General features: G+C 44.0%; 6 protein-coding genes and 1 long non-coding RNA gene across 10 annotated transcripts; 5 read left to right on the top strand and 2 right to left on the bottom strand.

Moving 5' to 3' along the window:
• The first annotated feature begins 19,095 nt into the window (after positions 1-19,095).
• LOC120668706 lies at positions 19,096-34,120 on the top strand. The gene is made up of 2 exons (XR_005672536.1): positions 19,096-19,166; positions 33,603-34,120. It is a non-coding gene; the product is annotated as an uncharacterized LOC120668706 (long non-coding RNA).
• A 6,624-nt stretch (positions 34,121-40,744) lies between these two features.
• LOC120671098 (zinc finger protein WIP2-like) lies at positions 40,745-44,060 on the top strand. The gene is made up of 2 exons (XM_039951338.1): positions 40,745-41,452; positions 43,025-44,060. The coding sequence occupies exons 1-2, from the start codon at positions 40,859-40,861 to the stop codon at positions 43,622-43,624; spliced, it is 1,194 nt and encodes a 397-aa protein (XP_039807272.1). The 5' UTR covers positions 40,745-40,858; the 3' UTR covers positions 43,625-44,060.
• Positions 44,061-67,265: 23,205 nt separating this feature from the next.
• On the top strand, positions 67,266-78,122 carry LOC120671100 (AT-rich interactive domain-containing protein 1A-like). Of its 2 annotated transcripts, XR_005673508.1 has the most exons (10): positions 67,268-67,538; positions 70,674-70,919; positions 70,989-71,204; positions 71,293-73,792; positions 73,931-74,059; positions 74,165-74,247; positions 74,370-74,533; positions 74,619-74,723; positions 74,808-74,905; positions 76,044-78,122. XR_005673508.1 is itself a non-coding variant. In XM_039951339.1 (9 exons), the coding sequence occupies exons 2-8, from the start codon at positions 70,713-70,715 to the stop codon at positions 74,692-74,694; spliced, it is 3,375 nt and encodes a 1,124-aa protein (XP_039807273.1). In that variant the 5' UTR covers positions 67,266-67,538; positions 70,674-70,712; the 3' UTR covers positions 74,695-74,723; positions 74,808-78,107. The 2 variants fall into 2 exon arrangements, 1 of the variants encoding a protein (XP_039807273.1); XM_039951339.1 differs by having other exon boundaries at positions 67,266-67,538; positions 74,808-78,107.
• A 2,935-nt stretch (positions 78,123-81,057) lies between these two features.
• LOC120671101 (pentatricopeptide repeat-containing protein At5g25630-like) lies at positions 81,058-91,736 on the bottom strand. 2 transcript variants are annotated; one of them, XM_039951341.1, is made up of 4 exons: positions 91,016-91,736; positions 90,818-90,951; positions 89,549-90,442; positions 81,058-82,192 (listed from the first exon to the last, which is right to left on the bottom strand). In XM_039951341.1, exons 2-4 carry the CDS (start codon positions 90,917-90,919, stop codon positions 81,290-81,292), a joined length of 1,899 nt encoding a protein of 632 aa, XP_039807275.1. In that variant the 5' UTR covers positions 90,920-90,951; positions 91,016-91,736; the 3' UTR covers positions 81,058-81,289. The 2 variants fall into 2 exon arrangements, with proteins under 2 accessions (XP_039807275.1, XP_039807274.1); XM_039951340.1 differs by having other exon boundaries at positions 91,557-91,735.
• On the top strand, positions 82,387-85,703 carry LOC120671102. Of its 2 annotated transcripts, XR_005673510.1 has the most exons (3): positions 82,387-82,587; positions 84,571-85,419; positions 85,533-85,700. XR_005673510.1 is itself a non-coding variant. In XM_039951342.1 (2 exons), the coding sequence occupies exons 1-2, from the start codon at positions 82,563-82,565 to the stop codon at positions 85,161-85,163; spliced, it is 618 nt and encodes a 205-aa protein (XP_039807276.1). In that variant the 5' UTR covers positions 82,387-82,562; the 3' UTR covers positions 85,164-85,703. The 2 variants fall into 2 exon arrangements, 1 of the variants encoding a protein (XP_039807276.1); XM_039951342.1 differs by having other exon boundaries at positions 84,571-85,703.
• Positions 91,737-97,031: 5,295 nt separating the features above from the next.
• LOC120668462 (protein ANTAGONIST OF LIKE HETEROCHROMATIN PROTEIN 1-like) lies at positions 97,032-99,495 on the top strand. Its single transcript, XM_039948179.1, has 2 exons — positions 97,032-97,183; positions 98,098-99,495. The coding sequence occupies exon 2, from the start codon at positions 98,141-98,143 to the stop codon at positions 99,194-99,196; it is 1,056 nt and encodes a 351-aa protein (XP_039804113.1). The 5' UTR covers positions 97,032-97,183; positions 98,098-98,140; the 3' UTR covers positions 99,197-99,495.
• A 5,216-nt stretch (positions 99,496-104,711) lies between these two features.
• LOC120669406 lies at positions 104,712-112,890 on the bottom strand. The gene is made up of 2 exons (XM_039949166.1): positions 112,320-112,890; positions 104,712-104,767 (listed from the first exon to the last, which is right to left on the bottom strand). Exons 1-2 carry the CDS (start codon positions 112,888-112,890, stop codon positions 104,712-104,714), a joined length of 627 nt encoding a protein of 208 aa, XP_039805100.1.
• Between the last annotated feature and the right edge of the window lie 10,296 nt (positions 112,891-123,186).

A 123,186-nucleotide genomic window follows, 5' to 3' on the forward strand; every position in this document is an offset into this window, starting at 1 on the left:
TCAGACAGAGGCACTGGAAGAAGAGAGAAAGGAGGCTCCCAGGAGAGGAGTCAGGTCAGAGGTTTGGCGTGTCAAGCAAAGGGCCGATGATAAGCAGCAATCAGGATCATCGGCTGCACCTATTAATATGGTTTTCATGTTGCCTAGCGAATTCATGGTGCCAAATGATAATGAAGAGAAGCAAGATTTGGAAGAAGCCGTGGCCCAACAAAATTTGGAACCTATACCGGCTACTTTTGAGAAGCCAGAAGATGAAAAGCATAAACACCTCAAAGCTTTATTTTTGAAGGGATTTGTTGATGGCAAGCATGTCACGAAGATGTTAGTAGATGGAGGAGCAGCGGTAAACATAATGCCGTATACCATATTGCGCAAACTTGGAAAAGGCAGTGAATATCTGACTAAGATAGATATGATGCTCAAAGACTTTGAAGGAGTTGTATCTCCGGCAGTTGAAGAATTATGTTTGATCTGACCATCAGCAGTAAGACTCTTCCCACTACTTTCTTTGTTATTAATGGGAAGGGTTCGTACAATTTGCTGTTGGGAGAGATTGGATTCATGCCAATTGTTGCATACCATCTACCATGCATCAATGTCTTATACAATGGATCGGCAATGTTGTTGAAGTCGTTGCTGACGATTCGTCATACAGTATTGCATCAGCAGAAGCCTGTGAAGAAAGCTATGAGAAGATAAGCTATTTTTCTGGTCAAGCATGGGAGACAAAGTTTTTGAAGATTGCCGATTATGAGATGTCATCAAGTCAAACAATTGGACCTACGGATGAGTCTTGAGTAGCGTTGTAAAAGCTGATGGTTTGAGTATCGGCTGAGTTTGGTATAGCGGACATGATAGATGTCGCCTTTAGGGCAAAAAATGTAAAAGAAAGCCGGTGATGTTTTGATAACATCGGCTTGTGGATGGCCGATATAATTTTGTATCGACCTCAGGGCAATAAAATCCAAACATCCAAAGAGAAGAAATGTATTTGCTGAAGACAAAAGTTGTGAAATTAATGGTTAGCATCGACAATCTCTTAATTCCACAACTTTTGTCTTAATGGTTTGCAATACCATAAACACTGCATGCATGCTAACATCGGTGATCTTTATGGTTTGCAATACATCGGTTGAAGTCTTAATTCCACTACAACAAAGACAAGTAGCATTTTACAGTGATCTGAGAGCATTTTGGATCATGGAGATCGCACGTAGGCAAATATCATCAGCATCTTGGATCTCCTTGTTGTCAGCTTTGGCAGAACCTGGTATTGGCTTGAGACTTTTGTGGAGTTGGTAAGTCTGACGAGCTTGTTCTTGTTTCTCCACCTCAAGTTGCTGGAGTGCCGATGGAAGTTAAGATAGTTTATTATCTACATCGGCAATTTCTTGGTTTACTTGCTCCAGTTCCTTGGTGAGATGCTCTCGTTTGGCTTCCAAATCTCTTTTGGATTGTTCCATATCTGTCTTAGACTGGGTTAAGGAGATAATCTTTCCACAAGTCACTTCCACAAGACTTTTCAGATCATCTCTCTGTTTGATCGTTTGCTCTTGATGAAGCCGATTAGAGAGACGTTTCTGAGCTCTGAGGACTGGAATCTGGCGACTCTCAATGTAAGCAGCAGGGTGCAATGCTTCTTCGAGAAATTCAGGAAGATCACCTTTCAGGGACTTCAGGATGATACGGATCGGCTCGGCATCCTGAACCAGTTAACCAATGTCTTGGTTTAGAAGTTGTAAAATTTCCAGGAGCTTGGTCTTGGTCTCTTCTGATAGTGGAGCCGATTCTGCCGATGATGTAGCCTCATCTTCTGCACTGATTGTTCCAAGTTGGAAGGAGAACAGACTATTGTCTGGACTGTCCAGCGCCTGATAAAGAATATGGGAATGTCAACTGGTTGTTGCTTTTCGGTTTATAATGGGTGAGAAGGATATCTTACTTGTTTCAGAAGAGCTTCATCAGTAGTTGGCGCAGAGGAAGACGCAAGTAGTGATGCTGGAGTATCTGAGTCAGGGAGAGCGTCTTGTGGGATGACTGGTGGTTCTTGCGTGACGATTGATGTTTGCTAAATAATAAAGTTGAGTCAGATATGAGATTGAATCAAGGAGAGGAAATAATTGTATTACCTAAACCAATGAAGGAGCTATCCTAGCTCTTTTGGAGGGAAGGCATTGGATCTGAATAAAAGGTGTAAATGTCAGGATAGTGTCAAAAGAATGGTAAATAGACAAGTAAGTTACCTGAACCATTGGGGATGTTTGGGAAGTGATCTCTTGAGTGTCCTCTTCGTTTATATCTTCGGCAGCTATGTTTTAAATGCCGGATGGTATAATTAGTAAGATGGAAATTATAATCAGAAAGAAGAATGAAAGTTGTCTATTACCTTCCGATGAAGAAGAGATGGCATCTGTTGGAACATCGGCATCTGGTGCCGATGCAATAGTTAAAGCATGACTGGAGGGGCCTTGAGTCTTCTGGGATGTTCTTTTGGTGCTGGTCATCTTGCGTTTCCTACCAGTTGCGACATCAACAAGAGATGGAGCATCATAGCTGATAAGAGGATAGTTGGTTGGCGGAGAATATTTGATCGGCTGTCCGCTTCTTCTGATTATCAGAGGAGAGGTACCATCAGCCTGTTAAGAGTATTTGTTAGAATGCATAGAAGTGATATAAGGTGAGAAATATAACAAAGAAATTTATGTGCGTACCTCATCGTCAGTGCCTTGATAATTTTCATTCAAGGCGATGCAGTAGATCCTTAATGGTCCGCAGAAGAGATGTTCTTGCCACTCTGACCACCATTGTGCAAATGGTATGGTGGTAACAGATGCTACTTGCCAATCGGCTAGCTGTGTCATGTCAATGATGGGTTCCAATTTTTTTAGCCAATTGTATGCAAGGGCATTGCCGATTGGGTTCCTGGCCTGTACCTTATCGACAAAGTAGGGAAAAGGTGGTACTTGGACAAATCCTACTTGTCTGGCTACTACTGATGGGTAGCAGAACTCGTAGCCAATAGCACATTTTCCAAAAGTAAAGTTAGCAGGCAGGATTCTTGGAGATATGGTTTCTCTCATGATATTTGTGGCTTCTTCATCATTTCTCCAGGAATCAAGGTTGAACTTGAATGGATTTTCATATTCCTTATTGTCATCATGGTATGCAAACCAGATAGTGGAATCTTCAGTAAATCCGTTATAGAAGCATTTGAAGAAGTCGGTTTTGCCAAAGACATTGGGGTCATTGGCAATCATGATGGCTGCTTCGCCAAAGGAGGTACATCGGCGAGTGATTGGATCTTCTTCTTCGTTGAATTCTTCTGATGGGAAAGACATTTCTGATAGCTTGATTCTCATAGTCTTGTGCATATACATGTTCAGCCATAACTGGATAAACCACCAGGGACCTCCAAGATTGGAGATTGACTGATCGGCCATGAGTCTGATCGATACTTGGTGAAGTAGATGATAAACTGATCTGAGCAGGTGCTTGCCAAGGGGGACTGGGTTTCCACTGGCCAGAGTTTCGGCCATCTTCAGGGTGTTGTTCGTTGGGCCTGCTGTTTTGCCACAAAAGATGAATTTCTCTAGCCACATGTTGAGGAAGGCAGTATGTTCCCTGAGCGATACAGAACCAGTTCTTATGTTCTTGGTGACATATCCTTTTCCACCCATCGATGGTCCTGGTCTCTATTTTAAAGGAAGCTTTGTCCAGGAAATCAAAGGATCGATGAGGGGCAGTGATATTCAGGCCAGTTAGCATCATGACATCTAGCAGAGTCGGGGTCATTGGGACATGCTCGAACAGAAAAGCGTTAATAGCATCAGACCAGAAGAAGGAAGCTGATATAAGCATCGGCTCATTCTTGACCATTTCAGACAGAGACAGATCGAGGCATCGGCTAATGTCATATTGCTCCCAAGTGGCTCGGTAACTGCCTGCTACACTGCGGAACCAATTTCTCCACCCTGGAGTGACGCTCGGCCAAGATCTAAAGGCAAGGGACCAATCTGAGGTCATGTTCGAAGCCTTGAGGGGGATTCTACCAGTTTATAGATTGATTATGCTAGATGGGTCAGAATCGCAAATAGGGCCCAAGCAAATCATGCTGGGTTGTTCAGAAAGAGGGATGATGATTGAACTCCTAAGGGCCTAGAAATCATGGCGGAAAAGAAATAAAGAACAATTGAAAAAACACAGATTGGAATTGTGGCGCAAGGGAGGAGGGGAAAATTACTTTACCTAGGGGATCTCGGAGATGCAAGCCATTGGCGTAGCAGTGGGGAAGCTTTCGATGCTTGAGGAAGATACAGTTGGGGATCCGGAAGTGGTGGAGCAGATGAGTTCCTGAACAGAGAAAGAAATGGCCTGGATGCAGAAGCTGTAAAGAAGAAAGGGGGAAGAGTATGCTGACGTATTTATAAGATGACCCCCCCTCAGGATGAGGATTTCAAACCAATGAGCCACTTGCGCTGGATATGAGGAACGGTATGAAGCGTTTTTTGGGCAACCGTTTGAAGGAAATAATTATGATTAAGAGATAATTTCGGAGCAAAAGGATATTTCACTCCGAAACTGGGGGCATGTGTTGACGCCATTTTTTGGCATACGTCAAAAGGATAATGAAGGAAAGAAATGTCAAGTTGAGAAATGGCGATGATGTGCAAGAGAAAGGGACCGGTCACGATTTGGTGCCGATTGGGCGTCTCAGCGTTGATGGACAAATTTGATTCGAGACAGTCTCAGTTTGAAAGGTGGAGTTTTCGTTTATTGAAATAGGTTTCTTAGAGATTGTACTTTGTCGTAATCGGCTAGGATTGTGTTAGCGTGAGGTATAAATATGAGCTCCACGACTATTGTAAAGATTGATACACATCCAAACACACAAACTTTACTACTTGCAACTTACTTTCTCGTCGGTGACTTCGCCATCTTTTTCTTTTTCAGCGAGTTCTTTCAAGCTGATCAAGGACGCCTCACATTCGAGCGACTTGATTTGCTGGTAAGTCTTCGTTTACCGAGTAAATCTAAGCTTTAGCTTCCGGGCGCATCGCTGTGGCTTCGTTCAGATCTATTCAAAATCTACCGAATTTATCTAACCTTTGATCTCGGGCGCATCGTTATTTTCTCGTTTAGATCTATTCACAAACTACCCAGTTTAGTGATCTATTTAATCGGCTGCAAGCTCCTTGTTTATCACGATAAACCTTGTAAAGCTGATTAAATTGGTTACAAGCTTAGCTTTGTTCAGATCCATACATTCATGGGTTTGTACATTATTATTTGGCACGTGTCGACTTTAGATCTAGCCGTCTTGTTGCATATCGGCATCGACAGAGCTTTGCCAATACGCTGTGTAAGAGTGATTCGGAAATCCAGCTGATACACTCTTGAATTTGACTGTTTGCTATTTCCTTGTCAATTTACAGGTCAAATTGACTGGCACGCCTTGGTTTGAATCAAGTGCTGTCGGAGCTTGGCGTACGGAGCTCTCGGGCTTTGGTGTGTGATCGTTTCGCGTCAACACACCGCTAGGTCGAGTGTTCCTAGGCAGCAATGCCCGTAATTGTCAGGTGTGGTATCTCGTAGTTTACGAAATAAATCCAAAAATGCACGGAATATCGTTGTAGCATTTTAGCCGAGAGTATTCCACGGTGTCATTTATTTTTTTGCAGGGAAGGTGGCAGTGTAAAGAAATTATTAAATTAGGGAGAATTGCTACGAATTAATCTCCAAGTCTGAGCATGGGTAAATAATGATATAAAAGAGTGGTAGTGTGACACAAGAACCATCTCAAATACAAATATTCATGGTAGTAGAGAGATGAGAGAGCACACAAGGGTAACTAGAGACATTCTTCATATTAGCAAGCATGATTTATATTAGTGTTGTCTACACATACACATCATAAATTGAGTTCTTGATTCATGACATTGGAGACCGCTCATGATAAATAGATAGAACTACCTAAATCATCACGATACTTTATGGACCTCCTACTTCTTAGCCCGAACATGGCGATGGCGCAAAACAGTGCTGTCACTACCTGCAGGTTACCTCTACAAACTGTGGAGAAAAGCAGCATTCAAACGTAACCTTTAACCTAGACACAACATCTATATTAACGATTACCGCTCTAGCCTTGCGCAAGGTTATCCTTCTCTATCAGAAATCTTAGTTCTAGAGCAACCGGTTCAGGGGGATGAAACTAATGTCATGCCATGAACTTATTACTCAATTAAGCATGCAAGACAAACAACTCTATTATTAACCATGAAAGGATCACATACATTGGACAAGCACATGAACCAACATACTAAGATAAATAAATAAACTCTAGTACAAACATAAGACATTACATAAAGAGACGATACAAGACCATACTAAAACTTCATGAAGACCCTAAGACCTTGAAAGACTACTCCACACCTGAACTCTATACCCATAAGACCTTTACAAGTGAAGGTAGGCTACATCTTTGTGTTTTTGGATGTCCCCATAAGACCTTTACAAGTGAAAGTAGGCTACATCTTTGTGTTTTAGGATGTCTTGGTGTGTCCAAAATGGAGCCCCTCCCCTCGTATTTATAGAGGGGAGTGTTGACACCGTTTTTTAGCACGTGTCAATCTGATGGATGAGCTATCGATGGATAATGGGCCGACGCCGAAAGGTTTAGGAAACATAAGCAATTTGACCCTTTGGATTTGAATGGGAGTTGTAGCCGGAGTAGCTGAAGGAAGGAGCCAAGGCAAGTTATTTTTTAGATTTTGTGTCTTTAAATTAGAAAAGTTTGTTTTCTTGATAGTCAAGTTGTAATCTCGCCGTATCGCCAACGGGGTCAAGGTTTAGGCTACAAATAGCATAACTCCGTCATTTGTAATCTTTGATCAATCACATCCAACAAAAAACCTTTACATTCATTGCATCTATCTTTCACGTAGGCGGCTTCGCCATAGTTGCAGTAGCTTTTTCTCTTTACGTGTTCTTCTCAGAAAGCACGTTCATAGAGTCGAGTTGCGTAGATTGGCCCAGATTGATGGCATCACTTCTTCCTCTATCTATAGCGCTCAAGTTATCGAGCAAGTTAGGTCCGTCCGGCGTGGTTTGGCTTGTTCACCAATTTATCGATAAAAGTTATCAAATCTATTAGATTAATTGATCTGTTAATCTAACTTATTATTGCTTTTATCACCAGTTATCGGTACTTACTTAGATCTAACTAAGTTAATCCTTTGATCTGGTTTACTTTAAGTTTTTACCACAAGTTATCGACATATGCTTAGATTGTGCTAGGTTAATCCGTTTAATCTAGTTTGTTTTAAGTTTTTGTCACAATTTATCCAGCTTAGATCTATCTTGATCAGCTACTTCTCATGATCTGATCACACAGGCCGATTTGCATCTAGATCTAAGTATTGTTTGCGAGCTATGTTGCTTTAAGTTTAGCTCGCCTATCCTCGGTCGGTTGAACGATAGCCGATAGCTGGTGCCATCAATATCGGCTAGCTAGACGATAGCCCTGGAATTTAACGTTTATCCTCCTTGTCAATTGCAGGTCAAATTGATTGACACGCCTAGTGCACCAAACGCGCGCCTGTTGGTTCGGTAATCCGGAATGAAGCAGATCTCCTCGACCCTAGTGTAGGATCAAGAACACCGACTAGAGGTGATTGAATAGGCAGTTTAAAACTAAAATCACAAACACTAGAAAAGTTTAATTAGTAACACAAGAGAACCCTACGTCATGCTACTACTAATTCTAACTTGGGTTTGCAACCTAGGATGGTAAGATACAAATCAAGTTCTAGTAAAGTAAATTGCTCAAGGTAAATACAAGAATTGAAGAGAGCAAAGGAATTAACCGAGCTTGACACAAGAAATTTTTCCCGTGGTGTCGATGACTTGCCGGTCACCCCTAATCCACATTGAGGTGGATTCCAAGAATCAACCGCTCCTCTATCAAGAAACCTCTTGATCTTGAACCAGCTTGAATCAAAGAACCGCTTCACACCTCGATTCCACTAGAGTTGATCTTCACCACTCCAGTGAGGTGAGAACAAACCTCTCACAACCAATTTCGGGGCTCCTCAACAATCTCCTTGGAGGTGTTCCACTAAATCCACTCCTCCAAGCCATCTAGGGAGCGGCAACTCCCAAGAGTAACAAGTCGATGACGCTTGCTTAAAGTTTCCCTAGTGCCTCAAAGCTCAAACTCTTGATGCAATGCACTAGGATGCTCTCACACTCTAAAAAAATGCAATCTCTAAGCAAGAATGTGTGAGAGAGGGATGGCTCAGCTCTAAAGAGTCAAGTATGCAGTCCAAATGGCCAAGAGAGCCTCCCCAAGGCCGGCCAATGAGTATATGTAGAGGTCCCCTCAAAATCTAGCCGTTACACTCTTTTCTACGTAATCGCGGACCGTTCGCGGTTCAAAAACCGGACTGTCCACCCTTATAAACCAGTGAGTCAAAGTGCAATGATTGTGTGTCAGAACTACCCATTACAGCCCTGGCGGACCGTCCGCGCCCTAGGGGTGGACCGTCCGCGCCCTAGGGGCGGACCGTCCGCGGTTATATGTTCCAAACCACCAGAGACAAAAAAACGTCTTTGGTCACTTTTCAAAAAGACTGTCGGACCGTCCGCGCCACAGGGGCGGACCGTCCGCCGTTCAACCATCAAGCCCAAACATAGATGCAACGTCTCTGGACAAAATCTTTAAATGACCAGCAGACCGTCTGCTCCCCAGGGATGGATCGTCCGCCGTTCAACTCTCTTTTCCACCAGAGACAAAACATGTCTCTGGACAATTTTGAGTTAGAGGGGCGGACCATCTGCCCGCCTGGGCCGGACCGTCCGCCCTACAACTATCAAGCCCACCAGAGACAAAACAAGTCTCTGGATGTTTTTCAATTGTGTGGCGGACCGTCCGCCCACCTGGGCCGGACTATCCGCACTTGGGCAGTCAGCACACATTTGAACACATATTCAAACTTTTCAACATGTCGTTAGCCCTCATGCATGCATCTAGACATTTTGAGCAAAATAGCACTAGAGACCCATCAAGCACGAGTACACGACCCCTCTTGATAGTACGGCTATCTATCCAACAAATCCGGTCATATTTCATCCATTAAACGCCTTATGACCGGCAAAATGAAAAGCCCTATATTATACCTTTGCCTTGAGCCCATTTTTGGCACAACGTCTCCAAAACGTCTCATGATCACAATAAAATCCCATCCATCTGTGGACCAACCTATGCTCATCATCTCAAATAAAATTGTTAGTCCACAAACCGTTGTCATTAATTACCAAAACTCGAATTAGGGGCCTAGATGCTTTCACCTAGCGTACGTGGAGCGCGGGAATCCATCCGGCGGGATTTTGGTGTCAACAGGGAGCCACTAGCTTCTCGGCCGAGTACAACATCTTTGTCACCCGAAACCGACTTTGTGAACCAATGAAGAGCTGCCACGTCGAGACTCAAGGTCGGCGGAGCACCTGGGCCGTCGGCCAACCTGACCCATTGGCCGACCAAGGCCTGGCTCCAACTGCCTTCCCCTTTGGCCGAGACACTTACACATGGTCCCTTGTGCCTCTTGTTGATGACTCGCCTTGAAATAGGCCAGTTTGTGTCACTGGTAGGCCCTCCACATGTGAATGGATGAAATTTTGCTCCTTGGATCAAAGGATATGATTGCCCTTCATTTTTAGCAAAAAATCTGCACTAAAAAATTTCCACAATGACATGTGTAATTTGGTGATTAATTAATATCATGAGTGTAAGAAATGCAAGTTTATCCATTTATTTTGATAATATTGCTCAAAAACAATTGTTATCGAGTGTCAACACATCGCTCGTGGTGAGCGGCGGCGGCGGGGGCCAGATCAGAGCAGTGTGCGGTGAGAGGGAGGTCCAGAGCTAGAGGGCAAGGAGCGCGGCCGGCTGGAGTGGTGGGCTAGGCCAAGTGCTCGAGCGGTGGTAGCTCCACGGCGAGCAAGGACAGCAGCGCCTGCGGCGAGCGGCGGCCGCTTGGGCCTTGGCTGGTGTGGTGTTTTTTTTCATTAAATGATTTGATTTTCTTGTTCTTTTCTCAGTTGTGGGAGGAATTGCAGTGGAGATTGGATGTTTGCGGTATTGTTGTAGATAGTTTGAGTTTAAGATTCTATGAGAACCGAGAAGCATTTGTATTATCTTGATGATGAAAATGTCAAAAATTATATGATTTCTTGTTTCTTCGGTTGAGTTTTGTGCTAAATGTTTGTCCTCGGGTGGTACCATCTGCAGAATGCATGACTTGCCAGTGAGACGGCAGCAAGCATTGTGAGGGTGAAACATCTATTTTCTTAATCAGCGTTCGGTCCTGGTATGTTGGTAGTACCAACCGGGATCAAAAGTTTCTTTTTGTCCCGGTTGTACCCATCGGGACAAAAGATAGGGACATTTAGTGAGTAGTGGAGCTGGCCTAGAATTTTTGCTGAGGCAGAGCATACTCGGTTTGGCGGAGCCTGATGCTCACTCTCCTTCAGCTTCTCCCCGATGACGCCCACGATCGTGGCTAGCTCCTATCATCGGCGTTGCTATGACCAACTTCCCCCACCAATTCCTCCTCCTCCATCAGAGCAACTGGCCGTCAATGTCCCGCTATTGCACTTGGGTCCGGACGCCCAGTGGTGCCGAGAAGCCCAGGACCGAGCGCCGGTCGAGCCGAGGAAGCTGCAGCTGCAGTTGCAACAAGAGGCATGGCACGACGTTGACCGTTGGGGGTTGGGACTCCAGCGAGAGTGCCACCGGTATCCAGCTGAGGCAGTGATCAGCGCTGCGGCGGAGGCGCGGATGCGAGCAACCAAGCGAGAGGAGGTGAGGATCGAGTATTGGAAATTAGAGGTTCGGGGATACTGGACCGACTCAGTTGGGCTTATTATTAGGTCTATTTTCTTCTCTCCCTATTTGTCGTGTCGTCATGATCTCATGGAGAAGATGGACGTTGCACCGCTGCTCCATTGCTCGCCGGAAGGGAGGAATACATGAGGGTCCTAGTGGTGCTACTCCGGGGGTAGGTGGGACAGTTGCCCCACCCTATCGCATAGGGAGCTCCGCATATAATTTAATCCCGGAATGGTGATCCCGGTCGAGAAACCGGGATTATTGCATGTTACCAACGGGGATAAATGTCCATTTGTGTAGTAGTGAATTTTTGTTGACTCCCATTCCGTACGTCCATCTATTGCTTGGCACGTGCATGTAGTGATCATTCATGAAAACCCATATGTATCAAGAACAAAACAACAAAATTGCCACTGCACCTTACAGTACTTAAACCTGATGGCGACATTACGTAGGCAAAGGACGATGTTATAGAGCAATTGCTATGATGGTTTAAGTACCAATCCCCAACGCTATTTGTATGTATTCAAAAGGAAAAGACGAACAAGCATATCATTACATAAGGTAGGACAAACACAGAGTTAAGTCAGGAATCGTTCTTTGCTTGTCATGTTCGTTTAAAAAGAACCAGAAAAATATTTGGAAAAGGTAATTATACATGTTTTTTAGTTTTAGAGAAACTAAAAGTGTGAGAGAGAAAATATATACTCATACCCTATGGAATTGTGCACGTATACGTAGGGGTGGTAAATGATCTTGAAATTTGGCTAAGACAATCTAATCAAGGGCCGAGCTTTAATATAAGTAATTATTCAATTTTGAGCTAAATTGTATAAGGGTCAAATTGGATTGTGAAAAAACCACTAGGACCATGCTCCGTTACTAACCTTACGTATATGTTACTACGTAATTATGGAGTGTGTTGCTACGGATAAAATTGATATAAGTATCGAATACGGATACTTGCCTGTGTGTTAATTGTAGAGATTTACCTGATCGAGTTGTGGATGGAGGGCTGGTCTGAGTCGCAGATGGGATGAGTTCCACCTATCAATGACACAAGGTGGAGCAAACTAAAAATTTAGATGGAAACATTATGTGCTTTAGAAGTAGGTATAGATATAGATACATGTATACCTGGAGTGTTGTAAAATACATTTTTTAGAGTGAAATTGACTGATGATGAATGAATAGGATTAAAGGAGCCATTATTGCTCGTCTTCTTCCATGCATGTCCAACAATCATTAGTACAAAAACGATTTGTAGTACGCTCCAATTTTTTCTAGGAGCGGATCAAAATTTACCCATTGCTACAAATAGAGTGGTAGCATCCGATCCACTCCAAAAAATGTATTTTTAGGGGCGGGTCAACCTCTCACCCGCCCCTTAAAATGAGCGTTATTTTCATAGGCGGGTGATGACATGGCCGCCCCTATATATGGTTCCACGCAAAAAAAAATCATAACCTTTTCGTATGATCTCGGATGAAGTCAAACTTTATATTAAAATTGTAGAGAATGATGAGATCTAAAACTTTGTAGTTGATAACTATTTCATTTAAGATCATTTAGATGTTCAAAAAGTTATTATAAGTTCTCAAATAACTATGACTATATAGTATCTTATATAACTAAGTCGTTCTTTGAGATTTCCATAATTTTTACCTTTATATACACTGAAACATACTTGACATATATTTTTTTTGTTTCTATAGTTCACAATAACCATATTGTAGAAGTTTTACTTTGTCGGTACCCAGGACTGGGATACCCCCTCTTACTGTGTCTAGGCAAGAGTCTCGTAGTTATCCTTAACTACGCACTGACGGCCGAGCAGCTGGACCCCTATGGTCCGGAGCCCTACTCTCCCGGCAAACGGCCCGGACCCGCTCCCCGCTTGGGGAAGGTCCGGAGGCGCCGCGTGTCCCGGAGAAAGGTAGCCCTCAGCCAAAACAGCTGGGGGCCCTGGACCTCCTAGGGAGTACCGGACCCCCGCCGGGTCCCGGATCCCCATATACTATCCGACACCCCGCCTGGGCTGGTCCGGAGCCGCCACATGTCCACAGGTGCGGGCACGCGCGCGGAGCCGCGTGGCTTCCACCGGAAGCCACGCCTACCTACCGCATTCAAAGCGGTAGGCGGAAGTGCACACTGCCACAGCAGAGCCCGAGGCGGCTTTTGCCAGGTTGCACTATTGGTCGCGTGTTACCAAGGCGCACAATGCAGTTGCTGGCGTCGCCCACGCCGCGTATGTCAGTCTACTATGCCAGTTGGGCATGACGGCTCGGCTTCGCCTATTATGACGCCTACATGATAGCCTCGACAGACTACGCCGCATGCTACATTGCCCCAACGGGCGCCTAGCTGATGGGACAAATAAAGACTCCCTTCGGTCAAGATAGTCGACAGGGCGATGAAGCGTATCCAAGAAGAGATTCTCAACCGCTGTAGCTCCATTAAAGTTTTCTGCGCAATATACTATACATCCACGTCAGACCCACCTGTCTGAATGACTGTGTACGCGTCCCCTTGGTCTATAAAAGGGAGATGCTCGCTAGAGAAAGGGAATTCAAGGCCCCCCGGGGCAGAGGATAGACTCGTTCACACCAAGAGCAATACACCTCACAGTGGACGTAGGGTATTACGCTCCGGCGGCCCGAACCACTCAAAAACCTGAGTGTTCTTGTGTTCTTGCCCCCAAGCTAGATTGGCCTAATCGCTCAGCACTTTCCCTCTGGGATTAGGCGGGTGCGTTCCGCCACCCGGCTGTGAGTACCCCAAAAAGCCCACGACATACTTTTTTATTTATTTTGCTATATGTAAACAATTAAACGAATTTTTGAATAAAATAGAAAATATTTTTAGGGGCGGGTGAGAGGGTGACTCACCCCTACAAATGATTTTCAAATTTATTTCAAAAATTTATTTAATTAAAAAATAGCAAAAGACAACAAAAAGTGAAATTTATACAATAAACCTATTGGTATTTGTAGAACTAGAAAAATATGAAAAACAAGTTTAATAGTATAAATTGATTATGAGTGTGGAAACCACAATGTAGGCCTTGAGTTGTATGTAGGGGTGCCAATGGGTGATCTTTAGGGGCACCTCCAACCATCTTTAGTTCAAATTTTTGTACTACTTCTTCAAAATGATATTCTATTTTAGAAAACTAGTATAATATTTTAAACTAAAGAAGGTTGGAGGTACTCGTAAAGGTCACTCATTAGCACCTCTAATTGTATGAGAGAGGAGTGTGTGAGTTTCACTGTTATATACATTGAAATATGGTTTTGATATTCTTTTTAAATTTTACATATCATGATAGGCTTATGCTAAAAATTTTATTTTTTATATGTTTTACCTTATATTTTCATTTAAACAAATTTTAAAATAAAAAACTTGTAAGTGCGGGTGCGAGTGTCACCCACCCCTACAAATGATTTTTTAGGGCGGGTGATACCCGCACCTGCCCCTGAAAATGTGGGCGAGATGGGAGTAGTGTGGTGGCGATCCGTGTGCTTTGTAAGTCTGCAAGATCATTGGCTGAAACAAGATCGTCTGGCCCACCCCCACCGCGTCCCCGGATGTCTTCTCCCGCAATCTTGGCTCTGTTTGGTTCGTTCTTGTGCTAGGAATAGTAACATTTTGACTGCTAATTACAGTGTCAAACAAAGCCAGTTTATAAAATCAACTTCAAAACTCCTGTGCTAGGAATCTTGAAGAATTTAATGAGCCCTTTGACCGCGTGATTAGATGATGATTACTGTAGTATCACTGTAGCCAATCATCGATTAATTACTATCACTAGATTCATCGCGAAAAGTTACACCTATCCCTAAAGATATTTCGCAAATAGATTTCATTTAGTACTCCATGTATGCGAGATTCTTCTCTCGGAAAACATACACGCTAGGTTCCTAGCAGAAACCAAACACGTCCATTATCCTCTCTCGTGCTTCTCTCACCCTCCCATAATCTTATCCTCTCCACGCTTCTCTCCCTTGCCTCTCCCTTGCTCGCGTGTGCTCCGTTGCTGCATCGTGAGCTCTCCTCTCTCTCCTGTGCTCTCTCCCTCTCCTCACAACAGCCGTGAGGGGCAGCGACACGAGGGGCAACAAGAGCGCACGAGCGTCCGGCGCGGGACCTACGGGAACGCCACGAGCGTGCGCAGCCACAGGGCGAGTGCGCGGTGGCGTCGCGAGCACTTGGGCCGCAGGGACGAGAACGGCTGTGCAAGCTCGGTGGCATGAGCTATGATACCGCAGATTAGGGCTTAATAGAATTAATAGTATATTTATATTAATAAGTTGTAATTTTTTTTCCAAAAGTCTGTTTCTAAAAAATTTCGAGGTTAAGCGTGCTTGGTCTGGAGCAATTTCGGGATGGGTGACCAACCAGAAAGTTCTTCCCGGTGCGTACGAATGAGGATGGGTGACCAACCAGAAAGTTCTTCCCGGTGCGTACGAATGAGGACAAAGTATGCAGAAAAGATTTGTGTTGGTCTATGATGACAATCTATATCCTAGAAAGCTGCCAGATGTAAGCGGACCCGACCTCGAGAAGGCGAGACGTTATAAAATGGTATCAGAGCCGACTCTCGCGGTTTCATGGGCGCGTGGCAGGTCAGTGCATGGGCATCTGGAATGCGCCGTTAACACTGGACGCACGGATGTGGCACATGTGCCGACACACGGACGTGGCCAAGAGAGGTTCTTCCTGGCTTGGAGTTGACCGAGAAGGACGTCGGTCTCTTAAGGGAGTGAGGATGTGATACCCAGCTTAGGGCTTAATAGGATTAATAGCATATTTATACCAACAAGTTACAACTTCTTTTTCAAAAGCCAGTCTCCAAAAAACTCTGAGGATAAGCGTGAACAAAATGTGCATAAAAGACTTGTTTTGGTCTGTGAGGGCAGTCTATGCCCTAAAAAGCTGTCAGATATAAGCGCACCCGGCCTCAAGGAGGCGGGGCATTACACGAGCGTGGCGGCGCAACGGCATGGGCGCGGCACGACCCGGGCGAGCGTGCGGGCACGGCGGCACGACGGCATGGCGCGAGCTCGGCGTGGCAGCAGCGGCATGAGCGTCGTGGCGGCGGCGAGGTGTCAGCGGTGGCGTGACATTCGAAATGAGGCTGTGGTGCACGGCGGCGGCTCGAGCGCAGCGGCTGTAGAGAGCTGCTTCAATGTTTTTTTTTATTTGATTAGCAGGGACGGGTCACCCTTCACCTTTCCCCAAAAATCCATTTCCAGAGGCGGTTGAGGGGATGACCTGTCTCTGGAAATGCATTTTTCAGAAGTGGATAACGTACAAGTTTCTATAAATAATTATTTTTAGCTGCGAAAAGTAGGAGCGGATGCAGCATCCACCTTAAAAATGATTTTTTTTTACCAGTCTCTACAAATGTGTTTTTTTAGTAGCGCTACAATCGGCTTCCGTCCCTCACTGTTGCTGTTGCAAGAACAGAGATCGACAGGAGATCAATTTGTAGTGGTGCCCTAATTGCATTCAGGGCGTGTCACGCATCCCCTTCTGAGAACATTGTCCACCGTCCACGTGATCTTGTATATACATAGCATACTTTTTATTTTTTTTCAAAAAATATACGTAGCATACATTACAAGACTAAAATAATATGAACTTTCCGGACAGTTTACCTTTTCAAATCACTAACGGTTTGCAGTTCTCTTATATGATATATAGTTATCTACTGCCAAAACTATATCCTGCCCTGTGCCCACCCACTCGGGAAAAAATGCTTATCAAGACTACTAAGACTACAGTGTGACATCTCGGCCCAACAAGAATGAATATGAACCCGCTAGTGGCCCAAGTGTGAGTGACATGGCATGTGTATATGGAGTTGACCCACTTTGCTAGTTGAGAGTGAGTTTTACCAATATGTAAACCCAAGTGTCAAGTGCATTTCAACTCCAGGTTAACTCTTTTACGTGAAGCGATGATGAAAATGTACGCGGGTGTTGGTGCGAGTGCGTATTTTACTTAACTTACAGACTAGAACTTAGCCATATTTAGGACTGTGGGACTGTACTCATAAAATAACTGTAAGGAATCTAAAAAAAAAGCTACTGCAAAGACTGATAGAGGTAACATTTATATATAAATATCGAGAAAGAACATTAGACGCGAATCCACAATCGACTTACATGAAATATATGGATTATTTGCAAAAAGAAAAGAAAAATTGCAGAAACGCGTATGTCAATAGCTAGCGAAGATCAGCAGTATCCAATGTAGCAATACATTTGTTTATGAATTTGAGAAGCACCCGCCACCACATGCGTAGGACAAACTATCCCTTTGTCCGGTCCCAAAATTAAAGAAAAAATATATATATCCCTTTTGTCGCACGCACTGATGAATGATGATATACATCCCTTTTCTCTGATGAGAGGGAGAGATTGCCAGATCGATCGGCTGGGCTCCACCTCCACGGCAGCACACATGCAGCAGGTAGCTAGCGCGCAGCATGGCACGGATCGGATGAACAGCGGAAGAGGGCGAGCCGTCCCAGTCAAGCCCATCAATGCGGATGCGTGCTCCACCGATCGGCCGGCGGGAGCTGATGGATCGAGCGTAATCTATCTATGGCTCTGTTTGTTTTCGTTTAGCTTATAATCTAAGCGTGGCCAAGAGAAGTGAAGATTTTCTCATTTCTCGATTCTCGTTTCTCGTAGTTCAAATCTCTAAAGCGATTACCAGAGAAGCGAAAATAATCAAGACGTTTGGTGGGATTATCGCTTATTTCCACCGATAAACTGATTATAATCTATCTAGCGAACAACAACGCCGGCCTCTTTTTCCTCCTGCACCCGCGCTGTTCGCCATTGACGCTCGCCACTGTTCATCTAGTCTGCCTCCCATTATACCTTGAACCTTGCTTGTCGGTTCCAAGTTACTGTGCGCCATTACGCTGCGCTTCATGTACACAGGGCGTGCTAGCTGTACCCTCTCTCTCTCTCCCTCCGCATAGCCCTGCCATGCATACACTGCGAGATCAGTGATTCCTTAGCGGCAGTAGACTACTGCTGCTGGTACTACACAATGCATATATGTATATGTATATGCACATATTTTTTTTATATATGTATATTTACATATGTGCATTTATTTTCTCTCTCTATATATATACGGTAACATTATATTCTACATAGCATTTATTCTACACCCAGCAGTCAAATTACTGACCAAAATGATCAGAAATTACTGAACCAAGTTGCCGAAATACTGAATCACATTCAGATTCAGTAAAATAATGTTCAATAATCGCACACAGTAGTTATTACTGAAAATTTGTTCAGGAATCAGTTAGGTATAGCTACATCTAGAGATATATATATAGAGAGACGATCGATATATGTATATTTACATATATGCATGTATGCTTTCTATCTATGATATATAGGACCGCTAATCACCCATTGCTAATAACATGGCAAGCAAACAAACCTTGTGGTATGTATAGTTGTATATACACATCCATGAACAGCCGGCCACCAGCCCAGCATGGGCCAAGGACAAGGAGAAACAAACAGCGCAGCTGCAGCCTGCCTGCAGGAGGGCACACTGTTTGGCATTCAAGGGGGGCCGGTAAAACCTAAAAACCTACTGTGGAGGCCTAGCTAGGGTTTACCCTGCATCTGCATTGCCTCCCCATGAATGGAACCATGGGCCCACCAGGCTGAACCACTCATGGGCCTGCACGGGGGCCCAATGTGTAGTCGCCTGTCGTTTGGGCTCGGTTAGGTCTAGCATGCATGCGTGCCTTTTGCTTCTCCTCTGGTTCCAAGTTGGTCAGCAGCTTCGTTGTCGCCTACTGTTCATCTGAGTCAGAGAAATCAACACACGCCAGCTCTTTTGCTAGAACAGCTTTTTTTTTCTGGCCAATCCTAATACATATTAGCTGATAAACTAATTAAGCATGACAAGTCCGATGCATGTTGTCATATTATCAACAAATTAAATTTCGACTGTTTAAGGACCTTTTTATAGAGCCTGAACCAACTTTATTTAAAGGAAAAGCTATCCGTCACTTGAGTGATTCTCTCGGCTCTGTCACCCGATTTGTTGGCCGTCCGATTTTGTCCCCGCCGTCATCTCTTCCCTTCATTTTGTGTTTGCTTCTGCCATGTAGGACCTAGTTGTCAGCCTGTTATCAATCGTTCTCATCTCGTATTTTGTTATTCAGTTCTTCCCCGCTTTCCCCTTTTGCTCTGCTCTCGCAGCCGAGCGGCGACTCGCTAGGGTTCCGGTGAGCTCCCTTGGTGTTTTCCATTCCTTCTCTCTAGATCTCGTCCTTTATGATGTTTCTATTTCCTATTGTGTTGTCATTTCTTCGGATTGCTTTGTATTTACTCTGTGATTTTGTTCCCCAGTGATCCTAGTTGTTGGCGTTCCTGTTAGTTTGGTTCGTTCCGCGTGATTCTCCTTCTCCACATCTCGATTCAGTTGCCCGTTCTCATCAAATATTTGCAATTTTTCTTGATGAATTCGACTGTGATCCCATTGTGGTTGCTGTAGTGCCTCCGCTAGCGTCTACACCTGCGCCGCCTCCGCCGTCCCCATCTGAGCAGCTTCCGCATCCTTGCTGCGGCGCCTGCATTTTCAGCTACCTCTCTCTCTCTGTGTGTGCTTGATTGCCTTGTTGGCTGCCTCTCCGAGCACTCTCTCTCTCTCTGCGTGTGTGTGTATGTGTCTCTTTCCCCTCCTGTCACAGACTGAGCTTGCTGTTCTCAGTCATCGCACAAACTGCTGGCGGGTTAGCTCCTGTTATGCTGGATCTATGCTTGTTCTAGCTTTGCTGAGAGGCTGCATTTATGTGCTGCCATTTTCTTATCATTTCTTTTCACCAAGATTTGTACTTCGTACTCTATTCACTCAGGAGGATATCCCAAATATTAGGATCAAGATTTATGTGCTGTCATTTTCTTATCATTTCTATTCCTAGTTACATGATTATTGAAATGTATTTTATTTTGTAGTGTAGTTTTTCTGACTTAACAAAATTTCTTTGTAATGCCTTTGCAGGATGGTTGACATCAGGGTTCTTGTTGTTGCAAAATTAATATCATGCAATTAACTGCATATATAGTAGTAACTACTCCTTCCGTCCCAAAAAACAAGTCATTCTAGGATTCAAAATTTGTCCCAAAAAATAAGTCATTTTACCCTATTTAGAAAGTGCATGTGCATGTAAGAATCAATTACTACCAAATATGGGTAACAAATAGGGGTAAACACGGTCATTTTACCTTCTAGTAAATCTGTCCTAAAATTTCTAGAATGACTTGTATTTTGGGACGGAGGGAGTAGTATAGTTCTTGATGCCTTTGTGCAATTTGTTGTTGCACAAATTTTGTAATCCATTTGCTTTTGGCATTTGAGGGGTTATCCACTGTCCCCCTAAATATTTTGGAATTTTGTAATCCATAGAAATATTTTGTATATTTTTTAATTTGCTTTTGGCATTTGGGGGGTTACTCACTGCCCCCCTAAACATTTTGAAATTTTGTAATCCATAGAAATATTTTGTATTTGTAGTTTTTCTTGCTTTTGGATCTTATTCCGGTCTTCCACTCAGATTTTGGGCATACTTGTAATCCATAGATATATTATGTTAATATTTGCTTGTTTGCTCTCACTATTTGTATTTTTGTCTTTGTGCCTTTTACTTTCTCTTTATTTTGAAGAAGTTTGTTACATTCACTTTTAGTATTTTGTCAGCATTGCAGTCTCTTTTTCTTATATTGACAGTGAATTTCATTAAAATATACAGTGTTCATAGTACTATCAGTTGTGTACATTTGTGGTGTAATTAGCTATAATACTTTGCTTAGTAAGAGTGTTCAGATAAAATTCAGAATGTTTATAATCCATACAAACTTTCTGTCATTTTTGCAATTTATGATGATTTTGATATTCTATTTATTATTCCAGGACATTAAGTCAATGTTATTACAGTCTGTTTATCTTATATTGACAGTGAATTTCGTTGAGAGTTTCAGTGTTCATACTATTGTCAGTTGTGTTCATTTGGAGTGTAATTTACTTTGATTAGTAAGAATGCTTAAATAAATTTCAGAACATTTGTGAAGTAAGAATGCTTAAATAAATTTCAGAACATTTGTGATACAAAGAAATATTCTGTTAATTTTTTGCATAACATTTCGTTGATTTCTGATATGATGGTTATATATTTTAGGTGAGCAAGTCCTTTGTTTCACTCGATTTTTTGTTTGACTTTTTTTGGGTGAAATAAAGGACTAAATCACCTGAGTGTAGGACTCTCCCAAATCACTCGAGTAAGACATAGACAGATCTTATTTAATCATGAAGTATTATTAGGAAATTTATGAAAAAAGAATCCTCTGAAACAAAACGTACGACGCTTATCAGATCAGACTTTGGAGCGAGGTCTAAACATATGATCCGCATAATAATCAGCCGAGTCAGGAGGTGCACTGGCCTTAAATTCAAACCTACTTGACGAAATGACAACGTACACTGAAGGTTAACTGGGCACGGTAAGCCCAACTAATAACAGGATCAGCTAAGACCATGTCAGTACATACCTTTGACCCACTCGTACGGCGCCAGGCTACTTCAACACAGAGACCTTGTCACACATGTGGATGCTTTCAAGGAAATAAATAAATTTAAAATTGATGGCCCAAATAATATTGGCATGCCAATAACCTGTTGAAATTTAGAGTTCAAAACCCTATTATCTTTGTTATATTACATTACTTGAGAGTGATGATTCCATTGTTTACTATCTGGTGATTATTGATGAGTTTTATGGCACATGCCTCTGTTTGGTATATATTTGTACATACTTAGCTATATAATATAAGATTTGATCAACTCCCTCCCATGCATGGGAACCAAGATATATCATATAGATGTATATATGCTGTATGTGGACTGGGTGTGTCACATCTAGAAGAACAGTTGTTCTTACCTACTAATATCAATATAATTACAGTGTCACATGTGAAGTAACAACCAACAATTAACACATAGTCAATGAAGATTCGGGAGTGATGAATTCAAGTTCGTTGTCAATTCAACATGCGATAGCATGACCGCAGCTGGCCGGCCGGCTAGGGATATCTGCTACACATCAGGTTGATTTTGTGAAATCCCAAAGATGAAGCTATATGCATCTTACTACATCAGGGCAGCATGATCTATATATCTGACTAAGAATGTTTAATTATCTGTAAGCTAGTCCTGATGACTACTAGGATTATTTCAGATCAAGTGCCTGATCGAGATAGAGGCATTACACTACTAGAAAACGGGCCATCGGTCCTGGCCAGTACCGGCTGCAACAGCAGCTGGTACCTTTGGCCATCGACCGATCTAGTGGAGGGCAATTGGCACCGGGTGGTGGTTCCAACCGGTTCCAATGCATGACCATAGGAACCGGTCTGAACCACCACCCGGTACCAAATGAAGGCGGCGATAAAGGCACCGGTTTATAGGAATAACCGGTTCCTATGGAAATGAAACGTGGCAGCTGCCAGGAGCTCGGGCCTAAGGCACCGATTGGTGCCTTGACCCGGTGCTATTGAATTAATTTTAGCACCGGGTCATTGAAATCAACCGGTGCCTTTCGCCCGAGCCTATAAATACCCCAGCCCCTCCCCCTCTCAAGCTGCCGTGAACTCACTGTTCATGGCAGCTGAGTGGGGTGAGGGGAGGCGAATTTTTGCTTTTTTTGAAAAAAAAAGTTAGTTATTTTTCTTTATAACTTAGCAATTAATTTTTAGAAACAGTTATTACTTGATTTAGTTTATATATATGATAATTATTTTTATTTGTAGCATCTTATTGTAGTTATATACGTTATCAATTTATTTGATATTTGAATACTGTCAAATTATTGTATTTATATGTTTTTTCAATTTATTTGATAAGTGAATAGCATCTATTTATTATAGTTATATGCATTATCAATTATATAAATATATTGTTATAAATTGGTAGTATGAATGATCTATTTGTACAGTACAATGATGTATATAAATGTATTGTGGACCCAGATGAGTCGGCAATGGATGTACATGGCCGACCGGCGTTCAAAGGAGTTCATGGATGGCGTGCATGAATTCATAGAAGCGGCCGAGAAACACAAGTATGGCGGTTTCGTTCGTTGTCCATGCAAATTCTGTAAGAATGAGAAGGATTACTCATCATCAAGAACCATCCATAGTCACTTGTTCAATAGTGGTTTCATGCCGAACTACTATATTTGGACCAAGCATGGCGAAAGAGGAATTGTGCTGGATAATAATGTAGAAGAAGAGGACAGGATTCCTGACTTTGCAGCCAATTATAATTCCTTTTTCAACGACACTGCAATGGGTGAGCCTGAAGAAGATACTGAAGGATACGTTGTAGAAGATGATCTTGGTCAGATGCTGCGTGAAGCTGAGGAAGGTTGCAAAACAGAAAAGGAATCGAGAGATCTGAAGCGTATGTTGGAGGACTACAGAACATTGTTGTACCCTGATTGCAAACAAGACCAAAAGAAGTTGGGTACCACATTGGAATTATTGCAATGGAAGGCATCAAATGGTTTGTCTGACAAGGGATTCGAGGAGTTGCTGAAACTTATAAAAAACTTACTCCCTGAGGGTAACACCTTGCCGGAGACAACATACGAGGCAAAAAAAGTTGTTTGTCCTTTAGGATTAGAGGCACAGAAGATACATGCTTGTCCTAATGACTGCATCCTATATTGAGGTGAGTATGAAAATTTGGATTCATGCCCTGTATGCAACGCATGCCAGTATAAGATCCCTCGAGATGATCCAGGCGACGTTGAGGGGATGCATGTCAAGAAAAGGGTGCCTGCCAAGGTGATGTGGTATTTTTCTCTAATACCACATCTGAAACGTTTGTTCATGAACAAAACGAATGCTAAATTGATGCGATGGCACAAAGAAGAATGTAAGCAAGACAATATGTTGAGACACCCCGCTGATGGGTCGCAGTGGAGAAAAGTGGACAGAACATTCCCAACATTTGCAAATGAAGCGAGGAATATAAGGTTCGGCTTAAGTACGGATGGCATGAATCCTTTCGGTGAGCAGAGCAGTGGCCATAGTACCTGGCCTGTGACACTCTGTATATACAACATTCCTCCCTGGTTGTGTATGAAGCGGAAATTCATTATGATGCCGGTACTTATCCCCGGCCCGAAGCAACCCGGTAATGATATAGAAGTGTATCTGCAACCACTGATTGAGGATCTTCTATTGTTGTGGAAAGATGAGGGTGTTCGTATGTGGGATGCGCATGCAGAGGATCATTTTAACCTACGTGCATTGCTTTTCGTAACCACCAACGATTGGCTAGCACTAAGTAATCTCTCCGGACAATCCAATAAGGGTTATAGGGCATGCACCCATTGTTTAGAAGAAATCCAAAGCATGTACCTCAAGCACTGTAGGAAGATCGTGTATAAGGGTCATCGTCGATTTCTTCCGATCAATCACAAATTAAGGAGAAGGCATGCTCACTACGATGGAAAGGCATATCATCGTACCAAGCCTAGGCACCGTTGTGGGAAAATGGTATTTGAAATGGTCAAAGATATAAAAGTAGTATTCGGAAAAGGACCCAACAGCAGATCAGTGCAGAGTGATGACGGACATGCACCTATGTGGAAGAAGAAGAGTATTTTTTGGGAGTTACCTTATTGGGAAGACTTAGACGTCCGCCACGCAATTGATGTGATGCACCTAACAAAAAATCTTTGTGTGAACCTTCTAGGCTTCCTTGGTGTCTACGGTAAGCCAAAGGATACATTGGAAGCGCGGCAAAATCTTCAACGTATGAAACAATGGGTCGCCCTACATCCAGAAAAAAGGGATAAAGGACGTCATTATCTAGGTCCTGCGTGCTACACTCTTAGTAAGGAAGAGAAGCAAAGTATGTTTGACTGTTTGAACAGTATCAAGGTCCCATCAAGCTACTCTTCGAATATAAAGAGGCTACTAAACTTGAAAGAGAAGAAATTCGCACACATAAAGTCCCATGACTGTCACGTGTTGATGACGCAATTGATTCCAGTTGCACTTAGAGGTATTCTACCAGCTAATGTTCGAGCAACAATCATAAAGCTATGCGCATTTCTCAACACAATTTCTCAGAAGGCAATCGATCCATTGAGTTTAAGCAGGCTACAAGAGGATGTTGTCCAAAGTTTAGTTAATCTTGAAATGATATTTCCTCCATCATTCTTCAATATTATGACACATCTTCTAGTTCACCTGGTCAAAGAGATTGGTATTCTCGGTCCTGTTTTCCTTCATAATATGTTCCCTTTTGAACGATACTTTGCAGTACTAAAGAAATACGTTCGTAATCGGGCTCGTCCAGAAGGAAGCATTGCGAAGGGTTACGTCACAGAGGAGGTCATTGAATTTTGTGTTGACTATGTGGAAGAACTCTGCCCAATTGGGATTCTAGTATCACGTCATGAGGGGCGGCTGATTGGAAAGGGCACACTTGGAAAAAAATAAGTAAATGCCACAGATCTTGCCACGTTGAGCAAAGCACATCTCACAGTTCTGCAACAATCAGCCTTGGTGGCTCCATACATGGAGGAGCACATGCAAATTCTGCGAAGTATATACCCTTTGAAGTCTGAGACATGGATTACAAAACATCATAACGATACATTCGCCACCTGGTTGCAGAAGGAAGTCATGGCCAACGATCAAATTCATGAGCAGCTAGCTTGGCTGGCCAGGGGTCCGGCAAATTCAATCCTGATGTACCAAGGATATGAAATTAATGGTTACACATTTTATACAAGGGCCCAAGATAACAAGTGCACCAATCAAAATAGTGGTGTCCGTATAGATGCCACCGACTCTAGTGGCCAAACGAACTCATATTTTGGTTACATTGAAGAGATCTGGGAACTCGACTATGGGCCGTTGAAGATACCTCTATTTCGTTGTCAATGGGTTAAACTCACAGGAAAAGGTGTCGATATCGACGAGTACGGAATGACAACGGTAGACCTCAAAGAGCTTGGCTATCGAGACGAACCATTCGTCCTAGCTAAAGATGTCACTCAAGTTTTCAATGTGCAGGACATGTCTAGCAAAACGAGAAAGGACAAGTCCAGGAATAAATCAAGTTTTGTAGGTGCCGGAGATGAGGCAAAGCGCCATATTGTTCTGGCAGGAAAAAGGAAAATTGTGGGAGTCGACGATGTCACAGATGAAGAAGAATACAATAAGGTTGAAGATATGACTCCGTTCGCAGTGGAGGTTGACACAAGTATTCTTTTAGCCGAAGAGGAGGCTCTGTACGCACGTCAAGATCATAATGAAGGGACGATTGTAAAGCGAACCATCGTTAATATTCCCTTAGTTGAATGATAGTATCTTGTAATATTTTCTGTGAACATTATTAGATTTCTTATACAATGAATTGATTTATTGGACAATTATTTGATTTATTATGCAATTAAAATGATTAGTTATGCACCTAAATGATTTATCATGTAGTATTTAGAATTATTTTGCATTTAAATAATTTATTATGCAATTATATGATTTATTATGTAATTAAAATAATTAGTTATGCACCTAAATGATTTATTGTGTAGTAATTAAAATTATTGAGCAAATAACACATTTAAACGATTTATTATTGTGCACCTAAAACCATAGTTAATATTTTCTTAGTTGAATGATTTACTAGGCAGTTAATAAATTTATTGAGCAAATAACAAATTTATTAGACAATTATTTTAACTATTAGACAATTATTTAAATTATTAGATAATTATCAGATTTTCTAGGCAATTATCAGATTTATTATGAATTATGAGGCAATTAATAGATTTACAAGAGAAAAAGAAAAGGGAAAAGAAAAGAGAACATTTGGTACCGGTTGGAAAATCCAACCAGTACATTAGGGTCCTATTTGGGTAAAAAAAAGTGGGGCGTCGCGCGGGAGTCGAACCATGGCCGCGGAGCCCAAATAACCGAGCGTTACCATTGAGATACTGAAGAATTCCGTTCAAACTGGGTCAAAGATTTGTGAAAAGTGAACTTTAAATGGCCTAAGGTACCGGTTTTGGATATCCACCCGGTACCATAGGGTCTTTTCATTTCCCGCCCGTTGGGCCCTTAGGCACTGGTTGTGCGGAGACCCGGTACCTAAGGCCTCGCCTAAGGCACCGGTTGTATATGCAACCGGTACCTAAGGCCTGCCTAAGGCACCAGTTAGATTTTTTAGCCGGTACCCTTGGCCACGAGTATAAAGCCGTTGTCTTCTTCCTCCCAGATCTCTACTGCTCATCACCTTCCTCCGGTCGACCGCCGCCGCCCACCATCTCCGCGTGCGCACCGTCGCATAGTCGTGCCGCCGCTGCTACAGCGTCGCGCCGCCGCCTCTTCCTCTCTGCTGCTCTCTACTCCGACCTCTACAGCGGCCCGTCCCCGAGCGCCGCCCGCAACTCGTCGCCGATCCTCGCCGTCGACCCCTCTGCATCGACGCTCCTCCCGTTTCCAGGGCCCGGTGAGCACCCACGCATTCCCCTGTTCCTCCACGACCCCCTGCACCCCGGTTCCCACACTGGAACCCCTCGAAGACCTTGCGCCGGCGATGCGCCGCCACGCCGAGCCGCCCTCACCGCCGAACACCCCGCTCCGAGCCATCTCGTGCCCAAATGTCGCCTCAGGTGGACCACGCGTGTCATTCTCGTGCTTCTGAGACAAACCTCAGGCCGAACCAAGCTCTGGATCGCTAGATTGGCCAACGCCGGCGAGCTTCCAGCCCCGCGTCGCCGCGGAGACTCAGCTCCGATGACCCTACGCCGCCGCCCGCGCGCCGAGTCCCTCCCAGGCCACACGATCCAGATCGGACGGCCCGAGTCAACCCGAGCCCGAGTCAAACATACCAGATACCGGTCAGCGCCACCCTTTTTTCTAAAGAGCCCCTCCATTTCTTTAGAATCAACCCGCAGTCCATGCGCCTTCAAAAATATTTCCAGTTAAGCCCTGTTTTTAGCACTTAGGCCCCCTGCGTTTTTCCCTTTTAGAACCCGCCGTCCACCCCTGACCTTTTCACGCGTTAGCCCCTGGATCTTTTCGGTTTTTATATTTTAGTCCCTAGTTTTTGCAGAAAACCCCCAGAAACTCTATTTTTCTTACAGTTAAGCCCCTGGACCTTGTTTTAGGCCTAGTTTTCGCGTTCTAGCTCCGTTTTAGGCGTTCTTTATGTCCACGCGATCGTTGTAACGCGTAGAATAGTTCTAGTTTAGTTTATTTGCTGTTTTTATGTATTGTTGTACTGTTTCTTAGTATATTCCATTGTTTGCATGTATGTTTATGTTGTGTATTGTTTTGGCCATGTGTTCGTGAGTAGACGTTGATCCATCTGAGGAGCCCCAGTACCAATACCCAGAGCAGCCATCTTCTGAGCAGTTTGAGCAGCAGGAGCAGTTTGAGGAAGGCAAGTATAACATGAACAATACCTATCACTTTAAATATATTTTCATACTGCATTTTAATACTGTACGCCTATAAGGACTTTCCTAGCCACTTTATATGCTTTATATATAGTGTATAATTTAGTTATAGAATTTAGTTATTAGAGAGACTTTATTTAATCATGTATTTAAATAGAGAGTGGATAATGCTTGTATTTATGTATTTATCATGTATTTCTGTAACTCATGTATTTATCATGTAACTCGTGTAACGACGACAACTAACGACGAGTAACGACAATGAGTAACGACGAGTAATTTTGTATTCGCTCTCTAACTCACGCATTCGCCATCCCTCGACCCTCAACTCTAGACCTCGACCCTCAACCCCGTTCCTCGACCCGGTTCCTCGACCCCGTTCCACGACACACACACACACACACACACTCACTCACTCACACTAACACACACACACACACACACACACACTCACTAACTCTCTCTCTCTCTTTCTCTCTCCCTCTAACATACACACACTCTCTCTCTCAAACATGCATATTCGTTCAAAGAATTGAATTCTCCTGCTTCATTTAAGGCTGGACACATACTCTAACACATTTTTACGGTTTCAGTTAAGGATGGACCCCTTCGGTGATGAGCAGGACGCCGGGCAATACATGTTGGACGCAATAAACGAAGATACGAGGGCCAACACCACCCAGCCAATCGCTGAATAAGATGCTCGGATAGCTGATTCGTTCCTGAATATGTCTGGAGATGCCGATGAAGAAGAAGATGACTTTGCGCCGCCGCCCAATCAACAGCAGCATGTTCGAGTACGGATCTTAAAACTATATGCATGGTGACTTCGGTAGATTAGTTTTGCGATTAACATATCTTTTCTGTAATTTAGTCGACCTCCGCATCGACTTCGTTGAGCCAGTCAAAAGGGAGACGCCGGCCAACCAAGAAAATGAAGGGAAGAAAGGTCGTCACAGAAGTGGACGCAGAGGGCTGTCCAAGTGCTCTAGAGGATGCTAGCACAAAATTTGTCAACCAATGTGGGGTTATTGTTCGGGCAAGAATTCCGATCACCACAAGACTATGGAAAACTGACCAAACCCGAAGAATAGCAACACGCCGTGCCTGCACATCAGAAGGAAATGCTATGGGCAGAACTCAAGGATATGTTCACTCTTTCTGAAGGAGTTGACCAAGAACTTGTGAAGAAATGTGCCTTGAGAAAGATGGCCCTTGCCTTTGCAACTTTCAAGAAGAAGTTGTACACCAATTACATCAAGAAGGATAAGGAGCCGAACTGGGACGATCTTCCTCAGGTTAAACCATACTGGGAGGAGTTCAAACAATACAAACTATCAGAGGAAGCCAAAAAAAATCCGAACAAGCCAAGGTGAATGCAGCAAATAAGAAGTACAGCCACCACCTTGGGGCTGCCGGGTACAAGAAGTCAGTTAAAAAATGGCAGAAGATGGAGCAGGACCTTATGGATAGAGGCATCAGGCCGATGACTTGGGATTGGCCGGATAGATCCAAGTGGTGGTTATTTGCTAATGGCGTGACACTAAACCAGTTGGATGGAAATTTGGTCGTGCCCGAGCATATGCAAGAAGTGTCCCGCGATCTAGTCACTGCAATAGAAGAGACTCAACAAGAAACATTCCATCCTCAAAGGGAGAATGATGAGCTGACAAGGGCATTAAAGAATCCGGAACACACCCTGGACGAGCCTGCGGCATCGGCGTGGTCCCATGGAAAGTTGCTTGGGCCGGAGATCCCTCTTACAAGACTCACCGAAAGAGCATAGCCGAACAGGAAGAGAAACTTCGTGCCATAGAAGAAAAGATGAACAAGAAGGTTGCGTCCTTGGAATCTCAGATGGACGCCAGGGTCAATGAGGCGGTGCAGCTAGCTCTGAGCCAAAGGGGCACTGCTGGGTCGCACCCGGATGTTGTGATAAGCCCGGCCTCTCAGCGACGCAGCAACTGTGCATCCACAGCGGCGCCCGACGTACAAGCGGAAAAGCAACCCCAGATTGAGCCACCGGCGGTAGATGACTAGAGGTATCCAGTGGATGATGTCACCATACCGATACCGTGCGAGCTTCATGTGCGAGCAAGAAATATATCCATTCATGTCGCATACGGGTCAGCCCTGCCCCTGAATCCTTCTACTACAACTCATGGAAGGCCGATACCCCCCTGGCTACACCTCCGTCACAGTCGAGCAGATAGTTGGAAACAATGAGGATCTTGAGCTCGACTTCGTTGGAGGGGATGGAGAGAAGACATTGGGAGACGCACTGCACGGGGTCGTTCTATGGCGCAAGGCCGACATCAAACTTACTGCAAGCACAGCGGCTCCCGTGCAGACTGATCGCCCGTCTCTGCGGCCTACCTCACCGCCATCCCCACTGCCACCTCCTTCACCACCGTCTCCGCCAACGCAAAGGGCCACGAGTACTCCAACTCCTCCTGCACCAGAAAAGGGAAAGAAAAAGACAGCATCCCTCCCAGCGGCTGGACCCTCAAAGAAGAAGCAGAAAACGGTCGAAAAACAATTAACCTACGAGAAAACCGTTGAGGAGTTGGAAGAGGAGACTGCTCGATATATAAAAGAACAATTGAAGCCTAAAGTCCCCCGCCGAGGGAAAAGGTACCTCTAGAACTAGGGAAAAAGCTTCTCGCAAACCTAGACAACCCACCAAAACCGAAAAGCTTACCCTCGGACTATGATCATACTCTGACAAAGGCACACAAGGTGAGAAATCTGAAGAAAAAATGTGGCAAGACCATTCCTCAGCTTGGCACACAACAAAAAGAACTCGAGCCCCTCCGGGTGCCAGGGTTGCCACTCCTACACCCGATGGACGTACAACTCCAGGCGGACCTATATGCCGCAATATTTCTTTCTGAAACTGGATTAACGCTAGAGGAGGCAACGGGGCATGTGGATGCAAAAATCCCTGTCGCTCGCACTATTACTCCATTCCAGCATGGAAAACCTTTTGTCACTGAGGAAGAGGAGAAAAGTCTAGGCACGTAGATATTCAATTTGCATAGATGGTACCTGCGAATGGCGAAAGACGAAGGGAAAAATGTTTGGAGTCAAGTATCGTGACCATGATTTCTTCCGCGGGGAGGACGATTTCTGGGTGTACTTCCAAAATTTATATCACATTTACCATCGACAAGCCCTCGACAGCCTCTATCATCACCATTTGGGTTTTGTAAGTATCACTTACCTCTACATTAATAATTTTTGTTAACAAGAACATAATTATATGTGTGCATTATAAAATTTCTATTGCATCGTTTAGATAGGAGACCCAAAGAAGCCGAAAACATGGATGGCACCATCAGATCGGCTTCATGTCTCCTTTGCTAGTCAACCAAAAAATGATCAACGAAAGTTACAAAGAAACGTGCCAAAACATGTACGATTCGTTGACTAGGAAAAGTTACAAATCCTATATATTCATACCATACAACTTTGGGTAAGCCTTGATCGACTCAAACCTCTGTTATATTACTAAATAAATACTAAGTTGTCTAATACATTTATGTATATATCTTATCTATATCTGCAGTTATCATTGGATTTTACTCCTACTTTCCGTAGAGACCGGCAATCTTATAGTCTTTGACTCAATGAGAAATCCAAAGTCCGCAATCCAACATATCATAGACCCCTTGAACAGGTAAGTTCAGTTTGCACAATCAAATCCTTTTTCTGTTAATAACAATTCCTGAATATCAAACTTAACTTTGAGTGCAGGGTTTGGAAAAAAATTGTGAAAAATAACAAAGGACGTGGTCAATGGAGGCCCGAACTGAACGTTAACATGGATTATCCAGTATGTTCATTCATAAAGATTTGTCTAGTTAAGTATATAATCCCAAATTGTTCTAAATTGGGTAATTTATTTGTTTCTCCTTAAGTGTGCGAGACAACAACAAGGAACTGATTGGTGCGGGTACTACATATGCGACTACTTGCACATCATGACTCCATGCGGGAAGGCTACTGATGAAGAAACGAGAGTACGTCCAAACCTTTCACTAGTATATTTTCATAATTGTACTAACGCACATAATGTTAATACTTTTTTCCTAAATGATAGATGTCTCAAATGGGGGATGAATGTTACTCTACTGATCGGATCAACGCCGTGTGCGCGCAGCTCACCGGATTCATTTTGAACGAGATCTTGGATCCTAGAGGCGAGTTCTACCACGACGGTCACATCTATAGAGGACTTCCATCGACATCCTGAGGGGACTAGTAGTTCAACGGCTAACATGACTTGTACATTTGTAAATATTTTTAAACAATATGCCTTGATGTTTGTAAATTTGTAAATATATTAGTTCGTCTAATTAGCTTAATTATATGCTCGCATTTCACTTTTAGTTAGTTTCAAATATTCTCTGAAAACGAACACGAACGACCAATGAACGTAGAGTACTGTAGAGCTTGAGTGCGTTTAGCAATTATAAAAGAATAAACAGTAATAAATATAACAAACAAAACTGGATTTGGGAAAAAAGGGAAAAGATCATTGGTACCGGTTGGAAATACCAACCGGTACCAAAGGGGCTGCCACCTTACGTCAGCGTGGCAGCCTCTTTGGTACCGGCTGGTATTTCCAACTGGTACAAATGGAAGCCTAAGGCAACGGTTGAAAAACCCGGTGTCTTAAGTCGAGGTCAATGGTCGCGGTTGCGGGGCACCGGTTGGGAAACCGGTGCCTTTGGCCCTTCTCAACCGATGCCTGCATTTTCAGCTGCCTCTCTCTCGGTGTTCTTGATTGCCTTGTCGGCTGCCTCTCCGAGCACTCTCTCTCTCTCTCTGCGTGTGTGTGTGTATGTGTCTCTTTCCCCTCCTGTCACAGACTGAGCTTGCTGCTCTCAGTCATCGCACAAACTGCTGGCGGGTTAGCTCTTGTTATGCTGGATCTATGCTTGTTCTAGCTTTGCTGAGAGGCTGCATTTATGTGCTGCCATTTTCTTATCATTTCTTTTCACCAAGATTTGTACTCCGTACTCTATTCACTCAGGAGGATATCCCAAATATTAGGATCAAGATTTATGTGCTGTCATTTTCTTATCATTTCTATTCCTAGTTACATGATTATTGAAATGTATTTTATTTTGTAGTGTAGTTTTTCTGACTTAACAAAATTTCTTTGTAATGCCTTTGCAGGATGGTTGACATCAGGGTTCTTGTTGTTGCAAAATTAATATCATGCAATTAACTGCATAGTAGTAACTACTCCCTCCGTCCCAAAAAAACAAGTCATTCTGGGATTCAAAATTTGTCCCAAAAAATAAGTCACTTTACCCTATTTAGAAAGTGCATGTGCATGTAAGAATCAATTACTACCAAATATGGGTAACAAATAGGGGTAAACATGGTCATTTTACCTTCTAGTAAATCTGTCGTAAAATTTTTAGAATGACTTGTATTTTGGGACGGAGGGAGTAGTATAGTTCTTGATGCCTTTGTGCAATTTGTTGTTGCACAAATTTTGTAATCTATTTGCTTTTGGCATTTGAGGGGTTATCCACTGTCCCCCTAAATATTTTGGAATTTTGTAATCCATAGAAATATTTTGTATATTTTTAAATTTTCTTTTGGCATTTGGGGGGGGGGGGGTTACTCACTGTCCCCCTAAACATTTTGAAATTTTGTAATCCATAGAAATATTTTGTATTTGTGGTTTTTCTTGTTTTTGGATCTTATTCTGGTCTTCCACTCGGATTTTGGGCATACTTGTAATCCATAGATATATTATGTTAATATTTGCTTGTTTGCTCTCACTATTTGTATTTTTGTCTTTGTGCCTTTTACTTTCTCTTTATTTTGAAGAAGTTTGTTACATTCACTTTTAGTATTTTGTCAGCATTGCAGCCTCTTTTTCTTATATTGACAGTGAATTTCATTAAAATATACAGTGTTCATAGTACTATCAGTTGTGTACATTTGGGGTGTAATTAGCTATAATACTTTGCTTAGTAAGAGTGTTCAGATAAAATTCAGAATGTTTATAATCCATACAAACTTTCTGTCATTTTTGCAATTTATGATGATTTTGATATTCTATTTATTATTCCAGGACATTAAGTCAATGTTATTACAGTCTGTTTATCTTATATTGATAGTGAATTTTGTTGAGAGTTTCAGTGTTCATACTACTGTCAGTTGTGTTCATTTGGAGTGTAATTTACTTTGATTAGTAAGAATGCTTAAATAAATTTCAGAACATTTGTGAAGTAAGAATGCTTAAATAAATTTCAGAACATTTGTGATACAAAGAAATATTCTGTTAACTTTTTGCATAACATTTCGTTGATTTCTGATATGATGGTTATATATTTCAGGTGAGCAAGTCCTTTGTTTCACTCGATTTTTTGTTTGACTTTTTTTGGGTGAAATAAAGGACTAAATCACCTGAGTGTAGGACTCTCTCAAATCACTCGAGTAAGGCATAGACAGATCTTATTTAATCATGAATTATTATTAGGAAATTTATGAAAAAAAAATCCTCTGAAACAAAACGTACGACGCTTATCAGATCAGACTTTGGAGCGAGGTCTAAACATATGATCCGCATAATAATCAGCCGAGTCAGGAGGTGCACTGGCCTTAAATTCAAACCTACTTGACGAAATGACAACGTACACTGAAGGTTAACTGGGCACGGTAAGCCCAACTAATAACAGGATCAGCTAAGACCATGTCAGTACATACCTTTGACCCACTCGTACGGCGCCAGGCTACTTCAACACAGAGACCTTGTCACACATGTGGATGCTTTCAAGGAAATAAATAAATTTAAAATTGATGGCCCAAATAATATTGGCATGCCAATAACCTGTTGAAATTTAGAGTTCAAAACCCTATTATCTTTGTTATATTACATTACTTGAGAGTGATGATTCCATTGTTTACTATCTGGTGATTATTGATGAGTTTTATGGCACATGCCTCTGTTTGGTATATATTTGTACATACTTAGCTATATAATATAAGATTTGATCAACTCCCTCCCATGCATGGGAACCAAGATATATATCATATAGATGTATATATGCTGTATGTGGACTGGGTGTGTCACATCTAGAAGAACAGTTGTTCTTACCTACTAATATCAATATAATTACAGTGTCACATGTGAAGTAACAACCAACAATTAACACATAGTCAATGAAGATTCGGGAGTGATGAATTCAAGTTCGTTGTCAATTCAACATGCGATAGCATGACCGCAGCTGGCCGGCCGGCTAGGGATATCTGCTACACATCAGGTTGATTTTGTGAAATCCCAAAGATGAAGCTATATGCATCTTACTACATCAGGGCAGCATGATCTATATATCTGACTAAGAATGTTTAATTATCTGTAAGCTAGTCCTGATGACTACTAGGATTATTTCAGATCAAGTGCCTGATCGAGATAGAGGCATTAGCACGCACACACGGGCCCACATGTTGGTGCACCGACAATGCATACTCATGGCAGGGGAGACTTTTCTGCCCTTTTTTTATGACTAGTTCGCCACCATGTCCAACATTTTGTTGCCTAGCTAGCTCACGTTGGTGTGGCTAAATTTCGAATCAAGTTTAGGCTTCAATTTTATAAAGATCCACTTTGATCCACGACGTGTTCATCTCTGTCATGTACACTTGAAGGAGGATGTTTGCGATATCTGGTCCGATATATATACTACTAATTTTAAAGATCCACTGTATATATGTTGAATTTGAAGTCTCCTATACATGAAAGCTGGAGGGACTACGGGAAACGGCGTATTTGCAACATCATGCAAAAGCTAGATTTCTTTTGGTCTAAAGGAACTAGATTTATTTACTTCGGGAGTCCGATCCCCTTGCACTTCCACTCTTTCTTGCTTTGAGCCGTTCACCGTACTTTTGTGTGGAGAATTTTAATTCCATCATTTTCTATATATGTTTCTTGTTCTCAGCATATTCTAGTGGGCATCCCACTGGTGTGTTTTCTTTTTGTTTTTTGTTTTCAGTTTCCCGTTTCTTTATATATGCGTCAATAGGCCGTCAAATTTTTTTTACCTTACTTCATGCTCACTCTTGTTTTTTCAAACATCACCACATTGTAGTACTATTTTTTTACGTAATGACAAATTAATTGAGGCATGTGTTACTGGTGCTGGCTGACCTAGTAGCAGGTTCGGAAAATTGAAGAGATGGCAGTCCATTGTCAAATCTTCTAGTACCTCGTCCACTACCAGCAGTCTATGCTAACATGTACATCATGTCACTACCCAACCAACATCTCACAGTCACTAGCTAATTGTATCCCATTAATAAATAATAATGTCACCTTGACCTGTTTCATCAATACACTTTTTATGATGGTTCACCATAAACCTTAGTGCCTGAAGTAAAAAAAAACTTTATTTGAAGTCTTTGGGAGTGTAGATATTGTTTGTTGCAGGATTTACAGTAGAAATATGTAGAGGTTAATTTGAATGCGGCAAAGAGTGGCACGTCCAAAGTGAAGGTCGCAGGTGTGGAGCAAGGTATGTACCCCCACTAAGGAAACATGTGCATCTTTGTGCTGTCAAAACCCAAACTAATACATACACGGAAGAAATAGTAGCAACTAACTCAACCAAAAAGGGGCTAGATAGCTAGCAAATAACGAGACATTGATCACATATTTATATATAAATAAAGTGAAATGCGTGGCTGAAAATATAGATTTAACATGTGCAGGATCGTACAGTCACCAAAGAATTATTCGTGGCTGAAAATATAGATTTATAGTATAAGGCAGGGTTCGATAAAAATGAATAACTAAAATGTCTTAGCAATCAAAGGTATCTGTGAAACATAGCACGATCAAAGTCCCTTTCGCCACTGTCCACACCACTTGTCTGCTATCCCTGGCACTACTCGACCATCCTCCTTGCAACATCAATCTCTTTGTACATTGCAAGTGCCCACATGCCTTTACCCCCATTATCTTTTCCAATTTAACATTGATATCAAGGCGGATTAAAAAAATAATACTCTCTAGGCTTTTGGTATTTATATTTAGGGTCATCATACGGAAATGTCACTATTAAATTATTATAAAAGTGACTTTTTGAGAATTAAATCATTGATGAATTTTAAGAACAAAATAAGTGCTTAAACTAAACACATTTCAGATTAATATCCACCCCCAACCCGTGCTTAAACACTTTAGATCGATATCATGCGTGGCTCACCCCTGATTTAGTTAACGTTCATTCATTTATAAATTGAACTGAACATTATGTTTCAACACAAATAAATCAATACCACACGGATTTGTGATTGCTAACAGTTATTTTGTACATGCAAGAAACTAAATATTATTGCTGTTAAAATTCTTGCATTGCAAACATTTGGCCAAATGTACACTGAGCCAAAGGCACCGGTCAAAGCGGTCCCACGCGTCAGTCAAAGCAAGATTTTACAATGCGCAAAGTGGCGATCCAAGTACAACTTCCAACCACACGTTGCACTAGAAAAAATATTGCACGGGGCTCCGGCTGCTACCTGAAGCCAAAGGCCTGTCTCAGGCTGTGGCAACAGGCAGCCCGCCTGTCAAGGTGAACTAGTGTTTATTTATTAACCAAAATAAAGAAAATAGGACTCCGTGATTATTTAAGTATATATACAAACAAGCAAAGCAACAACCACAGTGATTATATATATTTAACCACCAAGGCAATCTATGACTTAACTTGCAAAAGCTGCCGGCCCAAAAAGGTCAGGTTTAGTATCCCACTACACAAAGCAAAAGTGGCCTATCTAGACAACATACATGCATACATATGTAGTATCGTCACAACTTGTTTCCCCTTCACTCCTTTTTTTTATTTCTTTACTATCTTTTTATTTGTTTATTTATTTTCAGCACGCAACAATTCACATGATTTTTAGTTCCTATCATACTTCGTATATAGGTTTTATACTTTCGTGAATAATGGTCAAAGTGTTTACCGTGTCATCAATGTCCGAAATATCGCTCTTTTGAAAGTGGGCCTAGCTGTGTTACTTGTTAGTATTTTCTCCGTTCCAAATTATAAGTCATTCCAAAAAATTTGGAGAGTCAAACTATCTCAAAATTTGACCAAAATTATAGAGAGAAACACAAAAAATTATGACATCAAATAGACATACTATGAAAATATAACTAACAAAGAATCTAATGATACTTAATTGGTATCATAAATATTATTACTTTTTATATAAATTTGGTTAAACTTGAAAAACTTTGACTCTCCAAAGTTCTTGAAATGACTTATAATTTGAAACGGAGGGAGTAGTACAGTACGCCTCCTAGCTGACTCCATCTTCTCGCGTCTAAAACACACACTCTCTCTCTAGGTGGGACACAGCAACATGCATGTAACGGTAGCATGATGCATGCGAGCTTGTCATGGTGTCATCTAGCCTATCTTCTTCTCTGTGATTATCTTTGTTTGAGCTTGTTTAGGACTTGATGCTGTCGTGGCTCTAGAAGGAGGGCCACAGCCGGGTGGCGTAGTGCACCCGTCTAATCCCAGAGGGTGGTTACTCGGGGAAGCGCAAGCGATTCGTCAGATCTACTCATGAAGTAAGAACACAAGAACACTCGGGGATTTAGAGTGGTTCGGACTACCGGAGCGTAATACCCTACGTCCACTAAGAGTTGTATTGCTCTCGCTTCTGTGGATGAGTTTATCCTCTGCCTTTAAGTCCTTTTCAGACTTGAGTCCTTCTCTAACGGGCGTCTCCCTTTTATAGCGCAAGGAAGGCGCGTACACAGGCGTTGGACCCCGACAGGTGGACCCAACGAGGATGTATAGTATACCACGAAAAAGACATTAATGGTGCTACAGTGGTTGAGAATTTCTCCCCGGATACGCTTCATCGCACTACAGACTCTGACCGAGGGGGTCTTCACTTGTCCCATCGGCGAGGCGCCTGTTGAGGCAGTGTAGGTTGCGACGTAGACTGTTGGGTCTACCGCGCAGGCATCATGATGGGCAAAGCCGAGCTGTCATGTCTAACTGGCGTAGCAGACTGACGCGCGTGGCGTGGGCGGCGCCAGCGGCTGCACTGTGCGCCTTGGTAACGCGCGATCAACAGTACAACCTGGCAAAAGTCGCCTCGGGCTCTGCTGTGGCAGAGCGCACTTACGTCTCCCGCATTGAATGTGGTAGGTGGGCGAGTCTTCCAGTGAAGCCTCACGACCGTACGCGTGTCCGTACCTGTGGACACGTGGCGGCTCCGGACCAGCCTCAGCCGGGGAGTTGGTTCCCTCCCCGCTGAGGGGTCCGGATAGTATATGAGGGTCCGGGCCCCCGAGGGGGGTCCGGAACGCCGTAGGAGGATCCGGGGCTCCGTGGAAGGTCCGGGGCTCCATGGGAGGTCCGGGGGCCCCGACTCTTTGGACTGAGCGCTCCCTTCTCCGGAGCACGTGGCGTCACCGGACCCTTCCCAAGCAAGGAATGGGTCCGGGGCCGTTGGCCGTGTGAGAAGGGCTCCGGACCACGGGGGTCTGTCTGCTTAGGTCGCCAGCGCGTAGTCAAGGATAACTACGAGGCTCTTGCCTAGACACAGCAAAAAAGGGTACCCTAGTCCAGGGATACCGACAGATGCATGCATGTGCACGTTATAGTACTCGTCTAACTTATTGCTTTGTCGCGGAGCAAATTTTTAGTGATAGGGTATGATTGCACGCTTGAATATTTTTTCCCATCTTATTGCTATTTTCACTACGGATCATGCATATGGATCGGATGACTTGGTTTTTTTTTCATTTGGTATACTATATAGCTACTCCCTCTGTTTCCTCAAGAGTCAAATTATTTTTATATTTAATAAAATTATAGAAAAATTACAAAAAATTTATAGCACCAAATAATTAACGAAGAGTCTAATGATATTTATTTGGTATCATAAAGGTTAGTATGTTATTGGATAAACTTGGTCAACCTTAAAATGAATTGCAGGGAGAATATTTGGTTCCCATGCTGATGCTTCCATGGGAATTGAAGAATTCATGCTTCCAAGTCCCAAGATTTTTCACCATGCATTTACTGAGTACAGCATACTGATGCAGTATGAGCTCCTCACTTTCAAACCTTTGCTCTTGTTCCTATACTCTCCATCAACCATCATCTTTTTCTCTCTCTTCTGCCAGCCAGGGCCCAGGTGTGATCCTCACCCCCACTCTCACTACTCACACACACTCTTTCTCTCTCTAGTGAACTTCCCTTTCAGCCACTAAAACCTCATTTACACCTTTAGGGCTGCAAGCACACGCCTCTCTCTCTCTCTCTCGTGTACAGCAGCTGCAGCCCCTTCTCTCTCTATAATAGTTCCTCCTCTCCCTCCCATCCACACCTCTTCTTCTCTATCTTCAGCTCCACTCCAGCCCGGCCAGCCCAGCTGCCTCCACCATGGGCGACCCCTACACCAATTTCCTCAGAGGCTACTACTCCCACTTCCCTCCCTCCTTCCCCACCAGCAGCTACGCCTCCTCCTACCTCCACCCGCCTCCCCCCTCCCCTCCCATAAGGGAAGCCCTCCCGCTCCTCAGCAGCCTCACGCCGTCGTCGTCGGCCGCCAACCACCACCAACACCACGACGAGGTCGCCCGAGATCACAAGGCCTGCAGCCGCGCCACCTCCTGCAGAGGCCAGGACGCGGCCGATCAGGCCGCCGGGGAGGTCACCGTGGCCTTGCACATCGGCCTGCCCAGCCCCAGCCCCTCCGAGTCCGCGGCAGGCGGCGGCGACACCCGAGAACCGGCGGCGGAAGGGAGCAGCAGCCTGCAGCAGCCAGGGGACGGCCATGAAGGAGGAGGAGACGGCGAGGAGGACGCGGACGACGGGGAGGACGCCGCCATGGCGGTCGGCTGCGCGTCCATCGGCATCGGCAGGCTGACGAAAGGGCAGTACTGGATCCCCACACCGTCGCAGATCCTCATTGGGCCCACCCAGTTCTCCTGCCCCGTCTGCTACAAGACCTTCAACCGATACAACAACATGCAGGTCTGCTCATCGGCTCGTCCTCCCACATCGATCGATCTATCTGCTGTTCTTGCTCTCTGCGGCCTGATTCTGATCGATCCGCTCTATTGATCTGCTGGGTTTCGTTCTTGCTTTGTTCATGATTGCCATCACCTGCACCATGATCATCCTTTCTTTATCTGAATTTCTTGGTGTTTTGATTGATCCATCTGAATTTCTTGGTGTTTTGATTGATCCATCTGAATTTCTTCTCTGATTTTTTTTTGTGCGTTTTCGTGCTTCATGGATTAGACTATCAGAGAATTGCCTGCATCGATCAGAAGCTTTCGACTTTCGTGTGTGCCGTGGAGTGGTGGATCTAGGAGGGAGTGCCGCTGCTGTAGGAGTACTACACCTGCAGGCTTCAACCAATCTCTCTCTCTCACTCTCTCTCTCATCCCCTCCGTCTGATCCGGTGTACGATGTGAGCCATATCTTTGATTTGATTGAACCGAGCAGGAGCAGCAGCGGCAGAGGGTCATACAGTAATGGCTGCCGTGCCGAACGGCCATAGACATGGGGGGGGGGGGGGGGGGGGGGGAACTCTGTGCGGCTGTGCCTGAGCATACCTAGTATATAGTGTTCTTGGAGTCTGCGCTCATGGAGCCTTTTCAATTCGCGTCGCAGCGTGTGAGGACGCAGAGAGAAAGAGGTGAGAGAGAGAGAGAGAGATCTGGGAAGATCTGGCAAAAAGGCATCTTTTCTTTCGCTGATCAGTTCCTTCAGGTTTACACAGATGTGCATCTCGAGCAACAAACGCCTCTGTCTGCCTCTAAAATCCCCCCCCCCCCCCTCTCTCTCTCAAACTCTCCCTCCTCTCTCTGCTGTAAAGTTCTCTCCCTCGGCGCAGCGCAACAAACCCCACCACGAGCAGTGCCCTCCTCCAGTGTTGCACAGTCACTTTGCTCAGACCCCTTCCGTAAGACCGTCCACAGCGAAGGGAGCAAATAAAGAGCAAATATATTGTTTGGCACTGTAGATATATTGTTTGGCACTGTAGACAGAGAAGGCGTGGGAAACGATGAGGGAGCAAATTTGCTCTTGCTCCCTCCGCTGTGGTCAGCCTAACATCCTTTTTGCTTGCTCGATTCATCAATCGTCTCTCTCTCTCGTAGATTGACGCATCTATGAGTGTGAACGTGCTCCAAGGTAGCCTCCTGCTACTTGACTAGACCTGCATCATCCAAGAACGAGGCCGGGGAAGGAAGATCATACACTGCACCAGAGCGCTAGCTGAGATGATCGAGCTGGTCCCCTTGCTCGCTCCGCCACGTGAAGAGCTCCACTCCACTTACACGGTCACCCTTCCAGCTCTCGATCGAGCTCGTCCCCCTCCTCTCAGTCTCAGCCAGTGTTCAATGTCCAATCGTCCATGCTTGCAGCTAACGAGCTCCCTAGCTAGCCTAGCTAACAAACTCCTATCATGTTATCATGTTGATCGATCAGTCTCTTTAATTTCTAGCTTTGATGTGCATCAGCAAACCATTGCACGACGATACATGATTTCTGCCGCCATGGATTACTGCTGAATGCTGACGATCAGAAGCACTGCAGATGCACATGTGGGGCCACGGGTCGCAGTACCGCAAGGGGCCCGAGTCGCTGCGCGGCACGCAGCCGACGGCGATGCTCCGGCTGCCGTGCTACTGCTGCGCGGCGGGGTGCCGGAACAACATCGACCACCCGCGGGCGCGGCCGCTCAAGGACTTCCGGACGCTGCAGACGCACTACCGGCGGAAGCACGGGATCAAGCCCTTCATGTGCCGCAAGTGCGGCAAGGCCTTCGCCGTGCGCGGCGACTGGCGCACCCACGAGAAGAACTGCGGCAAGCTCTGGTACTGCGCCTGCGGCTCCGACTTCAAGCACAAGCGCTCGCTCAAGGACCACATCCGGGCCTTCGGCAGGGGCCACGCCGCCTGCGGCATCGACTGCTTCGACGACCTCGACGACGACGACCGCGACCCCTCGTCGGAGGTCGACCACGCCGCCGGCGCCGGCGGTGGTGGTGGTGCTGCTGCTACCAACCATACCAGCAGCAACACTGCTGCTAGCGCCGCCGCCGCTACTGCCGGCGGCGCTAGTTCTCGCCGTCACCACCACTGGAAGCCGCCGCCGCCGCCGTCGAGAGGCTCCGGCGGCGACCGGCTGCTATAGGGTGAGTACGCACGTACGGTACTGCTACTAGCTAGTACAATCGTGGGTCGATCTGATCTGTAGCCAGATGCAAACGTATACTTGTGCGTGTGTAACCGTCTGATGTGCGTGTGTTGCCGGGAAGCGAGGCAGCAGCTGATTTAGTAAGCAAGGGTTTCCATTAATCAATCGATGAACTGAACATACACACATGATTAAGCATGCAGGAAGGTTTGATGTGTGCATGGTTATATATATATATATATATATATATATATATATATATATATATATATATATATATAGACACACACACTTAATTAAGGTTCTAATCCTCAGCTGGGGGTAGCCCGTAGCCTAGCTAGCTGCTAGCTTCATTGTATGTGTAGACTCACTCGATCCATCTCTGGTGTATATGGTGAACACGGTGAAATATACATGTTGCCAATGTTAATAACTTGAGGTAACAATATATATATATATATATATATATATATATATATATATATATATATATATATATATATATTCATGCAGTGAATAAAGATGTACAGTGAATAGCTATCATATACTCTTTGTTTTGGGAGGTTTTGAGATTTTCTTCTTTTATTTGTTTTATTTAACATGTTATCAATTTGTGGGTGTCATGCATGGTATAGCGAAGTTATTGGGAAGAATAATGGGTCCTTTTTTATCATACTATTCTCTTTATAGATGAAGTGTTATGGTTTCATTGGGCATATATATATTGGGGTGTGTGGTGGATTGGTTATTTCAAATTATAGCAAATTAATTTCCTGGTATTTTACTTGTTTTTCAATGTTGAAACAATTGAACGCATAAAGGTCTCATGCAAGTTGTTAATTTGAGGTTTTGTTGTTTGTAAAATTCGTGCAGATAGAAGATAGTTTTAACCTGTGCATGAGCATGACTACAAGTGAACCAGTTGATCCCTGGAACTCTAAAGTTTATACCATGGTCATTTTGAAGTAATTACATATAAATTTGCTGAAATTCTTGTTACGTTGAGAGGAATTATACAGGAAAATAAAACTTTATGTGTGCATGCTCCCGTGCATCATTAACTGTTGTTTTGAATTTCTGTGCTCAATTTTTTTCTTAAGAAAATTAATTGGTTTTCAATGCCTTTGAGAATATGTTTTTATTGAGCACATATCCATAAATATTCTGAACATGCTATTATCTTTGGGACATCAAAATGGAAATTGATTTTTGAAGTTTTCTTCTGGGTCATATGAGTATCCAGAACTACATACTAATTTGTACCTGTTAGGAGAATTTCATAATCAAAAACAGACTTAGGGGTGCACAAATATAAGGGGATTTTTAATATTATATTTCTAAAAAGTATAACAAACCATGCCTTTACCAATACCTGCAAAGTGTAAGTTTTTTTTTTGGCTCTCCGTGGTAGGTCTTTCTTGCGGCAAGTCAGGGGTGAACTAATTTCTACATATATATCTGCTTAGGTTTATTAAAAATTATTAATATGCCCTTAGTTAAAATTGTAGTGAGATTTGATTTTAAAAAATGGTCTGCTGAAGTTACATTAGGAGAAAGAAATTTTCATTTTTTTTCAAAATTTGAGTTTATTAGAATTTGCATTTCATAAATATCAACAATATAGGAAAATTAAGTAACTAGCCATGTATATGAATGAAGGATGAAATAAATTTTCATGGGTATATATGTGATTAACAAATAAAGTGTTCAATGAAAACCAATTCACATACAACCATTTTTTTACAGTTCAAGTACAACGAACCATGCATTGTCATGTGATGCATCGATGAATTTTCATCTAGGTAAAACCGTTCGATGATCTTGAGCTCTATTTCTATGTCAACTTGGTAGTTCAGTGCGTCCATGCGGAAACAGGTTGTCTGAACATGCAGCACACCTGGTGGATCCCAATGCATGGGAATCTCATAGCTAGTTTTGCTTTAATCCTCTCATCTTTTGCACAAAGATATGTGCTTTGCTAAAGTTTATCCCTTTGAGCAACCTCCCCCTATGCCTGGGATAACCCTAGCTTTCAAGACTGTGAAGCCCATGCATGCTTTGCCACCAATGGCAAATGCATTGTGCTTTTCATCAGCATGTTAAGAATCACGAGAGAGAAGGGTCTATTTATCCGTGACTAATAATATGTCCATGGATTGCTACAAAGGGACGAGGAAAACGTAATGATTAAACGAAATCTAATGGACGATATGTTAACTATGCTTGTCGATCCTACAGCTAGTGGTTTCTTTCTTCTTCTTCTTTTTTCGAAAGAAGCTAGTAGTTTCTTTCATCTGCAGTTTGCCTACCCCTGATTACGTACACCATGCAATGATCAAAGTAACAAAAGAAGGCTTAAAGTTTTCCCTTTTTTGCTATTGCCTGAAACATTAACCTTTGGTTTCTTTACGTCGCCTTTAGCTTTGCTAGGTACCTTTCTCATGTTTATTAGCTGAAATTAGTTTCTGGGAGATATATAGAAATGTTACTGTTGAGCTTTCTTGGATCCCTAGTAACTTTATCATAAGTTAAAAAACTTACTACTGCATATTAACTAGTGTATATATGGAGCAGGGGGGCGCCTACTATAGATTCATGGGTATTAATACCCAAATTTTTTGATAAAAATTTATATAGATAATACACTATATATATATATAGAAAATAAGAGTACCTCTAAAAAAATCTTAAATCCTAGTATATAACTCTCTATATTCTTATGTAGAAGGTCATCCTAAATATTACTTCTCCTTGTATTATCGTGTCTCCATGACAGGTTTCTTATACCGAATATCTTGTATTATCGTATCCCCACGGTAGCTAGTTTTCTTATATCAGATATCCTATATTGTTTGAACCCTGACATATTAGGAAACCTGACCCACAAATTCAAAGGATGAATGTCTATAAGATCCGGTTTTAAAATGGCAAGTATTTGGGATAGGGTGTGGATTTTTGTTTCACAGAATTGAGAAGGGAGAGAGATGATTTAGGATATTGTTACCATGAGGGATTGGTTTTAGAGAACTTTTGGAAGGAGGTTTTCCATTAAAAATTCTAAATTCGTAATTAGAATAGCCTTCAGGATGCATCTTAGAGATGATCTACTATTGTCAATCTCATATTGCCAAATGGCCTACTCCCCTCCTCTAGACACCCTGCCGCGACTAATTCAAATATTTGAGCATGGATAAGTAATTTTTCCTATCAATGTTTAGGGCCCATTTCAATTTTGCTCAGGACCCCCAAATACTGCGGTACAGCCCTGGGTTTGGAAACGCAGCGCATAGCGGAGGCCAAAAAAAATTCATCTTATCCTTTGAAAATATTGAATAACCGGCCAAATCCAAAATTCTGGGGCCGCCCCTGGTATGGAGTCTACTCCCTCCATTCTGGTCAGCTTTGTTTTGAATCAAACAACCTTAAGTTTGACCAAGTATATACAAAAAGTGCTAATACATTTAGCATGTACCAAACGATTAGTATCATTAGATTTATCGTAAAATATGTTTCCGTAGTTTATCTACTCGATGTCATAAATGTTGTAAAAATTGGTCAAACTTAAGATAGTTTGAATTAGGATGAGGTTATTAAAATAGCACTCTTTCAGGATAGAAAGAGTATACATGTAAATACATTAATTAGCATGGTATATATTGCTACAATCATGGTTTTAGAAAATAATATTCAATAATAAAATTCAATAGTACTTCTTGACAAAGTGGTTTTCCAAAGAAATGTACTAGACTAACTGTATGTGCCCAGTGGAAACCTGTTTACTTGTCGGCCAGATGACGAATGAAATGGCAATGTATGGTGGTAGGGGCTGGTCCTATAAAATTTCTCATGATAGCATTTGGTTGCTAGCTTTTAGTTCGTTGCTCTTTTATGACTCAATGACTGCATGGCTGCATACATATATCTCTACGAGCAGATAACTAGTGTAGCACCTTTTTTTACGCACTGCTTCGTTGTAGCACCTTTTTTTACGAGCAGATAAAGCCTTCTAGTGGGAGTAGGCATTATGTCTCTAGGCACATGCATGCTTCTTTCAATTGTGAGGCCATAGGTGATGCCAAAGCTAAATTCAAGCCAAATCTGGCTGAAATCATTCTCTTGATCTCGAATTTTGTTTTACTTTTTTTTAAATGTTATCACATATATAAGATGACTTTTTAAAAATGCTATCACACTAATAACTGCTGCTTCAAATTAGTAGTGTGATATAACTATATCTTGCCAAGTACTTTTGGCACTAGAGCAAACATAGAAGTCCTATTAACGTTTTGTCGCAGGTGCATGATCGACATAGTATACTATATGGCATCTAAATAGCTCATTGTTCAAATACTCGGAAACAAACAAAACTACATATATAATACAGTGTTTTCAGTTGCTGCATTTGGTTTACTTGAATCTTTTCTATTATAAACTGGAAATACAAAGTGCAAATAAAATATTAGTTAACAAGCCAAATGCCCCGTTTATTTCCCGCTCCATCATATAGCCGAGTTCACAAATTAAATCAATGCAAGGCAGTCTGAAAAGAAATTGTTGCCATCGATATATACTGAAAAGATCATGTGTGCTCATTTCCTGTCCAATTGCTCTCTTGAGGCCGTGTTTAGATGGTGTAAACGCAAAACGCAAAATTTTTGTAAATCGCTTGCATGGTGTACTAAATGTAGTCGAAAAATAAATCGCATTATACAAATGGACTGTAAATCACGAGACAAATCTAATGAGCCTAATTAGGACGTGATTAGACACTAAATTGCTACAGTAATGCTACAGTAACATGCTCTAATGATGAATTACTTAGGCTCATTTCGTAAATTTACAGACGAGATATGTAATTAGTTTATATTTAATACTTCAAATATTAAAGATTTTCTTCTAAAAACACAAAAACACAAAATACAAAGTGATCTAAACACACCCTGAGTACTGCTGAACGAGAGACCTTTCGCCCGGTTCTATCCACCACTCTACTTGACCCTTTTGCTAGCTTCTTCCATGATCAGTCACTAGATTCTTTCAGACAAGGCCAAGTACATGTCATAATTACCTGAGCACACAGAGGGAGAAACTTTTTCTTACAACCAACGCCGTGTTTAGTTCCAAAAATCAAAATTCCAAAAAAAAATTCCGGCACCTGCATGGAGACTTAAATCTAGACGAAATAAAAAACGCATTGCGACTGCTGCCTGTAAATCGCGAGACGAATCTAATGAACCTAATTAGGCCGTAATCAGACGCTAAATTGCTACAGTAAACAATCTCTAATGACGAATTAATTAGGCTCATTACATTCGTCTCACGATTTACAGACGAGTTCTGTAATTTATTTTGTGATTAATCTATGTTTAGTACTTCAAACATAGAAAGATGTCCTTTCAAAATTTTTACGGAGCACAACTAAACACGGCGCAATATACAGAAAAGCTACCCTCCATACTCATTTCTCTGCCCCATTTCTGTTCTTGAGCACAACAAGTTAGCACTTTCACCTGCTCAATTACACTCCCTTCTGTTCCTATGCTTGTTTCTTCCATATGTCAGCCAGCGCCACACCCTACAGTACAATGGTGTCGGGAGAGAGAGAGGGGGTATATGTATGTATAGCCCCGCAGCAGGAGATGCAGGTGAATGTGGCTTTTCAACCCTTCTGCCTCGCGAAGCATTGATGCCAGGCAATGGGCAATGGCAGCTTTTTTTTATTATTCTTGCTGCTTCTGGGATGGGATTCAGTTCTGGCAGGATGCAAAGCTCTCTAGCTGTGTCCTTTGCTTGTGATGGTGAATCCTTTTTTTTTTACTAGAGTTCTTTGTTTTCAGTGTGTGTGCTTGCAGAGTAGATCAGCAATTCAGTAGTCATGCAATATTAAAAATTGAATGATTAGCTTGGCTGAAGGATAAACTAGTCATTTCTGCAGACATAACAAAAGTGGCACAACTATATGTCTACATGCATGGTATACAAAGTATATACCAGCAGCATGCATGACATCTTTTACTGTTCACTAGTAAATTTGTCCGGTTGGCGGGTGTAAATGCTGGCTCAAACATTCATCCGTTTCACTGTTCACTGGCTAAAATATTTACTTTGTTCCACTGTAGTTTTTTAGCAGTTCTTGTCTCCAACAGCTTTGCACGGACGAGGAGGCTGGAATTACCTGGCCCTGTGGTAAATTTCATCCTCATGGATGATCTTTGTCTGATGTGTCGTGAGCACTGGTAGTGATTAGGACAGAGCTAGGCTGAGGTCATTTGAGGCCAGGGATATGCATCGGTCAATCAGTGTGCTGCTGCTGCTCCCCGCCCCATGCCATTTGTCTACCAAAAACCAATATATTTTATTTTGCTAAAAGGAATATTCCGTTAGTTATAATAGAGCTTCTTTGAAGTCAAGTAGCCTAGGCCCCACAGGACAATAAAGCCATACTCATGGTCACGGAGAGAAATAATGTGAGTGTGTGATGAGAATGCTATATGTGATTGGGCTGTTTCAAGTGTGGTTTTGTGAAAAATATGTTTTAAAGCGCATGAAGTTTTTGCGAAATGGAGACGAAAGAAATGCAGGTCTGTTTAGTTTCCAAAAATTTTCTAGTGCTATAATAACTTCAAACATTTGATCACTAATTAGGAGTATTAAATATGGATAACTCACAAAATCCATTCCATAACCCCCTGGTGAAATCGCGAGAAGAATCTAATGAATCTAATTATGCAATGATTAGATAATGTCATTCTACAGTAAACAACCTCTAATGATGAATTAATTAAATTTAATAGATTTGTCTCGTGATTTCCCGTCCATCAGTGTAATTAATTTTATAATTAATCTATATTTAATACTCCTAATTAGTGTTGTAAAAGTTCCCAAAATTTTTGGGAACTAAACACGCCCTACTCTCCTTTTGAAAAAGGAAGTTTAATATTAGCTTGCTGATATAAATTAGAGAAAAAAAGGTAGACTTAAGTATATAACAATTAAATGTGAGTGCCAGTGTGCCACTTCATCAGTACTTTTGTATGTGATTTGTACGCTTTACATACTATTTACCGTCCTACAATAGGAGTAGTTGGAGAGTGCAAAGAAATGTCTGTTGGTGATAATGTTCCAAAGCCTTTTCAGTTTTCCAAGGTTAGTACATATAGTCTGCAAATATAAATCTTATGTCGTCAAACTAATAGAAACGTTTAGAAATTGATAGTCAAAGATAAAAATGTTGACTTATGACTAAGCTACAACAACGTACAAAACCTGTGGAACGAAGTGAGACTAAACAGGGTAAATAAACTAAGAAATGTGCAATCTTATCTAAATAATTGTTTTCGTGCATGTGGTCAAAGTGTGTGTATATATTGTCTCATCGGAATATAAATCCATTTAAGAGTATTTCTGGTGAACATTTTTTTCTTCAAACAAGGAAACACGTACATTTGGTTTTAGAATGTAGCTTGATGATGAAACCGGCTTTCATTCCATATATATGTTTTTTAAAACAAATAAATAGAATATGTTCATAGATATTGAGTATTAATTAATACATCGAAAACCATATGCTAATGTCCGGGGAAATTCAGGATATAGCACTGCTTTTCTATGGTGTTCAAGAAACAGCACTAGAAATACATGAATTTACAGAATAGCACTGGTTTCATCAGCCGAATCTCAAAAGCACACTATATCTACTTTCCTACTCTTTTATTTAATTCTGGTCACTTTTTATAATTACAAATAGACAAACTTGCCCCTGATACATCGTAAGTGTGCTGGCATCCCTTTGTATCCTTTCCATCAAGTTTGAACAAAGAAATTGCAAATTTCTCCGCATAGCTCATTGCATATTTATATATAATATCCACTTTCCTACTCCTTCGGTTCTAAATTATAAGTTATTTGACTTTTTAATACTAACTTTGATCACTCGTCTTATTCAAAAAAATTATGCAAACATAGTTAAATTTAAGTCATTCTTCAAGTACTCATATTGATAAAGCAAGCCACAGCAAAGAAGTGGTATTTTGCACAATTTTTTTAATAAAACAAGTTGTCAAACTTGAGGTCAAAAAAAGTCAAATGACTTATAATTTGGAACGGAGGGGGTAGATAACTAAATAACTACTGTAAATTGCATGGGTCACAAAATATCACACAATCCCATGCATCAATATAACCAAGTTTGGTACTCGGACATCTCAAAGAGCTACTAAGCTCCATAGATCACAAAATATCATAGAATTCCTAGACCATCATTTTTGTCCCAGTTGATGATGCAACTCCTCCATCCCGGGATAGCACAAGGAGGTGATTGACTGGGTTGGTGACCATCAGAGCCGGCTCAAGGGGGAGGGCAGCCGGGGCGACGGCCCGGGGCCCACGGAGGAGGGGAGCCCAACATCTAGTATGTCGTAGATAGTATTATTTAGGCCAACTCGGAGTATACGAGCAAGCAGCCAGGCACGCAACTAGGCACGCAGGTCTTCCAGCAAATATTAGTAGTCACATATGTAACTGGCAGTCAAACTATCACACATAACAGAACAATTTGTTATGCTGAAAACAATTTGTTGTTCCATCAATATAAAAATTGTTCCATGTTAAATAGATATTCCAATTTTCCTGTATTTACCATGAATTGATACATTAGACCAACCTAATTTCTTACTTTCGGCCCATCTTGCTTAACATCCACTCGGGGTCCAAGTAGCGCCCGGTCTTCCGGACTTCTGCCCTTCCGCATCACGATCGCAACTCGAAGTTCTCCGTTTCGTTTCATCTGCTTTGCCCGGGGCCGGCACCGAGTGTTCTCCTTCTCCACCAGACACCGACACCGAAGACCGGAGCCCGACGCACTCATGCACACGCAAGCTGGCTTATGCTACGGCACCGCGGCCCGCGCGAGCATTTGCTGCCTTGGCGCTAGCACTAGCGCTCTAGCAGGTTGTAGGTAATCCTAGTTTTATATTCTACCATTTTAGTTTGTAATATTGATATTGTTATTTATTAATTTCTATCTTATTTTAATTACCATCACAAATAAAAAATAGTTGGACTAAAGGACACATATTATCGGGCTCGCCCTGGGGCCCTTGAAAACTATGAGCCAGCCCTGGTGACCATAGATGGTCCTTGCGCATACTATTGGCCTCCCTGTAACAAAGATATCCTTCTCCAAGTAATACTTCCAGGGGAAATATTAACAGCAGGCATTATTTTTGGCTTCACTACTGCCCTATTATTCTTTGGTTTGGAAGCCGCCTTCCTGTTTACACAAAATGCTAGCGTCGCAGTTCCCTCGTGATCTTGTTTTAGTTGTTGGATTGGTCTGCCACCGCCCCGGCCATGTTGTCTAGAGTTTGGCCCTGGCAGAGCGGAAGTGTACTACAATGCGTTTTGGGAAGAAGTCCAGTGTCCAGAAAAAGCTCCGAGTGAGAGAGGGAGAGGGCAAGCCGGTCTTTTGGTTATTGGTTGTCCCGTGGAAAAGAACGAAAATAATGGAAACAAAGGGATAAAAAAAAGGAGTAGTGTTATTTCCTAAATCCCTGCGGTGCCTGCGATGCTGTTCTCTGAAGACACGGAAAACAAGTGCTGTTCCGTGAACACCGTGACATACCAGTGCTGTTTACTGAATTCGCCCGCTAATGTCCTAGTCGTCTTATACATGGATGTTCAGAGGAAATAGGAAATACTTACTCGTACTAAGCCTGCACTTTACCTTTTGGGTTTAACCATGCTGCATTCTGAAGCAAGGACAAAAGCCCTTTTGGCCTTTTCTTTCCCCTACGTGACAATGACAACCCTCCTCAGCTATAAGCCTATAGAGTGCAGCACTACAATAATCTGGGTTGTTCTCCACGACAACCTCAGAGGCTCAGACACTACATCATCCTGACGACGACACCATACCGTCAAGAGAACCAAGCTGGTGCACCCAACTCTTCCAATCGGTAAGCTAGTTTAGTCCAATCTTAGTTGGAGTTTCATGAGTACGGTTATCTAAACTGGAAACTAGATAACTGTGCTAGATGAATTTCATAGTTTCATGGTGAAGAAAAATCTCCTCACATCCCATGCAAGTCCGGTCGTGAGATTTTAGGGGCCCGGGGCGAGATTTAAAATAGGGGTCCTTTGATGATAATAATAATAATAATAATAATAATAATAATAATAATAATAATAATAATAATAATAATAATATAAGAATCTAAAGTACATAAAAGTTCCTCCACAAGTACTATAGTCAAGCCAACTCATCGGTTGTAGTGCTCGTACGAGTCCTAAAAAATTTATCAAGGGCTCCTCTTTGTGATTCAATAAACTTATCTGTTTGTTTCCCTCTTCTTCCTTTTCTCATTGCCAGATGGATATTCACCAGATGATAGTATAGTGTTTCGTGCTGAAATTAAATATAAAACAAGTTAGTCATGAATATCAATAGTTAGGGCAAAATGGAAACATATACACTAATGTCTCCTTGAATACTATACTTGGTAGCTCGGTAGCTCACTAGCTCCGAAGTTCTGATTTGCTAATTTCCGCACAAGAGTTTTGATTAAATGGGTTGTTGGTTTTTTTTTTTGAGAAACACAGTACAGACACAGACGCTCACAAACACGCACGCACACTCATCCCTATGAATACACGTACGCAACCCTACCCCTATGAGCACCTCCGAGAGACTAAGCCGGCAAATTCTCGAGATTGACGAAGTCACCACATGCGCTCCGTTGTCGACGGAAATATCGCATACCACTGAAAGCACAAACGCCGTTAAATCCTAGAAAATTCGCTCCCACGGGGAGTCGAACCCAGGACCTCAGGTGCTACTGAGGCTTTTGTAACCACTAGGCTACATGCCCTTTCACAAATAGGTTGTTGGTTGAACCCTGTCGTCCTAGTCTACTTGCTAATTGCTGCGTCATGTGGTAATTTTTTTTTTAAAAAAAGAGATAAGATCGATCAGTAACTACAAGTTTTGATCGGTGATGCATGCATGCCATCATGATACATGGGAGACGGAGACGGTGATGGAATTAAAAAACTAACCTGAACTTGCGTTCGCGCATATACTATATATTCTATCCGCCGTGGGAAGAGAAGCCTGGGAGCGCTCCGTTGCTCCCAGGGTGACACGTGTCCCCAGAGAGAGTAGCACGACGCGAGCCGTCCGATCCGTCGCATGTGGTCGATCCACACCGTTCCTTGATCATTTTGCAAATAGACCCTCCAAGTTCTTTTATTCAAATCCGTCGTCCATGTATTTTTCCAAAAAAACCAGCCGCACCACCCCCGGCTCAAGCCTCCCACCCCAGCGCCCCCTCCCCCGACCTCCCGCGCCCCCTCTCTTAACCCTAACCCTAGCGTTCCCCGCCGCCACCCCGCCGCCCTCCGCCCCCGCCGCGCGTTCCGGCGGCCGGTGCGAGATCCGCGCGCCGTGGGGCTCTGCGCCGCCGGATGGTCTGCCCGCTGGCCAGATCCGGCGTGGCACGGCGGAGCTGCCCCCGCGTGGCGCCCCCGGCTCCCTCCTCCTCTACGGCGAGCTCGAGCTCGGCTTCTTCGGCGGGGAGGCAGCTATGGCGCGGCGGAGGACCCCGGCGCGCGCCCCTCCTCTCTCCGGCGGGGAGGCGGCCATGACGGGGCCGAGCACGCGGCGGCGCGGCCGCCCTCTCCCTTCCCTCATCGGGAGCTCTAGCTCCGCGGCGGCTCGACAACGACGACGAGCTTCCCCTGCTTCCCTCCTCCCTCTTCCGTCCTCCTCACAACACCTGGGTCCCGCCGGGCTCCCCTCGCCCAGTCTCCACGGGAGGCCGCCCGTTCCCACCCCGCCCGGCCACCCGCGCAGGAGGCCTCCACCGGAGCGGCGGCCTGGCCATGGCGGGCCAGAGTGGTGACGGCACGAGCTCCTCCCTCCTCCGGCGCGGCTCCTCCTCCAGCGTGGCAGGCGGAGCTCGGACGTGGCTCCCGTGGGCAGAGCTCGGCCACGCCTAGCTTCGCCCCCGCGCGCCTCTCCTCCTTGTGGCTCAAGGCGTCATCCCCCCGCGAGAAGGCCGTCGACCACGGCAGCGCCCAGAAGCGGCGGCGGCAGTGGGCCCGATCCGGCGGAGCCACCTCCCGCCAAGGCCGCGTGGAGCTGGCCGCGGCGAACGCACGGCGGGCCGCGCGGGGTGGAGGTGCGGCGGACGCGGGGCAGGCCTGCGGGGCGGAGGCGCCCCTGCTCTCCTCGGCCTCGCGGGGCGGAGCTCTTCATCCTCAATCCTGGCCGGCGCGGCGTAGCGCGCGGTCCGCCTAGTAAGTGCATGCGTCCTGGCCTCCGCGACAGCAGCTGTCTTGCGTGTGGTACCGGCGAGCCGATGCCGACGTGTCGTGGCTGCCGTCGCCCGTCGCGGAAGCTCACTGGCGTCTGGCCAGCGGCGGCGCGCGCCTCGGGTTCTTCGCGCTCCAGCGGCGCTTGAGCGGGCAAGAAGAAAAAGGGAAAAAAACGATTGGAGTTGATGGGTTATGCGGTCCGTTAATCCGGCGAAACGTACGCCAAAACTTTCGTATACGTGATGCCTGTTTGCTATACCTATACTCCACGTAAACCTGGGGTGGGGCCCTAGAATCTTGGGGCCCTGGGCGGCCGCCCCTCTTGCCCCCCTCCAGGGCCGGACCTGATCCATGAAACTCTATTCTTTTCACTCCTTGTCATGTCAGTAAAATTGATGATATTTTTTTTAAAAAAAATTAATGATATTTAATATTATGAAACCCTTTATAAAATTCTCATTGAGACTTAAGGTTAATAATCTAATGTCACCGGCCACACACGATCGGCATTGGAGACTGAGATCTCATCTGTCTCTCGAACGAGTGACCACACGCGCGCGGATCGGAGGAGAGGAGAATACCCGCACGCCGCACGCGCACGGCGGAGGCGACGAGACCACGCGTGCGCGCGCGCGGCCTCGAGAGCAAGCAGGGCCTGCGGCGCCGGCGCGTGCGGGGGCAGGAGCGCGAGATCCGCGGCGCGGCGCGGGCACAGGGAGCCTTTGCTCCCCCGCTGCCGTGTTGGTAACAGGGTTCAAAATTTCGGTGAAATTTCGGCGAAATTTCGGTATTTTTTTCGTTTTCGGTAGTTACCGGGAAGTGGAATTTCGGTAAATTTCGGTAAATTTCGTTTCAAAATTCAAAAATTCAAAAAAATTTGTAAAAAAATATGTAAAAAATATGATAAAAAACTAGGTGTTTTTCTAAGCAAATAGGACTAGAACACACTCAAATCTAAAATCATTTGCTAGGCTAAAATTAACATTTGAAACCGTAATTTGAATGACTCGTCATTTCATGTGCAAAAATTTGTTTTCTCCCATCGACTTCAACTAGACTTTGGTTTATCATGATATTGGTGAGGTACCTATTCAATTTCATATGCATACCTACAACTAGGATGATGATCCATCGGCCGGCCCGGGTGGACTATACTCTCATCAGTAGACTAGTAGATCTGGTTTCCTCGTGCTGTCCAATTAGGCTCGTCGTCAATCTTGCTTCGCTTTTGCCTTTTGCATCTGCTTTTATATTATCATCTAGCAGCTCTTTTCTTTTGTATGTAGCGGTGAGATCGAATGAGATGGCAGCTAAAGCCCTCTATCTGCTGTAGTCTATTATTCTTAACCAGGCCCTCGATCTGGCTCTTCTTCTAGCTTTGTAGCCGGTAACTGTGGAGACTTGGGAGTTTTTTTTTGAAGTTGTGGCCATTGCTGATACGTGTTAAATTCCATTGGCAATTCTTCTCCATTGGCAACTGCAGATTAAGTCAGTTGTGGCCTTTGATCTGCCCCCACTTCGTGGAAGAAAGCTTTGCATTGCAATAGTAGGTCGGTGACTGTAACCTTGATTCCAGTGAATTTCCTCCAACGCCATTCCAGTCCCGAGGATAAGAAGAGAAGGTCAAATTCTTGCATCCACAGCATGCATGTGACCAAAATCTTAGGCCACAAGAGAATTGTCACCATCTATAGAGCAGGGAAAAACTTTCCGTTGGAAAACTGCCGGAAAACACACCTTTCAGAATGCTTTAACAATTCTCTATACAAATTGAATCAAACAAAAAATTCAAACACTGTCACATGAATTGATAACCAATTCAAATCATGTTTGTCCTGGATTTAAAACAACTTTCAATTGGATCAACTAATGTCCCTAAAAATTTATAGGAATATCCGCCATAACAAGAATAATAAAAGTCCAGTTGAGGCCTAAGAGAGAAAATGAAAGTTGTCACATGAAATGACAAGACTTTTAATTGGTAGTTTTTGAAATAATTAAATAACTTTCAAACCATTGCTCAAATGAAAAAGTTCCTGAAACAAAAGTTGTAGATCTCGAAAAACTGAACAAAGTTGGTATTCAAAAGTTTTTCATTTGATCTCGGGAACAGTACGAAAATCACAACGGACATCATTTTCCGGTCGAAATCACCGAAATTTCGGTCGAAATCACCGAAATTTCGGTCGGAATTCACCGAAATTTCGTTTTTTGAATTTGAATTCTCTTTCCGTTCGGAATTAGCGAAATTCGGCGAAATTTCGGCCGAAATTTCGTTTCCGGCAAACGGCGGGATTCGCAAAAAAAACGAAAAGGTAAACCCTGGTTGGTAACCGCCGGCCGTGTCGCGCCACCGGCCGGCACCCACCCGGAACAGCAGGTACATGCATGCGCGCCGGTGGGCATGCATGCAGGGTGCTCACATCGATGGTTTTTTTTTTCTTTTTTTGCTTGCCACATTCTCGTGCGGGTGGCCCGTCCGCCGATGGCCGATACACCCCCAAGACTAGACCCCAACTTGTTACTTGTCTAAAACAGACAGGTCCTCACAGGTGTACTCCTGACAGCTTGGTAATAATCCTGTATTTTTTTTTTGTTTCCAAAAGACGGTTCAAACGCAAACAATCTCATACACGTGCTACTCACGCTCATTCCCTTGAGCAGAGGCTAGCGTTCTGAACTATATATTCGGCCATGCATAGTCCGCCGAAACCGGCAAATGGACATACCGGTAATCCAATATTTTTCAGATGACATTCTTTTTTTAGATTTTCATATTTCTGTCAAAATTTATCTAAAGTTCGAAAACTGTGGCTAAAGTTCTGGCTGGTTATCCGTGCTGGCCAAATGGCAAGGCCGCATCGGATGCCTATATCATTCGTTCAAAACGCATGGCCCTTCTGCAGTAGTTGAGGTAATAACTATTTTGTAGAAATTTCAATATATATAATTGTAGAGAATTTCACGTGACATTTGTATAAAAAGTGGACAATATTTTTCTAAAAAAATAGCGGAGAGCGCCCACATTCCTATAAACTTGAGCGCCAAATTTTGAAAGAATTTAGTATTCTTATAAAATAATGAGCGTCATTGCTCATTCTTTTTCTCTCCATGATACGTTCGATGGTTTTAAGTTTTAACCAGAGGCTTGAGGGAGAAGAAAGAGAGGCGGAGGAGATGGGGCCGGGATAGACCAAAGACAAAAGCAAAAGATAATCGAGAAAGGAAAGAGATGTGGCGAGCATTCCTTGCCCTCCCCCTTGCTTTCCACTTTATATCAGGCACCATATGAATTGAAGGGAAAGAAAGATGGCCAAGGTTCGTGGCGCACACGGCCGGGATCCCTTCTCGCAACATATCAAGTCACGGGGATCCGCTGGCTAGATAGAGTACGTAGGATAACATGTAGTACCAGTAGCTGATGCTGCCTACTTGGAGAGACATGCATGGAGGAGGAGGCCACCAAAAGGAAAAACAACCATCCAGGCTTATATATGCCTGGGGTCGTATCCACCAAAGCCACCCCCGGGTCCGGCCCCAACGTTAAAAGCAAAAGCTATACCGGCATCTTTGAAAAGACCTTAGCTAGCGCTAGTGGGATATATGGCTTTCAGGAGTGATACGTATGTCGGTGTATATATGCGTTTTTCGGTGAATCAACTAGTAATATAGTTGTGCATATACCAACAGTTAAAACTAGAGTTTGGATTGGAACATAATTGGTCTCATTTTATTTATCCTATTCTATTTGAAATAAATTGTTTTATAGATATTCTTATCTGAAGTGTCATTTTTAATTTATTGACAACTCATTTATGTGAAAAGAAGTAAATGTGAACAATTAAAATTATAGTTCTTTGAGTGGGTACAACTTAGGGCACACATGACACAGGCTACACCACACTCACACCATACGCACACGTCCTATATATGCACACACTACATGAGAGATTGGTGGGTCTACAACCCCCAGTGTAAGGGAAATGCACAGTACCATCATTGAACGCGCATGCGAGTGTATGCGTACCCTAATCTAGAGGGGAGCACTGGGAAAAAATCCAGATGAGGCCCCCGCGTTAGCCTCAGCGCTCAAACGCGAGTAGGCAGCATGAGCCCCAGCTCGGCTGACCAACCGAGCAATGCTCGGTTCTCAATTAAAATTATAGTTACCGTTACAAAATCTTATGTCCACCTTTCCATTTATGGATCTGGGCGGAGCTTAAGGGGGTTTTACAGTGTTTGTGTGTTCATATTTTATCTTCATCCATTGATGGCACCAGTTAGCAATATCTCAAAATAATGAAACTCATATAGTTTCAGAACAACAGAAAACTAAAACTCATCTAAATTTAACATCAACAAAAGAATACAGACGGTTGATGTTTTTTTCTTGAATTAAGTAACTTGGAAGGAGGGGTGATCGGTGAAATATATATATATTTTTTTGAAAGATCCTAAACCTTACGGTTCAGTATATATTAATAAGAAGAAGAGAATTGATCCAGTTTATAGGTAAACCGGATCCGAAAACCAAACATCATAGCTACAACACCTACTGCTACACCTACAACTAAAGCCGATCAGATTGGGACATCGACGGCACCGCACACTGGTCGGTTGGATTGGGGCATCAACACAACCACTCTGCTACCCAGGCCGGATTGGGACATCGACCTAGGCCTCAACTCATTTAGCCCTGTCGGATTGGGTCGTCGACAAGAGCCGCTACACTGCTACACACCATGCTCGGCCGGATTGGGTCCTCGACACGAGCCACTGCAACACAAACAACAATTTTTTTTTCTTTTTTTTATGGAAAAGGAAAAAGAGAAAGAAAGAAAGAAAAAGATGCTGCTTCCATAGCCGAGTGCCTACTACCAGGTTTGGTCCGCGCTAAAGATACTCGTCGTCGCCTTCAAGAAGGAAATGACGCCAGTGGCGCCATCGACGCCGTCCCAAGGAGGGATGAGTTTTCACTCGTATCGTCCACGGCGCAAGAGACGGCCGGCGCCACCAGCCCCACCACCACGATGCTGCTGGTGAGCCACTGCACGGTCACATCCAGCGGCACCACCACGGTGACGTGGGAAAATGCACGAGCAAATCGCTGTCGGCACACACCACCACGGCATCGTCGACACACCGCTGCGCAGAACACAAGCACCGCTGGAAGCCGAGGCCAAGCCGCGTCCCCACGCGGCCGTTGCGAAGGGCCAGCAGCGGACACCGACACCGCCGCCGGACCGGCGTCACCACCGGGCCGCACTAGCATGGCGCCCCTGCGAAGCTAGGCCAAGCCAGCCGCGGAACCGCCGTCGATGCCGAGCCATGTCGCAGTCGCCGCCGAGCCATGTCAGCAACCGCCGTGGTCGCAGGGCCGTGTCACGACGGACACCAGGCACCGCCGTAAAGGTGGACGCGTTAGCCGCGGCCGCAACAGCCGCCGCCGGCCACGCCGAGGAGCCTGCCCGCCGCGAAGCCCCGACACGCCCACCGGCATGCCGAACAGAGCAGCCTCGCGCCCACGCTGTACAAGCCCGGAAAGCACAGATCCGTCATCCACACATGCGGATCCGGCCTTCCCCCACGCAGATCTGCCCAACTCCGGCGGGAAGCATGCCGCCGGCCATGTCCACGGCGCAGTAGGAAGGAAGAGGTTGGGAGAGGATGGAAAGGAGAGGGGCGAGTTGATGACCTCACCGCCGCCCTCCTCGTTGCTCGCCGGACTTCCGGCGGCAACTCCGGCGACGGCGAGGGCAGGGTGAGGAGGAGGCTGAGGCGGGGGACGGGGAGCCACTCATGTCGCCCAGCAGGACGACGCAGGGGCAGTCACATCCGGTGAAATATATGAAATATATACCACTGACGATGGTATATCCTGTATACAGGAGAGTTAATTATTTCAAACTTTCATTGGGTGATGAAAAGGGAGACTGTATAGAACTATCTCAAGGCAAGGGAATTTTTTTTTGGTGCGTAGTACCCGTGTTATCATCTCTGTTAGTATGTATTTCGAGTTAATAGGGTGAATAGATTTAGACATAAGCCAGCGGTGCATTGGCCGTAGAAGATCCCGGGCATTCACCTGCGTCAAGGAAGAAATTTTACGAATTTTGACCTCTGCCGAAAGGCATCCCATGATCTCTTGTTGTCAAAATCATCGCCCCTGTACAAAATGCACCGTGTGGCCCAACGGTTTAGTGGAAGTTACCAGAAAAATTCAAAGTTACTGCAAAGTAGAAACAAAAAAAGAGGACTGACGACGACCTGTAGTGGTGATCAGAGTTGCGCCAGCACACAGTAGTTGTCTTCAAAGCTAGCTGTTTGTCCCTTGAGCAGCGCATATAATCCGTACTTCCGGATCCACACGAATACTCCTATGTGCCTTAGAAATATGACGTCAGCTAATTTGGTACTTAACATTTGGTTTTTACTTTTTACTAGGTAGTATTTACTTAACCAAAACATAAGTGACAGCCGTTTTGTTACTATATCTTAGGTGAATTCTCATCAGAGAATATATAGAAATGGCACCCAAGGAGACGTAATAATATATAATTTTGGACCAGCTATCACTTGTTTGAGTAACAAAACTTTAGTACATGAGATACCGAAAATTCACTAAACTCCAATTTCTAAAGTCAGTACGTACCTCTAGGTACCATCTCAACAACCACAAAAACTTCTTAGTAAACAGTTAAGTTTAAGATTGTAGCTACAGTTTTTTTTAAAACTGATAGATGGTGGAAAGCAGGGTGGAACATGGAAGCACGTACGTTAAAATACATTCCTAGCATATGCATGGGCACCTCTTTTTGTCCATTTGACAGCTTGATATACTCCTGGTTGCTGTTTGTGCGTTCATTTTCTTTTGAATAATAGACATTGTGCATAGATTGTGTGTGGAGCAAAGTAGACCAGTAAACTTGTAGCACAGTGCCACCCTAGACTAGATCGATTAGGCCGAACCACCTATTGCAATTTTGCAAACAAAGTACTTTGGTCTTGAAAACCTAATGCAAAGGTACTAGTGTAACATTTTTTTTTTTGACAAATACAGTTTCCTGCTGGTACCCTTTTTTTTAGAAAAAAGTACAACATTCACATTAACATGGCATGTTTGATGTTTCATTCCATTATCCGGATTTCAGAAAGACCACTGCTGGGACCATCATGTAGATTCCTCCGGAGTTTTCCCCTGGCGCGTTCCACATGAAACGCCTTGCCCTGCTGCTCGCATTGATGCGAGCCGTTGCCCTGTCGCCTGAAAAAGGCATGCCGGCCGGGCGCCCGGTGTGGGCGACATGGCGCCGTCGTCGGCGACCCGGCCGCCTGCATGCTCTCACCGACGACGCCGTCGCCATGCCGTGCATGCACGGAGGAGACGGAGGCGCGCTTGGCTCTAGCTCCGCAGAATGGCATGGGCACTTCCTTGAATGCCATGCGTCCATGCACCGGCCGGCGCCGGCGCCGGGGACGGAGACGAGTGCCCATCCGGCGTGTGCAGTTGTCTCTTTCGCCTGCCATGGCCATGGCCTCCGACCTGCATCGTTGCCACCGCCATGCTCTTAGCTGCAGCTTCATTCAGAGAGAGAGACGGATTGAGAGTTGACAGAGACGTAAGGGGGCCAGTGAGGAATTTTTTTTTCAGAGAGAGAGAGAAGAGGAAGTTATCCCTCTGGAAAAAAAAATCAATTCAGCAGTGAGACGCTTACGTTTTCCGGGCTGTATTAGCATCGGGCTGAAACAGTCAAGAAAGCCCATGAAATGTGGTCCCAGATTGCTGGGCTGATTTCGGCCCAGAGTGGAAAAGGCCGTCCAGTTTATTTTCATTTTTCCCCTTGTTTGGATCCGCCCGTTTGTTTACTCAAGAATCAGCATTCAGAAGTTCAGAGATAACAAAAGAACTCAAGAACACTTTAGAGAGGGAGGGAGGGAGAGAGAGAGGATTGACACAAATTTCGAGGCAACAAATCATAAATATTTATGAAACAACCAAGCAATTCATATATTTCATCATATGGTTAAACAACAAGAAACTGAATACAAATACATAGACATAATAATAATAATATAGTCTACTCAACCGGATCAACAATTCAGCATACATAATACGCGCAAAATATATATTGAAATAAGATTAAGCAAAGAGCAGCACTGCAATGGCATGCAGTGCCGCCCATCGATCTCTTCCTCCCAAATGTGCAGCGCAATAATCCATAGGTAGCAGAACGACGAGAGAGAGCCCGATCGGCCGGTCGCCGGCCGGCCGGCCGGACGGTCGGTCGACGCACTTAGTGGAGGTAGTAGGCGAGGAGGGAGACGAGGATGGCGGCGGGCGCGGCGGCTAGCGCGGGCGCACCGCTGCTGGCGGTGGGCCCGGCAGTGCCGGCGGCGCCGCCCGCCGCGGCGCCGGCAGGGGCGCCGGCGGCCTCGGACGACGCCTCGGCGGCCTCCGGGGCGCCGGCGGCGGCCGCGCCGCCGGCCGCGGCCTCGGAGGCCAGCACGGCGGTGGCCAGGGCGGCGACGACGAGCGCGGTGAGGAGGATCCTCTTCATCTCCATCTCACTTGCTCTCCGGGGGCGGGCGCGGGACGTACAGCGGCGGGAGGGGTGGTCCGGTGGTGGCCGGCGGCTGGCTTGATGACTTGCTGCTGCGGTGTCGTTGATCGGGCGCGGCGGCCTGCCTCTCTCGGTCGGTCGGGCGGCGAGGGGTTTATTAGTTTCTTGGCTTTTATTGAAGGCTGTGGAGCTCTCGGTTGCTTCTGCGGCGTTGAGAGGAGGGGGAAGATGAGGGCTTTATAGGGTGCGGGGTTGCTGGGCGCGCATGGTTTGGCGCGAGAGTAGGGGCAGGGGAGGGTTAATTTTGGGGTAGTATTCTGCTAGGTGATCGGAGGCTTCTCCACGTGGATGGTGGAGCCCCATTTGCGTCTGCTCGTTTCTGTGTGCAGCTGCAGAGATGCCGATTTCTGCTAGATGGTTACCGTCCAACCAATCGCAAATTAAGGGCATATGCACCGTGTAAAAGTTTTTTTTTCACGTTGGCAACTTTTTTTTCATTAGCCATTCGCACTCTAGAATAGCCATCCAAAGTTTTTGGTACAAAGAAAAAGAAATCTCGAATACTCCTAAAAGATGGTTTCACATGTGTAGATCATAGTTTTGAACCCAATAAACCATTGTCCATTGTATCTAAATTTTGCCTGGCACTGACACTGATAACACTGACCTTTATCATATTATTACCAATGCCGACTTCCTAACTCACGGTGCACGGGTGTACGTATATCTTCTAAAACCAGCATCAAATTATGTTTGCATTGTGTTTCTCTGCTAGTTTCTAACACCTTTTTTTTAGCGCAATGCTGGTTTCTAACACCTTTAGAAAGCTAGGAATAGACTATGCCATAATGTATACAAAATGTTTGATGTTGAAAAAGAAGTACAATTGACCTTCAAAGTAGGAGAATGAACACAAAAGCCCATGCAACCGAGTTTTAAAATTGAGAGCAAACAACATGAATAGCCCTCCCTTTTTCTCCCAAGTCAATCGCTACGGAACGATGCACCGACTATTCATGTAAACCATGTGATCCTACTTCTAAGGACAGTCCCAACCCAAAAACCATCAATCGGTTTCCATAGGTGCCACGTCATAAAGAAACGATATTAAGAAACTGCACAACCCAATGTAGTGTTTCTTGGTGTGGACCCAACCAAATAAACTATATCCCATTCTTTCATCTCTTTCCTCTCCTTGAGACTGACTGCCGCAGGCGGCGACGCTTCTCCGGAGCTCGCAGGGATGCAGCAGGGCCACTGCAGCACAGCGGCAGGCCACCTTCGAGCGGCCGCCCGTCCCCGGGCGCCGATACCCCTCCATTGCTGCATGCTGCTTCTTCTCTTTGCATGCTTTGATTCAACTTGCTCTACAGGAATCCACCGCTCTTTGGTTTGATTTCCCCACCTGAGTTTTGATTCGATACTACATGATTTGTGAGGCTATACTTCCATGTATTCGATTTGTACTGCGATGCTGCTGCAGCCACGACGACGTACGACTTGCACGGCGAGCTTTCCAGAAGCGCAGCGAGGGCAGATCCACGGTGCACGACGACGTCTCGCCTGAGAGGAAGGTCCTGGGCCTCCTGGCCATGGCGGCTGTGCGGCATGGCTTTGTGCAGCCCGTTGGTGGGTCCCGCATAAAAACGGGAAGAAACGAGGAATCGCCCCCAACGCGGAATCGTCAGTGTCTTCGCGCATTGGTAGACGAGTCGACCCAGTTTCGTGCATGAGAAACTGTCTCGTGTTTTTACTTTCTTTCCTCATTAACTCTAGTGCCACATCAGATTATTGCTGACATGGCACCTTATTAAAATCTATAGAAACTAGGTGAGGTGGAATTGGTCTACTCGCTAATGGAATTTCACGTGCCAAAGAGATGTATCTATGACTTTTCTTGTCCATGGAAAGGGTAATACTCACTCCGTCTTAAAAACAAAACCATTTTAAAAACAAACCATTATATGATTCAAAGTTTGCCAAAAAAAATATTTTACCTATATTTGTAGGTACATATGCATGCAACAATAAATTAGTACTAAATATAGCTAATAAATAGTACCAAATAAAGTTATTTTGTTAATCTATCACAAACGTCCTAGAATAATCTGAGTTTTGTTTGGATGGAGGGCGTACGTGCTATGCGCGCATGCTAACATGCTATAATGATTTGGACCGTTCGAGTTGGCACAATTCGGTTTGCCGACAGAGTTGAAGTTTTACAATTTTTTCTCTAAAACTAGATATTAGTTATGCACTTATGCTATGGTATCCTAAAATACTACTAAAATATTACTCTTACGCACGTGCCCTTGCATTGTGTATGCGACCAATTGGAACATTTATTTACAGGCAGAACGAATTTCATGACTATTACACTAAGTAAGTATTTGTTCTTGACAATTTTTTAAATAGCGGGCTATAAAATTTAGCGCTACCTTCTAAAAATACCAGTATTATCTGTTATAGCCCGCTAAATTCCGCTATAGTGCCCTATAGTCTGCTAAATTCCGAAGGGGTGTTTCTCTAAAACTGCTATAGTGTTCTATAGCTGGCTATTTAAAACACCTGATTTTTGAATAGAAAAACTAAGTACTATTTGTCCTATCAGAGGTATAAAAAATTATTTCGCACGCCTGGATAGAAGAAATGTTTTGCCTAGGACTTAGATGGCCCATGGACCAACGGCCCAGTCCACGTGAAATGGGCGCCCTCACATCTGAGTCGCACGCATATATTGGTCGTCCTCGGACCTCGGTGTCGCCCAGAGTCGCATCGCACAGACCAGGGAGGGAGGAGAGGTGGCAGCGAGCCAGCGAGAGGGACAAAACCCTTCCCCGTCGCCGTCCGCCTCGCGCCGCCGGCGATCCAGCCCGCCGGGATCGGCTCCGAGGTCGTTCTACACCGACCCGTCCTCCCCGCCCCGGCGGAGATCCGGGCCGCTGGAGACGCCCCCGGTCTAGGGTCGAGGTTCGCTGCCCCCACCGCCGCCTCCGGCCCAGGGTTTTGGAGCTGCCGGGTCTCGAATCGCGGAGGTATGCATCCCGGGTTCCACGCCCCCATACCTACATGCTTAGTCGTCACGACGTGGTTTGATCGGGAATTTAGGGTTTCGTCGTAAGTTGGTTCATAAGGCAGACTTTAGCAAAAAAAAAAAAAAAAAGACTTGCGATTTCGCACCGTGATTTGTGTGTTGAGGGAGGGAGGTGTTGCCCGCTTAGATCTCTTATGGCGGATTGCGGCTGATTAGTTCGACCTGCTTCATTTTTACGGCCTTCTCGTGCTTAAAGCAGCCTTTTTCCTATGTGCGGGAATAGATGTGTCATTTAGTGGCACGTTTGGGAGTTCTAGGCCTTTTAGCAGTGTAGTGAACTAGTGATTTGCCATTCTGGCGATATATGCTCCATTTCGCTTGTTGATGATGCCTAAATCATGACGTGCAGTGCAGTGGCTTGCTGGATTGTTTTTTTTTCTGTTGCTCTGTTTTATGTATGATGATTTTATAAGCCACCACAGTATTTTTCAACCATTCTTGATTTCCCAGACCAGTGTTGATATCTACTCGCACCCGATTCGCTCCCATGTTTATCTCTTGTCCCGCGCCTGCGCCACGGCTTTTAGGTATTTCTTTGTCGCTTAGCTATGCGGAGGCGGGCTTATTGCTGCATGGTATTATTTATTGCACGAGAAAGTTTCCTTTGGTGGTCCTTAGTGTGTCCGTTTCAGCTTCGGAGATGTAATTATCATTTCATTCACTCCTCTTCTATTTGGTTTCTGTGTAGCTTAGTAATGTTGTTGGGTAGCTTTCCCTACATGGATTACCTTCCAGAGTTTCAATTAATATAATAATTAGCTAGAAAATTTCAGCTTTAGTATGTAAGTTGCTAATATTGATTTACTCTACGTGTTGTTTCCTTCAGTTAGGTAATGTAGTTGGCTAGCTTTGTCTTGATGACCTGCCATAACCTATTTCATTGGAAATAGAAAGAAAGTCAATCTTTAGTTCTATTAAAGAAATTGGTTATTGGTTACTATTGTTTAGCTGCTTTCTGTGGTATATTACTTCTGTTTAGCTCAGTGATGCGGTTGTCTTGTTTGCGAACTTAATTCCCATATTTGTTAACCTTGAAAGTGTTGATATCTATTCTCACTTGATTCTCTTGCTTGTTTATCTCGTGTCTCATGTCTGCTCCTCTGCTTTTCAGTATTTCTTTGTTAAGTAGCTATATGGTTGTGGTGTTATTACTGCATCATATTATTTATTGCACGGAAAAGTTTACATTGGCAGTGATTATTGTGTCCATTTCAGCCAGTATTGTTTCTTTTCCTCCTCCCGTATTTGGTTTCTGTGCAGCTTAGTAATGTTGTTAGGTAGCTTCACTACATGGATTGCTTTCCTTAACTTTAATTTATAATAAGTAGCTAGACAATTTCAGCTTTAGTATGTCGTTGCTAATAGTGGTTCTCTTTGTGTAAGTTTTCACTCAGTTAATTAACTAGTTGGCTAGGCTCAAACTTAACGACCTGCCATATATTTTACCACTTTAAATAGAAAGCACGGTTGTATGGTTATGTTAATGAAATCTGCTAATATTGTTATGCTGTTTTCTGTGGTACATTGTTTCTGCTTAGCTCTGTGATGCAGTTATCTAGTTTTGATAACCATTGTTCTTAAGGCCGTCGCCTAGGTGACAAGGTGCTCCAGGAGGGCTGGATGTCCTGGATTACCTTGCCAAAAGCAGTGAGGATTGACGCTTATGCTGTCCATTTCGGATTGCGGATGAATAGGAAGGGGGCGCGGAGGTTGATCTGATGAGATAGTGCAGTGAGTGGAGGAGGGGTGGGAGGGATGAGGCGTAGTGGTTGGCGACATCACACAGGAGAGGGAAAGATGGGGCACCAAGCAAGGTAGAGTTGTAGTGCTGCTGGGGAGACAGGGAGGATTGGCGCTGCTTGAGCGATAGGAAAGATTGGTGGTGCTGTTTCGGGCGAGCCTGGAGCGGCACTTGATCAAACCTTATCAATTGGAAGAGTAGGGATGTATGAGCTGTTAGGTGTGCTGGGCCATCAACATTCCCTTTAGGTTCACTCTTTTCTCCCTTTCCTTTTCCTTTCTTCTTCTCCACTACCCTTTTCAGTTTCTGAGATTAGTACAGTGTCGCCTCGCCTTGCCTCATAAGTACCTAGCTTTTGACAGGGGTGGGCCAGCATGCCTCGCCTTTGCGCCTTAAGAAACTGATGTTAACGTAATACTCCATCCTATGTATTATTTGTTATAGTTGACTAGGCCATGCTATCTTTAGGTTTTATTAATGTATATACCTGGAACATACTAGTAATTATTTGGTTCACGAATATACTGTTTTATATGCTGCCTAAGAGCAGCTAATTGGGTTAGACGACAGATAGGTAAAAGGCAGGAAGTTGCCTGGGCAGGCTAGGTACTGGCCTTTCAGATTATTACTTTTGTCTTTTGTACTGATGTGGTTCACTACATTTTGCTGCATTTGTTAGCTACCATTATGTTTTTCTGTTGTGTATGTCAAATGTTCATCTCTCTGATTTCTTTAAACCCCAAATAGTAGATGAACATGTTCTGTATCTATATATCAGTCTCCTATTGTGCTGAAACACTGAAGGTTTTTTGGTTGCATGATTTGTGAGCAGACCACTATGGTGTAGTAAAGCACTTGCGTATGCGACAAACGTTTTTTTTCTTGCACAAATTTGTATGACACATTTCTGTGGTTGTGAATGAAGCAGTTCCATGTAGGGATGCATTTAACAATACATTATTTAGATTCTTTTTGCTGATTCTCTGATTCTTTATAACTGGAAGCAGTACTTCTCTATTTGGTTAGAACTTGGGAAATATTTTTGCAGATTTTTTTATTTGGAACTATATTATGCAAGTTGTTTGAATAGTTTATAAGACGTAGTGCAATGTTAGCTCAATATTTTGCTTTTAATGTGCAATGCGTTCATGTTGTGAGTGTAGAGTGACTGCCATGCATTGGTAACTTGCTGTCATATCATCAAGTTTTTTTATAGCAAAGTGTACTTAATCGTTTCCTGAATACTCGTAGTTACATGCAAATTCTTATTGTTCGATTTCTGTTTTCAGCACTTGGGCATATTTAGCATGTAAGCTTATGCATTTATTTGTGCAGGCTTGACATTTGACTGGCAGAATTTAGCAAGTTTTAGCAATGGGTTTTGATAATGAGTGTATCTCGAATATTCAATCCCTTCCTGGTGAATATTTCTGCCCTGTTTGCCGGACACTCATATATCCCAATGAGGCTGTACAAACTCAGTGCACACATCTCTATTGCAAACCGTGCTTGTCTTATGTTGTGGCAACCACCAAAGCTTGCCCTTATGATGGCTACTTGGTGACAGAAGCTGATTCCAAGGTATGCTTATTCAATGTTCACATATATGAAGTAGTGGTGCTCCTCTTACGCCTATTTTGCAATATGCAGCCTCTGATGGAATCAAATAAAACCCTTGCTGAGACAATTGGCAAAGTCACAGTCCATTGCCTGTATCATAAGAGTGGCTGCCAATGGTATGGAACGCTATCTGCATGTGTCACACATGGTACTACCTGTGCATATGGGAACTCCCCTGTTATTTGTAATCGATGTGGGACACAAATCGTGCATCGCCAAGTGCAAGAGCATGCTCAACTCTGCCACGTATGTCCATGTCTTCAATAACTTCGTAGCATGTCTAGAACTGTGTTGTTTGTAATAGTTCCTTTTTTAACTTATTTGTTATTTGCAGGGCTTACAATCTCAAACTCAACAAGCTGATGGTACTCAGGCACAGCCAGTAGCAGCAACTCAGGCAGTTACCCAAGATCCATCACCTGCTGCAGCTACAGCCACAACCCTGCCATTTTCAAGTACAGCCACAGCTGCAACAGATTCTGCATCAGCAACAGGAGGGGCAGCTGCACCAGGTTCTGCTTCACAAACTCCAACAGCTCAGCAGTCTTACCAGCAACAGCAGCTCCAATACTCACAGTACTACCAGCAGCAGCACCCTGGAAGCAACCCTTACATGCAGCAATATCAACAGTATGGCCAATACCAGCAGGTGTATCAGCAATATCCGCAACCTCCTTTGCAAGCACTGTCCCAGAACATGATGCATGGATCTGCACAACTTGCTTCATATGTTCAGCCTCAAGTGCAGTCCACCCAGTCACAGTACGTGATGCCATCCCAACCCCAAAGTCAGGCCCAGCTCCAACCATCGACAGGTCATCCACAGCTACAGCAGCATCCAGTTCAATCCCAACCCCAAAGTCAGGCCCATCTTCCCCATCTTCAAGTACCTGCAGGTCAGTCGCAGCCTCATCAACCAATTCAGCCAGCCCTTCAAGTTCCACAACTGCAACCACAAAGTCAGGTAGCTCTCCAAGTGTCTGCTCCCCAAGTACAACCTGCAGCACATACACCAGCTCCTACTCCAGTTGGTAATCAGCAATTTGCTAATACCTCTACGCAGGCAATGACTCCTCATGTGCAACCACATGTACAAGCCCAACCTCCACAACAGCAACAACATGCACACCTGCATGCTTTACCTCCACAGCAAAATCTTCAACCTCAGATGCAGCTAAACTCTCAAGCCCAGCTCGAAACTCCACAAGTGTCGCAGCAATCTTACCCACAACCTCAGGCCTATGCTCAGCAAACACATCATATGCATCCACAGAATGCTTCATACCCACAGCAGCAAATGCCACATGGTACTCTATTGCAACAAACTGTTCATGCGTCCCACCAACAAGCACCTATTTCTCAGCATCCTGCACTGATGCGCCCTCCATTGCCAGGCCAACAGCCAGGTATGCTGCCTCCTCAGGGAGTCCAACATGCAACACAAAATCAACAGCATGTTGGGTACTATGCGCAGTGGCCACCTATGTATTCTAATATCCCTTCCCAGGCACCTCAGCAAGGATTGTCTCCACACTCATCTGTTTCCTCACAATCAGTTCAACCATACCAGCAAGGAATGCCCTTATCACAACAGCAGGTGCATTCTCAACCTGGTCAGCCTTATACACAACAGCATGTTCCTGGCAATACTGGACATCATGTTCAAACTTCAGCTGGCAGACCTGCGAGTCATCTTGCACCGCCACAGCAATTTCAACATCAACAGCCAACAACACATAGAACTGAGTCACCTGCTGCTGGAAAACCTATTGGGCAGGGTTCTTTAGATCTCGAAACACATGCTTCAAAATCAGGGAAGTCAGAAAACACGAGTAATGCTGTTGATAATACTGCTGTTAGTGAAAATAAAAATAATGGTGCTGAATCAGCTGTCATGAGACCTACAATGACACAGTCATTTGGTGATGAAAACATGAACAAACATAATAGTTTTGGTGGTGTTAGAAAAGATGTAGGGCAAACTGGTATTGCATCGCACGGTGTAGATGGTTCAATTGGTAGGGATGGAATTTCAGACCGGGCATGCAATTTTCATGGTCCAGTTACACAGGGAGGTAAAGATCATAAGACTGAAGATGCATCTACTAATCATGGGAAAGGAGGATCATTTAAGCAGATTTCACAGAAAAATGCAGGGCCACTGGGCTCCTATGTGTCCCCAGGCATGGGACCACAACATCCATCTGGACCGGATAGAATGCTCCCTCAGCACATGATGCCTCCTGGTCATAAGCATGGTTTCTCTGAAAATATTCGGCCTCCATTGCAGCAACCGTATGGTTTGTTCCATTCTGGAATGACACCAAGGCCATCTGGAGAGAACCAGATTCAGATGCCAATGTCACAGTCTGGGGGTATTGATGGTATGATTCGGCCGCACATGGTTGGCTCGTTAGCTGGTCATCATGACGCAATGCTGCCTCCTTTTGTTGAAAATTTGGGCCATCCACCTGTAAGTGGAAGACATGAAGAGTTGTTCAACACTTCAGGGGAACATCTCAGGTCACGTGCAGCATATCCTGGTAGACATGACAATATGGAAGATGGTCTAAAGCAATTTCCAGGGCCAGCCCATCTGGATGGTCAGGGCCTGCAAAGTGGTTCTAGAGCTTTTGAGAGAGGTTTAGATAGACCTGATGGTTTCCTTGATTCATTACCAGGAAGGCCTCCATTTCCAAACCAGAGAAGTCCATTTCCTGTAGGCTTGCATGAGGATTTTTCAAGGAAACCAAATGCTACTGTCGGTCACCCTGCACCTGGTGCAGAATTTGATCATCACAGGACTGATGGAATGCCTATTTTCAGAAACCCAGGTATGGATTTGAAATGAAATGCATAATTTGTGCTTGACTTATTAACTAAACGTGTGGGAGACTTCAAAGGCAGCAGGTATTTTGGTTCCATGAATGATATGCCAATGATGGTCTTTATTGAATGTGAATGGTTTTCAGGTGCATTACAAGGGATGAGTGGTGGTCCTCATGGTCCCCGAAAAGACCAGTTTGGATCTGGTACCCTTCCTGGGAATTTACAACATTCTTTTGGGGGTCCAGAGTTCCCTCCTACTCGTTTCAACCATGGTGATTCTTTTCCTTCCACAAACCTACATATTGCTGGTTGGGTGTGGGGAACCCTGTGCACATGGTCATTTCATTTAACTGAACCTTCTAGCCACCATTTTGCAGGTCACATGCATCCAGGTGATCCTAATCTTGTTGCTGACTATGGGCATCATGGTTTTCCAACAGAATCAGCGCACTTTGGTTTGGTGGGTCATTAGAGCTAGTACACGATTTTTTTTGTTAAAATTCACTGTACTTACCATTTGCTATTATTAGCACTGATTATGTATTATTTAACCGCTAAGCTGTTGTTTTTTGTTCTTTCTAGGCTGGACCCTTTATAAACAGGAATGTTGGTTGGTGCAGAATATGCATGTTTAACTGTGGGAGTGCAGAGAACTTGGATCTGCATGTACAGACAATGGAACATCAACAATGTGCGATGGACATTGTCCTGAAAATGAAGCAAGATGTTGCAAAGAGGCAAAAGCTGTGAGAATTTTTAACTAATTTGATCTTGAGTATCGTAAGTTAAGCATCTCCCTGTTTATAAACGCCGAATTCACCTCATACTCAGGAATTATGGAGGTGCCAAGTCATTCCACAACAAAAAGGTAGCTGGGAAGGGGCACTTTCGTGGAAATAGGCGTTAGCTGGTTCAGCGCTTGATGTGATTTTGAAGGTGAGTTGTGGTTCTGTTGTGATCCACAAGGACAGCCATTTTGTCCCTTGGTTCAGTTGGTTACTTGCAAATCTTTTTTGCCAGGTTGCTGCTGATGCTTATGGACGTTTTAAAGGCAAATGAGGATTGAGATCTCTTCAGACTTGTTGTTCATGCAGTTCAGCACATTTGAAGTGGAACTTGTAATGGTCCCAAACTTTTGTTGCCATGTTGGTCTGTAGAGTTCACATGCCTTTATGGTTTCTGTGGTTACCATTTTGGATGTTCTTGGAATGGTTAAATTGCTAGTATCTTTTACTCTGCTATATGTGTGATAATACATAACTACTGCATCTTTCAACTAGACTCTGTTTTCATATGATGGCAACTTCATACTAGTACACCACACTGAAAATTTTGCAAAAAGATTGGTAATTGAACTAATATTCAGACAGCCATAAAATGGAAAAATTTTGTTGGAAATTTTTGATAAGGCGCTTATGGAAAATTGTTTCTAGTGCTTCCAGTGTCTGAAATTTTGACTAGTTTTGCATAGATTAGATCTCAAAACCTGAATCATATAATTTTAAGGATTGAATGCTGTATACTTTCTTAATGAATTACTTATCACAGAATCAGCTGTTGCCAAAAAAAGGAGGACAATCTGCTGCAATCCTGGTTAAAACGTGGACTAGAGCTATTGACATGTCTATGTCATTGCACAACAACAATATACCTGCTCCAAACCTCCAAGCAATAGTCTCATTGAAATTGTTACTTATTCTTTTTGCCCGTGAGGGCATCCCTTAGTGTTAAAGGACGCTTGGAATGGTAGAAGGAAACACAAATATGAATAGGTTTGAGCTGGGACTTGGGGTGGGGGCACTGTAAGAGAGAATTGATGATGTCTGATTGAAATCAAATTCGGAACCTGCACATGCGGGTTATGCTATAATGTTCATGAAAGAGAGGATAGAAGAAAAATATATGCTTGGTTTTCATAAGAATACTGGTGAGTGAATCATGTATGCAGAGCTTACCCATACCAATGCTGGAGTTTTTGTGTCCCTTCTAGTTGGTTAGTTCCTGGAGGTAGTGATGGGTTTGAGTATTAGGTTTTGGGTTCAGAATGGGATCTCACTAGAATCCTATGGACACTAAATGCTATGAATGAAATACTTAAGTTTGTAATTAATTCCAGCAGGACACATGACTTGTTCAGTTATGTTGATGTGATTGTTCACATGTGATATATTTTGCTGCTGGTGGCCTCTTTTTCTAGATCGTTTCTTCCGTGGCGATCATTAAATCATTTGTCTTTGCTGTTTGTTTGCTAAGCAGAAACTGGAAAGTGTAGGATAATTTCCAGCCGAGGGCTCTTCTGTCATACTTGCATGCTTTCCTAATGATGGTTACGATGGCATGGTTTCCTAACGATGGTAAGGATGACATGCTTTGATAATGATGGTAAGGAAAGATATGTATTGAGCTTTTGTTACCATGCACTTTGAACTTTTGGCAAGAGTTTTCTGTTGTAGATTATGGCTGAAGTACTTAAGCCAGTGTATTGCCTGTCAATTTCTTGGACACTAATGGCTGCACTTTATGTACTTGTGTGAGGCCATCCTAAACTGCTATGCTTGTATGATTTATATTAAACAAAATGATATATGTTTATCTGTAGATGTATTTCTGTATACACTAACTAGTTTATATATGCTCATTCCATGGTAAGGAGTGACAGAAGGACTTGCTTAAACTTTTAATGAGTGCCGATTTGTTCTAGTGTGTCCCAGTGTATCATTTGATCACTTTGCAGCCTTTAGTTAGCTTGACCCCCCCCCCCCCCCCCCCCCCCAACATCAACATCATCAACAAAGCCTTTTAATCCCAAGCAAGTTGGGGTAGGCTAGAGTTGAAACCCAACAAAGACCATTATTCATGGTTCTGGCACATGAATCGCGGCTTTCCAAGGACAAATCTCTAGGTATACTCCAGTCTTTCAAGTCTCTTCTAATTGTTTCTTCCCATGTCTCTAGGTATAAACAAGTTAGCTTTACCCCCTCCCCCCCCCCCCCCAAAAAAAAAAAAAAAAGGTTGGAATCAATTTTCCCAAACTCGTGCTTATGGGTTTATCCAAACTACCCAGTAGGTAGCCCGCACGTGCAGCTTCTTTGACATGATTTACTGTGATTTCATAGAAGTGTAGTCAGACTTTAAGGTTATTTAGCAAGTTGATTGTATTGCTCAGAACAACTGAAATCTTAAGGTTATTTAGCATGTTGATTGTATTGCTCAGAACAACTTAAAGCTTTCTGATTGTAGCTGCTATAGTTTGGATATCATCAAGCTATTGAAAAGGCCCCATCCTTTCCCTTTTGCTGCATGCATGATTTGGTGATCAGCTGCCTGCAAATGAATTGTGCAGAGATTTACTCCCTTTGCTTGCAAATATGTTTTGCTTGAATCCATTAAGATGACCACCTACAGGCAGATATGAAAAAGTCTGATTAGATATGTGGTTGATTATCATGATAACTTAGCAATCGGCACGCTGAACTATGGGTTCACCAATGTTTTGGTGTACAGAATGGTGTGAAATTTTGAAAACCTTGCTGGCTGAATTTCCATTCAATTTCTGTCCAGTTTTGAACTAAAAGACTGGTCTGTTATAATCTTTTAGTTTGAAGCTGATGCACATTTGATCTTTTAGGTGCAGACTGGAACTAAAAGAAAACTAGTGGTAAGCACTGGTATAGACTTAGAGCTAAATACAAGCATTTGGTGTAGTAGATATTCTAAGGAGGTTTAGAAGGCATTATGTTGGGAGCGTTGCCATTGGTTTTCTTGAACCTGGGCTCCCTCCTGTTTAGATTCGAACTGTAGGATGGCTGGGTGCTGGTGCCATTTGTCACTAGTGCCAACAGTATTAAGGAATAATTTATGTTGCAACGTTAGTGTATCAATTTTGATACAATATTAACCTGTAGGACAATTATCCTCCAGTGAATTCTATGTACTAACAATTGGCAACTTAGTGATCTTGTTTGTTGTTCCATATCAATACAGATCTATGTTTCTTTGGCATCTATTTTGTTTTGTGTTACTTCTTTGGGATTCTTGTAGCAACTCAACTGATGCGGATGGAAGTGCCTGCCTACCCACTGCGTTGATCCAACTGACTGCCTTTGCTCATTTTCTGCCTGCATCCGATGTTTTTGACTCCACTGCACGTCATATTCCGGATGCTGAGTTCTTTGATGTAAAATGCCGTGTTTATAACACCCAACAATGTAAACAAATTTTTAATGGATTAAAACTTCATTTTTGATGATGTGTGCCTGCTAATTAATGTTACCTGCCGATGTAAAAATATATTCTTGTAATGTATTTTAAACATTTCTATGTCTGTTGTGTAAATGCCTTCTGATTAATGCATCCACCGGTGTACATAAATGCTTGCAGTATTCTGAAAAATTCTTGTAAGTTTTGTTATGTAACATAAGTTCCTTCAGGGATATATTCCTAGTGGACTGCTGATTGTAAGCAAATTCTTGTAATATATTGGACAAAACTAATCAAGTTCCATTCTTGAAGGTCTCTTTGACACTTTTTTGGCTAGTGCTGTACCCATGCGGCTCAAGCCGTCAGGTGATCATCCTCAACAAGTCTCCAGCTGGGCTTGCATGGTGGTGGCAGTTGTGCGGCGCTGCTGAGATGGGAGCAGATGGTCTGAGCGGTGAGTTTTGCTACAGAAGCGGAGCTGCTGAGACAGGATGATGTGAGTGACTGCCGTGGAAGGGAGGTAGAAGACGGCCGTGGGATCGCAGTCCGCTGGTTCAAAAATTCTAAGTGACGCGATGGAAACGTCTGAGCGTGATCTAGACAGCCTGTATTTATTGCTAAGGGCATAGATGAAATTTCCTATATTCTTACCATTTCTATTAATTTTTTTAGTTTTGCAGTGTTTAGCCATATACCTGTTCGATTTTGATGCGATGCGGTTCCCCTGTGTCTGAAACAGAGCGGGTGTAGTGCATGATGATATACTGGTGTGCTGTGCTTTTGCGAAGCCAAATGCTATTACTGAGAAGTCAGACTTACACTGTGCCTACAAATGACTGAAGCCAGATTCCTCGCTATCAGACACATACAACAAAATAGGAGGGCTGCAACTAGCAAATGGAGTGAATACATTCAGTATACCAAGGAAGAACACTGAAATTGACCTTTGACAACCCCGCATACCACTTGTACTACACAAAAGAGAGCACTAGAGCTCTATACACAGAATCTACTTGGCACTTTGAAGTCCTCGAATTTTGATTCGATGCTTTGAAGTCAGATGAGGCAAGGAACAGATTCAACTGTGCTTCATTCTGACAAACTTATTTCACAATTTAACATTATGATTAAACAATTGATCCCTCCTTTCAGAAATCTGGTTTTGAGCCTCAAGTTCTTTGGCAAATGCAATCTGGACTACATTCATAACATCTATATTTGCTGCATCAGCATCCACAAGAGCTTTGAGTAATTTTGCTACATTAACTCCAAAGCAAAAACATAATCCTCGGAGACCATCCTTTTGCGACCAGCTGCAGATCTGCTTCCCGTTGATAGGTGGTTACCATGCCATCACTGTTGAAAATGAGAATGGACAGAACTTTCAGTTTGGTGGGTTGCCTCAATCACATTGGCAAAGAATGTTTCGTCATGCACTTTAAATTGATCCCCAGGGCTTTTTAGCCTTGGCTCCTTTAGCTAAATCACTAGCATAGATCTCACAGATCTTATCATAGTTCAACTTTGTTGCTTAGGGGAAAATGACACTTAAATTTGCAGGAAGCTGAAAATGATAAATGTCTATATTTGTCTAAGATTTCATACCTTTCATTGCCTCAGTTCTCAAGGTAATAGGGAATTGGAAGGTCAAGGTATCATCGGCCTAGAGCTTGAAACAGGCATCACGATTCGTTTTTTTTTGGGGGGGGGGGTCAAGGAGCACGAATCACCATTATAGTCTCATCATGTTAAGCAGCATCGAATTTGAATATAAAAAAGAATCAAAATAGTATAATACCATTAATGGAGTTGCCAGTGGATATCAGGTTGGGACATTGAGCTTTTCACAGATTAGAGTTGCAGTCGTGTCATCTACAGATGTCCATGATGCATCCTCACGCTCAGCTTTGCTAGCTGGGAATATCCCTGTGCGTTTTGCAATAAAAAGGGAATAAATGATATCATCCTAACCCTTGCATCAAGAAAGTATGCATATCATGTCAGGCTGACAGTTGACAGTGATATGTATTAGCATGCAAACATGATAGGCCATCCTTCTAGAATATAAAGATCAGTATCACTTCCACCAAAAAAAAGAAAGATCAGTATCACTTGACTAGTACTATGGGAAAATTAAGAGAAAAAAATCCAGAAAGGAACAAATAAACCTTAAAGTACTGGCATGAAGACCTGGGCGGCGGCGAACGGGCGGCGCGGCGAGCTGGGGCTGCGGCCGGCGGCGAGCTTCGCGGAGGGGCCTGCACAGCAAGGGAGGAGGCCGGATGAGCGCCGGAACGGGTCCAGGAAGGCGGGGGCAGGCAGGGGCTGCGAGGAATCGAAGGAAAACTCACCGGAGGAGGGGGATTTTGCGGCGGCCGGAGTTGGGGAAGAACACGCTGTAGCTCGCGCCTTCCTCGAGGAAGAAGAAAGGAGGAAACGGAGAGAGAGGAGAATGACACGTGGGACCCACTAACGGAGTGAATCTCACATCCATTTCATAACCCAATTCCTCCAACCAAACAAAAACTAAGGGTTGGAGCCAACTCATTCCAACAAAGCCAACCAAACATGAGGAGGGTTGAAGTCATCCCTAAAATCTGGGTTGGAGTGGCTCCAACCCACCCAACCCACAACCAAACACACGGAGTGGTCCAACCAGAAGCATGGTTGATTGCAAAGATGAGCCATGGTTCAATGCTTCTGATCTTTCTGCAGGAATATTAGCAGCCCTGAGGACACAATACAACAATTATGCAGATATGTGGGCATAATCCAAGTAAAAAAAACTCAGTACTGCTCCATTTCAGGGTCACTAAGATTACCAGTATACTGTACAGCTGATACATGACATTATTGAATCTACCGGTCACCTCATTCACTGTCTCCCAGTGCCTCTGAATAGTGTGATTCCATACCAGGTTCTTCACATGGTTGCTGAAGTAGTTGGTCTCCACACCACATCAAGACCTTTCTTATTGTCAATGTATACTGATCAAGAAGGCCCTGCATAATCTGTCAGAACACCAAAGCGTCAGAAATTTAAAGGACAAGTACTTTTTGGGAACTTTCGTGTGACAAGTCATGCATGCACTCTACAGATTATCAATTCCTAATTGCTATTGTACAGTACATATTGAGACGGCTTGCGATTTTTTTTTTGAACTTTTGAAGTGCTAGGCACTGCAGGAATTGATACAGAATCATACAAAATGACCCACATCGTAGTCATCAGACTTGGAACACCAAGATTTGCTTACAGCTTCAGGCCAATGTGTACATCTATTAAAAAAATTCAGCCTCTACTAGAGGAACACCATTTTGAATGAGCTGACACTCTGACTGTAGAATCCACCATTCTTCTGAAGCTGCTTTCTACAAAACCCAGAATACCGCAATTGAAACAGGTACGAACTTTGTAGCAAGGATGTTTTATTAACGGCTTTCAATCTTTTGGATGGAAATTCTCCAGCCTTCAGTATCTTGGAAGAAACTAAACCACTGCTACCAAGTGCGCTTGTCATCTGAAGAAAACTGGAGCGTGACCTACCATTCATTCCATGTCCATTACTTTTTTCAAAACTTCGCAGTTTGTTATCGTCTTCTGATATTTGCAGGTTACTACTGTCATGTGAATGATCTGAATTGTCGATCGCATGGCGACCATTTAAGGAACTGTTTGCCTGGTTGGCATTCTCTATCAAACCAACTGCTTTCCATGCATCAGCAACGAGACCGTAGGTGCTTTGCTTTGGCTTGACACCAGTCTCCTGCATCATCTGAAGGACTTCCTCAGCTTTCCATGGTTGCTTCTGTTCGCTGTAACCCCATATCAGAGTCTCAAATGTCCTGAGATTAGGATGGACGCCTGATTCACGCATCTTCTCATAGACTCTCATGGCACTCTCCATGTCGGCCACGCTGCACCACCCGCTGATGACAGTTGTGAAGGTGACGACATTTGGACAGACACCAAGCTGGCTCATTTGCAGCAGGAGCTCTTCTGCTTTCTCGGGCTGCTGAGCACGGACGTATCCTTTTGCAAGAATGCTGTACACCTGAGGATCTGGCTCGATTCCTGCCTCAATCATCTTGTCGAACACCTTCATGCATTCGGCCATGTGGCCTACTGAGCTGAATGTGTTCAGCTGGTGGCTATATGTGACAATGTCAGCCTTGATGCCAAACTGCTCCATCAGCCCAAGGATCTGCTGTTGGAAATATTTCAGTTAAGATATATTATGATCTTCACTATTAAGGAAGCGTTTAAACCATCTAAACGCGATTAAGGAAACCTAATGATAAAACCCTAATGGGCTGTGATCAGCAGGCCCATTAGGCCCGTTTCCAGAGGCTGGCCCCCAGCCCCACAGTGCCTATAAATATAAGGTCGTGGTTAGCACCTTAATAATCCATTCACGTCATTCTAAAACCCTAGCCACCGCTAGTCTGATCGCTAAAGGCACTGGAGGGGTTTGGAAGGCCAAGCACTCTCGTTTGGCGCCCGAAGGACGCCGATTCGCTGCTGCATCTCCTACACCGACAAGAACGCCTACTTCCTCTACGGATCAGGCGTAAATGGCTGCTGCTACTGCTAACGCTGGTATAATGTTTACCAATTTATTCCGCATTAGATTGATTTGTCATGAACTAGGTTATGTTAAGATCTTGGGTTATTAGCCTCTAATGTTTAAGCCTGGCTAATTTCTAACAATTGGTATCAAAGCCATCTTAACCTAGTCATGCACGGTCAATTTTTGAGCCATGTTTATATGTTTATGCCTCTGTTTTGTCGGTTTTAGATGCAAAACGTGCTGTGCAGATTAGATCCTATTGCACAGTTAGGTTTGATTCACGGTTTAGATGCAATTAGATCCTGCAGAATGTGTTAATCATGCGTGATTAGATCTAAATCATGGTTAATTAAGTTTCTGATCACGAGATTAGATCTAATCTAATTCGGTTTAGGTCAAGTTTTAGATTAATCTTGATCTGTTATGAGTTAAGTATCGGATTAGATGCAATCATGCCTGAGTAATGAATCAGTTTAAGTTAATGTCATGATTAAATCGAGTAATCAAGGTTAGGGTTTACTTGCTGACTGTTTTTCCCAATTTATGCCTCTGTTAAGTTTTATTCCGCAAATTAGTTCTTAGATCCATGAAATTAGATGCATCAGTCAGCATTTGAGAAGAAGGGGATTGCAAATTTCAGATCGCATAAGAAATCCCCAAAATTCCTCATGAACCCTAACCCTAACCCTAAGAGTCTTACCTCGGAGGCGGCCATGAGTTGGTTTGCAGAGCAAGCACCACCGAAGGACCCCCCCGACGGAACCGCGCGCGACTCAATCGCACGCGGCGCCGGCGGGAGGACCCTCAGTGGCGCATCCGGAGAGCTCGGGCCATGAGGAGGCACCAGCCGGCGCTTGCTTCGTGTGTGACCACGCATCAGGCGGTCGCCTGCGAGCCGCACCAGGCGGCGGCCAGGCCTGCGCGGAGCACGCGGCCGATGGCCCGCACACGCGCTCCCAGCGGTGCGCAGAGCGGCGAACCGAGCAGCGGCCGCGAGCCCGGCCTCGTGGCACGTGGCCTGCCTGCGGAGTCCGCCCGCATGAGGAGGCGGTTGGCCCTGACAGGCGCATCAGCGGCGGCCGGGGCTCCCCAGCGGTGGCCGGGCCCGCCGGCCCCACCGCGTGGCGCGTTGGACGCGCGCCCCGAGCGTGAGGAGCAGCGGCACGGCGTGGCCTGCATGCGCAGCAGCCGTAGCCCGCCACCGCTTGGGTGCTGGCGCGCCAGCTGCCGGTCCCTGGGAGCCAGGCGGTGGCCTGCGCGGCCCGCGTGCCGAGGCCCCAGTGGGCGCTCCGCAGCAGGCTGCAGGGCCGCGCCCCAAGCTGAGCGGCGGCTTGCTGCTGCGATCTGAGGAAGAGCGAAGGGAAAACAGTGAGGCAGTAGGGTTTTCCGACCAGCCTCCTCCCTTTATATATGATGCTAGATCAGTTATCAGCCATCCGATCGTAACGAACGGCTGAGATTATTCCGCATTAGGGTTTCGCGGGATGGGCCAAATGGGCCGACTGCGCAGTTTGGGTCGCGCGCAAAGGGATGTTTTTGGGCTGTTTTCATGAGTTTTAGCCCATTTAATGTTAAAGCCTTATTCTTTTAATGTTTCTTATGATTTAAGCTTAATTTTAATTGCTGTTATGTTTAAAGGCTTTAATTATTTCTGTTGCACTTATTATTACCAGCATTATGTTAATTAATTTCCATGAGTTATGTAAATGCTTTTAATTATGTTTTAATTGCATTTATTCACTGAAAAATTATGTTCATCCACCATAAGCAATTAAGATGCACTCTATTTAAATGGAACCATCGGGAAGTTTATTTAGAGCACTTGTAATTAATTCTGACCATCGTTGATTTAATTACGAGTTTTAATGATAAATTTCGTTTGTTTTCCCCATCGGTGATGCAAATTGAAATTTATGTATGATTTTAATCAGACCATCGTATGGTTAATTTCATACTTCTTATGCGCATCTTAATTGTGAGTTTAATGAAGTTATTGTTCTCATGATTTTCAGTGAACACTGTGACGGGCTACCTGAAATCCATTGAGCCCCTGAATGGCACCAACTATCCAAGCTGGTATAAAGATGTTCAGGTGGCCATTGCTGTGTGCGAGTATGATCTTGCCTTACGTCAAGACAAGCCAGCAGAGCCCACTGATCCCAATGGTGATCGTACTGCCATTGAGAAGTGGGAGAGATCAGACAGGATGGCCAACATGATCATTAAGAACACGATCACTCCGGCCATCTGTGGTGCTATTCCTGATAAGGACAAGGATGGTAATGATCTGAGCGCCAAGGCATACCTTGCCAAGGTGGAGGAGAACTTTAAGAGTTCTTCCAAGACTTATGCTAGCACCCTGATCATGAAGATGCTGACTTCACAGTATGATGGGAAAAGTGGAATCAGGGAGCACATTATGAGCATGTGTGACATGGCAAGTAAGCTGAAGACACTAGATATGGCTATCTCTGATGGTTTTCTGGTGCACTTCATCATGACTTCTCTGCCAGTACAGTACAGTCCTTTCAAAATAAGCTACAACACTCAGAAGGCGACTTGGAGCATGGCTGAGCTCATTAGCTACTGTGTTGAGGAAGAATAAAGGCAGAAAGCTGAGAGGATGAAGGATGCTGTCAACATGGTCAGCGAGCGCTTTGGGCGTGTTAGCATGAGCAACACTCCTAAGCATCAGGCTGAGTCTGGCAGCAGCAGGCAGCATAAGAGAAAGTTTAAGGGCCATAAGAGTAAGGCCGTGTCACATAAGAAGACCTCTAATGAGAGGTTGTGCAAGTTCTGCAAGTCACCTAAACATGAGCCGAAGGATTGCCATGGATTTAAGGAGTGGCTTAAGAACAAAGGTACAATTACTGATTATGTATCTTTTATTGATGAATCATTCTTAGTGAATTTTTCTCCCAATACTTGGTGGATTGACTCAGGTGCCACTGTGCACATTTCCAATTCACTGCAGGTATTCAGTTCGATCCGAACTATAAGAGAGGGGGAGCGAAGTCTAAGAGTGGCTGATGGCAATGAAGTGAAGGTTGAAGGCATTGGGAGCTTCAATCTGGAGTTACCAGGCGGCTTCAACCTTAGTTTGCATGATGTTCTTTATGTTCCAAGTTTGAAGAGAAACCTTATTTCTGTTTCGCGTTTAGATAAGTCGGGACATATTTGTGAGTTTGGCAACTCTGTGTGCAACATTAAATTTCATAATTTAAGTGTGGGCCTTGGTCATTTGCAAGGCGATCTTTATTTGCTCTCTCTTGATAAAGTTTATTCTGCAATGAATGTGGATGATGTATCGCATAAGCGTAAGCGTGATGATGAGACTTCTTCAAAATTGTGGCATTGTCGTTTGGGCCACATTTCGAGGGGGAGAATTGAGCGTCTCATAAGTGAAGAGATACTCCATTCATTAGATCTCTCAGACTTAGATCAACAATGTGTTGATTGTATTAAGGGGAAATTCGCTAAGACAATTAAGAAAGGAGCTACTCGGAGTTCGGGCCTATTAGAAATAATTCATACTGATATTTGTGGCTCGTTCCCAGTAAAGTCTATTGATGGTTTTGACTCGTTCATTACTTTCACAGATGACTTCTCTCGTTATGGTTATATTTACCCCATTCGTGATCGATCCGAGTCATTAGATAAATTCAAAATATTCAAGGCTGAAGTGGAAAATCAGCATAATGTCACTATTAAATTAGTGAGATCGGATCGAGGTGGTGAATATTATGGGAGACATGCTCCATTCGGCCAAGTACCTGGACCATTCGCCAAGTATCTTGAAGAGAATGGTATAAAGGCCCAGTACAATATTCCGGGCGAACCACAGCAAAACGGAGTTGCTGAGCGTCGTAATCGTACACTGATGGACATGGTACGTAGCATGCTTAGTTATTCTACTTTGTCTGTGGAGCTGTGGATGGAAGCATTAAAAACAGCTGCACACATACTTAATCGTGTTCCTTCCAAATCCGTGCCAAAAACACCTTATGAGTTGTGGTTTGGGAAGAAACCATCGCTTAATTATTTACGTGTGTGGGGCTGTCCAGCCGAAGCTAAGTTATTTAATCCACAGCAAAAGAAATTAGATGATAAAACGGTGAGCTGCTATTTCATCGGATACCCTGATAAGTCTAAGGGATATCGATTCTACTGTCCTGATCATTTCACTAAGTTCGTTGAGACCAGGCAGGCTGTATTCCTAGAGGATGCAGGAATCAGTGGGAGCTTTCCGAGGAGGGAAATAAATCTTGAAGAAATACGGGCTGAGCTTCCCATCCCGGTGATTCAAGAAACAGTAACACCTCAGTTAATGCCGCTGTTCGTTCCTTCCGTTCAGAGTACACCATCTGTTCAGATTACGCCTCCTGTTCAGAGTACTAGCGCTGCTCCGCATGTTGAAGTAGCTCCTGAGCCTGCGAGCGAACAACAAGTTGAGCAAATGGCGCCTAATGCTGAAGTTGAGAACCCTGTCGAGGTGCCTCAGACTACACCTCAACCAGCACCTCAGCCTGTTGAACCATTAAGAAGATCACAGCAGGCTAGGAAACAGACAGTTTTCCCTGATTGTGAAACATACTTAAGTGAAGATATGTATGATATTGGGAAAGCTGATGATTCTAACTCATTTAGAGAGGCAGTATCATGTGAGAACTCTGCCAAATGGGTTGAGGCCATGGAAGAAGAGCTTAAGTCCATGAGTTCCAATGATGTTTGGGATCTGGTAGATATTCCTAATGGAGTCAAACCTGTAGGCTGTAAATGGGTCTACAAGACTAAACGTGATTCTAAAGGGAATGTCGAACGATTCAAAGCAAGGCTTGTAGCCAAAGGTTTTACACAAAAGGAAGGGGTTGATTATAATGAAACTTTCTCCCCTGTGTCTAAGAAAGATTCATTCAGAATCGTTATGGCGCTAGTAGCTCATTATGACTTAGAGCTGCATCAGATGAATGTCAAAACTGCGTTCCTTAATGGTGACTTGGATGAGACCATCTTCATGGCACAACCGGAAGGTTTTGTTGTGAAGGGCAAGGAACATTTAGGATGCAGACTTAAGAAATCTATTTACGGGCTTAAGCAAGCGTCAAGACAGTGGAACCTTAAATTCGATCAAGTGATTAAGAAATTCGGATTTAAGGAGAATGATGTGGATAATTGTATCTACACTAAGATAAAGGGTGGTAAATTTATAATTCTAGTGCTTTATGTGGATGATATCCTATTAGCGAGCAGCGATAAGCGTATGCTGCATGAGACAAAGGGATTTCTTTCATCCAATTTTGATATGAAAGATCTTGGTGAAGCCTCTTATGTTCTGGGCATTGAGATACACCGAGATAGGACCAAAGGAGTACTAGGATTGTCTCAAAAGGCGTACATTGAGAAAATGCTTAAGAGATTTAATATGGATAAGAGTAAGGCCACACCTGTTCCATTAGCGAAAGGCGATAAGTTTAGTGAAGCCCAATGTCCTAAGAATCAATTGGAATCAGATGAGATGAAGGACATACCTTATGCTTCAGCTGTCGGAAGCCTGATGTATGCACAAGTCTGTACGCGTCCTGACTTGGCATTTGCTACCGGAATGTTTGGAAGATATCAGAAAAATCCCGGAAAGGTCCACTGGGTTGGTGTCAAGAAGGCATTACGTTACTGCCAAGGCACTAAAGACTTCATGCTCACATACAGAAGATCAGATAACCTTGAAGTTGTGGGTTATACTGATGCTGACTTTGCTGGGTGTGTGGATAGTAGGAAATCTACATCAGGATATATCTACACGTTAGCTGGTGGAGCTATATCATGGAAAAGCTCTAAGCAAAGTTTAGTTGCAGCGTCGACGATGTCAGCTGAATTTGTGGCATGTTATGAAGCAACTGGACAGGCTGTTTGGCTTAAGAATTTTATTCCGGGCCTCAAGGTAATTGACAGCATTACGGAACCTATAATGTTATACTGCGATAATCAGTCTGCAGTATTCTTTTCGAGTAACAACAAGTCAAGTGGTGCTTCCAAACACATTGACCTTAAATATCGTGTTGTGAAAGAAAGATGCCAGGATCGAACCATTAAGATTGAGCACATAAGAACTAATTCTATGTTAGCGGATCCGCTCACTAAAGGCTTACCACTGAACGTGTTTAAGCAGCACGTTACTAATATGGGTTTGGTGGATAGTCTTTAGGTCCTGGTTTAGGGCCATTATGACTCCTAACTAACGAATAAGCGTTCTACCGAGGTGTTTCAGTGAGACTGTGGGTAATGGGGTCCCAGTAGTGCATCAAGCTACTGACGACGCATTGGTCCGGTACTTTCTGTTACTACTAAGGGTGAACATTAGTATGATACGAACATTAGCCTTAACCGTTCGATCAAGTGGGAGAATGTTGGAAATATTTCAGTTAAGATATATTATGATCTTCACTATTAAGGAAGCGTTTAAACCATCTAAACGCGATTAAGGAAACCTAATGATAAAACCCTAATGGGCTGTGATCAGCAGGCCCATTAGGCCCGTTTCCAGAGGCTGGCCCCCAGCCCCACAGTGCCTATAAATATAAGGTCGTGGTTAGCACCTTAATAATCCATTCACGTCATTCCAAAACCCTAGCCACCGCTAGTCTGATCGCTAAAGGCACTGGAGGGGTTTGGAAGGCCAAGCACTCTCGTTTGGCGCCCGAAGGACGCCGATTCGCTGCTGCATCTCCTACACCGACAAGAACGCCTACTTCCTCTACGGATCAGGCGTAAATGGCTGCTGCTACTGCTAACGCTGGTATAATGTTTACCAATTTATTCCGCATTAGATTGATTTGTCATGAACTAGGTTATGTTAAGATCTTGAGTTATTAGCCTCTAATGTTTAAGCCTGGCTAATTTCTAACATCTGCATCACATTAACACAAGATTAAACAATGGATTCTCCTGGCATGTACATGAACAGAAGTGGAATATTTTTTGTCCTGAACTCACATTATTGACGGCAGCCATGTCATTTGCATCGAGGAAGCCCTTGAGAAATGTGTTGAAGATAACAACGTTAGGAATGACTCCTGCATCCTTCATTTGCCGGACACACCTGAATGCCTCCTCCAACCTGCCCTCCCGGCAATAACCACCAATGATTATGCCCCATGTTCTCTCGCTGGTGCGCACTCTAGTCTGAATCTCCACAATGAGCTCTTCTGCTCTCCATGTCTCGTCATTATTGGCATATGTGCTGGCTATGGTATTGTAAGTGACGATATCGGGCTCAACACCGCCTGCTCGCATATTTCCCACAATTCTCCAGGCCTCCTCAAGATTTCTCTGGTCACACCACGCCTTCACAAGAATGTTGTATGTTGTGAGGTTTGGCCTGACTGAATCTTCAACGCCCATCATGTCGAAGACGCGCTGCGATTCTTCAGGTTTGCCTACAATGCCATACCCTTTTATCAGTGTATTGAAGGTGCTTGTTGTTGGATGGCAGCCGGAATGCTTCATTTTCCAGAACGTGTTTATTGCTTCACCCATCCGCTTCGCCTCGACAAATGCATTGATCAAGGCATTGAAGAAGATGGAGTCCGGCCTCAATCCAGCTAGCTCAACTTGAGCAAGCAGTGATGGAATCGACTCAAACATCCTCTGGTTTGTCAGGGCAGTCAGTAGAGTTGTGTATGTGACCAATGAAGGCTTGTGCCCCTCATCTACCAGGTGCTTAAATACAGAGTGCGCTTGGTAAGGCTTCTTTGAGTCGATTAGAGCTCGCATTTGTCTTGTCCGGTTAATGACCGATTGACAAGTATGGCCTTTTGCGCATGTTGTGCACAGCTGCTGCTTCTGGCCTTTTGATGGTTGTTGAGTGCCATTATGTTCCTGCTTCTCCTGGAACACAAGGAACATTTTCTTCTTGTTAGAAATAAGTAGGGAGAGAAGAGAACAGTGAGAAAGAAGAAAAAGACCATCCTCGAGTGAAACAGATTTGATAAGCTGATGGTGTTCCCACCCACATTTATTTAAGCCCCACGAAGTCAGGAATTGAATTTCTGATACACAACAAAATTGTTTTCTACATATATATTATGTACAGAAAAGCTGTGATGTATCGACACAGTCAGAAGCCTTATTGCTACACGCCACCACATGCTGAAAATGTGCATTTCCTTTCATATGATAGGGAGAAGAACAATGCGATGTGCAGAAATGAACAGCTAGCGATGACAGCTAAACTGTGCTGACACAATGCTTTTCTATGCTTACTTTTTCGTGTGACCCATTACTCAGCCCCTCTCCATTGATTTTTGCCTTGCCTGTGCTCTTCAAAGTGGAGGTCAGTGTCAGCTGTACTCCGTTCTCTACCATGATACCATGCTTGTAGAAGACCAGTCCTCAACCTGGCTCATGATGTCAGATTTCACATTCAGTAACTTAAAAAGAAGGCAACCAGGAGAACGTTACCTCGAAATCTGTGTGTCCAACATGTGCCATTATATAACACACGGAGTAGGACATATTCAGACCTTGACTTGGTAATTGGTATTGCGCTCATATTGAGAGATGAAAAGTATCTGACATAACTGAAGAGAACAAGCACCGCCAATGCCAAGTTGCCAACAAGCACATCATGCCATTGTGTAACACATTACACATTTTTTAGATAATGGAAAAAGATCCGGCTTCAAACCCCTCTAGAGAGAGGCGTCAGTCCAAAATTATTACAACCGCACTCAGAGTTTAGAACGCACTATATTTAAAATTAAAGACCAATACGCAAAATGAACTAGACATTACAAGAGTTTAGAGAGGCATCATGCCATTGTGTAACACATTACACATGGACTCGGACATTACAAGAGTGACTGAGTGAGCACGTCAAGAAAAGAGCACGGATTCACTAGAACATCAAGGACAGCAATGGCATCGGCATGAACCGTACAGGAAAACAAGAGGAAGGCGTAAGGGGGTTGATCCGAGCAAGCCAAGCTAGCTCAATTCTTACCCAGGGAGGGGCGGAACGGAACGAAGAAGGAAACAGCGCAAAGCCGGACGGACCCCCACGGCAGTCCAGCGGCGGCCGGCGGGGAGGATGACTGGCCGAGGATGGAAGGAGGGGAAGGGGAGTGCTGCGTGGCGCGGGCGGGCGGAGAGGGAGAGCCACAAGAAATTGTAAAGATTGGGGCTTGGGGATGGATGGACCCTGTGCGTGGGTCCGTGGAGGCGTGGACCCCGTCTGCACGGCAGAGTGTGGACGACACGTGATCATGCTAGCGTGTGTGCGTTTCGGGCTTTCGGCGATGCTTTTGAGGGTGCCAAGAGGAGAAAGTGATAGAAGAGGTACATCCATTTTGCATTTAGTTAGCTAATGTGTTTGGTGTGAAAACCGATGATCACGAACGAAGTATGCACTAGAGCTAGAGCACACAATACAATATGGGCACCATAAAAAAAAACAATACAATATGGGCGAAATGGCGACCATCGCTCCTCCCCTGACGATCGGTGATCACGGCGCCCTCCACCTCTAATCTCTATCTTCTTCATCTGGTGTTCCTCCATCCTTCACCATGACCTCATCTCTTCTTGATCCCAGTCCTGGGGTACGATCTCTCCTTGGCTCCTTCCGTTGTTTCACCATTTCCTGATGATTCTCGGAGTTTTTGACTTATTGCCTTTGTTGCACACTTCTTGGGATTAAAAAAACGAGGGACATACGGTGCCCGAGATTATAAGAACTGCACCAATTGCACACTTGGGACTCCCAGTTGACGGGGCATACTTGAGATACCAGCACCACACTTTTGGCTCTTGGTGTCATGAGATACAAAAGTTCGTGTGGGGGAGACTGGTGAGCTTACCGCAATAGGATCCTTCCATACCAAGGATGGTGTTAGTTCTACCTTGCCAAAAAAAAGAGAGGAAAGAAAAGGGGAGTTGAAAAAAGAGAGAAAAAGAGAGAGACAAAGAGTGAGAGTGAGTCAGTAGGTTTCGTATGGATCAAAGGCTGCATTAGGGGTCTATTTGCTCGCCACAGCAAACGCCTGCCAAGCTCAATTCAACCAAGCCCTATATGCTCGCGCCCAAACCATGCATGGCATCGCTTTTGATGAACATCATTTGGCCGCCTGACTCCACATAGCCTTGCTCTCACCTACGTTTGCAAAGCCTTAGCATGACTCTCATCCAGTAAAAGCTTTGCATAGCCTCGCTCTAGTAGCTTCTGCGCCCATTCAAGATAGAGGAATTGCTCCTCTTCCACTTCCAGGCCTTCGCTGCTCCATTCCTATTGGAACTTGCTAGTATACATGAAGGAGACGTACATTGTGCCTCCAATCCTAAAGTATTGTGCCCACGAATCATGACACCAAGACCCATGGTCCTTGCACACTAGCCGTGTGTGTGACCTAGCTTTATTGTCCACCTGAGTCGGCATGGTCCAAGTGCCTTCCTCCGCGTCAGCCTGCATCAACATGGAGGAGTCGGTGATAACCATTTATGATCACACTATCGCTGCAGCAACTTCAGAACTTCTATCACATATGTTGCCGGTAAGAAAACTCAGGTACATGCAAAGGTAAGATAAATGTTCACCTATCATTTACTCATGTTTATCTCTTCATCAGCTTAGCTTGATCATATACATGCATGCAGCCTTAGTCTTTTTTTCGTATGCTCTGGTTTGATGTCTTTCCTCCACGCACATCCATAGATTTTTTAAAATAAGCTGGTGCTTTGGTTAAAAAGTTTTCTTCGATCAAATAAGGCATAGTGTCATGTTTGATCAATGATCCATTAGAGTTAATACATTCATAGGCTTTGGGTGTATATCTATTGCGGACTAACCACTGCAGGAAGATTTCAAATCAAATGGGTAAGTCCTCAAGTTAAATTCATACTAGAGATAAAAATAAGTCTTGGGACACACTTCAATAAAAATTGCACGACATGCAGAGGAGACATAGTTCACCTTGTAAGGATCACCGTGAGTATATTATCAAAATACCACTTTGTTATGTGTATGCAATTTTATCTCAGTCTTGTTTGAGGTTTTCTAAAAAAAATGGTGAACAACAAAACAAAAAATCTTTTCAAATAAAAGAACCCCTCTTGAAAAAATATATAATAATGAAATAAAATGATAGCAAGCATTTTGGGATCCATACTAATTGAATTTTTTGAATTTGTTTTTCTTTAAGCATGGATGTGAACAACAAATAAACAAATAAAAAAGTTCTATCATCATCCCTCAAGTATTCGTTGTCCACTAACCTTTTGCAGGGAAGAAAAAAATAAAAAAAGTATATAATTCCAACTTCAACGCTCCTTGGTCCAAAGGGAAGATAGATACACGAGGAACCAAGCTGAATAAATACAAAATTTTGCTTCATGTATATGAAGCTTAACTCTTGCATTTTTGTTCATTGCTTGGCGTGTTCTTTCAGTCAGTATCCCACACACCTTGTGTATCCTTGTCTCATGTCTCCACCCAGCTAAGTTATCTATCATTTTTAGCTTGCCATGAAAAAAATAAAAAGATATAAAAATGTTAAAAATAAACATAAGTAAAATAAAATAAAATTTAGTGCTCCAAATAATAACCTTCTTTGATTCAATAAAGTTTAGACTCCCGGGCATTCAAAACCGGCACAGTCCTTTGTTTCCACTTTTATTTTCTTTTGAACAAAGGTAGGTACAAGAATAAGTGTGGGGGAGATCTCTCAAAATCACCAATTGCAACTCATTCGAGATCTCCCCCCAAAAAAAATTGCACAACATCGATGGTCTAGCACGCTAAAGAACGGGACAAAAGGAATCTAGCGAGGGATGGCCGAACTTTTGGTTCCCCCAAAACACCTCTGACTTCCTTTGGTTCCTCCTTTTTCCTCCTCCAACGATGGTATGCGCAACATATCCCACACAATATTTCTCAAGCTCACTAAGTTCTTGAGTTTAAATGAATTTATGTTGATCACAACAATTAAACTCAATAAACCTTGCCAATCACCTTATGCACTCCATACACTTCTACGAATAAACTTGCATACTCTTTATTTCTCGTGTTCTTTCTAGTTCTTGTGAACATTTAGTATCATAGGGAACCTATGCTATCTAAATAATTGACTAATGCGATATGATCGGATGAATGAAACCATGCTCTTTCTTGCAAAGTACTTGGGATTTCTTTTTTCCAAAATTAAAAATACAATAGCTTGCTTCCTCAAAGTAATATAAATTCCTACCAGAGCCAAAGTATGAGCATCATGCTAAACCTTATAATTATGTAGTTTGTCTTTATTTTGAGCTCTGTCAAATTTTATGACCTGTGTAGAAATTTTTCATGCTCTCACGATCAAGATCACGTACACGTACACGTCCACGTCCACTCACATGCTATACTTTTACACTGGAAGATAGCAAACGAAGGTAAGGTACTGAATAACTTTTATACAAGATGTTTCTATCAAGAAGAGGTCGCCTTACCTTAGTCCTAACCTTTACTCGGGATGAGCAAAGGGCTAAGTGTGGGGGATCTTGTTGACGGTCTAATTTGACCTGTTTTGACCGTCAACTCCGACATGAAAACCATGCATAAAAATGGAATATATGGGAGTATAGGATTAAATACTAACGAAATCCACATATGCTAGTTTAGAATTGTATGCAGGTGAATTTGAGCTAAAAATGAAGCAAGGTGGCAGGTTAGGATCCATAGTACAAACTTCTGACGAATCAGAGTGCGACACGTGTGTCACAAGAATCAAAGGGCCCACTAGAGCAAGAAAATAGTTGTTATAAAGGCTCAGCCACGTGCCAAGACTAATGGGACCTACCAGGAAGCTTTCTGGATTCGATAAACCTTGAAATACTCTGAGGTAAGAGCTACAGCGGTATCCGTGCGCTTGTAGATTCTTTCATGATGCTCAAATATACCAACACCTACGCCGCTGTCGATCACGACGAGTAGGGGCATTCCACTGTTCACTGTGTCCACCCACGCTGTGTCCGCGCATGTCCGGTCGCCTGTCGACCCACGCCATTGTTAGTTCCATGCGGCACGGGTCGTGGGGTTCTTTCACCAGGTCGTGCGCAATCCTCCTGCACAGCCATCTGCCTAACGAGGTGGGACCCCTTCCCACGGGTCGGCAAGGCGAGAGCTCCGCCTTTAGGTCGGGTGAGGAGGAGTTCCCTCCTTTGGTCGGGTGGGACGAAGCCCTTGCATGTAAATTGGGCCGGCCAGTACCGCCGCAACTATCAGTCAGCCTGATCGAGCGGCTTAACCGCTTAATACCCGTCTTTGGGTATTCATAATATTTATACCCGACATTTCCGCTCTTGTAACTTGAATTTCATGTTGTATTCTGAATTTTGTAACTTTTGCATGCGGTCTCGTATGGAGCAAAACTTAAATTTGTACGTTTTAATGGGATCTGCAACTTTGTAGTTGAAAGTTTTTTTATTTGAAGTTATTTAAATGCCCAAAACTGTCCCGTACTTATTCCCCCTCTTCTAATTTGAATTTTAGGTATTTTGAATTTGTAACTTTTGTATACGGTCTCGGATGGAGAAGAACTTTATACAAAATTGATACGTTTCAACGAGATCTACAACTTTATAGCTAAAAGGTTTTTTGATTTGAAGTCATTTAGATGTCCAAATAATAGATTTAAGCTTTAGGCAATAAGGGTTTTAAAGGAACATAACCTTCTCATCCATGCAGGAACGTCATTCGGGTGGGATGGTAAGGCCAGTCTTAGTGGGTATTTCATGAGAATTTTATGGCATTAATTAGATGGATACCTCAACAAAAAAAAATGCTAACATGGCAGCCAAATTAATAGCAGTCAGAGGGGAGTAGCGTTTCTTCCCCACGAAACTGAGTCAGGCGTTGTTTCCAAGTCGATGAAACGGCGGTGAAACGCGCACTGAGGAGCTCCACCGTTTCATGGCGGACCCGCTGTGCCTCCCGCGCTCCCGCTTCCCGCAATCTTCCTCCGCGCGTCAAAACCTCCCGTCCACTCCCGCCAAAGGCAATCAGCCTCCCCACAAATCCATCTCCCTCCCATGCTCCCCCTGCCCTTCCTCCCATAGCTTCCTAGCTGCTGGTGCCGCGGGTGAGATGCCTCGCCAGGGGGGAGGTCTTCCCCATCCCGACGGCGGCCCTGCAAAACGCAGCGGCGGCGGCCCCACGAAGGGCCGCGGCGGCACCGAGAAGGGCCGCAGTGGCGGCTTGGTGAAGGGCCGCGGCGCCGGCACGACGACGGGCGGCGGCGGCGACACTAGTAGTGCGACGGCCTCAGCTCCTCCGGCGGCTGCGGCTTCTCCGGCGGCACATCCCCCACCAACATTCGGTCCATATTGGCCCGGATATGGAGCTCCTCCGGCGTCTGCATCTCCCCCTGGGTCTGCAGCTCCTCCGGCGGCTGCGACTTCTCCGGCGGCGCATCCCCCACCAACATCTGGTCCATGTTGGCCTGGATATGGAGCTCCAACGGCATCTGCATCTCCCACGGGGTGTGCAGCTCCTCCGGCGGAGCCTCCCCCACCTCCATCAGGTGCACGGTGGCCTGGATATGGAGCTAGCAGTGGCCAAAATTCTTCCGCACATGGAAACCAATACACAAATCCATGGTATTTCTTCTCTGAATTCTTTGATGAATGGTTAATCATATGTCTGCTTAAGTACTCTAGCTGATTGGATTTTATTCAAGTCTGAGCGCTCTCAATCTTACAGTGGTAGGCACATATATTTTGAGCACAAGACACTTAAGTGCACACATTAGTTGGTACTGCATCATATCTATAGTCAGATGAGATAAATCTGCCATACAGAATTTATTTTCACCGCTAGGAAACCAAATCACTATGCACCTATAGTTTTACTCATAGTCATTCTAGCATATTCATTCATTATTGACCATAGCTGAAATCCAATGTTCTGACGGTTGTTTCAAGAGTCCATATTTGGCCATCTAGTCCTTTTATTGTTGAGGTTCCACTGCTTTCGCAAACTTACCACTGAAAAGTTCTTAAAATGCCTTGAGTAGAAGAGGAAACCATTTATCTCTTCAATTTTCAGTTCAGCAAAGTAGTATATTGTTTCCGTGGAAGATACCCACTATCTAGTAAATTATTTGAAAAATCTGATGCATGACAAAAGCTAATTGAATTGGTACAACACTAGTTAAAGTTGGTCGTGTGGTCGATCTGCAGGTTGTCTCAATGTCATACATAGAAAACTACTTGTTGCCCCTAGACATGCACACTCCTGGTCTCCATAGCAAAAGATTTATTTTATTTGTTTGCTTGCACCCCTTTTCCTTTACAGAAATGTTTGCACTTTGAAAGGTTTAGGACCAATGGTGGAGTGGATTGGATGTATCATGTCAATCCTTCTCTGATGCTCAATATATCCAAAACTTTAGCATCACAACAGAATTGCATCTCTTTTTTACATCATTTTTGCATCACAACAGAAATGCACTGCTCTTTACATCATTTTTTTACGTCATTTTTGCATCTTTTTTGCATCATTTCCTTTACAGAATCGCAGAGGATGAACTCATAGAGGATGTAATCGGTAAAACAATGGTGCTCTTGAAGGCAAGCGTAGAAGCTCTTGGTGAAGAGGCGTCTGATCATCGATTGCGTGCAAGGAACTATATCAAAAGGCCACGGGAGGAGTATCATCAACGTCTTGTGGATGATTATTTCTTGGATAATCCTCTCTATCCACTTAATATTTTTCGTCGAAGATTTCGTATGCGAAGGCCGTTATTCCTACACATTGTCAAGGAATTAGGCAAGTGGTCGGACTACTTCACTACAAGAGTGGATGCGCTCGGTCGGCAAGGACTCACACCACTACAAAAGTGTACGGCGGCTATTCGCCAATTAGCTAATGGTAGTGCGGCGGATCATCTTGATGAGTCTCTAAAGATTGGTGAGACAACTTCAATGGAGGCGGTGAAGTATTTTGTTGAGGGTGTTATAGCTGTATTTGGTAAACGATATTTGACACGCCCCACTAAGGAAGATGCCGAGCGTCTACTCAAGATTGGAGAGAGACGAGGTTTTCCTGGTATGTTTGGCAGTATTAATTGTATGTATTGGCAATGGGAGAGATGTCCAACTGCATGGAAGGGCCAATTTACTCAAGGTGATCAGAAAGTTCCGACGATAATTCTTGAGGCCGTGGCTTCACATGACCTTTGGATCTGGCATGCATTCTTCGGAGTCGCAGGTTCTAACAATGATATAAATGTCCTAGGCCAGTCTCATCTATTTATCAAAGAACTAAAAGGGCAAGCTCCAAGAGTCCAATACATGGTCAATGGGAACCAATATAACACGGGTTACTATCTTGCGGATGGGATATACCCGGAATGGGTTGTTTTTGTGAAGTCAATATCCATGCCTATCTCCGACAAGGACAAGCTATTTGCACAGGAACAAGAAGGGAAGAGAAAGGATATTGAACGCGCATTTGGAGTATTGCGTCTTCGATGGAGCGTCTTGAAAAAGCCGGCTCGCCTATACGATCGTGGTCAACTTGAGAGAGTGGTGCTAGCTTGCATCATCCTGCACAATATGATTGTTGAAGATGAAAAAAAGAAGAGGACATTGAAGAGAACCTTGATCTAAATGAGGCTCCTAGTACCGTGACCGTGCAAGAACTAGAATTCTCCCCCGAAGAGTATGTTCCATTTGAAAGGGTGCTACAAAAAGATGATATTCGAGATCGTTAAGCTCATATACAACTTAAGGACTTGGTGGAGCACATTTGGAACAAGCACGGTCACTGTCGAAATATATCTTCAAATTTAAATTTACCATATGTAATCTTTTTCATATATATGTCCATTTAAGGTGTGGATATTTGAAGTTAATCCAAATATTTATTTTGGATACAACAATATTTATTGACCATGTTCCTAGACTAATACGTAGTTTACAAACAATTGCAAAAAATGCTATAGAGTTCTCATAGGACATTTGATCACAACACAATCCACATATTAAATACTGCATCCTATCTATGAAACTGTGCAATGAAATTGTGCACTGAGAGTGACAGTTTCATGACAGTTTCATCTCACAGAAAAGCTGACCAAGCGCATCCACTTTAGTAAGTGCAAACACTTTGTCATTTGTACTCAGTGCATTTCATCATGATTCCGGACTTTCTCCTTTACAACGTATAACTTTGTGTCAATGTGTTTGGCACCACACTTGACTCGTTGTCATAGGAGTAAAAACTATTTAAATGGTTATCGCTGCTGTCAACCATTATCAACTCCAGGTATATATTCCTTTAACCATTTTGCCTGTCCCTTGGCCTCGTATCATGCTATACCATGTTTTTACATCACATTGATGATAATTGTTTCATTTTGAAGCTTTTCCACACAAAACCTCCAAGTGTGAAAGCTACTGACAATTGTGGATTAAGCTACACATTTCACAAGTTCAACTTTTGTACTCACAACCTTTTGAGAGTACTTATTCTTTCCAACTTAGCATGAAGCCGACATTCTCAATTTCATTCCAGTGATCTATATCTGGATTAAACTTTTGCCAAATAACCCGGATACACGAATTATGTCAGGGTAAATTCTTTACTTGCGCACTTATAAAGCTTCCAACAGCTGAAGCATATAGAACTATTTCCATTTCACATTGGTTCCTAGAACACCAAGGTTCCCAACACTATAACCCTTAACGATAGGAACAGGCGTAGGTTTACTCTTTTGCATACTTCATTTCTTTAGAATCTTTTTTGAGTATGCCTTTGTGATAACCATAATACCCCTTTCTTTTATCTCGATGAGTCTTAATTCGTAGAATGAAAAAACTCATCACCGAGATCAAAACTTGAGGACAAGAATTCTTTATCTGTAACAGTATATTAACACCACCACTAAAAAGTAGGATGTTATCTTCATTTAAGGTGTGGAAATTAGATTCCCCATTCTTTAACTTTTCCTTAAAAGCTATTATCCTCCTCAATGTTTTGGAAAACCCAAAATTTCGTACGGTTTCATTTAAACTTTAGATACCACCGTCTCGTGGATTCCTTCAATCCATAAATGAATTTACAATTATGGTATCCCGTATGTTCTTTCTTCTCTTTGACTAAAACTTTTGTCACAAATTTTGCTTTATATCTTTCAACATTCCCTCTGGAGCCACATTGCATTTGTAGGTCCATTATAACCTACTGTGATGCCTCTTTAAGGAATCATTTCTTTTTCCATGGTCTTAACCTGTGGAATTTTTGTGACTTCCTCAAATGAGGTGAACAACCTCCATTTGATTTTCTTTACTTTGTATAGGGCTGTTGCTGCTCCTTTTGCCAAATGACAATGGATTAACAAGGTCCTGCATAACAGGATCCTTTATATTATTTATTTTCTTTGACAGCTAACAACAGTTTATATTATTTATTTTCTTTGACAGCTAACAACAGGTGTTGTATGCAACATCAGTAGGCATGAGAAATTTTTGTTCTTGAATCATTGAAGTGGACACGCATTCCTACTTGTCTTCAAGTCTTAGGTCTCTACATACCATACTCCCCCAGATTTTGCCATCTTTTGTACATATGGTGTATCAGTAAATCTCTTTATTTGGGTTCCATCTGTTAAAAACTTTATATGTGCTCTGTAAGCACCATCTTACTATCTTTGAGGGTCGTCCATCATAAATACTAGAATTTAGCCATTTCTTTACACAGGGGTATCAGTATAGTGACTGTTATACTCCCCCTGACAGTCACATTCATTCTTTAATAGATCATATCTTGCTTTTCAATGCACATTACAGGGGAGTATCTTTCTAACTGTCTCACATTTCTCCCCCTCGAAATGTGGCATGAACTTTTCTGCCATAATTTCGAAAACTATTCACAACTTTCGTGAATGAGGAAAGTTTTATTACTTACTTCATCCACATGATTACCACATGCAGAATCAAGTAATTTGTTACTTCGTATGGGAGTACCTTTTATTCATTTTACTTTGAGAACTCAATAGAGTCCTTTAATCGATATGGCAGTACTTTTTCCTCATTTCACTTCACGAACTCAATAGAGTTCTTTATTACTAGTACTTTAGCAAGTCACGCTCGCATATCATTCCTATCTTGAGGTTCGTATGTAACTTTTCATTCTTCTTAAACTCATTGAGTGCCTAATCACTGTGACACAATAGAAGTGCCCGACCAATTCTAGAATAGCTTAAGAGCTACTCCAAAACTTTTCTCCCAGTATGGGATAAACCAGCACATGAGTCATCACAACTTTCTCCCGCCATGCAGGATTAGCACTATACCAACTTTACCCCGTCATGCGAGTATTATTTCATTCTTTTTCTAGACATAAATGTCAGAATTGGCTCATATCAAATTCAGAAATAAATCTGAATATTCCATGACACACATGTTTAATCCGACATTGGTCAAATTAGCCATGCATGAGTTATCATAACTTTGACTGAACTCAAAATGAATTCTTCTTGATAGATAGTACATAAGAGACATTTCTCAAAACGATCTCTTATTTCTCTATCTTCTTTTTCTTGGATCAATATCCATAAGTACATTTCTTTCAAGCTATCCTTTAAAGAGAATACACTTTGTCATGTGATGGTCTTCTTTCTTTCTGAGTCACAAGTAATTAGTTGATTTTTCTTTTCTCCCTTCAAGAAGGACTACATGCAAATCTTTGTCTAAAAAGACAACAATTAAAACTTTAAGTTCTATTCTATATCACCATTGGGCAGAAATAGAATAATTTTTTACATTAATTCCATATCACCGTTGGGCAGAAGCAGAATTAACGTATGGAAAACTCAATAAACTTTAAAACCATATATTTGCTCCTCAAAATTAAATCCTCCCGTTGGTTCGAATTTAATTAGAGGATAATCAACTTTATTGCAGCAGAAACTAGAAAAATATATTTCTCTAGTTTAAGAGCAGTGCTTTATCTATTCTTTGAAAATGGTCACTTTAATGCAATATTTACCAGAGACTTTAAACTTTAAGCTATGACTCATAAAAAATTATAGTATTGTTATCATCAACATTGGTCAGAAAATAACAATAACTTTGACTTTAAACAGCGAAAGCTTTTCTATCTTTTACCCACAGGGAAAAACTTATCTAAGACCTTTTGAACTATACTTTCAGTTAAATCTTCTCGTTGGTTCCAACTTAATTGAAAGATAAAACTTTTCTTTGCAGAGAAAAACTTTTTCTCTCTTATGGCATCGGAAAATTTTACTTTATTTTTAGAAACAATACTTTGTACTCATTTTCTCTCTAAACAATTTATCTCGTTGGTTCAAAATTGAGTAGACATAAAACTGTACAAAACTTACTCAAAGTAAGTTCTCCAATCAATGCTCGTAAAATTAATTCTCCCTTTTGTTTGAATTAAAATTAAGAGCAACACCTTTAAACTTTGCAGCGGACACTAACTATTCTCTAAAACAAATTATCCCGTTGGTTCAAATTTGAATAGAGAGTCAAAAAATGTATAAACCTCAATCAAGAAATGCTTATGAAATGATAAAACTGAGCTCTGTACTTTACTGTGAATTCGGCCCAGCGGCCAAAACACTATGCAATCTCTCGGGCCGAGCAGCCCGCCACGACAGCCCAGCAGGCAGACAGCCTGCCCGCGCGCACGCGGTACCCCGCGACCCAGGCTGCAACCTCGGCCTGGGCCGGGAAAATGGCCCCCGCGCGACGCCCTCCTGGGCCAAAAACTCCAGCCCACCAAAGGCTCGGTGAACGCCAACCGTCGATCTTGATCGGATGGCCATCCGCAGCTCTCGGCGGAACAAAACCGCCTGGCGGCTGACGCTCCACCCCGTGAACCCTAGCTCATTCTACTTTGTCCCCTTTCTCTGTCTCAAACGGACGCGGCGGAGGGTGGCGGCGCCGCCGCGGCTCCCTCGCCAGCGCGCCTCCAGGTCCGGCCACCGGCTCCATGGCCGGCGACCCGAGCCCCTTTTCTCTTTGCTCCTTTCCACAGCTTTCTCTGCGCCGCACCGAGCGAAGCGGCGGTGGCCGAGGCCGCCCGTGGCGCCGTGAGGAGAGTGGCTGCGCCACAACCGAGCCGGCAGCACCCGAGCCTTCTTTTCCCTCCCCTTCTTTCTCTTCTCACAGAGGCGAGCACGGTGTGGCGTCCGCCCATGGCGGCCAGAGGGGCGTCAGCGCCGCCGCGATGCCTCTCGCCGGTGCTCGCGTTCACCCGTGGGTGAGCGCGCCACCATCGAGCAACCGTGCAGTGGTGCTTGAGCCCGAGTCCTCACAACTGCAATGTGGTGTCGAGGTCTGGTTTCTTCGATTCAGGATCGAAACTTTTACTTTCTTTCTTTCTTTCTTTGATTCACGTCGAGATGATGCATTTCTATCGAATCCGTCACCACCATCTAGGGTTAGGGTTCTTGAACATTGACTTTTTCGATCCGAGACCGATGTGGATTCTTTTTGTTCTCTGTTTCTTTCGATCCGAGTTAGGATCCATCCCAAAATTCGATCTACTTCACTAGATCAGCTCTGGTACCATTGTTAGATCAATTGGATCGACTAGGATGTAGATTAATAGGTTAGACATACTTTCTATGGGACCTCTGAGACCTCCATGACACGTTGTCATTGAGGTACGCAGGGGCGGCGGCGTAGCATGGCGTAGTCGATGGCGGCGTGGTGCAGTAACCGGCACCAGTGGAGCTTCCCGCCGCTTCAGCACATCCCCTGATCGGCTAGGGTTTCTGTTGATGGGGCAAAGGGCGAACTTTGGACCACGTGCCACTGACCCCACCTCTTCCTTTTATATGTGTGCTGCGCGACGGGGGCCCACCAGCCTCCTACGGGCTGGGCGCCCCCGATCAGGGCGTGAGTTAAGGCCTGTTTGGTCCGTTGGGCCCAAACGGTGGAGATCAACACTAACAAGAAAATCCCATTTATAATTTGTTCTGTATTCAATTAACGAAACCGATTGGAAACAACAAGACACTGGGAATGCAAAGTAGTTTGAAGGTTCAGCAATTGAACTTGAACCAGTACATTGTAATTTCAACAACTATCTAACTCCGAATACTTTCAAAAAGACTCTGAATGTCTAAATACCGCAATCAGAAACTATAGCTCACTCTTGAATATCGAAACCAGAAACTATCTCACTCTGAATGCTGCTATTAGAAACTACCACAGCACTTCAACTGACACAATCTCAGACAAATTAACTCAAAGAATGGAAAGCCAAACCGGAGCAGAGTGGTCCGATGGGTATCCCCTGGGGAAGCACCGCTGGACACCACCATCTTGTGTCCACTTGCCGTTGTCACTGCAGGGGTAGCGCGTAGCATATGAAGGTAAACGGGTAGGCTACGCTAGCATCACTACCGCATATACCCAAGATACTTGCGAGTAGAAGATCATAGATCGTTACCACTAGACGCGCATCGCAGCGGAAGAAGTCGTGCGTCGATGTAGAGGAAGTAGTCGATCCCGTCCCACGAACCGAGCTCCTCTTACTTGATCCCAGCAGCCGATCAGCACAGCAGTCGCAGCAGCGCCTCCACGGAGTCCACACGTACGGGGATGAAACGCCGGGCGTCGGTGTGCTAGCACCGCACGCACGGCATGGGCGGCGGCCGAGAGAGAGAGGGAGGGGCGGCGGCTAGGAGGTGGCGCAGCTCTCAGGTCGTTGCCCCCCTAGCCCCTCCCTCGTATATATAGGGCGTACTAATGGGCTTCTATCTCATAGGCCCATTAGTAACCCTAATCCCTCTTGGATCAATATCCTCTTGGGCCTTTAAACCGTATTGTGATGATGGGCTCTTGGGCATATCACCAACAATCTCCCACTTGCACTAGAGACAATCATACAGGCAAGCTTTCCAACATTCCAAACCCCTTAAGTGTGTGACCCGTTAGGTTCATGTGTAGGTGGTCGTGATCGGAAATCATTTCCGAATCACAAGTCAATAGCGGCACCTAGCAGGGCATAGTGACTCAAAAATACACATAAAGATCATATCGGCCGAACCATAGATATACTCATACACTGATCCCTTTGCCACACGATACCAGTCAAGCTCAAAGCGAGATGCGTGCCACCTTTGTGATAGCTCGACCATTCTCTCGATCTAATAGTGGATTCTATTCATAACTAACCTTTAGTCATCATGATTAACTCTTTAATCACTTTGGCATGGCCATGCACTTTCAAATCCAACTATCTCGAGGGGCCCAGAGATATCTCTCCCGTTATCTAGGAGGGGCAAATTCCATCTTGATCCGCTCACATCCCATTCCATGTTTCATGACACACCTGTAAGCTGCTTTTGTAACTACCCAGTCACGGAGTAGCGTTTAGCAGCCCCAAGATGCACCACTACACACAGTGAGAAACAATGACGATCTCAGGTCTAAGGATCCAGTAGATATAACACTCAAGAACAACTGATGGCACATACAAAATAACAATCCCAACATTGTCTTGGAGTGGGTCAATCCAACACCATGTTCACCAACATGTGTCCACATCATTAATCCGATATCTCCATATCCATTATCCGTGAAACATGATCATCAATTAATGCATGTGCTAGTCTCAACGTCGTTGTTGTCCCACACAACGACATAAACTAGGGATAATTTAGAATCATATCATTGTCAACAAAGAGTTTCACGAACAAGTCACATACTTGATAATCAATGTAAAAAATAATCATCTATGGAACAAATAACAATTATTTATCATTACATAAACATACTCATGACACAAAAATCTCCCACGCACACTAGAATCACTGATGTAAATATCTAATACCCATAGATCTCATGTGCGCCTCATGCTTTGGTTGTGGGAGAGGCTTCGTCAACGGATCGGCAACGTTTGAATCCGTGTGCACCTTGCAAACCTTCACATCACCTCTCTCAACAAAGTTACGGATGAGGTGATACTTCCGCAGTATATGTCTGGACTTCTTAGTTGTTCTAGGCTCCTTTGCTAGTGCAACGGCACCACTATTATCACAATAGAGGTCCACTGGACTGGACGCACTAGGAACAACACCCAAGTCAGAAACAAACTTTCTGATCCAAACAGCTTCTTTTGCAGCTTTGGAAGCTGCAATATACTCGGCTTCTGTCGTCGAATCAGCCACCGTATCTTGCTTGGAACTCTTCCAGCTCACTGCCCCACCATTGAGGCAGAAAACAAAACCGGATTGCGATTTGGAGTCATCTTTGTCTGTTTGAAAACTAGCATCGGTGTAACCCTTTACAAGGAGCTCATCTTCGCCTCCAAATATTAGGAACATATCCTTAGTTCTTCTCAAGTACTTAAGGATACTCTTTACAATTGTCCAGTGAGCTTCACCGAAATCTGACTGATACCTGCTCGTAACACTTAGAGCAAAGGAAACATCTGGGCGCGTGCAAAGCATATCATACATGATCAACCCTATGGCTGAAGCATAAGGAATCATACTCATCCTCTTTTGCTCATCAGGTGTCATAGCACACTGACTCTTGCTTAGAGCAATGCCATGTGACATTGGCAAGAAACCTTTCTTGGAATCTTGCATATTGAACCGATTCAATATCTTGTCAATGTACGTGTCTTGGCTTAATCCAATTAGCCTTTTTGATCTATCTCTATAGATCCTAATACCCAGAATGTAAGCCGCCTCTCCTAAATCCTTCATCAAAAAACACCTTTTCAATGAGGTTTTAACGGCTTCAAGCATTGGAATATCATTTCCGATCAATAATATGTCATCCACATATAGGACCAGAAACACAAGTGCGCTCCCACTAGCCTTTTTGTAAACACAAGGCTCATCTTCATTCTTGATGAAACCAAACCCTTTGACTACTTCATCAAAACGAATATTCCAACTCCGAGATGCTTGCTTCAACCCTCTGAAGCTTACATATTTTCCCAGCATTTTTAGGATCGACAAAACCTTCAGGCTGTGTCATATACACATCCTCACTTAGATGTCCATTAAGGAAAGCGGTTTTGGCATCCATTTGCCATATCTCATAGTCATAATATGCGGCAATTGCTAGGAGAATCCGAACAGACTTTAGCATTGTGACGGGCGAAAAGGTTTCCTCATAGTCAACACCTTGAATTTGTCGGAAACCTTTCGCCACCAATCATGCCTTATAGATGTGAACATTTCCATCCATGTCTAATTTTTTCTTAAAAATCCACTTACAGTCGACAGGTCTCACACTGTCAATTTGATCGACCAAGTTCCAAACTTGATTATCATGCATGGATTTTAACTCGGATTCCATGGCTTCAAGCCATTTGTCGGAGTCGGGTCCCATCATTGCTTCTTTGTAGGTCAAGGGCTCATCATTTTCCATCAATAATATGTGGCGCTCCTCCGTAATAAGGAGGTTGAGCTTGTCAGTAGCGCGATGTACCCTTATAGACCTTCGTAATAATATGTGGCGCTCCTCCGTAATAAGGAGGTTGAGCTTGTCAGTAGCGCGATGTACCCTTATAGACCTTCGTGGGGCTGGTGCCTCAACTACGGGTTGTGCAACATCTTGCACATCCCGTGGATGTTCAGTGGTTGCTGAAACAGATTCGGGTGTTTCCTGAATTTCTTCAAGTTGCACCTTGCTCCCACTAAATCCTTTTGAGAGAAACTCCTTTTCTAAGAAAACACCATTGCGAGCGACAAACACTTTGTCTTCCGCCTTATTGTAAAAATAATATCCTTTGGTTTCCCTAGAATACCCCACAAAGAAGCATTTGTCTGACTTTGGAGTGAGCTTATCTGACATCAAACGTTTGACATAAGCCTCACATCCCCAAACTTTGAGAATAGATAATCCGGGACGCTTCCCAGTCCATATCTCATATGGTGTCTTCTCAACAGACTTACTTGGAACCCTATTCAGTGTGAACGCAGCAGTTTCAAGAGCGTAACCCCAAAATGACAATGGAAGATCAGCTTGGCTCATCATGGACCTAACCATGTCCAACAAGGTTCGGTTCCTCCGTTCGGATACCCCATTCCATTGAGGTGTTCCGGGCGAAGTTAGCTGCGGAATAATTCCACATTGCTTCAAATGATCACCAAATTCAAGGCTCAAATATTCTCCTCCACGATCAGATCGCAGAAATTTAATTGTCTTGCCTAATTGATTTTGTACTTCATTCTGAAATTCTTTGAACTTTTCAAACGATTCAGACTTGTGCCTCATTAAGTAGATATAGCCATATCTACTAAAGTCATCAGTGAAAGTAATGAAGTACTGAAAACCACCTCTGGCTATTGAGCTCATTGGTCCACATACATCGGTATGTACAAGTCCCAACAAGTCACTCGCCCTCTCACTATGACCAGTGAAAGGCGCTTTGGTCATCTTTCCAAGCAAACAAGACTCACATGTGTCAAATGATTTAAAATCAAATGAGCTTAACAATCCATCTTTATGGAGTTGTTCAATGCGTTTCTCATTTATATGACCTAAGCGACAATGCCAAATAAAAGTGGGATTCAAATCATTTGGTCTAAGCCTCTTAGTATTAATGTTACAGACAGATTTATCCTCAAGATCAAGAACATATAATCCATTCACCAATGGACAATGAGCATAAAAAATACCATTGCAAAAGATAGAACAACGTTTGTTCTCTATTACAATCTTAAAATCACCAACTTCTTCCAAACATGAAGAAGAAATAATGTTCTTGCTCAAAGCAGGAATGCAATAACAATTATTTAATTCCAAAACTAATCCGGAGGGTAGAGACAAGTGGTAGGTGCCGACCGCCAACACCGCAACCTTTGCGCCATTGTCGACACGAACGTCCAACTCGCCTCTTGCAAATCTTCTAGTCTCACTTAGACCCTGCAACGATTTGCAAGTGTGAATCATCGATCCAGTATCAAATACCCATGATTCACTAGAAGATAATGCAATATTTATTTCTATAACATTTATACCTGAAGTGGAAGTCTCACTTCCCTTCTTCTTCTTCTTTTCTTCCAAGTACTTCTTGCAGTTCCTAGACCAATGTCCCTTTTCATGACAGTGGAAGCATTCATCTTCAGAAGTAGGGCTAGATTTGGCCTTAGGTGCTGGCTTTAGCTTAGAGCCCGAGGACTCACCACCGGAACTCTTTTCCTTGCCTTTACCTTTGGGATTAGGAGGCGTCCAACACTTACTCTTTTTGTTCCCCTTCTGAATCATCATCACATGATTGGGATTCTTCTTAATGCTCTCCTCTGCTGTCTTTAGCATCCCATGCAACTCACTCAATGTTTTATCCAAGCCATTCATCTGAAAGTTCATGATAAAAGGCTCATAGCTCGCCGGGAGCGACTGGAGAATAACATCAGTAGCCAAGTCTTGGTGAAGTTCAGAACCAAGTCTGTCCAAAGTCTCAATGTAACCAATCATTTTGATCACATGAGGACTGACTGGGCTACCTTCTGCCAGCTTGCACGCAAACAAGGACTTTGAGATATTGAACCTCTCAGTCCTGACTTGGTTCTGAAACATCCCACGCAGCCCCTCGATCATGGTATGAGCATCCGCATGCTCATACTGCTTCTGCAGATCAGGGGACATGGTGGCGAGCATCAGACAGCTGACATCAAGTGAGTCATTGCAGTGCTTCTCATAAGCTCTGCGATCAGCAGCAGTTGCATTGTCCGGGAGATCATTAGGATATGGCTGCTCAAGAACATACTCCTTTTTCTCTTGCCTGAGAACAATTCTCAGGTTGCGGTACCAATCAATAAAGTTTGTTCCATTCAACTTTTCTTTCTCAAGAACAGAACGCAAATTGAAAGCGGAATTGTTACTGGCAGACATGATCTATAACATTAAAGTAAAGCAAGATTTCAGCACTAAGTTTATGTAAAGACTTTCATTAATTGATTTAACAAAAGACAACCTACTATATCAAAGTCATCTTCCCTCTAATGACATATAGTGGTTCAAGATCCATAATCACTAAAATTCTAGTGAGCTTTAGCATCACGGCTAGAAAAGTAGTGATACAGGTAAGTAACAAATTACTAAACACATCTCTATGCGACTCTTGTTTGTTGGGTGGCATCCAATGCCCCGGCCCCAACCCTATGCCTTAAAGCCCAAAACTGTTTTGATAGCTTTGCTGAGTAAACCAATACTATGCTTGTGAATGTCCGACATCCACCATATACAAAAGTGATAGCTGAGGGTACTCTACTTTTGTAAACCTACCACACAACGATCAAAATTTATAGGTGCAGCTATTGGTAAAAGGCATCAAAACTCAACCTTTTCTGAGGGAAGCTATTCTATCATGATTAAAGCATCCACCATATGTAAAAGCATGAAAGAATAGTATGACAGGAAAATAAACATCACAAGCATATAATCATATTATATTGTGAATAGTATGGCCTCTTGCATCACAATGGGCTCCATCGCCATGGCTCCAAGGTGACCTCCATTGCCATCCGTCCTGTCTTGTGGTGATCATCATCGCCATCATGATTGAAGCCTCCATGAAAAGATACTAAGCTACTACATCTAATAGCTAGTGAAATAATTACATGAGGATTCAAACATCACAAGTCGACACGCAGGTCGTTATACAATAATGGTGCAACCTCAACCCGGTTGTGTTAACTTGCGACACGCAGGCCGCACAAATCATCACATACATCATCACATGACATTGAGGCCATACCATTCACATCACACCTTGCAAAAACAAGTTAAGCGTACGACGTGTTCTACCAAAGTAGCGCTTAGGAAGCCGCTACAACGAGAAAGCAACGGCGGTCCCTATGAAATCCCTAACGGAATTACACATATCGCATCTATGGAATCCCTATGAAAATCTCATCAGAGTGATCGCATCACCTCAAATCCGAGCCATTCATAATGCCTCAATTTTCACTAGGTCAATCACATTGACCGTGCAAACTTTGCACTTGAGAAGACTGCATCTACACATGACCTCGATATGTTGGTCCAATCTGCTGACTTATGCACACAGTTAGTCCTGATGGTGATTCCAGCCGGTAGGGACATGTCGTATGCATAACAGACAAAGAACACAAACTAATCTTTTGTCACATGCCGCGCAATCAACTCGCTCCAGTTTTAACCCCTTATGACCAATTGATCTAATCAAACCGTGCAAAAGTAATAGATCCAATCTACTACAACAACATATCACCTATATGCAAATGATCCAGACCAAAAACTACGCAAGATGGCTCTGGTACCACTGAAGGTAAATGGGTAGGCTACACTAGCATCACTACCGCATATACCCAAGATACTTGCGAGTAGAAGATCATAGATCGTTACCACTAGACGCGCAGCGCAGCGGAAGAAGTCGCGCGTCGATGTAGAGGAAGTAGTCGATCCCGTCCCACGAACCGAGCTCCTCTTACTTGATCCCAGCAGCCGATCAGCGCAGCAGTCGCAGCAGCGCCCCCACGGAGTCCACACGTACGGGGATGAAACGCCGGGCGTCGGTGTGCTAGCACCGCACGCACGGCATGGGCGGCGGCCGAGAGAGAGGGAGGGGCGGTGGCTAGGAGGTGGCGCAGCTCTCAGGTCGTTGCCCCCCTAGCCCCTCCCTTGTATATATAGGGCGTACTAGTGGGCTTCTATCTCATAGGCCCATTAGTAACCCTAATCTCTCTTGGATCAATATCCTCTTGGGCCTTTAAACCGTATTGTGATGATGGGCTCTTGGGCATATCACCAACAGCATAGCCGTGGCGGAAGTAGATCTCTGCGTTGTCATACTGATCTCCGTCATCCAAGAAGTAGATGGCAGCCTCGGAGCCTGGGTACTGATCCACCTCGTAGGACCTGGAGCAGCCATGCCCGACGAACAGCATTCGGCCATCCAACGTGTCCAGCTCCCTCCATGCCCAGGGGTACTCCTCAATGGGGAAGTTCGGGTTCGGGCACGCGTCCGCTCTCTTCCGCTCCATCTCCCGGAACACCTTGAACCCACACGTTCCCCGCTGAAGAGGGTGGGGCGTGAACCTCACGAGCATGCGCAGCTCCTCCCGGGACACGACGAGGTAGCGAGCGCGGATGTGGAGGTCGTCGCCGGCGAGGGCTGGAACGAACCGGCTGAGTATCCAGCCACCATCCAGGGCCAGGCGCTGGCCATTCATGATAGGCTTGAAGGCGCACACGTGGTCGCCTCTAGTCAGGAAATTGAACTTGTCGTTGTGCAGCACGACGTCGGTGATCTTGGTTTCATCGACACCGTTCTCCTCCGCTAGCACCTCAACGACCTCGTATCCGCTCCGTTCGCTCATGGGCCACACGACAACTCCAGGCCGTGTCTGTACTCTGTAGGTGGGCGAAACCAGGCCCCGGCCCCGTCCACCAGCATGTCGCGACCGCCGCGCCGAAGCAATCCTGGTGGTCGGCGCGCTCCGAACAGCTATAGCCTGCTATAACCTATAACCTTTAAGAGAGTAGAAAACTAGAGTATCCATCTCTTAGCTCTAAATGGCTAAATCCGCTAATAGCCGGCTATAACCTGCTATAGCCACTAAATTATGAATTATTTAGTCAGCTAAATCATATAATTAGTATTTATTTATTATTAGTTCAGTAATGAACTTCATCATTTACAAAACTTAGTATTTCATCAACGACGTAACGAGGGAAATGAAGCCCAAGCCGGTCAATGAAATTTTCTTGATTTCATATTTATATGCAAAATTACTCATAGATTTATGTATGGTATTGAAATAGAAATGCATAATTGTGAGAAGTTTCTAGAAGATTAGAGAGCATGCATGAACCATAGTTACCGTGTTTCATGGTGAAATATGGAATACTCTAGAAATTAGATATTTGTATGATTAGATAAGCATGAGGAAAATTCTAAAGCATTGTGTAGAAGATGGACACGTGGTAAAACCATATGAGCCACAAAGTCCTATAAATAGGGGTGCTCCTCTCCCCCTCTTGCCATACCACGACATAAAGGTCTCAAGTAGAGGATGACAAGGTTGCCATGTAGTGTAGTAGTGTCATGGTAGGGTAGCGATATAAAGAGTGCAAGAGTATTGTGTTGTACTAAGTTATGGTGAATAAAGAGTTGATTTACCATATAGTTTGGTCTCTTGTATTAGTGTCTAGGTGAAGGTGGTAGGGGCGCCGATTTCTCAACACATGATATTTACATAACCGCTAAATGAATTAGCTAAGCTATAGCCCGCTATAGTCTTTCTTAACCTCTACAAACACCAACCGCTAAATGACTTAGCTCAATGACTTAGCTCGCTATTTTAAACACTGGGTAGTGGACGTACATGAGGCCAGCCGCCCTGGGGGCATCGGCGCGGAGCGCTGCGAAGGGAAGGTCACGCGGATGCGAAGGGCGGGTGCTCGCGCGCAACAGCTGGGTATGGTATGGCTGGCGGAAGTGGAAGAATAGCCAGCGGTCGTCCTGGGGGCTGAAGCAGCGCGCGCCGGGCGGGATGTTGACGTAGTGGTGGACGCGGCAGCCAATGAGCACGCAGGCGGCGCTTCTGTAGCTGTCGCCGCTGCAGAGGAACGCCGGGAGGAGGAGCCACGGTAGCGAGGGCGGCGCCATGAGGTTGTAGAAGGCCTTCCAGGCGTATGCCTTGTTCTTCAGTACGAGCCCAATGACGAACTCAGGTATGTTCCCAGCTTCCATCAGACTGCTGAGAAGCTCGCGCAGCGGTTCGTCGGGCTTGAGGATGTGCGACTGCGCCATGTTCCACGCGCGGCAATTGGCGAACATCCTGGCGCGGTCCGCGTTGCTCGGGACGTGCTTCACGATATGAAGAATGGAGTCGTCGTAGAGGTCCTCGAACCTCATCGGCATAGGCGGAGGCAAATGCCGGAGCGTGTCCATGCCCATGGGGCCGTTGGGATTGGGTGGGTCGGAGGAGGAGGTCCGGCGGGCGGTGGCCGTGGACGGAATTGCTATTTCCTTGCAGCGTGGTTGAGGTCAAGGGGAGGAAGGCGTTGGCGGTTGGCGGTGGTGGGGGATTCGAGTTCCTTTTGTACTAGTTTCCTTGTCTTCTTTTGGAAGATTCAGGCCATTGTGGCGGCGGTTCACGGCCGAAGCGAACAGCACACGACCAGCAAGGAGACAGCTGGCTCCTCTCCTCTTCCCCCGGAGGGATTTGAATCCCATCGCAGCGCAATGGCCTCCCAGTTCCCCACCGCCTCTCTTCTTCTTCCTCCACCACCTCGCCTTCCCCCCGACGACCACCAAATCATCCCGGATCCCCCAAACCCCACCACATCCCACGACGCCGCCATGGCCGCGCCCCCGGTTCTTTTTCTCTCAATGGAGCATGGAATTGGAAGTCGTATTTGCTACTACTTTTCGTTGATTTTTGCTTGTCTCAGCTTTCATGGGCTGGATTGCAGGAAATCTTGGTATGAAAAAATAAATATGAGATTCATTAAATCTCTGTGGTAGTGAATAATTAAGATAGAAGATGTTATGTTTTAGCTGTGTTTAAGCTTGATCCCTTCCCCGTGCTAGATTTGTGCATGATATCTGAAGTGTAGTTTCTGTTGTGCTATGAAGATCTTGCAGTACTAAAACCTATCTCATTACAAGTTCTATGCCTAAATGCATATTCCACAATGACTGATTATCCTCCCTTGTTTTAGATAATGGAACAAGTAAAAACATTTGTGGATTTTTGCATCTCATAATGCAACATGGTAATATCATGTTTAATTTTGCTGATTCTTTAAAGTACATGTGATTTTGGTATTGTAATTTTGAAATTTTAATCATCTTAGATTTTGTCGAGATCAGAAGATACTTCTTCTATTGTTATTGCCTTGAGGACCATACACACATGTGAGCCACCAAGCGGGAGAACTGCATGTCCTGGACCATGGCTACTGCTTGGGGATTTCAACTTAATAGCAAATTCTGAAGATAGGAATAGTGGGACTGTCAACAGAGCAATGTTGGGAAGATTATGTCGCTTGATCAGTGACTTAGAACTAAAAGATTTGCCTCTTCTCGGTCGCAAATACACGTGGTCTAATCAGCAAGATTCGCCAATACTAGCCAAACTCGACATAGTGCTTTGCTCAATGGAGTGGGAGCTTATGTTCCCTAACTGCCTACTACAGAGTTGCGCTACAGAAGGCTCGGACCATTGCCCTCCTCTCCTTGGCTTGAATGATGTCCACCCCGGAAAAGCCAGATTTCACTTTGAAGCTTTTTGGTCCAGCCTGGATGGCTTTCAAGAGGTAGTTGCAGCAGCTTGGACTTCTGAACCAGTTTCACACTGCCCCTTTGACACCCTGGCAAGAAAATTCAGAGCAACAGTTAGAAATCTTCAGAGCTGGAGTCAAAAGAAAGTTGGCCATGTTAACTCACAATTAGCACTAGCCTCCTTCATTAATTGGAAATAGCACAAGATTTTAGTGGATTATCCAGGCTTGAATTATGGCTAAAGAACAAACTCAAGCGGCATTGTTTGGCTCTCTCATCCCTGCAGCGCACCATTGCCAGAAGTAGGTCTCGCATCAATTGGCTTAAGGAAGGTGATGCCAATACAACTTTGTTTCATGCACAGGCTCGTCACCGTAAGAGGAAAAATTTTATTGCCAAGCTCACCACTGCTGATGGGACAATCCTCACCAAACACGAGGAAAAGGAGCAGAATATCTTTGAGTTCTACACCAACTTGTTGGGCAAGAGCATTGACAGAGAAGTGACAGTTGATCTTTCAGAGCTAGGCATGCCATATATTGCCCTTCATGAGCTTGAGGCACCGTTTTCAGAAGAAGAAGTTTGGAAAACAATCAGGGTACTGCCTTCTGACAAAGCGCCTAGTCCCGACAGTTTTACAGGCAAGTTTTATAAAGTTTGTTGGCATATTATAAAGCTGGACATTATGGCTGCAATTTCTGCTGTGTGGAGCAGAAAGTTTGCCAATTTTGAGCTGCTAAACTCAGCTTTTGTCACTCTCTTGCCTAAGAAAGAAGATGCCTCAAATGTCAGGGATTTCAGGCCCATTAGTTTGGTGCACTCTTTTGCCAAACTTGTAACAAAAAATCCTTGCCAACAGACTGGCTGGTTTTCTAAATCAGCTGATTTCCCCTAATCAGAGCGCTTTCATCAAAGGTCGCTTCATTCTTGACAATTTCATGTTGGTTCACAAGACTACAAAATTCCTACACCAACAGAAACAAGCTCGTATTCTTCTCAAACTAGATATTAATAAGGCTTTTGACTCAGTTTCATGGCCTTTTGTCTTGGAAGTTTTGAAATAGTTGGGTTTTGGACCAATTTGGTGTGATATCATAAGTGGGCTGCTTCGAACATCCTCCACTCAAGTACTACTTAATGGATCTCCAGGAGAAAGGATACATCATCAGCGCGGCCTAAGACAAGGGGACCCATTGTTGCCCATGCTTTTCATCCTAGTCATGGATGTGCTTTGTCACTTAATAAAGAAAGCGGCAGAGAAAGTGTCTTACAAAGCCTTGCTTCGGAAATGTCTGATCACTGCCCGCTGATCCTTGGTCTCAGGGAGGGCATCTTGGGAAAGAAACAGTTTCACTTTGAGAGTTTTTGGACAAGGCTTGATGGATTTCTCGAAGCTGTGCAGCATCCTTGGGATGAGCCTGTACATGATTGCTCCCCCTTCCTGAGAATCTCTATTAAGCTAAGGCGGCTTACTAAAGCTCTACAGTCCTAGGGACAGAAGCAAGTTTGTCATGTAAACTCGCAGCTAGCTCTCGCTTGACACATTCTGCATAATTTAGAAATGGCCAAGGACCTCAGAGAATTATCGGCGGAAGAAAAGTGGCTGAGAAGTAAATTAAAGAAACATTGTTTGGTCCTGGCCTCTTTGGAGTGGACAATTGCGCATTTGCGCTCTCGAGTGAGATATCTAAAAGAGGGTGATGCAAACACCTCCTTCTTTCATAAACAAGCTAGCTTCCGAAAGAAGAAGAATTTCATTCCTAAACTTTTTTTACAGATGGTCGGGTAGTCACAACTCAAGAGGAAAAACATCAAATCCTCTTTGAACACTTTGATGGTATTCTGGGCAGGGCAAGAGTTAGAGAAGCTACTTTGAACTTAGCTGAATTCCATAGGGATGGCATGGACCTCTCTGTGCTTGATGCTCCATTCACTGAGGAAGAAGTTTGGGCAACTATAAAGGCACTACCAACAGATCGAGCGTCGAGACCAGATGGTTTTACAGGTCGCTTCTAAATATCCTGTTGGCATATAATAAAGGTTGATATCATGGAGGCTTTAGTGTCACTGCAGCAAGGAGATATGAGGAATTTGGAGCTGCTCAACTCGGCCTACATAACTCTAATTCCCAAGAAGGCTGATGCTAGTGAGGCAAAAGATTACCGTCCCATTAGCTTGGTACATAGCTTCGTGAAACTTGTGACCAAGATTCTGGCTAATCGACTTGCACCACAGATTAACACTTTGGTTGCAACCAATCAGAGTGCTTTCATCAAAGGCAGATGTATTCATGACAATTATATGCTGGTACAGCAAACTATCAAAGTCCTGCACCAGCGAAAAATCTCGAGTTTATTCCTAAAGTTAGATATCTCGAAGGAATTTGATTCGGTGGATTGGGCCTTCCTTCTGGAGATTCTTACACATCTAGGCTTTGGTCCTACCTGGGTTTCCATCATCTCCAATTTACTAAGGTCTGCTTCCACCCAGATTATTCTAAATGGGATACCAGGGGAATCCATTTTTCATCAACGAGGGCTTCGTCAAGGGGACCCTCTCTCCCCGATGTTGTTTATCCTAGTCATGGATGTGCTTAACAGTTTGTTTATCAAGGCAAAATCGGAAGGACTGCTCTTACCTCTGCTTTCCACAGGACAGAGACTCTCTTTGTACGCTGATGATGTTGCTTTATTCATCAGGTCAAATGAGCAAGATTTACAGCTTACAAAAAATATTTTGGCAGTCTTTGGGGAGGCCTCGGGTCTGCAAACCAACCTGCAAAAAAGTCGTGTCATTCCTATTTAGTGTGATGAGGAGTTTCATGGTGTCGTGATTAATACTCTGCATTGTCCCACAGCCAATTTTCCCACCACTTATTTGGGACTACCAATCTCTAACAAGAAGCTGAGAAAATGTGATCTGATGGTTTGGATAGAAAAGATTGCTAACAACCTGCCAGGTTGGAAGTCCTCTCTCATGACTTTGGCTGGTCGCGCAGTCCTGGTAAAATTTGTTCTCACAGCTATACCCATTTACATCCTGGTAGCAATCAAAGTGCCTAAATGGTTCTTAAGAGTGGTAGACAAAATCAGGAGAGGATTCTTATGGACAGGAAGACAAAGAGCTAATGGTGGCTAATGTCTAGTGGCGTGGGAAAAGGTCATGCGGCCCCTCGATCTTGGAGGGCTAGGCATACTGTTGTCGGTCAAAACCCACCGGCGAGCAACGACAGGCAACACGAAGAGCCGGGAGGTTGCCGGGGCGCTAGCAGGCACTGCTCCCTCGTCGACGGCCCGCAATTCCAGCACACACCGCGGCTTGTGAAGACGCAGGGCGTGCCACCTGACCTATACCTGATCAGGAAGGTGCGAACGTGCTTGCAACGATTTGCCTGCATACACAAACACGTGGAAACATAAGTCCGAGCCGTGGTCGGCTCCCCGGGATGACTCTTGCATCGGCTTTAACGAGCCGATCGAGTCCCGGTGTCAGATTGGATCTGCATCTATCCGAATATTGATAAATAAAGCAAATAGCTGTAAAGTTGCTTCAATTAAATCTAATTAATCTAATCCACGATGGTAAAAGCTTCACTGCTAGATCGGAACATCCTACACGTGACTGGGCCTAATGAACGTAACAGATAACTAAATCAGAACCTAAAATAGAGGCCTCAGAACTAGCAAGAGCCGATTCCCGGAACAATCACTATTAAGGCTAAGATAAAGCATCTAGTACACCACCGGATCATCCAACCCGTTTGCAAGGCCTAATCTAACAGATATTACGCCAACTCTTAGAGATAAGAGCAAACCATAACAGATTAGATCTACTAGACATAAAAGAAGCAGGGTGTTGCCTTTACGCAGCTAACTCTATGCAACAAGAGCTAGTATAAGATGGTGACATGATCGCTTAAAGACAACATGATATTCGTAGATGATAAGCAACAAAGCACAACAGATCTACTAAAAGCCATGCTACGAACATCGAGATAACTAGTACTACTCGCCATCAAAAACGCTTCAGTACGAGTAATACCAAGGTAAAAGCAAGAACAACGCTGCCCTGATCGCGAGAAGCGATCAGGGCAGCATGGCGCTTACTTGGATGAAACCCTAGGATTAGGGGTGACGATGCGCCGAGATTGTTGTTTGCGAGACGTGATGATCTTCTTTCATGAATAACATAGGGTACATATTTATAGTCCGGAGACTTGGAAAATAATCTAAACTAATCTTGTCCCGATCGGACTCTATCTCTAATCTTAAACTAAATCTAAAGATACATGGCCCATGTGGCCCAAACGCTCACGCAGGAGCCGATTTACAAGCCTTCTTCAATCTTCTGCTTTAAGCCCATCTTGCTTTCGGCCCATAAATTAATCCTGTTAATTTATGGCGATAACACATGCCCCCTGGTTTTGGCAATGATAGTTCCAAAACGACTCTGTCGCTTCATATTCCCGTTAATGCTCATTAAACACACTGCAACCACCAAGGAAGACGCAACGTCTCTGCAACTAGCTCCTCGTAGAACGTGAAACTGCCGATCCGTCTTCCATCTTTTCACTATTTAATCTCACCCCGAATCGGCTCTTCTTCACGGCAAGCTCCTTCTTCCTCCCAAAGCCAAATAGCGCAGAAAACCCCAGTCCTCCAACACCAATAGCCATGGCGATCTCTTCCTCCTTCGACTCCAACTCCTTTTGTTGGCGCTCCTTAAGTATCCATTTTATTATACAATTAGGAGTTGTTTTGGTAAATTCTTCGGGATGATTCATGTACTAACCCGCCACTTGGCACCCGAACTTGACCATTTTCGATTTTGTCCTGGATTTTGGAGCATGTTGCATTTTGACAGGAATTGGGACATTTTTGGAGATGTTTTGACGCATGGTTACAACTGGGCTAAGATGAGGAATAAAAGGAAGAATCAACATGCAAAAGATGGGACCAAAAGGGGCCAGAAAAGGCCCAGGCCGGCCGGCCTGGAGTCCTTGGGCCGGCCGGCCTAGCCCTTTTCGGAGCCCAATCGGTCTCGGTTTTCTTCGGCACGAAGTATGCGTAAACCCTAATCTATGTTTTACCAAAACCACTGACCATATCTACCTATAAATACCCCGAAGCTGCCGTCAAAAAAGGGGATCGCAGGGAGGACCGCAGAGGAGATCGCGGAGATCGCAGAGAAGAGCATCCAGAGATACATTCGAGTTAGACACAAGAGGAAGGCGACACCGGAGGCCTCATCGTCCCTCGGTGCCGCTGCAAGTTGGAGGACAGCAAGGGATCCATCCCTTGCCGGAGATTTCGTCACCATGATCGACTACGCTTCGCTTAGCTTCATGGGGTAAAGTCCTCGTTTGTTCATGGGGTTGTAAGGAGATCTTGAGTTGTAATTGCCGAATCCTTTATGAGATTGATCTATCACGATTCTTGTTGATGATGCTTTGATGCCTAATAGTTCGCGACTTGGCTTTGAGTTTGCTTTGCTCTTGCATGGTTTACTTAGATTACATCAACTATCGTGTTCTTGTTGATTCGTTACCGATTATCCTCGTGTAGTGACAGTATGCGGGAGGGAAAGGTTTTGATCTTGGAACACACCTTTGGTAGATTAGATCTGTTCTTCGTTGCTTGGCGATTACGACCCTATGGACAAATGCTCTTCATATCTTGTGCACACATCTATCATTGCTCACTAGTCTAGATTAGATTAGATTGGTTAGATTAGATCTATTTCACACTCAAACACTCAATATAGATCTTTTACCAAATCATTAGTGCTTAGTTAAGCATAGTAATACACTTGTTCCGTGGATTGATAAACCTTGGGGGAATACTCTAAGGGAAAAGCTATACACGATCCATGCACTTGCGGTACGTAAATTGGCGCTTTAAGAAGCGTCAACACCTTTGGAGACTCTTCCTCCTCCTCTTCTCCTTCTTCTTCCCCCCTCCCCGTTTCTTCCATCGACTCCATCCCGGAGAGTCGGGAGCCGACGCCGGAGTGGGACCCAACTGCAACGTATGAAGCGCTGGCTCCTCTGCACTGGGATGCAGAGGAGTTCGACTTCTGGACCGTCTCCGAGGAAGACGAGCCCAAGACCGAGGGAGAAGACCTCCGGCTCCTGTTCCAGGAGGAGTCGGAGAACAGCGACGAGGAAGACCCCTCTTCGGACGGAGTCGACTCCTCCTCCGACGATGACGAGCCGATGGGCGGAAAGCCCTTTCGGTTCCTCAGGTCCTCCGAGGAGGACAGCGAGGAAGAGAACAGTGGCGGCGGCGACGGCTGGATCAACTTCGGGTCCGAAGGCGGCAGCAGCGCCTTCGGCAGTGATGACGACGACGACGACAGCGACGACGACGGCAGCGGCGATGCGTTGGCCCGAAGCCCCAAACGCCGTAGGTACTAGGTACCTACGAGCAGTAGAAGTAAGTAGCATCGTAGGGGTAGGATCACAATGCCGAAGGATTAATTCCTTTGTAACAATCGGCTTTCCCTTGTAAGAAACCTTTCTTTTAATGAAATCGATTTCCTTAAATTCTGTGTCTGATGTTTACTTTCCAAAAAGCCGATGGCAACGCATCAGGCTTCTATAAATATCCAAGAGCCGACGAAATTCAAACTAGAAGCAACCCGCATAAGAGTAGAGTACCACTTCCACCTTGAATCGAACTCGAAACAAGCTCTCAAATCCGAACGTAATTCGAATACCCAGCTCTACAAATCCGAGCAAGAACTCACCAAGCTCCCGAAATTCGAATTAGAGCCCACAACAACCAAACCCCAAGTCAACGGATCTAAACCATGGCAGACTCTACAGCTCATACAACAAATTCTGCAATCGGTGATGTGGCAATCTGCGGTCTGAAGGTAATATTCGGCCTAATCCTTTAGTTTCCCTCAGCTTATTAAGCCTCTGAAACATTAAACTCTGAGACCTGACACCATACGCATACTTCTAAATTTCTGATCTTCAGGTATCAAACATCCTTCTGCCGCATCCCTCCAATCCAAAATCTTTATGTCTTGGCCCACGAACTTTCGAAAATCCCATAGATTTGATTTCTTGTGAAGCAAATATGATCCCTTTCGTAGGTCAAAACATCGATTTGAACCTCTGGGCCGACTACTTAAGAGCCTGGCCCAACCCTCCTGAGAGCTGGATTACATGGTACAGCAGAGTAGCAAAGGCTTATATGCCCTTATGGCAGGATTTGAACATAGCCGATGCACTTAGCTTATCATTATCACCCCTTGACAAAGATGAAAATCTTCTGAAAACCATCGGCTATTTTTTGTCCGATGCTCTAAACTGTTTCCTCTTTGGTCATGGACCCATGACTCCCACTCTGCTAGATGTCACCATGATCACTGGGCT

The sequence above is a fragment of the Panicum virgatum genome, chromosome 4N, assembly GCF_016808335.1.
Source record: "Panicum virgatum strain AP13 chromosome 4N, P.virgatum_v5, whole genome shotgun sequence".
Classification (NCBI taxonomy): domain Eukaryota; kingdom Viridiplantae; phylum Streptophyta; class Magnoliopsida; order Poales; family Poaceae; genus Panicum; species Panicum virgatum.

Bases quoted from the DNA above. Each gene is read 5' to 3' on its own strand.
- LOC120671098 (XM_039951338.1), top strand. From the start codon at position 40,859: ATGGGCGACCCCTACACCAATTTCCTCAGAGGCTACTACTCCCACTTC. The intron at 41,453-43,024 runs GTCTGCTCATCG...GAAGCACTGCAG, and splicing joins ACCGATACAACAACATGCAG to ATGCACATGTGGGGCCACGG.
- LOC120671100 (XM_039951339.1), top strand. From the start codon at position 70,713: ATGGGTTTTGATAATGAGTGTATCTCGAATATTCAATCCCTTCCTGGT. The intron at 74,060-74,164 runs GTGATTCTTTTC...ACCATTTTGCAG, and splicing joins TCCTACTCGTTTCAACCATG to GTCACATGCATCCAGGTGAT. The intron at 74,248-74,369 runs GTGGGTCATTAG...TGTTCTTTCTAG, and splicing joins AATCAGCGCACTTTGGTTTG to GCTGGACCCTTTATAAACAG.
- LOC120671102 (XM_039951342.1), top strand. From the start codon at position 82,563: ATGGCTGCTGCTACTGCTAACGCTG. The intron at 82,588-84,570 runs GTATAATGTTTA...CATGATTTTCAG, and splicing joins TGCTGCTACTGCTAACGCTG to TGAACACTGTGACGGGCTAC.
- LOC120671101 (XM_039951341.1), bottom strand. From the start codon at position 90,919: ATGGTAGAGAACGGAGTACAGCTGACACTGACCTCCACTTTGAAGAGC. The intron at 90,443-90,817 runs GTAAGCATAGAA...CTTGTGTTCCAG, and splicing joins GTAATGGGTCACACGAAAAA to GAGAAGCAGGAACATAATGG. The intron at 82,193-89,548 runs GTGAGTTCAGGA...TTCCAACAGCAG, and splicing joins ACATGGCTGCCGTCAATAAT to ATCCTTGGGCTGATGGAGCA.
- LOC120668462 (XM_039948179.1), top strand. From the start codon at position 98,141: ATGGTGCTCTTGAAGGCAAGCGTAGAAGCTCTTGGTGAAGAGGCGTCT.
- LOC120669406 (XM_039949166.1), bottom strand. From the start codon at position 112,890: ATGAGCGAACGGAGCGGATACGAGGTCGTTGAGGTGCTAGCGGAGGAG. The intron at 104,768-112,319 runs GTGATATGCCCA...GTGCTGTGGTAG, and splicing joins CCGCCACGGCTATGCTGTTG to TTTCTAATAGCAGCATTCAG.